General features: G+C 44.4%; 7 protein-coding genes across 12 annotated transcripts; 3 read left to right on the top strand and 4 right to left on the bottom strand.

Annotated features, from left to right (window-relative positions):
• Positions 1-1,713: 1,713 nt before the first annotated feature.
• On the bottom strand, positions 1,714-15,282 carry LOC121567523 (calpain-9-like). Of its 2 annotated transcripts, none has more exons than XM_041877639.1 (20): positions 14,481-15,282; positions 13,261-13,330; positions 10,602-10,720; positions 10,282-10,415; positions 9,801-9,972; positions 9,508-9,579; positions 9,219-9,310; positions 9,055-9,129; positions 8,747-8,910; positions 8,408-8,565; positions 8,003-8,211; positions 7,258-7,300; positions 7,069-7,143; positions 6,930-6,990; positions 6,534-6,598; positions 3,042-3,110; positions 2,649-2,727; positions 2,345-2,461; positions 2,017-2,075; positions 1,714-1,826 (listed from the first exon to the last, which is right to left on the bottom strand). In XM_041877639.1, exons 1-20 carry the CDS (start codon positions 14,727-14,729, stop codon positions 1,800-1,802), a joined length of 2,109 nt encoding a protein of 702 aa, XP_041733573.1. In that variant the 5' UTR covers positions 14,730-15,282; the 3' UTR covers positions 1,714-1,799. The 2 variants fall into 2 exon arrangements, with proteins under 2 accessions (XP_041733573.1, XP_041733574.1); XM_041877640.2 differs by lacking the exon at positions 14,481-15,282 and adding an exon at positions 13,957-14,287.
• A 2,034-nt stretch (positions 15,283-17,316) lies between these two features.
• On the bottom strand, positions 17,317-25,203 carry LOC121567524 (eukaryotic translation initiation factor 3 subunit K). Of its 2 annotated transcripts, none has more exons than XM_041877642.1 (8): positions 25,022-25,203; positions 24,522-24,620; positions 21,067-21,187; positions 20,100-20,174; positions 19,741-19,807; positions 19,569-19,646; positions 17,739-17,864; positions 17,317-17,466 (listed from the first exon to the last, which is right to left on the bottom strand). In XM_041877642.1, the coding sequence occupies exons 1-8, from the start codon at positions 25,081-25,083 to the stop codon at positions 17,435-17,437; spliced, it is 660 nt and encodes a 219-aa protein (XP_041733576.1). In that variant the 5' UTR covers positions 25,084-25,203; the 3' UTR covers positions 17,317-17,434. The 2 variants fall into 2 exon arrangements, with proteins under 2 accessions (XP_041733576.1, XP_041733575.1); XM_041877641.1 differs by having other exon boundaries at positions 20,100-20,177.
• A 2,521-nt stretch (positions 25,204-27,724) lies between these two features.
• Positions 27,725-66,149, top strand: LOC121567525 (mitogen-activated protein kinase kinase kinase kinase 5). The gene is made up of 31 exons (XM_041877643.2): positions 27,725-27,946; positions 33,832-33,889; positions 34,790-34,880; positions 35,053-35,117; positions 35,909-35,964; positions 36,094-36,141; positions 36,439-36,481; positions 36,585-36,657; positions 36,770-36,901; positions 37,231-37,293; positions 37,419-37,500; positions 46,277-46,393; positions 46,597-46,678; positions 48,386-48,438; positions 48,588-48,649; positions 48,821-48,865; positions 48,983-49,003; positions 61,027-61,072; positions 61,197-61,356; positions 61,551-61,651; positions 61,800-61,841; positions 62,156-62,311; positions 62,621-62,681; positions 62,787-62,889; positions 64,052-64,110; positions 64,314-64,417; positions 64,675-64,852; positions 64,982-65,050; positions 65,220-65,312; positions 65,435-65,558; positions 65,653-66,149. The coding sequence occupies exons 1-31, from the start codon at positions 27,839-27,841 to the stop codon at positions 65,747-65,749; spliced, it is 2,592 nt and encodes an 863-aa protein (XP_041733577.1). The 5' UTR covers positions 27,725-27,838; the 3' UTR covers positions 65,750-66,149.
• Positions 66,150-66,874: 725 nt separating this feature from the next.
• LOC121567526 (WD repeat-containing protein 20) lies at positions 66,875-73,119 on the top strand. The gene is made up of 4 exons (XM_041877644.2): positions 66,875-67,494; positions 68,159-68,341; positions 69,902-71,266; positions 71,504-73,119. Exons 1-4 carry the CDS (start codon positions 67,021-67,023, stop codon positions 71,549-71,551), a joined length of 2,070 nt encoding a protein of 689 aa, XP_041733578.2. The 5' UTR covers positions 66,875-67,020; the 3' UTR covers positions 71,552-73,119.
• Positions 73,120-79,863: 6,744 nt separating this feature from the next.
• LOC121567527 (hypoxia-inducible factor 1-alpha) lies at positions 79,864-99,368 on the top strand. 2 transcript variants are annotated; one of them, XM_041877646.2, is made up of 15 exons: positions 79,864-80,040; positions 84,530-84,717; positions 84,909-85,066; positions 86,037-86,121; positions 86,253-86,368; positions 88,597-88,784; positions 89,033-89,139; positions 92,513-92,660; positions 92,818-93,041; positions 95,924-96,066; positions 96,188-96,280; positions 96,464-96,594; positions 96,736-96,847; positions 97,004-97,127; positions 97,308-99,368. In XM_041877646.2, exons 1-15 carry the CDS (start codon positions 80,009-80,011, stop codon positions 97,364-97,366), a joined length of 1,908 nt encoding a protein of 635 aa, XP_041733580.1. In that variant the 5' UTR covers positions 79,864-80,008; the 3' UTR covers positions 97,367-99,368. The 2 variants fall into 2 exon arrangements, with proteins under 2 accessions (XP_041733580.1, XP_041733581.1); XM_041877647.2 differs by having other exon boundaries at positions 84,912-85,066.
• A 4,548-nt stretch (positions 99,369-103,916) lies between these two features.
• On the bottom strand, positions 103,917-110,736 carry LOC121567528 (sushi domain-containing protein 6). Of its 2 annotated transcripts, none has more exons than XM_041877649.2 (5): positions 110,425-110,736; positions 108,474-108,580; positions 107,923-108,126; positions 106,311-106,443; positions 103,917-105,109 (listed from the first exon to the last, which is right to left on the bottom strand). In XM_041877649.2, the coding sequence occupies exons 2-5, from the start codon at positions 108,565-108,567 to the stop codon at positions 104,800-104,802; spliced, it is 741 nt and encodes a 246-aa protein (XP_041733583.1). In that variant the 5' UTR covers positions 108,568-108,580; positions 110,425-110,736; the 3' UTR covers positions 103,917-104,799. The 2 variants fall into 2 exon arrangements, with proteins under 2 accessions (XP_041733583.1, XP_041733582.1); XM_041877648.2 differs by having other exon boundaries at positions 103,917-105,112.
• A 3,640-nt stretch (positions 110,737-114,376) lies between these two features.
• Positions 114,377-140,132, bottom strand: LOC121567529 (serine/threonine-protein kinase PAK 4). Of its 2 annotated transcripts, none has more exons than XM_041877650.2 (10): positions 139,985-140,132; positions 124,287-124,508; positions 123,536-123,759; positions 122,982-123,414; positions 122,380-122,829; positions 121,914-122,047; positions 121,196-121,322; positions 115,525-115,650; positions 115,301-115,435; positions 114,377-115,170 (listed from the first exon to the last, which is right to left on the bottom strand). In XM_041877650.2, exons 2-10 carry the CDS (start codon positions 124,485-124,487, stop codon positions 115,015-115,017), a joined length of 1,986 nt encoding a protein of 661 aa, XP_041733584.1. In that variant the 5' UTR covers positions 124,488-124,508; positions 139,985-140,132; the 3' UTR covers positions 114,377-115,014. The 2 variants fall into 2 exon arrangements, with proteins under 2 accessions (XP_041733584.1, XP_041733585.1); XM_041877651.2 differs by lacking the exon at positions 139,985-140,132 and adding an exon at positions 128,268-128,547.
• Positions 140,133-142,504: the final 2,372 nt, after the last annotated feature.

Here is a 142,504-nt window from a genome sequence, read left to right on the forward strand (position 1 = left end):
TGCTATTTCCTAATAGAGGATGATGTCATGAGGAGGATTGGCTGGCCAATCAGCGGTCTACTCACAGTAATATGTTTTAACAACCAGTATATGCCCTCACCATTCTGTTGGGGTATGCCCACACCATTCCAACACAGAAAAGCTGGTTTTTAACATACCTAATTTTAAAGAAAATGGGAAGGAAAACTATTTCACTCATATTGTAATTAATTCTAGGTAATATTTAATATAAATCTGGACAGTTACTTTAAGCACAAGCTACACACTACACAGGGCCATATATTAGTCTAAATATATAACTCTGCACAGGGGCGCTTTCAGCAGGATGCAACATTTTGGAACGTTCAGATAGAAATACGACATACGCTATGTAGAACACACATGCCTCTCTTACATGTATAATAAGGAATCGCGTCAGCTTTATTCATGCCACTTCTATGTGCAACATTCTACAATGTTTCTTCTTCTTGCGAGACACGAATCAGATGGAGCCTATAACAAGACCCACCCATTTGATGTAATATTAATGAGGACATGCTACACCATGAATCATTTAGCCAGTGAGCCCATTGGTATTGTTACTCTACTCAGATTTGTGTTGTCCCCTCATGGAGAGCCTACGCCACCTCACTGGTGCCCAAACCAATAGTCTTACATGCAGGTGCATCGAAACCAAAAACGTATGAAACTAACTTAGGCCTATGCTTTTGTTTGAAAGCTTGTCGTGTGTAAATTGGCTTATATTTACCATTCAAACTTGATAGGCTGGGTCTGACTGACATGCCCAGACACTACATTAAGTAGGTCACACTCCAACTGTGTGTCCATGCCAATAATAATCAGCGAGGCCCGACATACCATATTTAATTTAATTGTTAATATTTAATTATGGCAGGCCGCCCTTGCCCTCTTTAATGTTTTGTGATGTTTTCATGACTGCCACATAGTGCCACATTCCTAATCGTTATCTGATATACAGAAATCCCATGGGCATTGGACGCCATTGCCATTACTATAAGGCATCATTGTGGTGTGTACAATGTCACGGTTAAATGATTACACATCAAACCGTCATATCCATTTTTTATGAATTCTATTTCATTGTAATGACAGTTATGCCTATATTTGGCAACTCCTTTTTCAAAAAGCCCCGAAGTCAGCCTGTTTCAGGTGACGCTAATACATAGGGAAAATGACAATTAATTCAAGGTGTGCATCTACATCTGTTATTCTTTGATCATGTTTATTGATCTTAATTTCAGTTATTCTAGATGTGTTGAGAGGAGTACAAAATGAGCAGATGTACTTCTTCAAGCTCATTTTTTGGCTTCTGAAATCAGGCCGAGTTATTTAACACAAGCGTATTAACGGCACAACAGGAAATTGCTTGAACGTTTGCCACAGTCCCTCTGTGTCTGGTATGTGCTTTTTTGACTATTCATATATCAAGACTGTCCATAGAGTGCGAAGCTTCAAATCAGATATTTTCTCATACCAAAAGTCAAGGTCTCTCTGCAGAACATAAATGTTTAAAAACATTCAGTGTCCAAGTCCTCTTCTCTACACTTACTCAGTCTGCTGAAAAGGAGGCAACAGAAAGTTAAACAGAATGACAGCATGCACTTAGTTGCTATGATGACGTAGCATTGTTATGGAATGACTCAAATCTGATGTTCAGCACAAATAATTGAAAGTCTTTATTGCAAAAATAAATCTACTGTAACTTTTTATTTAAAACAATGCTGCAACAAAAACCAGTTGAACCTGCGGAGGAGGGGTTGAAATCCAGTGAGAACGGGTCAGTTGTACATCGTAATGTGGAGCCACTACAACCAGAAAAAAGGGTGAGACACAACAAATCAATATTTAATTAAATGGATGTCCAGGCCATTATGGATGTGTGATCATATGCAAAAGCTGCTTTTTCATTCATTTTAAATCTGTCATATTCTGCATGTTTACTAGGCTGTGAGAAAAAGAGTATGTTTTGATAATCTGTGTCCTGTGTGCTTTTACCTGTCTGTAGCTGACTGATATGGTCCCCATTCCCACAATGTCATAGGCTTGAAATGTATCTGTGAATGGAGCGAACATGATGAATTAGACCAATTAGCCTACATACAAATACACATCCACCCCCCACACACAACAACATTTTGCTCTTCCATGCTGATTATTATTATTATGATATTTTTTTCCTAAGTGCACCCCAAAAGTAACACATTTCAGTCTTTCTTCTATTTCTCGTCACCCATTTTAAATCCCACATCAATCAGTCTTCCTAAATTCCTATTTTCAGCCCTTGTTGGACCACACCCTACTCTCCACCTCTGCCCTCCCTTACGGATCATGCTGTCCAGTTTCATCAGCAGGTAAAGGAAACCGGGGTAACTGATCGTCATGTCTGGCTCCGTGTAGCGCAGGCCGATCAGCTGAAGGACGAAGTCATCCACCTGCATGCCTAGACCAGACCAGACGAGCACAGATCAACTCATGTTCAACCACATCCCCTACTGTTTTAGCAGTGTAAATGCTGTTGGCATGCTGTTCATATGGACCAATCGGGACTGAACATTGAGAGTGGTGTTTTGGCGCCCCCTAAAAGGCACCAATGGAAGTTCTGTCATTATATCATAAGTGTGTCCTACCTGCAGCATTCAAGGCTGGTGAGACTTCAGGGTACTCCAGCAACTGGGATTTGTTTATGTCAAACGTCATGAATATATCCTGTTGTTAAGTGGAAGATCAAGACCAGCATGACTGAATAATTTCAGACAAATATAATTCAATCACTTCAGATGCATCGGAACGGGTCAAATTATTATTGAATTAGTGCAGTCACACATGATTGAGTCAGAAAAGTCACAAATTACAGATCACTATTATATTTCCTTTAGCCAACCATAATTAGACTTCAAAGACACAAATCATGCTTTAGCCAGTCAAACTACTGCCCAATCTTCTCATCATATTGAAAGAACAGAATGATTGAAACTGTAACCCTTCCACTGACAGACGGCTTAGTATGGTTTAGACCTTACCGTCCATTTCCTGATCTTGTCCCACAGTGCCTGGAACCCCTGCCAGTCTAGTTGAGCTAACCCCCGTCTCTGGGTTGCCACTGCAGTCAAGGAAATGGTCCATCAAAAATGCATGGAAAAATTAAGCTCTTGGTAAATCAGCAGACCAAATGAGGTCATGGTGGACAAATTACCCTACCTTTGTATGTCTATGTACATACATAACATTACACAGCCCTTTTTTTGGGAGCTATGATCTTCAAACAGTCGGCCTAGCCGAGACTCGAACCCCCATTGCCAGGGGGTATATGTGAGCTTAGACCACTACACCAGACTCTGGCATACATTTAACCTGCAGTGCCTTGCAAAAGTATTCATCCCCCTTGGTGTTTTTCCTATTTTGTTTCATTACAACCTGTAATTTAAATAGATTTTTATTTGGATTCATGTAACGGACATACACAAAATATTCCAAATTGGTGAAGTGAAATGGAAAAAAATAACTTGTTTAAAAAATAAATAACGGAAAAGTGGTGCGTCCATATGTATTCACTCCCTTTGCTATGAAGCCCCTAAATAAGATCTGGCGCACCCAATTACCTTCAGAAGTCACATAATTAGTTAAATAAAGTCCACCTGTGTGCAATCTAAGTGTCACATGATCTGTCACATGACCTCAGTATACAGTGAGGGAAAAAAAGTATTTGATCCCCTGCTGATTTTGTACGTTTGCCCACTGACAAAGACATGATCAGTCTATAATTCTAATGGTAGGTTTATTTGAACAGTGAGAGACAGAATAACAACAAAAATATCCAGATAAACGCATGTCAAAAATGTTATAAATTGATTTGCATTTTAATGAGGGAAATAAGTATTTGACCCCTCTGCAAAACATGACTTAGTACTTGGTGGCAAAACCCTTGTTGGCAATCACAGAGGTCAGACGTTTCTTGTAGTTGGCCACCCGGTTTGCACACATCTAAGGAGGGATTTTGTTCCACTCCTCTTTGCAGATCTTCTCCAAGTCATTAAGATTTCGAGGCTGATGTTTGGCAACTCGAACCTTCAGCTCCCTCCACAGATTTTCTATGGGATTAAGGTCTGGAGACTGGCTAGGCCACTCCAGGACTTTAATGTGCTTCTTCTTGAGCCACTCCTTTGTTGCCTTGGCCTTGTGTTTTGGGTCATTGTCATGCTGGAATACCCATCCACGACCCATTTTCAATGCCCTGGCTGAGGAAAGGAGGTTCTCATCCAAGATTTGACGGTACATGGCCCCATCCATTGTAACTTTGATGCAGTGAAGTTGTCCTGTCCCCTTAGCAGAAAAACACCCCCAAAAGCGTAATGTTTCCACCTCCATGTTTGACGGTGGGGATGGTGTTCTTGGGGTCATATGCAGCATTCCTCCTCCTCCAAACACGGCGAGTTGAGTTGATGCCAAAGAGCTCGATTTTGGTCTCATCTGACCACAAGACTTTCACCCAGTTCTCCTCTGAATCATTCAGATGTTCATTGGCAAACTTCAGACGGCCCTGTATATGTGCTTTCTTGAGTAGGGGGACCTTGCAGGCGCTGCAGGATTTCAGTCCTTCACGGCATAGTGCGTTACCAATTGTTTTCTTGATGACTATGGTCCCAGCTGCCTTGAGATCATTGACAAGATCCTCCCGTGTAGTTCTGGGCTGATTCCTCACCGTTCTCATGATCATTGCAACTCCACGAGGTGAGATCTTTTATGGAGCCCCAGGCCGAGGGAGATTGACAGTTATTTTGTGTTTCTTCCATTTGTGAATAATCGCAGCAACTGTTGTCACCTTCTCACCAAGCTGCTTGGCAATGGTCTTGTAGCCCATTCCAGCCTTGTGTAGGTCTACAATCTTGTCCCTGACATCCTTGGAGAGCTCTTTGGTCTTGGCCATGGTGGAGAGTTTGGAATCTGATTGATTGATTGCTTCTGTGGACAGGTGTCTTTTATACAGGTAACAAACTGAGATTAGGAGCACTCCCTTTAAGAGTGTGCTCCTAATCTCAGCTCGTTACCTGTATAAAAGACACCTGGGAGCCAGAAATCTTTCTGATTGAGAGGGGGTCAAATAATTATTTCCCTCATTAAAATGCAAATCAATTTATAACATTTTTGACATGCGTTTTTCTGGATTTCTTTGTTGTTATTCTGTCTCTCACGGTTCAAATAAACCTACCATTAAAATTATAGACTGATAATTATTTGTCAGTGGGCAAACGTACAAAATCAGCAGGGGATCAAATACTTTTTTCCCCTCACTGTATATATACCTGTTCTGAAAGGCCCCAGAGTCTGCAACACCACTAAGCAAAGGGCATCACCAAGCAAGCGGCACCATGAAGACCAAGGGGCTCTCCAAACAGGTCAGGGACAAAGTTGTGGCGAAGTACAGATCAGGGTTGGGTTATAAAAAAATATCCATAACTTTGAACATCCCACGGAGCACCATTAAATCCATTATTAAAAAAATGGAAAGAATATGGCACCACAACAAACCTGCCAAGAGAGGGCCGCCCACCAAAACTCACGGACCAGGCAAGGAGGGCATGAATCAGAGGCAACAAAGAGACCAAAGATAACCCTAAAGGAGCTGCAAAGCTCCACAGCGGAGAATGGAGTATCTGTCCATAGGACCACTTTAAGCTGTACACTCCACAGAGCTGGGCTTTATGGAAGAGTGGTCAGAAAAGAGCCATTGCTTAAAGAAAAAAATTAGCAAACACGTTTGGTGTTCACCAAAAGGCATGTGGGAGACTCCCAAAACATATGGAAGAAGGTACTCTGGTCAGATGAGACTAAAATTGAGCTTTTTGGCCATCAAGGAAAACATGTCTGGCGCAAACCCAACACCTCTCATCACCTCGAGAACACCATCAATGTTTTTCATCGGCAGGGACTGGGAAACTGGTCAGAATTGAAGGAATGATGGATGGCGCTAAATACAGGGAAATTCTTGAGGGAAACCTGTTTCAGTCTTCCAGAGATTTGAGACTGGGACGGAGGTTCACCTTCCAGCAGGACAATGACCCTAAGCATACTGCTAAAGCAACACTCAAGTGGTTTAAGGGGAAACATTTAAAAGTCTTGGAATGGCCTAGTCAAAGCCCAGACCTCAATCCAATTGAGAATCTGTGGTATGACTTAAAGATTGCTGTACACCAGCAGAACCCATCCAACTTGAAGGAGGGGGGGGGGGGTTCTCTTATTTCTCGTTTGTTTCACAAGAAAACATATTGTGCATCTTCAAAGTGGTAGGCATGTTGTGTAAATCAATTGATACAAACCCCCCCCCCAAAATAATTTTAATTCCAGGTTGTAAGGCAACAAAACAGGAAAAATGCCAAGGGGGGTGAATACTTTTGCAAGCCACTGTATATTAACATGGTTATTGATCTATATACTACTGACCATATAGCCATGCTGAGACACGATGCACACTATTTGAGACAGACATGTATTTCTTTCCCCAAGAGAAAGGATACATCCATGAGGACCACAAAGCTCTTGCAGTGCTCCAGGACCAGCATCTTCTCGCTCCCTGCCAGCACTGCAGGCCACAGCCCAGGAAGAGAGCAGGAAGCCACACAGACAAAACGTACGTTAGGAACAGTTAAGACTTCCTCCTGCAGTGACGTCACTACTTCCTGAATGTTCCCACAGTGGTTATGGCTTATGGAAGACTACTAAATCAGTAGAGGGATTCGTACAGTTTTCCAGAATTTCCCAGATGCATGTTGGCGAGGCAATGGCTACTGGTTGACAGTTGCCATTATAACAAGCTGTTGTAAAGGGGAAGTGTGTACAAGGTAATCAAAGGTGTGTCTTAGCTCCCATTTTTGAGGGAAGATAGCTGTCCATGTTTGGAGCCAGACCCTTACCTCCGCCTTTTATGGCCTCGGTAAGCAGGTTGAGAAGCTCCAAAGGTAGACACTCCCCTTTCTGTTGGGAGGTTAGAAAAAAAGTTTAGAAAGTAAATATTACATATCTTAGGCTAGAATGGTGGTGGCGTTATCTCACCTTGTTGCTGTGCTTCTTAAAGAGCTGTCGTGTGGCTTCAGGAGAGGGCAGAGCTGACAGGTGTGGAAAGGAGGGCTGCCAGTGAAACACACAGGATCATCCATTTAGTCATATCACAAACACTCATACTAATGGAAACAGGGGGTGATGGATTGTGGATACTTTGGACTTCAATGCCATGACTTCTACCTGTGTGGGGGAGTTTTCTTCAGTTCCGGGCTTCCCAGCTGGCCTGCAAACACAAATAAAATACAGAATCATACGGTTTAACTTGAAAAACATACTTTTTAATTGGTGGATAACAAACATATACACTGAGTGTACAAAACATTAGGAACATCTTCCTAATATTGAGTTGCACCCCCTTTTCCCCTCAGAACAGCCTCAATTTGCCGGGGTATGGTGTCAAAAGCGTTCCACAGGGATGCTGGCCCAGGTTGACTCCAATGCTTCCCACAGTTGTGTCACGTTGGCTGGAAGTCCTTTGAGTGGTGGACCATTCTTGATACACACAGGAAACCGATGAGTGTGAAAAACCCGGCAGTGAAGCAGTTCTTGACACACTCAAACCGGAGCGCCAGGCACCTACTACCATACCCCGTTGAAAGGCACTTAAATCTTTAGCTTTGCCCATTCACCCACTGAATGGCACACATACACAATCCATGTCTCAATTGTCTCAAGGCTTAAAAATCCTTCTTTAACCGGTCTCCTCGACTTCATCTACACTGACTGAAGTGGATTTAACAAGTGACATCAATAAGGGATCATAGTTTTCACCTGGTCAGTTTGTCAAGGAAAGAGCAGGTGTTCCTCATGTTTTGTAAACTCAGTGTAATTTAGAGAGCCTTTTCTTGACCTAGTGCCGTGAAACTTTAACATTTATCATAGGTATCTCTTCCTCCAACCTCCAGTCATGGACTGGTCCACTCACGTTGCATCGTTGCCCTTTTCTGTCAACACCCGCAGGATGAACTCTCCCTGCTGATTGGTCTCCGCGGTGGAGGGGATGATGACATAATGGCCGGGCGCCAGGCGACCGCGAATCACCACCTCTGTTCGCTGGGCGTAACCCTGGGTGCTGATGAGTGGGCGAAGCAAGCTCAGGTCCAGAGAGGACAGGTAAGCGCACTCTGAGCGTGCCTGGGAAGAGAGGGGTAGGTATTGTAGGGTGTACACACACATTTCCACACTGAGAAAAATTCTGCCACACTCAAATATTCCCTCACTTCTTCCCCTCTCATATTTAGTGTGGCTCATTTAAATCTACTCTGGTTGTATTTCCTGTTGGGTGTGTTTGTGAACGTGTGCATACATTAATGTGCAGGTGTGTGTGTACCTTGTAGATATCCAGGCCGATGCCCAGGTGGACTCCTCTGAGTCTCTGGTGCTTCTGCATGAGGGCCACCAGGAAGGAACAGGTCAGCTCAGGGTCACTGGGGTCATCGTCCTCCTCCAGCAGGGTCAAGTGGAACTGAGGGTTCTGCCAGAACCAGCCTAGACACACACACATATATCCAGTACATAAAGATGTACAATACTTAATATTTATGTACAATAAACACATGGATATCAATCTATTCTTCTCTGATTATGTATGAGTGAAAATTATTTTTGTCATAGTTGTGGTGTGTGTGTGTGTGTGTGTGTGGGTCAGTAGGATTGTGCCTTTTCTTACCCCCTCTGGGAGAACCCCCGGCAGAGATGTGTGGTACCCATCTCCCATGATGCATTGTGCAGTTCCATGGTCTCTGTGTGGCGCCCGGCTTGCTCAGGGTCTCCTCACTCAGGTGACACACCTCCATCGACTCAAAGTTCTGACGGAAGTCTGACACCGCCATCCTGAGAGCGAGGGAGAGGGAGAGAAGGGGGGAGAGACAAGACAGAGAGTAAAGAGAGAGAAAGAGAGAGAGGTTATTAATATATGAGAACAGGTGAAGTATGGAGGCACAAAGTGAGAGTCTATGAAGAGAGAGGTCCACTTACCAGAACTCCCCGTCCTCCTTCTGAACCCTGTCCAGACGCTTCTGCTCCTCCTCACGGACATGACTCCACTCAGGCCTGTGGACAGACAAACACACTGTGAGGAACCTGCCCCAAACACACACACACAGACACAGTGGTAATGGTTTGATTAATAGCTAGCTAACCCATTCATGTCACTCCAGGGTCCCTCCCACTCTGTCTTTCCCCAGGGGTTGTGAACACGGACCAGCTCCACAGTCTCATACTTTTTCTTCACCTGAGGGAGTGGAAGAGACAGAGAGTCACCCAACCTGAAAACCTATTTGACTATTAAATACAGGAAACCCAACACTACTGAATGTGTGCAGGTTTTGGCCGGCGGCTTTTGGATACTATTGGCCTTGGTGTGCAGTCGTGAATCTGAGAGTGAATTTGACAACAGTGCTTAGTATCCAGCAGAGGGGGTAGTCTTACCTTTTCAAACCCCGTTACAGAGTAGGCATGTCTGAACAGGATTCCAAACCCATTTCTCTGCTCAAGAGGGCCCTGTGGGAAAACCAACCCAGACACACACAACATCATTTATGTTCATGTGTAAGCAAAGTAGAACAGAAGGTTATACCACTGTATTCTGTGGGTTTGAATCATAATACACATAGAAAGGTTACGCACACAAAATAAATGTCCATCAGAAAGATGAGCTTGGCACCTACGTTTCATCACTACGTCCCCTGTAACTTCCCCAGAAACGGTACACACACACACACCTGGCAGTTGGCACAGTTGATGAGGGCTCCCTTGGCCAGAAGGGGCTTGAGGAAGGCTGCCAGGTCCTTGGGCAGAGAAGCCACAGTCAGCACCTCCGTCACGCCCCCTGTCATGTCCACCATGGCCTCGTGGGGGAAGCCCATGTTCAGGGCCTGATAGCCCCCCTTCAGTCTGACAGAGAGGGTGAATCACAACAGGTAAGTTCCGAGGTCAGAGTCCAGAGCAGCATTCCAGTGCAGTGGTCAAACTGGTACGTCCTGGTATTATCAACTTTAGCCTTATGCAACTTCAAAACCACATGCAAAAGGAGGTAATTACACTGACAAGATAGAATGACATTGAGATACAGTTCTAGACAAACACAGAGTTAAAAGATCAAATAATTTGCTTCTGCATCCAGAAGTGTGTGTGTGACAGGATAGCAGAAAAAAACCAGCATGCATAGAACACCAGAGATCGCACAGACAGACAGACACTGACTTGGCGTAGGCCTTCTCCAACAGAGCGCTCCAGAACTCTCTTTTCTCTGAGGAGCAAAGGTAGATCAGCTTGCCCTTTTGCGTAGGCAGCAGGTCATCAACCTTCACCTTCACCCACTCACCGTACTGCCAGAACTACAGACAGACACACACACACACACACACACACAGGTATTAATTGTAATTTCAGAGATGGGCATCAACCAACTCCAACTAAATAGTAATTCACCCATATCTCCTATTTACAGGAGTGCAAATTCAACAACCCCTTGATAAATACTGTACAGCCTAATATGGTGTGATTAATGTCCTGAGGCTGACCTGGAAATAAAAGCTGCCGTTGTAACCCTCCAGGAAGCTCTGTCCCATGGGCACCACTCGCTCCAACAGCTGGCGATGCAGGGAGAGGGATGCCACCGCAGACAGGAACCAGCAGTCACCTAATCAACAGAGAGCAGGGGAGGACAGAGGGCCAGGTAAAGGTATATTATATATATATATATATATATATATATACACTGCTCAAAAAACAGCTGGTAGAGCACGGCGCTTGTAACGCCAAGGTAGTGGGTTCGATCCCCGGGACCACCCTTACACAAAAATGTATGCACGCATGACTGTAAGTCGCTTTGGATAAAAGCGTCTGCTAAATGGCATTTTATTATTATTATAAGTCAATCACACTTCTGTGAAATCAAACTGTCCACTTAGGAAGCAACACTGATTGACAATACATTTCACATGCTGTTGTGCAAATGGAATAGACAACAGGTGGAAATTATAGGCAATTAGCAAGACACCCCCAATAAAGGACTGGTTTTGCAGGTGGTGACCACAGACCACTTCTCAGTTCCTATGCTTCCTGGCTGATGTTTTGGTCACTTTTGAATGCTGGCGGTGCATTCACTCTAGTGGTAGCATGAGACGGAGTCTACAACCCACACAAGTGGCTCAGGTAGTGCAGCTCATCCAGGATGGCACATCAATGCAAGCTGTGGCAAGAAGGTTTGCTGTGTCTGTCAGCGTAGTGTCCAGAGCATGGAGGCGCTACCAGGAGACAGGCCAGTACATCAGGAGACGTGGAGGAGGCCGTAGGAGGGCAACAACCCAGCAGCAGGACTGCTACCTCCGCCTTTGTGCAAGGAGGAGCACTGCCAGAGCCCTGCAAAATGACCTCCAGCAGGCCACAGATGTGCATGTGTCTGCTCAAACGGTTAGAAACAGACTCCATGAGGGTGGTATGAGGGCCCGACGTCCACAGGTGGGGGTTGTGCTTACAGCCCAACACCGTGCAGGACGTTTGGCATTTGCCAGAGAACACCAAGATTGGCAAATTCGCGCCACTGGCGCCTGTGCTCTTCACAGATGAAAGCAGGTTCACACTGAGCACATGTGACAGACGTGACAGAGTCTGGAGACGCCGTGGAGAATGTTCTGCTGCCTGCAACATCCTCCAGCATGACCGGTTTGGCGGTGGGTCAGTCATGGTGTGGGGGTGGCATTTCTTTGGGGGCCGCACAGCCCTCCATGTGCTCAGAGGTAGCCTGACTGCCATTAGGTACCGAGATGAGATCCTCGGACCCCTTGTGAGACCATATGCTGGTGCGGTTGGCCCTGGGATCCTCCTAATGCAAGACAATGCTAGACCTCATGTGGCTGGAGTGTGTCAGCAGTTCCTGCAAGAGGAAGGCATTGATGCTATGGACTGGCCCGCCCCTGCCCCAGACCTGAATCCAATTGAGCACATCTGGGACATCATGTCTCGCTCCATCCACCAACGTCACGTTGCACCACAGACTGTCCAGGAGTTGGCGGATGCTTTAGTCCAGGTCTGGGAGGAGATCCCTCAGGAGACCATCCGCCACCTCATCAGGAGCATGCCCAGGTGTTGTAGGGAGGTCATACAGGCACGTGGAGGCCACACACACTACTGAGCCGAGCCTCATTTAGACTTGTTTTAAGGACATTACATCAAAGTTGGATCAGCCTGTAGTGTGGTTTTCCACTTTAATTTTGAGGGTGACTCCAAATCCAGACCTCCATGGGTTGATAAATTTGATTTCCATTGATAATTTGTGTGATTTTGTTGTCAGCACATTCAACTATGTAAAGAAAAAAGTATTTAATAAGATTATTTCATTCATTCAGATCTAGGATGTGTTATTTTAGTGTTCCCTTTATTTTTTTGAGCAGTGTATATCACATTCACTTCACTGGGTAAGTCAAGGGAGAGCATGTTTAGTAGTTTGATGACAGCCACCTGGCGTTTACTGTACAGTAGGTCAGACATACAATTAATTAATGATGTCAATGCCATTCTGTACTCTTGGGTAGAATTTTTCCATCAATGGGAGAAAACTTTGGGTAATAAGGAAACAGATCAACCGTATCCCTGCTTATTGTGGTACTGCAATGGCTGGAAACAAGACTAAGGGCTCTATTCAATCTGTATCAATGCTTCAGCATTACAGATTCCACAATAGAAATGTTAAGGTAATTTCCGATTGAGCAGACATATGCAGAGTTTACGGTGAATGCAGCCTCCACTAAAGTCTCCCGAGTGGCGCAGTGGTCTATGGCACTGCATCGCAGTGCTAGCTGTGCCACTAGAGATCCTGGTTCGAATCCAGGCTCTGTCGTAGCCGGCCACGACCGGGAGACCCATGGGGCGGCGCACAATTCGTCCAGGGTAGGGGAGGGAATGGCCGGCAGGGATGTAGAGCATGGCGTTTGCAACACCAGGGTTGTGGGTTCGATTCCGACCGGGGGCCAGTATGAAAAATAAAAAGATAATGTAAGTCGCTCTGGATAAGAGCGTCTGCTAAATGATGTAAATGTAAAGTGGGAACATTGCCTTTAAATTTCAATCACGCTGTAAAGCAAAATTTCCGCGATGCAGATTGAATAGGGCCCTAATATGTTAAGAGGCAGGTGGAAAGCCACTGCTTCGGGCAACATACATACGGCATGTTCCACTTACTCAGAACCCCCTGACACACGTCCATACGTGTTGCTCCATCCACTATGAACTGTGCTGAAGGGAAGATATCCTGGGGAGAGAAAGCAAGACACAACATGCCTCTTAAACGTTTAGCGGAGTTTCCCCTTTACTGGGAAAAATGAAGTGCATAACCACATACCAGGGACATAAATATACTCTGTTTAAGTTATCTAAAGTAGTGGAGACAACTGTTGCTTTTTAAAGTTTGGTTTATTTAATGATTGACTGAACACTACTAGGCTTATGATAGATAAATAAACTGAAAAAAGTGCCTAGATATACAGTGACAGGCATTGTTTACCTAATACTCCATCTTCAATGGAGAGTAACAAAGAAAATACAACATGTATAAGGTAGATAAGGAGACCTTTGTGTCTTTATGACAAAAAACAGCCAAACAGGCTTGGCTCTATCCAGTCCTGGGATTGGATGTTCACAATGTATGGAAACATTGTTTCAGGGTTGTTTTTTTACATTTAGCCATGACAGTTTGACAATTGGCTAAGCATTCTGATGATAAAATCACTATGACCTAGTCCTGCCCTAATGCAGTAGCCTTCAATCCAGGGCCTGTATTCATAAAGCATTGTGCAAAAGCAGGGGTATTCAACTCTTACCCTACGAGGTCTGGAGCCAGCTGCTTTTCTGTTCTATCTGATCATTATTAGCACCCACCTATGATTGAGTAATCAGGAGCTTGATGCACACCCTGTGGATCAGGGCCAGGATGGAAGAACACTGCCCCAATGTTTCTCACCACCACTTCATTGACATCTGGTTTTGGGTTACAAAAGCTAGGCCCTATACCAAAAATTACCCATCCAACTAATAGAATATGCATCTGTGGGTGTATTGTTATGGCTGTTGTCAGTACAAGTCTGTACATGCATGATTGTTAGCACGTCTATAGGACCTGGAAGAGAAATATATGACACACCCCTCAAAACTTGCATTTGTCATGCATTGAAAATAACTGTCCAGAAGAGACATCCTTCCACTCCTATTGTCAATGCAAAAATATATCACACTCAGTGTATTGCAATTATACATAACATGGTATGTCCGATGGTTTAATTAATACACACTTCTTTTGTAAGACAGATAAGTTTCCATTTAAATTAAGTATTTTCATTTATGAATTGGTATATCTTTTTTTGTGCTTTTTTAATAAAACTTATAACAATGTAATACTTCGCTACCTTTGGTCGTTTCCATTCCATCGCGGGATGAAGACGCATATCTCCCATTGGAAAGTCGTGGTCCACGAACAACCCATCATCCATTGAATTACCGCTGTTATCAGGTTTATGAAGAACTGGAGAAGGCTTGTCAGCGAGAAGTGACGAGAACCACCGTTTGGAGGTAAATGAGCTTCCGAGATCTTCCGTCGTTGCCTCTGCTGTACCTTTTTCTGCGACCGGAGACTCCATGTCATTACTGTCAGTCATACCGTCGCAATTCTTTCTGAATGTCCTTACATAAACTGATGTTTATTGTAGTTAAAATAGTGTGTGCAGCGAAACCCTACAACTTTATAAACGCGATTGCTTTATCCACTTTACATTACTTATCCAGGAGTTACCGTAACAACTTTCCTAGTCTTCTGACTTTTTAGCTTTGAACCGATGTACCTTATCAAATCGCCATTCGCAAACACCCTCAATACCGCACAGTAGCTCACCTGTGCAGCCTGCGAAAATTGAGGAGCGTGCGCACTTTGCAATCTCATGATTCATAAGTCATTGCATGATGCCCCCAAGTCATATTGTGAGAGATTTATTATTCTCATAATTGATGGGATGACTAACTTAGAAAGAATGCATTCTTGACTGGGCTAATGTAGGTTGTGTCACCTGGCAGGCTGTGATTGATGTGAAGAGCTGTTTTGGGGGGTAAGATGAGATAGGGATTTGTGTCTCCAGATACTGGAATATACTGGTTCTTTGTGATCTGTGAACCTTCCTTGGACGTAGGAATGGTGTCTAAGGGAGCTGGCTCTTCTCACTATGACAGGTTGTTATGATAAACGTATGCCTGGTAACAGAAGAGGCGGGGACTAGCCTGTGCGCCAACGGATAGGCTGAGTAAGTCTAAATCACGCTCAAGTCTTTACTCTGATTGGCCAGCAGAGAGGTGGGAAACTCTCTCTGTAAGAGTATTTGAAGAACAATCTGAAACAATGGATTTAGTTCTCTGAAGTGCCCTGCGAGGTATTTCAAAGAGCCCGTATATACGAAACATCATATTTACCATTGAAGGTTTTTGCATTAATTAAAATAACTAGTATATCTTAGAAGTCGTGTTGACCTCTTTTGTTCCTAATACCAGATTTGAATTGACGCAACTTTGACAATATACACTGAACAAAAATATAAATGCAACATGTACAGTTTTGGTCACGTTTCATGAGCTGAAATAAAAGATCCCAGAAATGTTCCATATGCACAAACAGCTTATTTCTCTAAAACGTTGTGCACACATTCGTTTACATCACTGTTAGTGAGCATTTCTCCTTTGCCAAGATAATCCATCCATCTGACAGGTGTGGCATATCAAGAAGCTGATTAAACAGCATAATCATTACACAGGTGCACCTTGTGCTGGGGACAATACAAGGCCACTAAGATGTGCAGTTTTGTCACAACACAATGCCACAGATGTGCAGGCTCCCTCAAGCTGGCATGCTGACTGCAGGAAGTCCACCAGAGGTGTTGCCAGAGAATTGAATGTTCATGTTCTACCATAAGCCGCCTCTAACATCATTTTAGAGAATTTAGCAGTATGTTCAACCGGCCTCGCACCCGCAGACCACGTGTAACCGGCTTCTTCACCTGCGGGATCGCCTGACACCAGCCACATGGACAGCTGATGAAACTTTGGGTTGAACAGTCTCATTGAAGCTCATCTGCATGCTCGTCCTCCTCACCATGGTCTTCACCTGACTGCAGTTCGAACCGACTTCAGTGGCCAAATGCTCACCTTCGATTTCTATTTGCATGCTAGAAAAGTGTGCTCTTCACAGATGAATCTTGGTTTCAACTGTACCGTGCAGATGGCAGAAAGCTTGTATGTCGTCGTGTGGGCGAGCGGTTTGCTGATGTCAACGTTGTGTACAGAGTGCCCAATGGTGGCGGTGGGGTTATGGTATGGGCAGGCATAAGCTATGGACAATGAACACACTTCCATTTTATCGATGGCAATTTAAATGCAGACATACCGTGACGAAATACAGAGGCCCATTGTCTTGCCATTCGTCTGCCGCCATCACCTTATGTTACAGCATGATAATGCACTGCCCCATGTCGCAAGAATCTGTACACAATTCCTGTAAACTGAAAATGTCCCAGTTCTTCCGTGGCCTGCATACTCACCAGACAGTTCCCGCCAATATCCTGTAACGTCACACAGCCATTGAAGAGGAGTGGGCCAACATTCCACAGGCCACAATCAACAGCCTGATGAACTCTATGCAAAGGACATGTGTTGCGCTGCATGAGGCAAATGGTGGTCATACGAGATACTGACTGGTTTTCTGATCCACACCACTACCGTTTAAGGTATCTGTATTCCCAGTTGTGAAATCCATTGATTAGGGCCTAATGAATTGCTTTCAAGCGTCTGATTTCCTTATATGAACTGTAACTGAGTAAAATCTTTGAAATTGTTGCATGTTGCGTTTATATTTTTGTTCAGTGTAGTTTGTCATAAATAGTCGAAGGAATGTTTTGTGTGAAGTTATGACAAATGATTAGGCATAGCATGCAAAAATGTAGACGATTTCTTTTTTTCTCTATAAATCCTAACCTTGTCCCCAGGCTCAGAACAGGCTTGAACAGGATACAGACAGTGTTCATTTACTGACATGCCAAGTAAAAGATAAAATAGCTCTCTCCTTAGGCACACCCACATCTTATCACAGATAAGAAAATACAGGCCCTATTTCTGGTAATTATTCATTTCCTGAAATGGACTTAATAGGTTAACATCAGAGACTAGTTCAATCTAATCAGTGAAAAGATCAGAACACTTTGGGTCTGAGTTTGAATGGATAATTAAAATTTATTGTTAAAGGTTGGTTTGAGGAATATGTACTGCTGTCTTGTTGAATTTCTTTTTATTGTGCGTTCTGAGTGTTTGTGCAGATGTGTCAGTATCACTGAGATGTGGCCATGATGCTGGATACACCTGTGGAAGAGGGACAGAAACAAAGGAAAATACAGGAGTGAAAAGGAGGGAAATAAGACAGAGGGGAGCAGGAGAAAAAGGGAAAGAAGGTCAACAAAATTGTCTTTCCATGAAAAGTCTTAGGTTATATAAAGCTACACTGGGGGGGGGGGGTAAGGAAGAAGTTGACCTTTGAAAATGTATGCTAAAAGTGACTACAGACAGACAAAAAAAAATCCACTTCACTGCATAACAGCAAGTAAGACTGGGACACAAGACAAGGAAACACTCACTCTCAAAGTCAATCTTTTCCACAATGTTCTTGGGCTTGACGCTCTCCTCCTGGTTAAAGATGAAGATCTGCCCTTCCTCGTTCTCCGTCCACCCGTACTTGCTCATCCACACCTTCACCTGTGTGTCTGTATGGGGAGCAGGAAGTCAAATTAGCAGGCTGAAGTGGGATATGACTTACAGATAATGAACACTGTAGTGTCACTGAAAGAAAGGAAATCAATAGGACATTGCATTCGGAAAGTATTCAGATCCCTTGACCTTTTCCACATTGTTACGTTACAGCCTTATTCTAAAATGGATTCAATTAATTTTTCCCCTCATCAATCTACACACAATACCCCATAATGACAAAGCGAAAACACATTTTTTGAAATGTTTGCAACTTTATAGCAAATAAAAAAACATTAATATTCAGACCCTTTGCTATGAGACTCGAAATTGAGCTCAGGTGCATCCTGTTTCCATTGATCATCCTTGAGATGTTTCTACAACTTGATTGAGTCCACCTGTGGTAAATTCAATTGATTGGACATGATTTGGAAAGGCACACACCTGTCTATATAAGGTCCCACAGTTGACAGTGCATGTCAGAGCAAAAACCAAGCCATGAGGTTGAAGGAATTGTCCGTATAGCTCCGAGACAGGATTGTGTCGAGGTACAGATCTGGGGAAGGTTACCAAAAAAGTTCTGCAGCATTGAAGGTCCCCAAGAACACAGTGGCCTCCATTCTTAAATGGAAAAAGTTTGGAACCACCAAGACTCTTCCTAGAGCTGGCCGCCTGGCCAAACTGAGCAATCGGGGGAGAAGTGCCTTGGTCAGGGAGGTGACCAAGAACCGGATGGTCACTCTGACAGAGCTCCAGAGTTCCTATGTAGAGATTGGAGAACCTTCCAGAAGGACAACCATCTCTGCAGTACTCCACCAATCAGGCCTTTATGGTAGAGTGGCCAGACGGAAGCCACTACTCAGTAAAAGGCACATGACGGACTGCTTGGAGTTTGCCAAAAGGCACCTAAAGAACTCTCAGACCATGAGAAACAAGATTCTCTGGTCTGATGCAACCAAGATTGAACTCTTTGGCCTGAATGCCAAGCGGCACGTCTGGAGGAAACCTGGCACCATCCCTACAGTGAAGCATGGTGGTGGCAGCATCATGCTGTGGGGATGTTTTTCAGCGGCAGGGACTGGGAGATTAGTCAGGATCGAGGGAAAGATGAATGGCGCATAGTACAGAGAGATCCTTGATGAAAACCTGCTCCAGAGTGCTCAGGACCTCAGATTGGGGCGAAGGTTCACAGGACAACGACCCTAAGCACACAGCCAAGACAACACAGGAGTGGCTTCGGGACATGTCTCTGAATGTCCTTGAGTGGCCCAGCCAGATCCCAGACTTGAACCCGCTCTAACATCTCTGGAGAGACCTGAAAATAGCCGTGCAGCGACGCTCCCCATCCAACCTGACAGAGCTTGAGAGGATCTGCACAGAAGAATGGGAGAAACTCTCCAAATACAGGTGTGCCAAGCTTGTAGTGTCATACCCAAGAAGACTTGAGGCTGTAAGCACTGCCAAAGGTGCTTCAACAAAGTACTGAGTAAATGGTCTGAATACTTATGTAAATGTCATATCCTTTTTTATTTTTTTATACATTAGCAAAAATTTCTAAACACCAGTTTTTGCTTTGTCATTATGAGGTATTGTGTGTAGGGGGGAAAAAAACAATTTAAATCAATTTTAGAATAAGGCTGTAACGTAACAAAATGTGGAAAAAGTCAAGGGGGTCTAAATACTTTCTGAATACACTGTACATCTTAAATGAATGGTCTTACCAAGGGGGTCACCCAGCATCTCAGACAGAAGTCGATGCTCAATGTTCTGGTATGTGATTCCAACCACATGGCAGATAACTGGAGAGAGAAGCAGTTAGACAGGCTAATATCACGTTTTATTGCAATATTACGCAGTCAAAAACTAAACTTGATTTCCAAATATTCTACTCACACTTGCGCACTGAGTCCTCAAAGCCTGTGATGCCGTCAATGAATTCCCTGTTCTCCTCCAGACTGGACTATGTGACAGACAAAGGAATGAGTACCATACAATCGTACCATTATGAGAACTGGATGTTACATTTCATAAAGATGTAATAAAGTCATGATAGGGGTTGTCTATTAGTACAGCCATCAATCTCCAGTTAGAGCCACAATGTAAAGTCATGTTTAACCGCAATACATAACCTTCATGTCAGGATATGATCCCCAAAATTCTTTAACTATGATTGGAAAGTTGTGTGAAATGAGCAGGACAAAAAGGCAGGTGAAACAAAAAGAGAGAAACAGAGATATGTATTGTGTACATACCCAGAAGGACTGGAAATGGCAGGTCTCCAGGAGGTTCCCCAAGTACAGGATCTGCCTTATGGGGCGCTCCTCCTGCTGCTTCACTGTAGTCAAGGAAAGCCACCACACACAGAGCAAACAACTGGCCCCATAATAGACAGTAATGTCCACACCATTACTTAAAAACAAACTCCGGAAAACAACAATCAACCAAAACTAATTATTGTAGGCTTGCACAATCTTCTGCACATCTATCATTCCAGTGTTAATACGAAATTGTAACTATTTTGCACTAAAGCCTATTTGCCTTACCTCCATAACTTACTACATTCGCACACACTGTATATATATTTTCTGTTATATTTTTGACTTTGTTTTGTTTACCCCATATGTAACTGTTTTTAAATCGCACTGCTTTGCTTTATCTTGGCCAGGTCACAGTTGTAAATGAGAACTTGTTCTCAACTGGCTTACCTGGTTAAATAAAGGTGAAATAATAAATTTAAAAAATTGGGCGGTATCCAGATTGCCGTACTTTAATACCGACCTTGTGCCATACCGGGTGTTCTGTAATACCGGCACTGAACACAAGGGGCGCTGTATTTCCAAACCTCAGGTCTCTCAGTTGTGTCCTTGTAAACAAATGCCAGGTGACTGGGGACTACTGGTAAGCTTCATAATGAAAAAATTGACAGATGCAATGAAGAACACAATCTTCTTTATCTCTAAACGTATTGCACAAGTTGACTGCAAGTATTTACTTAAAAAGTAGCTACAAATATTCAAATAAAATAAAATAAAACACTTCAAATAAATAGTTTCAACGGTATTGAAAAACCATGCTGTGGCCATTTCCAAATACCCCGGTATATGGTATACCGCCCAAGCCTAAATTATTGTCTGTTTTTGTTGACAGGGAGTACAGAAGTGGACAAACTGCACTAGATGCTGGATTGATACTAGATTATACTGAGCACCAAAAGGATACGTGTGTCTGGTCAATCATGCACTTGCACAGAGTAAAGTCTGTGTGTGGTAGGTTGGTCAGGGCCTTGAGCAGAATCTGCGACGTCACTGTGACCTGGAAGTAGGCAGGGTTGAACTGATACCTACAGGAACAAGAACAGCATCTCTGTTACTGATATAGCCATGAGTGGTATTCTGCTAGCCCAAGAATGTACACCTTAAGGTCCAAGGACCGTATATGTTATTTTGAGAGGTAGACTGGCTCTGGCAGCCAAAAACTCCATCTAAATGTAAACGATTCTCAATTGCATAAACATAAAGCTCTTTACCTTCATATCACATCAAAATAATTTCACTTACTGTACAGTCGTGGTCAAAAGTTGAGAATGACACAAGTATTGGTCTTCACAAAGTTAGCTGCTTCAGTGTTGAGATATTTTTGTCAGATGTTACTATGGTATACTGAAGTATAATTACAAGCATTCCATAAGTGTGGAATGTTATTGACAATTACATTAAGTTTATGCAAAGAGTCAATATTTGCAGTGTTGACATCTTTTTCAAGACCTCTGCAATCCGCCCTGGCATGCTGTCAATTAACTTCTGGGCCACATCCTGACTGATGGAAGCCCATTCTTGCATAATCAATGCTTGGAGTTTGTCAGAATTTGTGGGTTTTTGTTTGTCCACCCGCCTCTTGAGGATCGACCACAAGTTCTCAATGGGATTAAGGTCTGGGGAGTTTCCTGGCCATGGACCCAAAATGTCAATGTTTTGTTCCCCGAGCCACTTAGTTATCACTTTTGCCTTATGGCAAGGTGCTCCATCATGCTGGAAAAGGCCTTGATCATCACCAAACTGTTCTTGGATGGTTGGGAGAAGTTGCTCTCGGAGGATGTGTTGGTACCATTCTTTATTCATGGCTGTGTTCTTAGGCAAAATTGTGAGTGAGCCCACTCCCTTGGCTGAGAAGCAACCCCACACATGAATGGTCTCAGGATGCTTTACTGTTGGCATGACACAGGACTGATGGTAGCACTCACCTTGTCTTCTCCGGACAAGGTGTTTTCCGGATGCCCCAAACAATCGAAAAGGGGATTCATCAGAGAAAATCACTTTACCCCAGTCCACAGCAGTCCAATCCTTGTACCTTTTGCAGAATATCAGTCTGTCCTTGATGTTTTTCCTGGAGAGAAGTGGCTTCTTTGCTGCCCTTCTTGACACCAGGCCATCCTCCAAAAGTGTTCGCCTCACTGTGCGTGCAGATGCACTCACACCTGCCTGCTGCCATTCCTGAGCAAGCTCTGCACTGGTGGTGCCCCGATCCCGCAGCTGAATCAACTTTAGGAGACGGTCCTGGCGCTTGCTGGACTTTCTTGGGCGCCCTGACGCCTTCTTCACAACAATTGAACCGCTCTCCTTGAAGTTCTTGATGATCAGATAAATGCACCTAAATCAACCAATCTTACTAGCAGCAATATCCTTGCCTGTGAAGCCCTTTTTGTGCAAAGCAATGATGACGGCACGTGTTTCCTTGCAGGTAACCATGGTTAACAGAGGAAGAACAATGATTTCAAGCACCACCCTCCTTTTAAAGCTTCCAGTCTGTTATTCTAACTCAATCAGCATGACAGAGTGATCTCCAGCCTTGTCCTCGTCAACACTCACCTGTGTTAACGAGAGAATCACTGACATGATGTCAGCTGGTCCTTTTGTGGCAGGGCTGAAATGCAGTGTTTTTTTTTTACCGGCTTTATCACAGTTGCAGCCGACAGTATTTTTCAGTTACAACACGTTTCTGGCGGCCTTCTTCAGTTACACACAGGTGTTCAGAGCATGCTAGATAGTAGGGATGTGCATCTCTCCTTACAAGCATGAATCAATACGCATCTAGATACATGGGCTCCGATACGATTCAGGAACGATACTTTTAGTTTGAAACGAGTCGGTGCGTTTTGATTTGATTAGCGGAACGAATCGTTGCGATGCACTAACAATTGTTGCATGAACACATTCATTTTCCATTCTAAATTAATATCTGATACTGCTGGAGCTCAGGAGCTGGATCTGTCTGAGCTGACTTCTCTGAGCGGCCCTGTGTGTGTGAATGATGTAGTGTGTGAGCTGAGCCATATGGCAGACCGAGCATCTACCACTGTTCATGTAAAAATGACCAAATGCACAGACTGTTTAAATATTTCGTATGGTGACCCTGGCAATCGAAAAGCCCCAATCAGCAGTTAGATGTGCGTTCAGTTGTGTCCACCCTGGTAGCCTACACAGCTCCACTGATAAAAAATATATTTATACAGCACATTTGGTAACAATGACCCAGCAAATTACATTGATTGTCCAATTAATAAAGCCTATGATTTAATATTACAAAATCCATTTTACAAACATCTGAACGAGTGGCGCCGTGGTCTAAGGCACTGCATCGCAGTGCTTGCTGTGCCACTAGAGATCCTGGTTCGAATCCAGGCTCTGTCGTAGCCGGCCGCGACTGGGAGACCCATGGGGCGGCGCACAATTGGCCCAGTGTCTTCTAGGGTAGGAGAGGGAATGGCCGGCAGGGATGTAGCTCAGTTGGTAGAGCATGGCGTTTGCAACGACAGGGTTGTGGGTCCGTTTCCCACGGGGGGCCAGTATGATTTTATATATATATATATATAAATAATGTATGCACTCACTAACTAAGTCGCTCTGGATAAGAGCGTCTGCTACATGACTAAAATGTAAAATGTAAGGTGACTTGCAGATGTAGCCTACGAATTTTAGCACTGGGTAGACCTACCTCTCATTGGCGCGAGCAGCTGCGTCTCCTGCACTGTGCACACAGTTATCTGACTAGTAGATCAATGTCATACATGCATACGAGTTTGATAGGCTGAAGGAGAGGACGCATCAATTCAGTCACAACAGATTATCGGTATTTTCAGAATAAGGCAGAAAGAAAATATATATTTTTAAATTGAATCGGTTTTCTTACCGATTGCTCATTCATTTGGATCGGTTTTGGGCTCCCGCAGACAGATGCACTCGCATTTTAAACATCTGAACCGACGACCGATGCTTATCAGTGAATCGTTACATCCCCACTAGATAGCTAATTAGCACAGGTGGTCAACCTATGTCTTGCGTAAACACGCAATGTAACATGGAGATATGGCAGTGTGCGAACACTAACCCTATCAAGGTGTGTATCAATTCAACATTTTTGTTGTTGTTGATTTCTCGCTGATATGAAAGATAAGGTCCTTATGCTTCCAAAACCGTACCGCAAGTGACGCGTGTTAATGTTCAGATTGAGCGCCGAAGAAGCCTTCGTCCAATGATTTATGTGTAATGTAATGGAACTGAGAGTCATGATCAATGGCTACTTGCCACCCAGCAGGAAAATATAACTACATGTTACCCATTTTGTACAGGCATAACTAATGTGATAGTAGTCAGACAGTCAGAGGTAGGTTGACTCACAATTTAAGGATAGCCAAATTGGCCTCTAGGTCGTATGCATTCTCTTTAACTTGTGTTTCCACGTAGCGTTCCAATGTTGCAAGGTTTTCTGGGTTGTATCTGTAAGAGATCATAAACAATGTAACATTAAGGGCATGGATTCAACAGATAGCCGACACAGCTAGCTAACTACAACACACAAGTTGTGCAAAAACATGCATAGAGACAATCAATCTGCATCACAACCAACCAGCTGTCAAAGGATGTTGTGCTAGGTAAATAACATTAACTTACGGTTTACCGGTACAAGCCGGTGTAACAGTACCTAGCTAGTTAGTTAACGTTAGTTTATAAGTAACACTAGGTAAACCAAAGGTATGTGACACCTACACGTCGTTAGATGTTGGATATGTCTAATAAATGATTCCAACAGCTAACTGTTTTAACTGTAACTTTCTGCATAATGTCAAACAATCAAATGTAGCTAGCTAAGCTAGTATTTGTCAAACAAGTGTCCATACCGATCGATTCCTCGTAAGAGCTTTCCTACGTTGGCTCTCATCTGCTCGAATGACGACGCCATTTGGTCCAAACTCTTATTGTGGTCTTTTTGGTGCTAAATTCTAAGAAATCCGCACGTGGACCGAAAAGTAGAAAAGAGAGCAAGCGGAGGGAGAAAAGGCTTGGAACGGAAAGGGCTGTTGTGACGTAAACAGGAAGTTATATTACTGACGGACCACCGTTAGAAACATACATTGGAGACAATTAAAGTTCAACAAATCAGTATGTTTCATTTGTGAACATATAGACGAATGGCCAAATATATGCACTATATTTATCATTGACGATCGTTTCGAATGACGTGAATGCAGTGAGGAGCCTGAATGTGATGGTTATACTTCCACTATTTTCAATAGACTGAAACCACTTTGGTTCCTGGTTCCTACCCAAACAAAATGACTGATGCATGGTAACTTTACTGCCTGTAGTCCGCCATAAAACCTACAGAAGAAGAATAACTTTACTGCTTCCTGTTGTTGTGATGGAGTATGAGCTACGCTAGTAAGATAAATATGTTGGTTGCTGTAAAAGCAGTAGATTTAGTATTGCTCTTACATTGTAATATGTTCTATAGTTATAATGTTGTGCTAATTAGCGAACCAATTTACATCAACAAGATTCAGCAGCGGGCCGATTAATCTTGAGCGGATGTTCGGGGGGCCAGAACAGCATTACATATAATTTGTAGACCGCAATTTGACCGCAAGAATCCCAAATAGAAGAATCTCAAACAGATATAATAGTTGACTAAAACATAATAATTTCAAACCTTGCTTACATTTGTATAAGATCACATGTATATATTTATTGTAAAAAAACATTGTAAAGTGGTTATCCCACTGGCTATAAGGTGAATGCACCAATTTGTAAGTCGTTCTGGATAAGAGCGTCTGCTAAATGACATACATGTAAATGTAAATGTAAATGTATCTCTCTATAATGCGTAGGAATACTTGGGAAAATATTTTCAAAATTAAAATCACTTGGAGATGATTTCCTGGTGTTTTTACAGTATTTTATGTCCAACAATTAACATAAAAAAATATATACAAATTGTATTTATTGTTGCTCAGAAAACCGCGGGTCGCCAGTTGGGGAACACTGCCCTAGTGCATGTGGTATGGATATTGCCTGTGCCTTATGCAACAGTGATCTATTTTTCAGTGGTGATGTGTGGTTTCTAGGGGACTGCACAAGTGCAAGACATTACTTCCATTTATTGCCAAACCTTTAAATGACATAGGCATCGACTATCTCTCTGCCTTTATAACAGTTTATTGAAACTCCATTATAAAGTGACATTTCTATTATCAATGCATATCACAACTAACGCCATACAGTCTCATTTCAAACCTGATCATCACACCTTAATTGCCCTTTCGTTGTTCAAATGAAGGTTATCTGTGGTTGCTTGCTATATGCCTGTGTCTAACAACAGTGGGTGTTTGTGTGCTATGGCCTTTGACAGACACACTTTGGGCTTTCTTGTATGCTCAGACACGCACACACACTTTCACATTCATCATATGCTGCTGCTACTCTGTTCTTTATTTTACTCATATTATTATCTATCCTGATGCCTAGTCACTTAACCCTGCCTTTATGTACATATCTACCTCAAAGACCTTGTACCCCTGCACAGTGATATGGTACAGGCACTGGTACTCCCTGTATATAGCTTCATTCTTGTGCATTTTATTCCTCTTGTGTTAATTATTATTATCATTTTTAACTCTGCATAGTTGGGGAGGGCTCGTAAGCAAGCATTTCACGATAAAGTCTACACCCGTTGTATTCGGCGCATGTGACAACATTTGATTTGATTTGACAATATCATGCTATATAGCCTGCTGTCATTCTAACAACAGTATACAACGGGGCCCCGTGTAGCTCAGTTGGTAGAGCATGGCGCTTGCAACGCCAGGGTTGTGGGTTCGTTTCCCACAGGGGGCCAGTATGAAAATGTATGCACTCACTAACTGTAAGTCGCTCTGGATAAGAGCGTCTGGTAAATGACTAAAATGTAAAAATGTACAACGTAGTGTACAACGTTTTTAGTGCTCTCAGCAGGTCCAGCAAATGTTTCCTCTCTTTTGTTTTCTTTTTAATTTCTTATCACCAATACTGGAGCAATGTGATGCCTTTGACTTATGTCCTTTTGTAGTCAGAGAGTCAGAGAATTCAGTCAATTAAGTATGCATCAGAATGTTTTTTTCAAGTTTCCTCATTGGAAACGCTACCACTCTGAAGCATGGCAATTCAAATAGTTTAATATTTAACACTATTCTTGTTTTTCATGTGTATCAACATACTGCTGCTCTACAGGAAGTCAGGCCATGATAAATGGCTCCAAATGAGAGCAGCATTGCAGATTTGTAGCTCACACATCTGCAGGCATGCCCAAGTGACAAGAGAAAACCCACACAGAAAACCAAGTAGTGCAGCTGCACACACACACACACACACACACACACACACACTACAAAGAATGTCAAAAAGCTAATGGTGAAACTAAGTTTCATACCCTCTCACTCACTCTCTCTCCCCCCCTCTCTCTCTCTCTCATACACTCACACCTACACAGACATGCACCCAACAGGAAATAAAACCAGAGTAAATGTAAATGAGCTTCACTGAACATGCAACAGAGAGAGAAAAAAGAGACGAGAGTGAGTGAAGAAGGAAGGTGAGGGTGAGTGTGGTGTGTTTTTTGTGCGCTTGCAGCATAAACAGTAGTCAGTGGAGGGAGTCTGTGTGTGTGCCATGCCCCAGGAGTAATGGACTCCCAGAACCGGGCTGCACTGGACATCTCCACCCGGAACCCCCAGGATGACTTTGAGATTCTGCTCCGGGTCGGTGGAGGCACCTATGGCGAGGTTTACAAGGTCAGAGATTAAAAAAACTCACAACCAGGACATTTTCAGAGAGTTTTATGCTACCTTGTTGTGCTTTTTACTTTTTTGAAATGTTGCTAATGGTGGCCTGTGTTTCGAATGTCAATACTCCTGATTTACAGTAAAATATTCCATTTAAGATTTTATTTGTGGGGGCAGGCAATGGTTTGATTTCATGTAGGCCTAAATCATTCACATTCTCAAGGAATTTAGACTTTTTGTAATTCCTGTTTCAAAAAAGGAAGCGGTTTTAGAAAAAGTTAAAGCATATATGATCAGATATTTTAGATTTACTTTTTTTCACATATGGGTTTCCTTTGTCTCTTCATCTTTCACTTTTGGTTAGTGAATATGTCCCTTTGTATTACATTAACGTGTATTACATTAAAACAAACTTGTATCACTCTTGCTTTAGCTCAATTCTGTGGAATACATTTCCTCAAATAGTGAAGGATTGGCTTATAGCTCATCAGGGGAAAGAGGTTGATCTATGTTGTCTTTCTTGTGGTAACTGATTCCTATACTCTTACCATGATGTGAGTTGTGTTTACCACTCACAGCTCAACCCCAGTCAGTTACACTGTGGCCTTTTATGTAGCAGTTTTGTTCATGGGCAGAATGTCTTCTCAGTCAGTAACTGTGTTGGAACAAGACAAACTGACACTGCTCTGGAGAATTCACTGTCCTAAAGACACATTTATTGTGACCATATTAGGAACACAATGTGTTTACCTGGAATCAGGATAGGGTATAAGGACGGGACCAATAAGTGAGTTGGAACATCACATCCATTAAAACAAATATATAAGCTTAATCATTGATATGCATGGAGGTTGGGAGGCAATATCAAATTGTATCTTGCAGTAACACTTGTTACATACAAGTTGCAAGGACATATTCTATCTCTGAATAAGTCATATTGTCACCTGTCACAGAACTTTGCAGAAATGCAGTGTGCTTTGCACCTGTTTGACCGCCACATGATGAGTGTGCTATTCAGCACCAGCCATGATCATTCAGTTCAGTTGCTATGTGCCTTCTCTGTATTGGACGCTAAAGCTACAGTATAGAATGAATTCAATGCGGAGCACACCATTTTCACTTTTATTCCATTATTCCATAAGAAACATTTGGTGTAAAGTGTGTATCTTATCTTATGTGGAATGTATGCCCCTTTCCAGAATCCTGGTACACTCTACAATGTCAATAATGGTATTATAGAAAAATGACAAAGATTTTACAATGTCTTACTGGACGAGCATTGGCAGAGTATGCCAGCTGCTGTGTTCAGGAGCTTGTCCACTGTGCATGTGACTTATGCAAAGTAGGGGGAACATGGAGCGCACTTCCTCTCCAGAGAGAAACGGAGGCCATCAATAGTTTATGCTCTATTTTCACAGTACTTTGCATTTATTCAACAACTTATAGTAACAATGTCTGCAAACAAATAGTTAAAGGAAACAAAAATAAACACCAGAAAAATACCTGAACTTCTGCCAATATTTGTCAATGGCTCATATGTTCATTATGGCGGCTAGTTGTTCTTGTTGGGCAACAACATGAAGCTTCTCAGTAATTGTAAGAGCTGTGTGTTTTTATGGGTTGGTAACTTTGTAGCCTCAACATCACTGTGGGTACACCTCTGTTGAACTACATTGTTATCAGGCATCCCAACTGTCCCTAGGCCTCCTGTAAATACAAACAGACACCTTTGTTCGGCACACTGTTCCATGAAAGCAGAATACTTTAGCTAAGACTCCTTTTTTCAACTTGAACTGCTATCCTCTATCTAGGGTAAAACCATTTGAATTCAATCCCTTTTTGATAGCACCCCTTTTGATTTGAACTGAACCTTCCATACATACAGTATTTGCCCATTGTAGAAGTGGTCAGAAAGTGACTTTTTGGACCTGAATGCCAAAACATTCAAGAAATAAAGGTGCTCAAAGTTGACCTATTTTGCATACCCCACCATACCATAAGACAGTGATCACTGGAAAAGATAAACGGTTGAGATTGATATCATTTAAAAACTTACAAACAGGGTTGTCAAACTGTTTTATAATAACCTTAAATGTAAATTATCTAAAAACACGTCAATTCCTTTTTTAAATTCTCACATAAACTCAGATTTGTTTCATATTCACATACAGTGGGGAGAACAAGTATTTGATACACTGCCGATTTTGCAGGTTTTCCTACTTACAAAGCATGTAGAGGTCTGTAATTTTTATCATAGGTACACTTCAACTGTGAGAGACGGAATCTAAATCAAAAATCCAGAAAATCACATTGTATGATTTTTAAGTAATTAATTTGCATTTTATTGCATGACATAATTATTTGATACATCAGAAAAGCAGAACTTAATATTTGGTACAGAAACCTTTGTTTGCAATTTCAGAGATCATACGTTTCCTGTAGGTCTTGACCAGGTTTGCACACACTGCAGCAGGGATTTTGGCCCACTCCTCCATACAGACCTCCTCCAGATCCTTCAGGTTTCGGGGCTGTCGCTGGGCAATACGGACTTTCAGCTCCCTCCAAAGATTTTCTATTGGGTTCAGGTCTGGAGACTGGCTAGGCCACTCCAGGACCTTGAGATGCTTCTTACGGAGCCACTCCTTAGTTGCCCTGGCTGTGTGTTTCGGGTCGTTGTCATGCTGGAAGACCCAGCCACGACCCATCTTCAATGCTCTTACTGAGGGCAAGGAGGTTGTTGGCCAAGATCTCGCGATACATGGCCCCATCCATCCTCCCCTCAATATGGTGCAGTCGTCCTGTCCCCTTTGCAGAAAAGCATCCCCAAAGAATGATGTTTCCACCTCCATGCTTCACGGTTGGGATGGTGTTCTTGGGGTTGTACTCATCCTTCTTCTTCCTCCAAACACGGCGAGTGGAGTTTAGACCAAAAAGCTCTATTTTTGTCTCATCAGACCACATGACCTTCTCCCATTCCTCCTCTGGATCATCCAGATGGTCATTGGCAAACTTCAGACGGGCCTGGACATGCGCTGGCTTGAGCAAGGGGACCTTGCGTGCGCTGCAGGATTTTAATCCATGACGGCGTAGTGTGTTACTAATGGTTTTCTTTGAGACTGTGGTCCCAGCTCTCTTCAGGTCATTGACCAGGTCCTGCCGTGTAGTTCTGGGCTGATCCCTCACCTTCCTCATGATCATTGATGCCCCACGAGGTGAGATCTTGCATGGAGCCCCAGACCGAGGGTGATTGACCGTCATCTTGAACTTCTTCCATTTTCTAATAATTGCGCCAACAGTTGTTGCCTTCTCACCAAGCTGCTTGCCTATTGTCCTGTAGCCCATCCCAGCCTTGTGCAGGTCTACAATTTTATCCCTGATGTCCTTACATAGCTCTCTGGTCTTGGCCATTGTGGAGAGGTTGGAGTCTGTTTGATTGAGTGTGTGGACAGGTGTCTTTTATACAGGTACCGAGTTCAAACAGGTGCAGTTAATACAGGTAATGAGTGGTGAACAGGAGGGCTTCTTAAAGAAAAACTAACAGGTCTGTGAGAGCCGGAATTCTTACTGGTTGATAGGTGATCAAATACTTATGTCATGCAATAAAATGCAAATTAATTACTTAAAAATCATACAATGTGATTTTCTGGATTTTTGTTTTAGATTCCGTCTCTCACAGTTGAAGTGTACCTATGATAAAAATTACAGACATCTACATGCTTTGTAAGTAGGAAAACCTGCAAAATCGGCAGTGTATCAAATACTTGTTCTCCCCACTGTATGTTGTAGCTTAGACCCTATTTTACATCATCTGAGGGTTTTTTGTTGTGCCCGCCATCAGTTGAGACACAACATGCTGTTGAATACAGGGTGGGTGTCATGTTTTGGTTTATAAATGTACTAAAATGGGAATAAAATAGAAATGTCTACTTTCAAATGGTACCACAAAGATGGTTGGAGGTCCACACATCATAGAATGTTGACATGAATGGTAATATCTGTTGTTTGAAATAATACTGTCAATCCTCCATAGGAAACGTATTGAAATCATAGAAATATAGATAATAGAATAGACATTTAAATTGACATTCGACGGTGGGTGGACCGGCGGCCATCTTGTGGTAGTAATTAGAAGTAAAAATGTCAATTCAATTTAAATTTCAATGGTGTACCAGCTAAATTGCAGTGTTCTGAAGGGATAGGTCCATTCTATGAAATATATTTATATGATTGAAATGACACCCACCCTTTATTCAAGAGCATGTTGTTTCTCAACCGATGGTGGGCACAACACAAAAACCTCAAGTAGGGTCTAAGCTACAACATATGTGAATATGAACCAAATCTGAATTGACGTGTTTTTAGATAATTGACATTAAATGTAAAAAAAAATGTTTTCAAGAAGTTCTAAAATAGTTTGACAACCATGTTTGTAAGCTTTAAAATGATATCAAATTCAACCGTTTATCTTTTCCAGTGATGAAGACATGGAGGTCTCATAGTATGGTGGGGTATGCAACATTTGTGCACCTCTATCTCCTGAATGTTTTGGAATTCAGGTCCAAAAAGTCACTTTCTGAACACTTCTTCCATGGGAAAACATTTATGGTTACTTTCAAAAAGTGACTGAACTCAAATGGATTTACCCTCTATGGAAGTAGACTTGTTACGTTTGTAGACAGGGATCCTGCTAATGTGACATTCAGAAGAACTACTTACACAATCTCAAGTTTTCGATGCAATAGAATTTATCCCACAGGCTCATATGCATTGACTCATCGTGTACCAAAGTAAGAAGGACAGGATAAGGTTGAGTTTCAGCTGAGCCACAATACTTATAATACTGAAAACAGTGGCTTACTGTAATGTGTCTCAGCCAATAAAATGCGATTACATTTTGTGCCAGGTGCAATCTTTGAAACCAGGCCAGAAAGTCAAAATAAAGAAGTGAGAGAGTCATTGGTATTTACAGTATCTACACTTCACAATAAATATATTGTGTGTTTGTGTGTGTGTGTGTGTGTGTGTGAAAACTCTGAGAAAGAGGAAGGGAGAAAATCGTACAAACTTACTGAGAGGTGATCTACAGTTCTACATTGTGAAGTACCACTGGGAGGAAGTTTTGTTATGATGTGCCCAAAGTTCAGACACAGGGACACTCTTAAAGGTCACCTATCACCATTTACCATTACACTGTAATACCCCTCCGACCAAAACATCTTCTGCATTCGCCTATTTTTATAGATTTAATTTGAGTGATCATAAGTTACTCATCATTATCGACTGCTGTGCTTCTTAAGACATTTGTCACTTCGTCCTCCATGAGTGTAAGAGCTTGTGAGTGTGTCTGTATGTGTATCTGTGTGGTGTCAATCTGTCAATAAGGTCAGTGACATCACCATGGAAACTGCCTGGCTTCGATCACAACGTTTCCAGTGGTCTGTGAGATGAGCACTGTTTGTTTTGTGGCTTTCCTTCAGTGACCATCTCTCTCCACTCACCCCAGCACCCCGCCAGCTAACCCCACCTTATTGTCTGTCTACTTTCCACTGTGCACACCCAGGGGCTATGTTTAGTGTTGTTGTGTCAACCAACAAACAGGGTCTCTCATTGGTGTGCTCCAGTGTACGTAGGCTGTGTGATTAGGCAATGCAGAAGTAAATAGAACAGTCTGGGCAGTCCTGGTAGGTATTTTCTCACAGCAGACCACAGACCTTTTTAGCACAGTAAAGCTACACCATATAAATTCTTAACAGATAATGAACACAGTTTTTCAATGGAAAGTAATTGTAGCATAAACTCATAGACCCAACATGATCTGTACTGATGTCAGTGAATCAGGTTATACTCCCCTTCCATAACAAGCCTACTGACTGATGCAGCTGTCTGTTACTCAGGCTCGGAACAAGCAGAACGGGGAGCTAGCGGCCATCAAGGTCATCAAGATGGAGCCAGGTAAAAGAAGCCCCCTCTGTTACTACAGATTCTAGAGACCACACATGGGTTCAAATCAATGATTTATATATACACTAGATGACTGATAGGGGGCGCTGTGTTGAAGCCACCGTGCCTCCATCTTGGCACTCCCCCACCATTTGTAAAAAATATTTTGGAAGCTATAGAAATGCATTTATTAATGTCTACATTACTTTTTGCCACATGTATTCTATTACAGACACCTTTATGCATACTTTTAAATATATTATGTGAGCTAAACATACAAATAGAAAATAATAATAATATATATTTTTAAATCCTTAAAGTATAATTTTTATAGATTAATAATGTTACTGTCCCCACTACAACAACAAAAAATACTTAAATACATGTAATTTTGTCCTTGAAACATTTAATTGAAATAATGTAGAAGTCCATTCATTCCTATGGAGGACTGCTCCTACTGGAGAGTGCCAATGTGGCTGACCGGTGGCTTCAAAGCCTCTCAATGGCCAATACATAGCATCAGCAATCCAGGGTTTATATACATCATTGGTTCATATACTATTTGATATCTTTCAAATACATGGAGCGTTTGCTTTAACCTGTCTGGAGTGCCAGGTGGGCGGGGTTTGGTCATTCTTTACATTTATATTGGTTCCATTACAACAGGCAAGCTCAATGGAGCACAAATATAGTATTTGAAATGATTTCAAGTAGTATTTGACCCCAGGTCAGAAAGAAATCAACCTTTAAATCCACATTGGTTTCAGATTTCTGCAGTAATGCCTGTGTCAAATGTTCCAAATCAAGATGATGTTGTGGTGCTATATTGTGACATCATCTGGCATCCATATACATTGCAGTGTGGTACATGGTATAAAATAATATGAGATGATATGACATTTTCCCACACAGAGGAGGACTTCTCAGTAATCCAGCAGGAGATCGTCATCGTGAAGAGCTGCAAGCACCGCAACATTGTGGCCTATTATGGCAGCTATATACGGTGAGTGGGCACTGAGCAGGCCCTCCCACACACAGCCACATATCATACACTAGTTGGAATGGGATGATACAGACTAATTGGGAATATTATCAGTTGTGATCATGAAAAAGTTACTGGGAGAATAAACCTTTAATATGACAGATGTGTGTGTGACATGCGTGTGTGTTTCCAGGGCCAACAAGCTGTCGATCTGCATGGAGTTCTGTGGAGGAGGCTCTCTCCAGGATGTCTACCATGGTGTGTGTGTGTGTGTGTGTGTGTGTGTGTGTCAGCTTAAGTTGATTTGTGATGCATCTCTTTAACTGAGAAAAGTTTGAAAAAACTCTGAGGAGGAAGGTGAAAATATTAGACAAACAAAAAGTGAGAGGTGATCTACAGTATGTGTGAATGAAGGAGAAATAAAGGAGTTTGATCAGGCTTTGAATACAGATCAGACTCACAACCAGCAGGGTTTACTCTGTGAAGTACCTCTGGCAGGAAGTTATGTAATGTTATGATGTGCTCAAACACAGGGACACTCTTAAAGGTCACTTACACTCTTAGAAAACAAGGTGCTATCTAGAACCTAAAAGAACCTTTGGCTGTCCCCATAGGATAACCTTTTGAATAACCCTTTTTGGTTCCAGGTAGAACTCTTTTGAGTTCCATGTAGAACCCTTTCCACAGAGAGTTCTACGTGGTATCCAAAAGGGTTCTACCTGGAACCAAAAAGGGTTCTCCTATGGGACAGCCAAAGAACCCTTTTGGAACCCTTTTTTCAAAGAGTATCACCATTGACCATTACACTGCAAAACCCCTCCGCCCAAAACATCTTCTGCATTTGCCTATTTTTATAGATTTGAGTGATCATAAGTTACTCATCATTATCGACTGCAGTGCTTCTTAAGACATTTGTCACTTCGTCCTCTAGAGAAATGTGTGTGTGTGTGTCTGTGTGTGTGGGTGGGTCAGCTGGAGCAGATTACGATCTACAACTGTAAGTTTATAAAACAGCGTCCTACTTCACACCCCCTCTTCTCTCCCTTTAGTGACCGGGCCTCTCTCTGAGCTTCAGATTGCATTTGTCTGCAGGGAGATGTTGCAGGTTAGACCACTCATATCACACATTACAATATAGCATGTATAACATGTCACTTGGCTGTTATAGGTAATAGTTTTGATATCTCCAGCTTTGATTTCAACATGTAACAGTGTACTAACTGTCTACCTGCAGGGTCTGGATTATTTACATGGCCAGAAGAAGATTCACAGAGATATAAAGGTGAGATGACCAGGGTTGACTCCCTAATCTGCTGGGATGAGTTATGCCTCTAAAATTGTTATGAATGGCACATAGGGGCAGGAGCCTATCTCCTGTTTCAATAGCATGAGACAACTTGATGTACTAGTACACCTCCTAGACAGGACGCTAGTCTGTCGCTATGGGCCATTCTGGCTCAGACAAGGCTTGCTTTAAGTTATGATGCAATGTTTGTTGTGTTTTCCTGCTGTCCAGACAGCATATACTGTACACAGTGCTCTGTCGTGATCGCTTGTGTCTCATCTTCCTGTTGTCCAGGGTGCCAACATCCTTCTGAATGACCAAGGAGAGGTGAAGCTAGGTGTGTGACTGTGAAGCCCTAATACATTCATCAGGCAGTAAATAACATTCATTTCTGTCCTCACATATTAAATAAGTGACATATTTATCGTCTGGCTGTTTAGCGGACTTTGGGATTTCGGCACAGATCACGGCTACTCTGGCACGGCGGATGTCCTTCATCGGGACTCCTTACTGGTGAGGTTTAAGGTCAAATTAGTTCCCTCCCTGTGGCTCTTCTTGAGGTTGTATCTGATATCAGATGCTCTTGATGTTGATAGTAGCAGTTGCTGTTGTCCGTGTCTTTCAGGATGGCGCCAGAGGTGGCTGCCGTGGAGATAAAGGGGGGTTACAATGAGCTGTGTGACGTGTGGTCTGTGGGAATCACTGCAATCGAGCTGGCTGAGCTGCAGCCTCCCTTTTTCGATGTGCACCCACTACGGTAATCACACACACACAAATCATTCCTCTCAACCCCCCCCCCACCCCCCCTTACATTCACACTCCCCGTAGAAATAATCAAGACTTTCCTCCTACCACACCCCCTCATGTTCCAGTTGTATATACATTCATGCATGCCGTTAACCAATTACCCACATGCCTACCCCCACTTTTTAAAATTTAATTTCACCTTTATTTATACAGGTAAGTTGATTAAGAACTAATTCTTATTTACAATGATGACCTGTGACGACATACAAACACACAAAAACACACACACAGACAGACCGACACACAGAAACCTCACATCAAAGTCTTGTCTTTTCTCAGGGTGCTGTTCCTCATGTCCAAAAGTGGCTACCAGCCTCCTAAACTAAAGGAAAAGGCCAAATGGTATGCAGTAAGACCATTACTACCCGCTTGAGCTGTGGCAATGATACCTGTATTCTTTAATTCAGTCAATTCATCTACAGTCTGTAATATGCAGTTGGTATTTTCTTCTACCAATTTCATGTTAGGTCCTCGATTTTCTATAACTTTGTCAAGGCGATGCTGATCAGGAACACTAAGAAGAGACCCAGTGCCTCAAAGATGCTGACAGTGAGTAAACCTCAAGAAACTCAGAGAATATATCTTCTCTGCTAGATCTCACTCACTCACCCACCTCTCCTCTTTCTCCTTCCCTCACCTTTCCTAAAAATGCCCTAGCTAGAATAGTGAAAGTGGGAAGTAAGATCACGGGAGTCCAGCAGAGTAGTCTGTCAGACCTGTACAACAGACAAATGGTGAGGAAGGCAGAATCCATCCTGTCTGACTGTGCCCACCCCCTACAACATTTACATTTACATTTTAGTCATTTAGCAGACGCTCTTATCCAGAGCGACTTACAGTTAGTGAGTGCATTCATTATTGTTTTATTTTTTCATACTGGCCCCCCGTGGGAAACGAACCCACAACCCTGGCGTTGCAAACGCCATGCTCTACCAACTGAGCTACATCCCTGCCGGCCATTCCCTCCCCTACCCTGGACGACGCTGGGCCAATTGTGCGCCGCCCCATGGGTCTCCCGGTCGCGGCCGGATACGACAGAGCCTGGATTCGGGAGTACTGTTTCAATTATGATTAACTTCTAAATTACACTGCTATCGCCAAATGCACAGAGCACAAAAATATCAAAATGTATTTCTCCACCAAGTCAGCCTCGTTTAGGCCCATGAGTTCCAGGTCCTACCCTGTGGCTCCCAGTTTAGATTCCCCACTGTTAAGACTAACCGGTACAAGCACTCCCTTACCCTTATGGCCCTTTTCAATACAGGGAAGTGAAGGAGGTAAGGCTAGGAATGATGATGATTTTGAGGATGACGGTAATATGTTGATGATGGTAGTGTTGAAGTTGATGTTTTTTAGTTTTTGTCAGCACATTGTTGATATGTTGTTGACGAGATGATCAAAAAATGCACTGAGCACTTTACTTATTAGGCAACTTTGGCTTGCTATACGTTGTGCTGCTGCTAATGTTGACCACTAGTAGACCTACTGTATACACTGACTATACCAAACATTAAGAACACCTCCTAATATTGAGTTGCACCCCCTTTTGACCTCAGAACAGCCTCAATTCTTCAGGGCAAGGTGTCGAAAGTGTTCCACAGGGATGCTGGCCCATGTTGACTCCAATGCTTCCCACAGTTGTGTCAAGTTGGCTGGATGTCCTTTGGGGGGGTGGACCATTCTTGATACACACCGGAAACTGTTGAGCGTGAAAAACCCAGCAGCGTTGCAGTTCTTGACACAAACCGGTGTGCCTGGTACCCACTACCATACCCCGTTCAAAGGCATTTAAATATTTTGTCTGGCCCATTCACCCTCTCAATGGCACACATACGCAATCCATGTCTCAATTGTCTCAAGGCCTAAAAATCCTTCTTTAACCTGTCTCCTTGTGACGAGTACTGGGGATACGAAGAGGCAGGATGCAGATGCAGGAATAAACAAGGATAAAGGTTTACTTAACAATGAGAAAGAGAATAACAAAGAGCGAGTAAACCATACGACGCTAACAATTACACACAACAATGACTGAACAGTCCAGTGGTGGTGATGAAATGAGGTGCAGGTGCGCTGGAGGTGATCAGGGTACGTTGGGTTTCCATTCCTGTGTTGCCGAGGTGGTGCGCTCAGACCGGTGGCTCAGTAGACTGGCGAATCAGAGCGCCGGAGGGGAGCGAATTAGGTTGGGGTCCAGAACGTCTCCAGCCGGAACCCAGCTCCTCTCCTCAGGGCCATACCCCTCCCAGTCGACCAGGTAACGGAGCCATCCCCCACGGAACCTGGAGTCCAGCAGGTCCCTCACAGCATACGCCGGACTCCCGTCAATGTCCAGGGGCGGAGGGGGCGTACCCCGGGGAACGGCATCCGCCAGAGGACCAGGAACCACCGGCCTGAGGAGAGACACATGAAAAGAGGTGAGACACGGTAGTGAGGGGGAAGGAGCAGCCGGTACGACACCTCATTAATCCGCCGGAGGACCTTAAACGGCCCCACAAACCGGGGGCTCAGTTTCTTGCAGGGCAGGCGGAGAGGGAGGTTTCGAGTGGACAGCCAGACACGATCACCAGGCTGGAATACGGGAGCCTCACTGCGGTGGCGGTCGGCTTGGTCCTGCCGACGAATGGCCCTCTGGAGATGGACATGGGCGGATTCCCAGACCTGTCCAGCCCTGCGGAACCATTCGTCGACAGCGGGCGCATCGTTCTGGCTGGGTGTCCAAGGGGCCAGGGCTGGCTGGTACCCCAGGACGCATTGGAAGGGAGTGAGCCCCATGGAGGAGTGAACGAGGGAGTTCTGGGCATATTCTTCCCAGGGAAGAAACCTCGCCCACTCACCCTGCCGGTCCTGACAGTGGCAACGAAGAAACCTCCCCAGCTCCTGGTTCATGTGCTCCACCTGCCCATTTGACTGAGGCCTATACCCGGAAGTGAGGCTGGCCGTGGTCCTGATCTTCTCCAGGAAAGCCTTCCACACTCGGGAGGTGAATTGGGGGCCATGGTCCGAGACGATGTCCTCCGGAAGTCCATAGTGCCGGAAGACCTATTAGAACAGGACCTCAGCGACCTGGAGAGCAGAAGGAAGAGCAGTTAGTGGCAAAAAACGGCATGATTTTGAGAACCGATCTACGACCACCATGACTGTGGTGAAGCCGTCAGAACGTGGGAGGTCGGTGACAAAGTCTATGGACAGGTGTGACCAAGGTCGCTGAGGCACTGGTAGATGAACTAGTTTGCCTGCCGGGGCGTTCCGAGGTGTCTTCGTTTGGGAACATATGGAACAGGAGTTGACATAGCGAGAGACATCAGTAGCCAAGGTGGGCCACCAGTATTTTTGTGATAGAGAATGCAGAGAATGCAGGGTGCGCGTAATACCGGAGTGCCCTGCCGTAAGGGTGGTGTGCGCCCAGATCAGCAGGCGGTCACGGACACTGGTGGGTACATATACGTGCCCTGGAGGGGCGTTGGCAGGCGCTGGGTCCTCCTGAGCCGCCAGGCGGATGTCTTCGTCCACATCCCAAACGACAGGTGCAACAATGAGAGATGGGGGCAGGATAGGACCCACCCAGATCCTTCCTTTCTCCGGTATGGTGCATCCTGGAGAGTGCGTTGGCTTTCACATTCTGGGATCCTGGGCGGTAGGACAGAATTAACTGAAAGCGAGTAAGAAATTGGGCCCACCTGGCTTGAAGAGAGTTCATCCGTTTCGCTGCCCATATGTACTCCAAATTCCGGTGGTCAGTAAGAATCCAGAATGGATGGACTGCACCCTCCAGCCAGTGTCTCCATTCCTCCAGAGCGAGGACCACCGCCAACAGCTCCTGGTCTCCAACTCCATAGTTCCTCTCTGCGGGGGTAAGCTTTTTAGAGAAAAAGGCACAGGGATACATTTTCTCTGGCTTACCTTGCTGCTGGGAGAGGACCGCACCCACGTCCTCCTCAGATGCGTCCACCTCCAGGATGAAAGGTCAAGATGGATCTGGGTGTTTTAGGATGGGCGCTGTGGTGAACCTTCTCCTTCAGCCTCTTGAAGACAGTGTCAGCCTCAGGGTTCCAGGCCAGCTTCTGAGGCCCACACTTAAGGAGAGAGGTGAGCGGGGCAGCTATGGAGCTGAAGGACCTGATGAAACACCAGTAGAAATTGATGAAGCCCAGGAAGCTCTGTAGGCCCTTGATGGTGGTGGGGACTGGCCATGACCTGACGGCGTCCGTCTTCTCTCTTTCCATGAACACCCCCTGAGGACTGATCCTGTATCCCAGGAAGGAGATGGCCTGTTGGTGGAATTTGCAATTCACCCCCTTCACCAACAGGCTGTGTTCCCGGAGGCGGAGTAGGCCAGATCTGACGTCCCTGACGTGCTCCTAGAACGTAGCCGAGTACATCAGGATATCATCGATGTACACCACCACCTGTCTACTCAGCATGTCTCGGAACAACACGTCATTGACGAAGGACTGGAACACAGAAGGTGGGTTGGCGAGGCCGTAGGGCATGACGCAGTATTCATAGTGGCCTAAGGTAGTGCTGAATGCGGTCTTCCACTCGTCTCCTTCCCGGATTCGGATCAGGTTGTAGGCACTCCTCAGGTCCAACTTGGTAAAGTACCGGGCCCCTCGTAGCTGCTCGATGGCCGATGGAACCAGAGGGAGGGGGTACCGGTACTTGGTGGTGACTTTGTTCAGCCCCCTGTAGTCAATGCACGGCCTCAGTCCTCCGTCTTTTTTGGCCACGAAGAAGAAACTGACGGAGGCAGGAGAGGTAGAGCGTCTGATGAACCCCTGTTTCAGGGTCTCCGCAACATACTTCTCCATGGCCACAGTCTCCGCCATGGAAAGGGAGTAAATGCGACTCGGCGGGGGGTGTTGTCCCCCCAGCAGGTCAATGGCGCAGTCCCAGGGCCTGTGAGGAGGGAGACACCTAGCCTTTGATGAAGAGAAGACATTGGAGAGATCTGCGTACTCACGTGGAATGTTGGGCTGGAGGGCGGACTCCGGACTCTCCACTGACGTGGAACAACAAACCACCGGCAGGCAGGTCTTCCGGCATGAGGTGGACCAGGCTGGGATCCTCTTGGTGATGCAATTGATGGTGGGGTTGTGTAGTCTGTGCCAGGGCAATCCCAAGACGATCCGGTGAAGGGGTGACGTGACGATGTGGAATGACAGCTCCTCGTGGTGCTCCGGTAGTGTGGGAATGGTGATGGTGATGGGGAGAGGGACGTGCGTAATGGTGCCTGATCAAATCAAATCAAATCGTATTTGTCACATACACGTGTTTAGCAGATGTTATAGCGGGTGTAGTGAAATGCTTGTGCTTCTAGCTCCGACAGTGCAGTAATATCTAACAAGTAATATCTAACAATTTCACAACATATACCCGATACACACAAAGCTAGTGAGGAATGGGATTTAAGAATATATACATATATGGACAAGCAATTACAGAGCGGCATGGACTAAGATACAGTAGAATATTATAGAATAGAATGCAGTATATACATATGAGATGAGTAGTGCAAGATATGTAAACATTATTAAAGTGACTAGTGTTCCATTCCTTCGTGTGGCAGTGATTTCAATAGGCAACAGCAGCCTCTAATGTGCTAGTGATGGCTATTTAACAGTCTGAAGGCCTTGAGATAGAAGCTGTTTTTCATTCTCTCGGTCCTAGCTTTGATGCACCTGTACTGACCTCGCCTTCTGGATGATAGCGGGGTGAACAGGCAGTGGCTCGTGTGGTTGATGTCCTTGATGATCTTTTTGGCCTTCCTGTGACATCGGGTGCTGTATGTGTCTTGGAGGGTGGGTAGTTTGCCCCCGGTAATGCGTTCGGCAGACCGCACCACCCTCTGGAGAGCCCTGCGATTGTGGGCAGTGCAGTTGCCGTACCAGGCAGTGATACAGCCCGACAGGATGCTCTCAATTGTGCATCTGTAAAAGTTTGTGAGGGTTTTAGGTGCTATGCCGAATTTCTTCAGCCTCCTGAGGTTGAAGAGGCTCTGTTGCGCCTTCTTCACCACACTGTCTGCGTGGGTGGACCATTTCAGTTTGTCGGTGATGTGTATGCCAAGGAACTTGAAGCTTTCCACCTTCTTCACTGCGGTCCCGTCGATGTGAATAGGGGGGTGCACCCTCTGCTGTTTCCTGAAGTCCACGATCATCTCCTTTGTTTTGTTGATGTTGAGTGAGAGGTTATTTTCCTGGCACCACACTCCCAGAGCCCTCACCTCCTCCCTGTAGGCGGTCTCGTCATTGTTGGTAATCAAGCCTACTGCTGTTGTGTCGTCTGCAAACTTTGATTGAGTTGGAGGCGTGCTTGGCCATGCAGTCATGCAGTCATGGGTGAACAGGGAGTACAGGAGGGGGCTGAGGACGCACCCTTGTGGGGCCCCAGTGTTGAGGATCAGCGAAGTGGAGATGTTGTTTCCTACCTTCACCACCTGGGGGCGGCCCGTCAGGAAGTCCAGGACCCAGTTGCACAGGGCGGGGTTCAGACCCAATCTTGAAGCGTGGATTCCGATTGGTCAGACCAGCGTTGAATAGTCCTTAGCACGGGTACTTCCTGTTTGAGTTTCTGCCTATAGGAAGGGAGAAGCAAAATGCAGTCGTGGTCAGATTTGCCGAAAAGAGGGCGGAGGAGGGCCTTATAACCATCCCGGAAGTTCGAATAGCAATGGTTGAGGATTTTGGCAGCGCGAGTACAACAGTCGATATGTTGATAGAACTTCGGCAGCCTAGTCCTCAAATTTGCTTTGTTAGAATCCCCGGCTACAATAAATGCAGCCTCAGGATATGTGGTTTCCAGTTTGCATAAGGTCCAGTGAAGTTCTTTGAGGGCCGTCATGGTATCGGCTTGAGGGGAGATATACACGACCGTGACTATAACCGAAGAAAATTATCTTGGGAGATAATACGGTCGGCATTTGATTGTGAGATATTCTAGGTCGGGTGAACAGAAGGACTCAAGTTCCTGTATGTTACTACAATTACACCATGAGTCGTTAAACATGAAACACACACCTCCGCCGTTCTGCTTCCCAGAGAGATATTTATTCCTCTCTGCGCGATGAACTGAGAACCCATCTGGCTGGACCGATTTCGACAGAATATCCCAAGAGAGCCATGTTTCTGTGAAACAGAGTATGTTACAGGCCTTGATGTGTCTCTGGAAAGAAATCCTTGCCCGTAGTTCGTCGAGCTTGTTAACCAGAGACTGAACATTAGCGAGTAGTATACTTGGAAGCGGTGGGTGGTGTGCACGCCTCCTAAGTCGAACCAGCAGGCCGCTCCGAGTGCCTCTCCTCTGCTGGCGATGTTTTGGGTCAGCCGCTGGAATCAGTTCAGTTGCCCTGGGGAGAGCAAACAAAGGATCTGCTTCGGGAAAGTCATATTCCTGGTCGTAATGCTGGTGAGTTACCGCCGCTCTGATATCCAATAGTTTTTCCCGGCTGTATGTAATGATGCCAAACACTCAGAGCTAATAATGTAAAAAAATTATACATAAAAAACAAAATACTGCAAAGTTTCCTAAGAGCTAGTCGCGAGGCCACCATCTTCGTCGGCGCCAGGTAGTGTAAGTGATCCAAGTGGTTTATTGTCCAGCGAGGAAGGCAGTGGCACGGTGGGCAACCAGAGACCAGGTCCCTATCTATAAGGTTCCCCGCTGATCCGGAATCTATCATTGCAGTGGAAATTGGAAGAGAAGGAATAACCAGTCACTGTTATGGGAACTAAAAACAATGGTTTTGTGATAGGAGATGATGTAACACTCACGGAGCGGTGATGGGAGTCATACCGCCTAGATTGGGAGCCGCAATGAGATCTGTGGTCATCTAGGGGGTGCTGCCCACCTCCATGGGTGAGGACTCGGAGGTAGGGCGGCTTCCATAGCTCAGATGGGGTGAGCGTCGAGGCTCCGGGAGGTGTTGGGCACACCGTCTGTCTCTCAACATGTCGTCAAGACGGTTGGACGTGGCGATGACGGTATCAAGGTCCATCTCGTCGTCCCAACATGCGAGTACCGTCTTGATGTCCTCCCGTAAGCCTCTCCTGAAGGCCGTGCGCAGAGCATGCTCATTCCAGCCGGAAGACGCCGCCACCGCGCGAAAGCTCAGCGTATACTTGGACGCGGGCCCCTCTCCCTGTTGTAGCTGGAGGAGACACTCACCCCTGTCCTTTCCCTCCGTGGGATGATCAAACACCGCCCTGAACCAAGCGAAGAAGGTGGAGTAGGGAAGCGCCACGGCCTCTCCTCCTTCCCAGACTGCGTGGCCCAATCCAGCGCCTTTCCTTTAAGTAGCGAAATCACCAGCGCTATCCGGGCTTGGTCAGATGGATATGCCCCAGGCTGACGCGCCAGAAAAAGTGAAACCTGTAGCAGGAAGCCGCTACATTTAGTAGCGTTACCGTCATAGCGCTCCGGTAGGGCGAGGGGTACCTCAGAAGTTGGTGATAGCACGGGAACAGGTGGACTGGGTGCACTCGCCGCTCCCTGAGGTGGAACCGGAGCGCTGGGCAGATTATGCAGAGTTTGGAGCACTTTCTGCATGGCGGCGTTCAACTGGGCAAGCTGCTGCTGGTGCTGGTCGAGGCACTGGGAAACTCCAGGAAGATTACCTGTTGCATCCATTTTTGTGAGAGGTGTGTAATTCTGTGACGAGTACTGAGGATACGAAGAGGCAGGACGCAGACGCAGGAATAAACAAGGATAAAGGTTTACTTAACAATGAGAAAGAGAATAACAAAGAACGCGTAAACGACACGACGCTAACAGTTACACACAACAATGACTGAACAGTCCAGGGCTATATAGTGGTGGTGATGAGATGATGAGGTGCAGGTGCGCTGGAGGTGATTAGGGTGCGTTGGGTTTCCATTCCTGTGTTGCCGAGGTGGTGCGCTCAGACCGGTGGCTCAGTGGACCGGCGAATCAGAGCGCCGGAGGGGAGCAACGGGAGGAGTCGTGACACTCCTCCCCTTCATCTACACTGATTGAAGTGGATTTAACAAGTGACGTCAATAAGGGATAATAGCTTTCACCTGGATTTACCTAGTCAGCCTATGTACACTCAGTGTATGTGTCTATTAATGGCTGTCAGTCCTATGACTTCATGTACTAGCCCATTGTATTTACTACAACTGTGTGTCAATGTGATCCTTGTGGATTTTATATGTTCAATGTTGTTTTTATGCTCCAATTGCCTTCTTGTCCAGTCTGGGAGAAATAAAGTTGAAACTTGAGTTTGTCTATTCATCTCTTGTAATCACTGTACTCCTTTTTCTCTCCCTGATTCCCCCCCTCTCTCGCTCTCTCTCTCTCTGTCCTGCAGCACCTGTTTCTGACCCAGCCGTGTCTGAGACAGGATCTGATCTTGGATCTGCTGGAGAAGCTGCATCACCCTGAGAAACTGAAGCCCTGCCTGCCGTCTGAGGAGGAGGACGTGGAGGTCAGAGCATCACACACATACCCTCCACAATCAAACACACACACACACACACAAACACACACACCGTAATGTAATATAGTAACAGACCTTGTATACACAATACACATGAATGATACAGATCAATACACATGATCACACAATGTAAAAGATATGTAAAATGTAAGAATGCAATACTCATGGCTATATGATGATATATCCTAAAGGTTGTGGTACCAGGCTCCTTGAGAAGGATTCACTCCATTAACAGACACAACCAGGCAGAGAGAACCAACTCCGACATCAGCTGTGAGAAATATATATATTTTATTTCATTTGTGAACCTGTCCAGGAAATGTTATCGGTTGTATATACAGTGCATTCGGAAAGTATTCAGACTCCTTTGCTTTTTCCACATTTTGTTACGTTACAGCCTTATTCTTAAATTAATTAAATAAATAAAAATCCTCTACAATCTACACACAATACCCCATAATGATGAAAACAGGTTTTTAGAAATGTTTGCTAATTTATTAAAAATAAAGAACAGAAATACCTTGTTTACATAAGTATTCAGACCCTTTGCTGTGAGACTCGAAATTGAGCTCAGGTGCATTCTGTTTCCATTGATCATCCTTGAGATGTTTCTACAACTTGATTGGAGTCCACTTGTGGTAAATTCAATTGATTGGACATGATTTGGAAAGGCACACGCCTGTCTATATAAGGTCCCACAGTTGACAGTGCATGTCAGAGCAAAAGCCAAGCCATGAGGTTGAAGGAATTGTCCATATAGCTCCGAGACAGGATTGTGTCGAGGCACAGATCTAGGGAAGGGTACCAAAAAATGTCTGCAGCATTGAAGGTCCCCAAGGACATAGTGGCCTCCATTATTCTTAAAGGGAAAAAGTTTAGAACCACCAAGACTCTTCCTAGAGCTGGCCGCCTGGCCAAACTGAGCAATCGGGTGAGAAGGGTCTTGGTCAGGGAGGTGACCAAGAACCCGATGGTCACTCTGACAGAGCTCCAGAGTTCCTATGTAGAGATGGGAGAACCTTCCAGAAGGACAACCATCTCTGCAGTACTCCACCAACCAGACGGAAGCCACTACTCAGTAAAAGGCACATGACGGACTGCTTGGAGTTTGCCAAAAGACACCTAAAGGACTCTCAGGCCATGAGAAACAAGATGCTCTGGTCTGATGAAACTAAGATTGAACTCTTTGGCCTGAATGCCAAGCGTCATGTCTGGAGGTAACCTGGCACCATCCCTACGGTGAAGCATGGTGGTGGCAGCATCATGCTGTGGGGATGTTTTTCAGCAGCAGGGAGACTAGTCAGGATCAAGGGAAAGATGAATGGCGCAAAGTACAGAGAGATCCTTGATGAAAACCTGCTCCAGAGCGCTCAGGACCTCAGACTGGGGCAAAGGTTCACCTTCCAACAGGACAATGACACAGGAGTGGCTTTGGGACAAGTCTCTGAATGTCCTTGAGTGGCCCAGCCAGAGCCCAGTCTTGAACCCGATCGAACACCTCTGGAGAGACCTGGAAATAGCTGTGCAGCGACGCTCCCCATCGAACCTGACAGAGCTTGAGAGGATCTGCAGAGAAGAATGGGAGATACTCCCCAAATACAGGTGTGCCAAGCTTGTAGCGTCATACCCAAGAAGACACAAGGCTATAATCGCTGCCAAATGTGCTTCAATAAAGTATTGAGTAAAGGGTCTGAATACTTATGTAAATGTGATATTTCCGTTAAAAAATAAAATAATTTATTAGCAAACATTTCTAAAAACCTGTTTTTGCTTTGTCATTATGGGGTATTGTGTGTAGATCGATGTGGAGAAAAAAAAACATTTAATCCATTTTAGAATAAGGCTGTAACGTAATAAAATGTGGAAAAAGTAAAGGGGTCTGAATACTTTCGCAATGCACTGTACATGTGTAACTAATCATTGGATTGGTGTGTGTCTGTGTGTGTGTCTGTGTGTCTGTGTGTGTGTGTGTGTTATCAGTGGAGCAGCTCTACACCAGGAGGCCAGTAAAGACAGCCTCACCAGAAGCAACGGTAAGTGTGTGTGTGTATGAGTGTGTCCATGTGTGTACCTGTGGTGGTATCCATGCCTGCGTACCACTGTGCTTTCTAGTGTGTATACAGATGTAGGCCTGTGTATCTTATTGATCAGAATCTTCTGTCATTGTCTTTCTGTACTTCAGGTACGACCTACAGTACAGTGTCGCACACTGGGATCCACTGGCAGCGACAAGAGCCTAATCAGGTATGCGGATTACTGCTTAGAATGCCAATAACACACTGACTGATGGCTCCATCATCGCCAAGTCTTCCACTTACAGGACAAATGATCCAATGAGCCATGAGAAGGCCACTGTTGACTACCGATCTTATCTGGCACTGTGTTGATCTCTTTCCCTTTCTCTCTTTCCCATAGAGACCAATGCATGGACTCAGATGATGACTATGATGACGTGGACATGTAATCATGATTCACAGTTGATTATTAATTCATCAATTTATTGAAATGTCTTCAGTTGTACATTTGTCTGAGTTTTGACAACCCTCTCTCTCTCTTCTCTCTATCTTCTTTCCACAGTCCCACCATCTGCACCAGAAGGTAAGCAATCCTACTGAGACATACTTCACCCATTCACTCTGATCTGTATTTCTGGGCCCATATTCATAGTCCCAGAGTAGTGGTGCTGATTGATCAGCACCCCCTCTCTTATCCATTATGATAAAACTGATCCTAGATTAGCACTCTGAGACACTTTGTGAATACAGGTTTGGATGTACACACTTAGAAAGAAGGGTTCCAAAAGGGTTCTTCGGCTGTCCCTATAGGATAACCCTTTCTGTAAAGGGTTCTAGGTGGAACCAAAAAGGGTTCTTCAAAGGGTTTTCCTATGACGAATAACCTTTTTTTTCTAAGAGCGTACTGTATTTCTTGAGTCGATGGACTACTCTCAACATCATTGTCTTTACCATTGTTAGGTTCTGAACAAACGGAGTAAAAACTCACGAACAACTAGTAAAAAGTTCAAATCAAGTTTATTCACCCACTGGGTCAAACAGCTGTCTTATACCAGTGTCACGCTTCACATAACACACATAACCAAAATTATTCACGGTTGTCTTCCTATTTCCACATAATCAAATCAAATCAAATCAAATGTTATTGGTCACATGCGCCGAATACAACAGGTGCAGACATTACAGTGAAATGCTTACTTACAGCCCTTAACCAACAGTGCATTTATTTTTAACAAAAAAAGTAAAATTAAAACAACAAAAAAAGTGTTGAGAAAAAAAGAGCAGAAGTAAAATAAAATAACAGTAGGGAGGCTATATATACAGGGGGGTACCGGTGCAGAGTCAATGTGCGGGGGCACCGGCTAGTTGAGATAGTTGAAGTAATATGTACATGTGGGTAGAGTTAAAGTGACTATGCATAAATAATTAACAGAGTAGCAGCAGCGTAAAAAGGATGGGGGTGGGGGCAGTGCAAATAGTCCGGGTAGCCATGATTAGCTGTTCAGGAGTCTTATGGCTTGGGGGTAGAAGCTGTTGAGAAGTCTTTTGGACCTAGACTTGGCACTCCGGTACCGCTTGCCGTGCGGTAGCAGGGAGAACAGTCTATGACTAGGGTGGCTGGAGTCTTTGACAATATTGAAGGCCTTCCTCTGACACCGCCTGGTATAGAGGTCCTGGATGGCAGGAAGCTTGGCCCCAGTGATGTACTGGGCCGTATGCACTACCCTCTGTAGTGCCTTGCGGTCGGAGGCCAAGCAGTTGCCATACCAGGCGGTGATGCAACCAGTCAGGATGCTCTCGATGGTGCAGCTGTAGAATTTTTTGAGGATCTGAGGACCCATGCCAAATTTTTTTCAGTCTCCTGAGGGGAATAGGCTTTGTCGTGCCCTCTTCACGACTGTCTTGGTGTGTTTGGACCATGATAGTTCGTTGGTGATGTGGACACCAAGGAACTTGAAGCTCTCAACCTGTTCCACTACAGCCCCGTCGATGAGAATGGGGGCGTGCTCAGTCCTCTTTTTTTTTCCTGTAGTCCACAATCATCTCCTTTGTCTTGGTCACGTTGAGGGAGAGGTTGTTGTCCTGGCACCACACGGCCAGGTCTCTGACCTCCTCCCTATAGGCTGTCTCATCGTTGTCGGTGATCAGGCCTACCACTGTTGTGTCGTCGGCAAACTTAATGATGGTGTTGGAGTCGTGCCTGGCCATGCAGTCATGGGTGAACAGAGAGTACAGGAGGGGACTGAGCACGCACCCTGAGGGGGCCCCCGTGTTGAGGATCAGTGTGGCAGATGTGTTGTTACCTACCCTTACCACCTGGGGGCGGCCCGTCAGGAAGTCCAGGATCCAGTTGCAGAGGGAGGTGTTTAGTCCCAGGATCCTTAGCTTAGTGATGAGCTTAGAGGGCACTATGGTGTTGAATGCTGAGCTGTAGTCAATGAATAGCATTCTCACGTAGGTGTTCCTCTTGTCCAGGTGGGAAAGGGCAGTGTGGAGTGCAATAGAGATTGCATCATCTGTGGATCTGTTGGGGCGGTATGCAAATTGGAGTGGGTCTAGGGTTTCTGGGATAATGCTGTTGATGTGAGCCATGACCAGCCTTTCAAAGCACTTCATGGCTACAGACGTCAGTGCTACGGGTCGGTAGTCATTTAGGCAGGTTATCTTAGAGTCCTTGGGCACGGGGACTATGGTGGTCTGCTTGAAACATGTTGGTATTACAGACTCAGTCAGGGACATGTTGAAAATGTCAGTGAAGACACTTGCCAGTTGGTCAGCACGTGCTCGGAGTACACGTCCTGGTAATCGGTCTGGCCCTGCGGCCTTGTGAATGTTGACCTGCTTAAAAGTCTTACTCACATCGGCTACGGAGAGCGTGATCACATAGTCATCCGTAACAGCTGGTGCTCTCATGCATGCTTCAGTGTTGCTTGCCTCGAAGCGAGCATAGAAGTGGTTTAGCTCGTCTGGTAGGCTTGTGTCACTGGGCAGCTCGCGGCTGTGCTTCCCTTTGTAGTCTGTAATAGTTTTCAAGCCCTGCCACATCCGACAAGCGTCAGAGCCAGTGTAGTACGATTCAATCTTAGCCCTGTATTGACTCTTTGCCTGTTTGATGGTTCGTCGGAGGGCATAGCGGGATTTCTTATAAGCGTCCGGGTTAGAGTCCCGTTCCTTGAAAGCGGCAGCTCTACCCTTTAGCTCAGTGAGGATGTTTCCTGTAATCCATGGCTTCTGGTTGGGGTATGTACGTACGGTCAATGTGGGGACGACATCATCGATGCACTTATTGATGAAGCCAGTGACTGATGTGGTGTACTCCTCAATGCTGTCTGAAGAATCCCGGAACATGTTCCAGTCTGTGCTAGCAAAACAGTCCTGTAGCTTAGCATCTGCGTCATCTGACCACTTTTTTATTAACCGAGTCACTGGTGCTTCCTGCTTTAGTTTTTGCTTATAAGCAGGAATCAGGAGGATAGAGTTATGGTCAGATTTGCCAAATGGAGGGCGAGGGAGAGCTTTGTATGCGTCTCTGTGTGTGGAGTAAAGGTGGTCTAGAGTTTTTTTTCCTCTGGTTGCACATTTAACATGCTGGTAGAAATTAGGTAGAACGGATTTAAGTTTCCCTGCATTAAAGTCCCCGGCCACTAGGAGCGCTGCATCTGGATGAGCGTTTTCCTGTTGATTTATGGCCTTGTACAACTCATTCAGTGCAATCTTAATGCCAGCATTGGTTTGTGGTGGTAAATAGACAGCTATGAAAAATATAGATGAAAACTCTCTTGGTAAATAGTGTGGTCTACAGCTTATCATAAGATACTCTACCTCAGGCGAACAAAACCTCGAGACTTCCTTAGTATTTGATTTTGTGCACCAGCTGTTGTTTACAAATATACACAGACCGCCACCCCTTGTCTTACTGGAGTCAGCCGTTCTATCCTGCCGATGTAGCGTATGTTATCATTGTCGTCGTTCAGCCACGACTCGGTGAAACATAGGATATTACAGTTTTTAATGTCCCGTTGGTAGGATAACCGTAATCTTAGGTCATCCAATTTGTTATCCAATGATTGAAGATTGGCTAATAGGATTGATGGAAGAGGCAGTTTACTCGCTCCCCGTCGGATCCTTACAAGGCACCCCGATCTACGTCCACGATATCTCCGTCTCTTCCTCACGCGAATGACGGGGATTTGGGCCTTGTCGGGTGTCTGTATGATATCCTTCGCGGCCGCCTCGTACGAGGTGAGTAATCGCTGTCCTGATATCCAGAAGCTCTTTTTGGTTATAAGAGAGTCACGGTTCTCCGCCCCAAAAGGGCATAAACCAACCTCTCTCCTTATTGCTACTGCTAACACACATGAATCATGTTCAAACAACGTTCAACTATCTGCTTTGCTCCTCCAGAACTTATAGACTTCTATCACCATCCACTGACCATGTTTCATCTTTAAGCACAGATATCCTCGGATATCTCCTATTCTCCACCGAATGCACTGGCTGCCTTTGTCCTTCTTCATTGACTACTTCTCTACAACCTATCATACTAGTACACAACATGACAATTTATCCATACACACACACACTCTACGCCTCACGGCCACCGCGGCTGGGACTTTTGGCCACTTACGGATCTCGCAGAGGAACACTCCCACTCGGGACCTATCCTTACGGAACCTACCCTACACCAAATATTTACGACCAGACAATGGGCCTACTGAATAAACTCAGGCTTTCTAGGTCTGTATCCTATAATTGTTCAGCCTACGATCCTCATCTCCCCAAGATGTCCGAATGAGTGGTAACAGGTGTAGGAACTGTGCCTACGTTGTGTTTGCTGCCAGCTCCTGTTTCTCTGATTCGGACTCTCTAGTTCGACTGTAAATCGTGGTGAATCCTGCCGACAACGCCAACTGTTAGGTTCTGAAGAAAGGGAGTAAAAACTCCCGGACAACTAGTAAAAAGCTCAAACCAAGTTTATTCACCCACTGGGTCAAACAGCTGCAAAGACAAAGACATGATTACACAAGCACATACTGTGGGGAGAACAAGTATTTGATACACTGCCGATTTTGCAGGTTTTCCTACTTACAAAGCATGTAGAGGTCTGTAATTTTTATCATAGGTACACTTCAACTGTGAGAGACGGAATCTAAAACAAAAATCCAGAAAATCACATTGTATGATTTTTAAGTAATTAATTTGCATTTTATTGCATGACATAAGTATTTGATCACCTACCAACCAGTAAGAATTCCGGCTCTCACAGACCTGTTAGTTTTTCTTTAAGAAGCCCTCCTGTTCTCCACTCATTACCTGTATTAACTGCACCTGTTTGAACTCGTTACCTGTATAAAAGACACCTGTCCACACACTCAATCAAACAGACTCCAACCTCTCCACAATGGCCAAGAACAGAGAGCTGTGTAAAATTGTAGACCTGCACAAGGCTGGGATGGGCTACAGGACAATAGGCAAGCAGCTTGGTGAGAAGGCAACAACTGTTGGCGCAATTATTAGAAAATGGAAGAAGTTCAAGATGACGGTCAATCACCCTCGGTCTGGGGCTCTATGCAAGATCTCACCTCGTGGGGCATCAATGATCATGAGGAAGATGAGGGATCAGCCCAGAACTACAGGGGAGGACCTGGTCAATGACCTGAAGAGAGATGGGACCACAGTCTCAAAGAAAACCATTAGTAACACACTACGCCTGTCACAAGCCGGGCTAGAACTCCGGTCTCAAATGTGTAGAGCTGGGGGTACTACCCCTTAGCCACAGAGGAGATGTTGTAGGACCCAAATGAACCACCCAAGGCAATACTCCAGGTAAGTAGATTTAATGTTCCAAAACAGGAGGCAAAACAAAACAACTCCCCGAGGGAGAAAAACAAACTAAAGATAACTTGAATAACTTACTAGGACTGATACGGTGGGACAAAGCAGGAGACACATAGACAGACGCAATAACCAAGTGAGAAACAAGGGGGAAAAAACACACAGCTAAAATACTCAAGGGGAAACAAGGCACAGGTGACATAGATAAGCTAATTAGGACACATGAGGAAAAACTAAGGCAAAGGGGAACACAGCTGACCTCTAGAGGCCAGGAGACAAACAGGGGAAGCAGGAAGCTGACAGGACCCCCTCCTCTAGGAACGACTCCTGACGTTCCTTCCAGAACACCCTGGCCCCAGGGTGCGAAAATCTCGGATCAACCTGGGTCCAGGATGTCCCTGGCCGGAACCCAGGAGCGCTCCTCTGGCCCGCAGCCCTCCCAGTCCACCAGATACTGCAGAGAGTTCTGGACCCTCCGGGAGTCCAGTATCCGGCGGACTGTGTAGGCTGGCTGGCCGTCTATGATCCTGGGAGGTGGCGGGGGTCTGTGGGGGGGGCAAAGGAGAAGACAAGACAGGTTTAAGGAGTGAAACATGGAAAGTGGGGGTTAACTCTAAGGGAGCGAGGCAGAACTAAACGATACGACACAGGGTTAACCTTTCTAGAAATGCGGAAAGGGCCGATGTATCTCTGGGAAAGCTTCTTGGATTCGACCCGGAGGGGCAAGTTCTTAGTGGCCAACCAAACTCTCTGACCAGCTCGGAAACTAGGGGCCGTCCGGCGGTGGCGATAGCCTGACTTTGGTATCTCTGGGAGGTCCGAAGGAGGGTACACCTGGCCTTCTTCCAGGTCCGCCTACAGCGTTGGACAAAGCGCTGGGCCGAGGGAACACCAACTTGCGCCTCTTCCTCTGGAAACAAAGGAGGGTTGTAACCGAACTGGCATTCGAAGGGGGACAATCCGGTGGCTGAGGACTGGAGGGTGTTGTGGGCATATTCAGCCCAAATGATATAGGTGGCCCAAGACGTGGGATTACTGGCCGCCATACACCGCAGGGTGGTCTCCAGATCCTGATTAATCCGTTCCGTTTGGCCATTAGACTCTGGATGGAATCCTGACGATAGGCTGGCTGTGGCCCCAATAAGCCTGCAGAAGGCCCCCCAAAACCGGGACGAGAATTGGGGACCTCGGTCAGAGACCACGTCCAGGGGAATGCCAAATATCCGGAAGACATGGTTCATGAGGAGCTCCGCAGTCTCCTTAGCCGAGGGCAGCTTGGGCAGGGGAATAAACCGGGCAGCCTTAGAGAAACGGTCTACCACCACAAGGATGACGGTGTTGCCCTGGGATAGAGGGGAAGTCCCGTAACAAAGTCCAGAGAAAGGTGTGACCATGGCCTTCGAGGAACAGGTAAGGGATGGAGCAGTCCCTGGGGGTCGCTGGCGTGTCGACTTTCCCTGGTTGCACACAGGGCAGGCCTCAACATAGACCTGCACGTCCTTCTTGATGGACGGCCACCAAAACCGCCGTCGGAGGAACTCCAGTGTGCGAGCACTGCCAGGATGGCATGTCAAGGGCGACTCATGACCCCACTGCAAGACGCGGGCCCGAACCGAGAGAGGAACGTACAGGCGACCGGCAGGACCACCGCCTGGATCGGGCTCATGGGCAAGAGCTTCTCGTACCCCTCTTTCTAGTTCCCACTGAAGAGGTGCGACGATCCTAGACCTCGGAATAATCGATGCCAAGGGCTTCTCTTGTACCTCGGGAGAATAGACTCGAGACAGAGCATCCGGCTTGACGTTCTTGGTGCCAGGTCGGTAAGTCAGGATGAACTGGAATCGATTAAAGAAAAGGGACCATCGTGCTTGCCGAGGGTTCATCCGCTTAGCCTGTTGGAGATATTCCAGGTTCTTGTGGTCTGTGAGGCACCTGGAAAGGGTGCTGAGCCCCCTCAAGCCAATGGCGCCACTCTTCCAAGGCCAGTTTAACCGCAAGCAACTCTAGATCCCCCCACGTGGTAGTTGCGCTCGGCCTCAGACAGGCGGCGAGACATGAAGGCACAAGGGTGTAATCTCCCATCCGTACCCCTCTGTGACAGGACGGCTCCCACCCCCACCTCTGAGGCGTCCACCTCCACCACGAAAGGTCTCTCTGGGTCAGGGGTCACCAGAATCGGAGCAGAAGTGTAGCGGCGCTTGAGATCCTCGAAGGCCCCTGCTGCTTCCGGACCCCAGTGAATCTTGGTCCCTCCTCCCTTGGTAAGCGTCGTCAAGGGGGCTACCACCGAGCTGAAATTCTTGATGAACTTCCGATAGAAGTTAGAAAAGCCAATGAACCGTTGAACCTCCTTGACCGTGGCAGGTGTGGGCCAATCGTGGACCGCCTTGACCTTCTTGGGATCCATCTCTAGGTGCCCGGGAGTGACAATAAACCCGAGAAACTGAGTCTGAGAAACATGAAATTCACACTTCTCAGGCTTAACGTAGAGGTGATTGTCAAGGAGCCTCTGGAGGACCCGGCTAACATGCCCCTCATGCTCCTTCAGTGACCTCGAGAAGATGAGGATATCGTCCAGGTACACGAAGACGAACAGATTAAGCATATCCCGGAGAACATCATTAATCAGGGCTTGGAATACTGCGGGGGCATTGGTGAGCCCGAACGGCATCACCCGATATTCATAGTGTCCCGTGGGCGTGTTGAACGCCGTCTTCCATTCGTCTCCTGGCCGGATCCGCACGAGATGGTAAGCATTGCGGAGATCCAGCTTAGTAAAAATGGAAGCCCCTTGAAGCAGCTCAAAAGCAGTGGCCATGAGAGGAAGAGGGTATCGATTCCGAACCGTGATCTTGTTGAGTCCCCGGTAATCAATACAAGGCCTCAGACCCCCGTCTTTCTTTTCAACAAAAAGAAGCCCGCCCCAGCCGGGGAAGTAGAGGCATAGATGAGGCCGGCTGCCACGGACTCCTTAATGTAGGTGTCCATAGCTGCGTGCTCGGGGAGGACAAGGAAAGATCCGACCTCTAGGAGGGCAGCACCCAGGGAGTAGATCAATGGCACAGTCATGAAGTGCGATGAGGCGGTAAGGCAGTAGCCCGGGCCTTGCTGAACACTGCTTTGAACCGATGGTAAACACTGGGGACTCGGGAGACGTCAACAGACTCTTGAAACTGGGTACTAGGGGCTGAGGAACTCTGAAGCATGCAGGTGAGTTGGCAAGTGGGACCCCAGCTAAGAATGGTGCCAGTAGGCCAGTCGATCTGGGGATTATGTCTGCATAGCCAAGGGTGACCCAGGATAATAGGATACTCGGGAGAGTCAATGAGATAGAAGGTCTCCTCCTGCTGGTGTTGAGAGATGGTAAGTCGCAGGGACTGAGTCGCCTCAGTAACTTTTCCTGGTTCCAGAGGTCTGCCATCTAAGGCTGTAACTGCCTGGGGTTGAGGAAGTAGTTGGGTAGGGACCTTAAGTTCCTTAGCCAAGGTTACATCCATAAAATCACCTGCGGCACCGGAATCGATCATAGCCTGGACCCGATGCTGGTGGCCCTCCCAGGACAGAGTGGCTGGAATAGCTAGGACCGCGTTAGTAGGAGGAGCTCTAATTTTCCCCATCACAACCCTCCTGTAGCTGGGCGGGGACAGGCGTTTCACAGCTCGGGGCAAGTGGAGCGGAAGTGGCCGGCAACCCCGCAGTAGAGGCACCGACGCTCCCTCATGCGACGTTCCCTTTCGTTGGAAGAAAGCCTGGAACGGCCTAACTGCATGCTCTCCGGGAATCCTGGGGCAGTTCAGGAGCCGGGGCAGCTCTGAATGACGGAGTCCAAACAGGAGAAACAGAGCTGCTCAGAGGAACTTGGGACTGAGACACCTGACGGCGAGCCGTTCTCCGCTCTCTTAGACGATTGTCCAGGCGGATGGCCAAGGCTATGAGGGACTCGAGATCTTCAGCTGGTTCACGGGTGGCTAACTCATCTTGAAGGGGCTCAGATAACCCTCCCTGAAAGCAGACCCTCAGCGCTTCATCATTCCATCCGCTCCTTGCTGCTATGGTTCGGAACTCAATGGCAAAATCTGCCGTGCTTGGGGGCCCTGACGGAGAGACAGTAGGCGCTTGGAAGCCTCCCGCCCACTGACAGGATGATCGAACACCCGCTTGAACTCTTCTACAAATGCAGCGTGGGAGTCACAACAGGCCTCCTGGGACTGCCACACCGCAGAGGCCCAGGCGAGCGCCTTGTCTGAAAGAAGGGTAATGAGGTAGGCAATCTTGGAACGGTCTGTGGGAAAACTTGAGGGTTGGAGCTCGAAGGTGAGGGAGCATTGGGTGAGGGAAACCCTGACAAGAGCTTGGATCCCCAGAAAAGGGCTTGGGAGGTGGTAGTCGGGGCTCCGCCAACCGAGAAGGCCTGTCGTCACTGGGAGGTGACCGGGGGAAGGGGGAGAACCAAGGAGGCGTTCAAAGAGCTGGTGAAGGGAACTCATCATTTCGGCCAGGAGTTGAGAATGTCTAGCCATCAGCTCCTCTTGTCGGCTGAGAACGGCTTCATGGCGCTGGAAAGAAGCCTCATGTCGAATGATCACCGCCAACAGGTCCTGGGAACTGAGTGTTTCTGGGTCCATGATTGACTTGGTTATTCTGTCACAAGCCGGGCTAGAACTCCGGTCTCAAATGTGTAGAGCTGGGGGTACTACCCCTTAGCCACAGAGGAGATGTTGTAGGACCCAAATGAACCACCCAAGGCAATACTCCAGGTAAGTAGATTTAATGTTCCAAAACAGGAGGCAAAACAAAACAACTCCCCGAGGGGAGAAAAACAAACTAAAGATAACTTCGAATAACTTACTAGGACTGATACGGTGGGACAAAGCAGGAGACACATAGACAGGACGCAATAACCAAGTGAGAAACAAGGGGAAAACACACAGCTAAAATACTCAAGGGGAAACAAGGCACAGGTGACATAGATAAGCTAATTAGGACACATGAGGAAAAACTAAGGCAAAGGGGAACACAGCTGACCTCTATAGAGGCCAGGAGACAAACAGGGGAAGCAGGAAGCTGACAACGCCGTCATGGATTAAAATCCTGCAGCGCACACAAGGTCCCCTTGCTCAAGCCAGCGCATGTCCAGGCCCGTCTGAAGTTTGCCAATGACCATCTGGATGATCCAGAGGAGGAATGGGAGAAGGTCATGTGGTCTGATGAGACAAAAATAGAGCTTTTTGGTCTAAACTCCACTCGCCGTGTTTGGAGGAAGAAGAAGGATGAGTACAACCCCAAGAACACCATCCCAACCGTGAAGCATGGAGGTGGAAACATCATTCTTTGGGGATGCTTTTCTGCAAAGGGGACAGGACGACTGCACCGTATTGAGGGGAGGATGGATGGGGCCATGTATTGCGAGATCTTGGCCAACAACCTCCTTCCCTCAGTAAGAGCATTAAAGATGGGTCGTGGCTGGGTCTTCCAGCATGACAACGACCCGAAACACACAGCCAGGGCAACTAAGGAGTGGCTCCGTAAGAAGCATCTCAAGGTCCTGGAGTGGCCTAGCCAGTCTCCAGACCTGAACCCAATAGAAAATATTTGGAGGGAGCTGAAAGTCCGTATTGCCCAGCGACAGCCCCCGAAACCTGAAGGATCTGGAGAAGGTCTGTATGGAGGAGTGGGCCAAAATCCCCGCTGCAGGTGTGTGCAAACCTGGTCAAGACCTACAGGAAACGTATGATCTCTGTAATTGCAAACAAAGGTTTCTGTACCAAATATTAAGTTCTGCTTTTCTGATGTATCAAATACTTATGTCATGCAATAAAATGCAAATTAATTACTTAAAAATCATACAATGTGATTTTCTGGATTTTTGTTTTAGATTCCGTCTCTCACAGTTGAAGTGTACCTATGATAAAAATTACAGACCTCTACATGCTTTGTAAGTAGGAAAACCTGCAAAATCGGCAGTGTATCAAATACTTGTTCTCCCCACTGTAACTGCCTTAATCTTGCTGGACCCCAGGAAAAGTAGCTGCTTCCTTGGCAGCAGCTAATAAATACAAATACAAATACAAATGGGACAAAACAGATGGGGTTGGCTTAGACTGTTGACAACATGTCAACTATTTTAGTCTCCAAATGAGCACTTGATGTCTCTTAAATACATCGTTACAGTTGTTGGTTAGCTAGCTAGCTAATTTTTGCCATCCCTTACAAAAAAAGATTGCGGTCAGAGTGCAGTATAACTGCAGTACAACTGCAGTACGCTACAAATACTGTGACCAAAATAACACTTTATTTTTACTGCAGTACTTTTGCAGTGTAACTGCAGTTACAGTGCAGTATAACTGCAGAATAACTGCAGTACACAGCAGTTATTCTGCAATTACTGTTTCCAAAATACCACAGTGGACTGCAGTTACTGCACTTTTATTGCAGTTTCAAAACTGCAATCTTTTTTTGTAAGGGATATTAGCATAGACATGTCATCAGTCAAAACAACTCAAAACAAGACAAGGTATCAACAACAAGATACATTGAGCTGAAACGAGCCACCTACGATTCCCCACATGGCAGCTTCTTGTCATTGTTGCTAGCTATATGACCGTTCAAAATCATAACAACATCCACCTTCTGGCCACATCGATGCGCACATCATTTTTGTGACTTTGTCAGCCAACCCGTCTATATAACAGAGCTTTATGGGAAAAGAGATCCAAAGATTTGGATGAAAACAACAATCTGAAACAACAATTTCTGTTTTACCCTGAACAGCGAAACAATCCCCCTAGATGACACCCCACCCCCACTCCCTCCTAAGGTAAACAAACATTACATTTTTCTAAACTATGGCAATTCGTTACCTCTACATATCCCATGTGTCTATGAATATGGTGTTGACATAGCCTAATTTCCAGTGCCTGACCTCATATATGCCCACGCAGCCCAAAGTTTGTACCAGTTCAGAGGAGATTGTGACAGGAGAGGACGAACGTGGCCGGACACTGCACTCCCTCTACGCCCCCTTGCCCCTCCGCCGGACCTCTAGTGGTACCCACACACGCCCTGTCCCCCGTCCACGCTCCCAGCGAAACATCAACTCCGGTGAGTGTCAGCTCCACTCTTATCCCTACTTGTTACCTACAGTTACCGATGTAGGATCTTAATTTGATCACCCTGTTGTCCCTTCTGAATTGCATACCATGTACAGTGAAGGACCTTTGACCTATGACATTTACCCTGAAGAACATCTCCATGCTCTCTAATGTACAGTAACAACATGATTGTGTCCCCTGTAGACCCTGTTTCCTTCCCATTACACATAACAGACAGACCAGCGGACCTCCAACCTCCTGAGCTGCCCCCCAAGAAAGACAGGAGAAGGAGACAGCCCCCCCAGGTATGGATGGGACCCAGAATTAAAACAGCATTTCATTTTTCCTTCTGAGAGGAGGACTAGCAAAACGCATTACTTGTTGGCTCGCAGAAATTTGGATAAACTGATTCCAATATGCATGTTTAGAGTATGTCTCTGTTTTCTATTTCAGGGTCCAGTTGAATGTGCCAGCCCTGTGCTGAAGAAACCTCCAGTAAGTTTGTCCACCAATCTCATGAGTATATGTCGCTCTACAGTTTACGACAGTTACTGTAACTCTGTATCGATGCACTGAGACTTGCTCACACCTTTATCTGGAACACTATACACACACTATGAACAATGAGAGTGACTCCTGGGCCCGTATTCATAAAGCGTCTCAGAGTAGAAGTGCTGATCTAGGATCAGTTTAGTTTTTTTGATCATAATGAATCAGATTATATAGACACGTCAGAAATTATCCTAGATCAGCACTCCTACACTGAGACGGTTTATGAATATGGGTCCTGTTCTCCATCTCGTGTCTAGGTGTACTTTAAGAAAGTATTCAATGGCTGTCCGTTGAGCGTGAATTGTTCAACGATGTGGGACCATCCGACAACCAAAGACCACCACCTGATCCTGGGAGCAGACGAGGGGATCTACACCCTCAACCTGAACAGCTCAGAGGCCACCATGGAGCTGGTGAGAATCTGCTCTAATATCTTTCTATGTCTGCAGTGAGGCTAGGTCTGGTCCCATTGCGTGATGTCAATAACGAGTTGAACAAGTCCTAACGCCCTGGACCAGAGCTACAGTGAGGCTAAATGTATGGTCTTAGAGATTAAGCTCATGCTACAGAATGACTGTACAATTCAGTAAAATAGATGTTATAGCTACAGTATTGCATTTTGCTTTCATATTGCTTGTAATCTCTACTTAACTCTACATGTGCCTCACTCATCCGCTTCTAAAACCCTTGAAATGTTCTCTTCGCCCGCATCTCTCCTGCAGCTCTATCCAGGAAAGTGCAGCTGGGTTTACACCATTAGTAATGTCCTCATGTCAATATCAGGTGAGATTCAGCAAGCCATAGACATTCTACAATACTAACATCTGTCAAATAAATAGACTGAAATCATCTGTGTGTGCGTGTGCCTGTGTGTGTTTTCCTCCCCAGGTAAATCGTCCCAGCTCCATTCTCACTTACTGAAGGAGTTGTATGAGCAGGGCCGAAAGGAGCAGCGAATGGTGGCCTTGCCAACCCACAGACTATTGCCTAGGTAACCCTACAATTCATTGCCATAGGCTAGTGCTGGGTCTTATTAATTAGTGAACACCGTAGCAAAGCATTTCCCAACAGAAAAGCAAAACAAGCATTTCTTATTCTTATTTATTTATTCCATGTAAAACTGACTATCCTACCGATCCTTGACTTCGGCGATGTCATTTACAAAATAGCTTCCAACACTCTACTCAGCAAATTGGATGTAGTCTATCACAGTGCCATCCGTTTTGTCACCAAAGCCCCATATACTACCCACCATTGTGACCTGTACGCTCTCGTTGGCTGGCCCACACTACATATTCGTCGCCAAACCCACTGGCTCCAGGTCATCTATAAATCACTTCTAGGCAAATCCCCGCCTTATCTTAGATCATTGGTCACCATAGCAACACCCACCCGTAGTATGCATTCCAGCAGGTATATCTCACTGGTCATCCCCAAAGTCAACACTTCCTTTGGCCGCCATTCCTTCCAGTTCTCTGCTGCAAATGACTGGAACGAACTACAAAAATCTCTGAAGCTGGAGACACTTATCTCCCTCACTAACTTTAAGCATCACTTGTCAGAGCAGCTTACCGATCACTGCACCTGTACACAGCCCATCTGTAATTAGCCCACCCAACTACCTCATCCCCATATTGTTATTTACATTGTTATTTATTTTGCTCATTTGCACCCCAGTATCTCTATTTACACATATTCTTCTGCACATCTATCACTCCAGTGTTAATACTAAATTGTAATTATTTTGCACTATGGCCTATTTATTGCCTTACCTCCATAACTTACTACGTTTGCACACACTGTATATAGATTTTCTATTGTGTTATTGACTGTACGTTTTGTTTTTGTTTATTCCATATGTAACTCTGTGTTGTTGTTGTTTTTATCGCACTGCTTTGCTTTATCTTGGCCAGGTCGCAGTTGTAAATGAGAACTTGTTCTCAACTGGCTTACCTGGTTAAATAAAGGTGAAATAAATACAAATTAAATACAAATGTCTTATTAAGTTCAGTAGTAGTCCCTCCCCGTTTCGGCCTGTTTCCTTCCGCTTCGTTCCTAGTGAATACAACCCTGGTGTTTGTTGTTGATGATAACATTGTCTCCCCCTGTAGTTACTATGACGTATCAACATAGATTTTCTTTCTTATTTCCAGGAAGTTTGCGGTCTCATGTAAGATACCGGACACCAAAGGCTGCAAGACCTGCTCAGTGGGTGAGAAAAGAGAAGTTGAGAAGTCCTGTTTAGCTTGATAAAAAAATGATTCAGGCAGTTCAGTCACTGAACTTCAGTTGTGGTATTGTGCTTGTAACACGAGTGGGTTTGAAGTCAAAGTTGAGTTAGATCAATGTGTCTGCTAAATGACTGTTATACTAGAATGCTGAGGTCCTCTCCTGTCCCCCCCTTAATCCCTGCAGCCAGTAACGTGCAGCAGGGCTGTGTGTTCCTGTGCTGTGCCCTGGAGGCCAGTGTGGTGCTCCTGCAGTGGTACGAGCCCATGCATAAGTTCATGCTCATCAAGGTGAGTACACACAGGATCCCACAACAATCCTTCTCATCATCCTGCTGCCCACTGTCTTCCTGGGTCCTATTCAGTAGGGCACATCATAGCAAAACAGTTTGCAAAAGATCTTATTGGATAAGTTCATATATTTCTTCCTTGTTTCACGCCGTTTCAAATAGTTTTGTCCATACTAGACACAACCCTGTAGTCACGTATACAGTCACAGCTGACAGTCCCTGACTATTTCCCTGACTGTGTGTGTTTGTCCCCTGCAGTCCTTTGACTTCCCCCTGCCCAGTCCCCTGCGTGTGTTTGAGATGGTGGTGGCACCGCAGCAGGAGTACCCTCTAGTGTGTATTGGGGTACACAGGGGTCCCAGTCCTGAGCAGCCCATTAAACTGGACAACATGAACCTCAACTCCAACACCTCTTGGTTCACCAACACTGGCTTAGGTACTATGAACTTAACACATCACAGAGCATGCTTATTTCTATGAACATACAGTTCAATGGAATTCAACGTAAGCTTCTTAGTTTGGACCAATCTGACAGTTGTGTTGTAACTGTGTGTTTGTGTTCCAGAGAGCCGGTGTCCTGACACAGTGCAGGTGAACCAGCTGGACTGTAACACTCTGCTGGTGCTCATTGAGAGTAAGTCATGTTATTATCATCACCATCCTCAGGAAGAGTAGGCTGGTTACATACCAAGTCTGTTTTAACCCCTGAATGACGGTGTCTTTATCAGTCTATAAGAGGGAAATGAAATGTGTAGGAAGGCCTAATGTGTGTGTGTGTGTGTGCCTCTCTCCCCTCTGAATAGATTCAGTACACATAGTGGGCCTGGAGGGGGAGCAGAGGAGCCACAGGATGCTTCAAGCTGAGACAACTTTCACTTTTGATGTGGAAGCTGTAGGTAAGAAGGGGAGGAGTAGAGGAGCATGGTCATCATAATAAAATCATTGTGAGGTTTGAGGGGTGTGGCCTAATGCACATTCTCTCCCTCTGTCTATCTGTCTGTCTGTCTGTCTGGTTCAGTGTATTTTGAGAACAGTCTGCTGGCTGTGTGGCGTCATGGCTGGCAGAGGAGAGGAGAGGGCCCAGAAGTACTGCAGGAGATCACAGACTCCAAGAAGACCTTCCGTCTAGTGGGATCAGACCGGTATGTGTGCCTGTATACTTTCATGGGATACACACTGACACACACACAATCAAGTAAATATAGTTTTGATTGACCCATTAATAACCCTCTGCAGGATAGTTGTCATGGAGACACGGCAGAGTGAGGACCATTCGGAGCTCTGTAACCTGTACATCCTGGAGATTGCGGAGAACTATGTCCCAGTACCTTGAGAACTCTAGCACTTGGGACCAAGCTCAAAGTAGCACCACCTCGAAAATATCAAGCAGCAGCCATGGCACTGTGTTCATGTCCAACAATACTGCTGTGCTGCTGGTTTAAAGGAGCACAGGCTGAATTCCTCCCTCACAATCTGGGAGCAGATGGAGTGCTTCCACTGCCAGCCCACACAGGCAGAGTGTGCCAAGACACACATGTGCATTCATTCCTCCACAAAGACCTATTTCTCCTGTAACAGTACCACAGTACCTACCCTCTGCTGCAACCTGATCTCAGAGCATTTCGTATTATTCTGTATGCAAATCAGATACGCTCCATTAAGTATGATATGTTACGTTTCGTATGGTATGTATTAATTGATGGATGTCCATCATCCATTTCATATGACATGTTACAAATTACAGTTCATATTTTATATGTTATGAATTTGCGAAATGTATAATATGTTACGAATCTGCAAAACGTACAATATGTAACATATCATACTATTTTGAGTGTCCCGGAATTACGTTTAATATGTTATGTCTAGTCTATGAGACCAAGCTGTCTTTCTTTCATCTACAGGCTCACAGACACATAGGGGCCTACACTTCCCATCACAATCTATTCAAATAAATGGGGAACATTACCCAATAAAGGTCTACCAAGTCTGACTTATTTTTCATAACACTGTAATGTCAACAAGTGGCCAACTGGGTTCACAGTGCATGAAAGTGTTTTTGGAGTGACATCAAGTTTAATTGCCCATAGGTATTCTGACTGTAGCTTCCATCTCTCTGAGGTCTGCGCAGACTGCATTGAAGACTTCCTTCAATTAGTGAGTTGTCCTGATAACAGGAAAGGGCGGTTGTTTCAATCATAATAATAATAATAATAATAATATCAGGAGGTTGCTGCAAACGGATGAGGTTTTGACTTAGTTTTAACACAAGTTGAATATGATTTACTAGTTCATGATGGTCATCCAGAGGGATGAATACCAAAACTTTAATTCACCTAATTCTACACATCAGTAGCCTAGTTGTAGCGCCTCATTACAGATGTATAGCGAATGCGCAGCGCAGCTCGCCAATACCCATGAATTTGCAGCACCACTCGCACTCTTCTAGGGGGCGCGCGCTACCGATGGCTGTAATAACTAGGCAACCATGACCAATGATTTATGACGCTTGAAGAGGGTATCTCAGCTTGTTCACTGAATAGCAGTCTTTTAAAAATGCGCTTGAAGACCCATTAATTTATTGGATCTACAAGCTCACTAACTATGCCCGTCTCTCCCATTTTCATTGTAGTTTCGAGTATTATTTCCAGGTCAACATTTCAATTTCCTGTGCAGCTTGATTGTGGACTACTAAAAATGGCTGGTGATGGAGGCGCTCTGAAGGATATCAATGAGATTAAATCCCAGTTCAGGACTAGAGAGGGTTTTTACAAACTGCTGACCCTCTCGGATTCACAACAACGAGGCGGACTACCTCGGGGTCTGTCCGCAGGTACCACGGTGGGCCCCGGGGGTGGACCGGGTTCGATACCCGGTGGTGGTTTAGGTCTGGTGCAGGGGCCCGGAGCTGCCTCCTCCTCCAATGCCGCAGCCAACTCCTCTCCGGCGGGCTTCCTCCCTCCTGTCAGGGTCTCCATGGTGAAGCTTCAGCCCGAGGACCCGAGCGAAGAATCCGAGAGAGTGTGTTTTAACATCGGAAGAGAGCTTTATTTCTACACCTACACAAATATCAAGAAGGTAAGTTGAATGACGGCGCATGCAATTAATGAATAGACGACTGAGATTTATTATAAACTAACGTTAGCCAATTTGCTTTAGTTTGTTGTAGGCAAACCTATTTTCTCTGTTGACAGTAGTCGCTATGTCCCAGACTAGTTTGCTCTAGTGGTGTTAATCCAAATTTAATATCCAAAGAAATCGTGAACACGTTCTTTTGAGGCAATCAAGTCGTGCATTCATTATTGTTTTGCTAAGCATCTGTAGACCACAGAAAATGTTGCATGCACGTAAAGGCGTGTAGACGGTGTTGCTGGAACGCAACAATGTTGCAACATTTCAGAAATACAGTTGCAAGGATGTAGCTGCATTGATGTTACATGTAGCGCGTCATTTTTGTGACAGCAAATGTTTGCATCCAGTTTTACACAACACTTAATCGTGTAGTTTTTAATGCAAAAAATGCCTTAATGAGGGGGAATCTCATTATAAAACGCTTAGTTCAACTAATCTCCTATACTCATAAAATGTATTTTAAACATGTACCAAATTGAACTTCCACAAAGGGGACAAACACTGAAGTAGAACACAGAAACAGGGAAACATTTTTGAAAAGGTTCTGTCACTTGTTCTTTTTAAAAGCTGCTTGCTCCTAACTCTCTCCCCCTCTGTGTTGTCTGTGTAGGCTGTGGACCTCAGTAAACCCATAGACAAGCGTATCTACAAGGGCACCCAGCCCACCTGCCATGACTTCAACCAGTACTCTGCCAGAGCAGACAGTGTGGCCCTCATTGTGGGCTTCTCAGCAGGCCAGGTTCAATACCTGGACCCCATTAAGAAGGAGACAAGCAAGCTCTTCAATGAGGAAGTGTGTGTGTGTCTGTCTCTGTTTGTCTGTCTCTGTTTTCTTGTCTGTGTTTGGAGGGGGGTTGAGCTATAGCCTATGTCTGTGTTGCCATTTGCTTTATTTCATAGGAATATTTGGAACACTGCAAATACTTTTTTAAGAGCTCTTCTTTTGAAGTACTGCCTGCCTTCTTGGAGAATGACGTTCTTAAAGGCCCAATGTAGCTGTTTTTCTATATAAATGTCAAATCATTTCTGGGTAACAATTAAGTACCTTACTATAATAGATTTCCATTAAAATGGGAAAAAATAGTTTTCTGCAAAAAAGCAATTTTTTCCCAAGCAAGAATGTTGCTAGGAAAACTGAAAACTAGCTGTTATTGACAGAGAGGTTTGGAACTCTCTTTATTGGTCTATTAACCAATTTACAGAATGCTGATGTCACCATGGAAAGCCGAAACTACTGCACATGCAAACCTGCTGATTAGAAGGTCCTGTGTAGATAGTATTTTCAACCAGCAACTATTAGGATTTAACACTGATAACATTTTTCATCAGCTGTTGTACAATATGATATTAAAAACAGAATTTTGACTGCACTGGGCCTTTAATTAAATTCAGAAGACTGAGTGTGACGATGAAGAGTACCTCTCTTTGCCTGGTTTCTCCTCTGTCAATTAACCTCCTCCGGCACAGTAGATCTAAATCCACTCTCACTGCTGTTCTATCTCTGTCACATAGCTCAGCTTTATACCAACATGCCTCACTTTTATCATAGCATAACATAGAAACAAGTTGATGATAAACACTGCCCTCTGTAATTATTGGGACAGTGAAGCATTATTTATTATTTTGGCTCTGTACTTAGTTTGGAAACCATGACTGACTATGATGTTAAAATGCAGACTTTCAGCTTTAATTTGAGGGTATTTTCATCCATATCGGGTGAACCGTTTAGAAATTACAGCACTTTTTGTACATAGTCCCTCCATTATAGGTGAGCAAAAGTATTGGGACAAATTCACTTATGTGTATTAAAGTAGTACAAAGTGAAGTATTTTGTCCCATATTCATAGCACGCAATGACTACATCAAGCTTGTGACTATACACATTTTTGGGATGCATTTGCTGTTTGTTTTGGTTGTGTTTCAGATTATTTTTATTTCAAATTCAAACTTTTGGAGTATAGAGCTAAAATAAGAAAAATGCTTCACTGTCACAATACTTACGGAGGGCACTGTAGGTCTGGTTTTCCGGACAAAGCCTAGTCCTGGACTAAAAGCACTTTGAATGAAGAATCTCTATTGAACATGCTTCTTTGTCCAGAACTAGGAAGCCGACCCATAGTCTTTCACTCCAGATGTCATTTCATGTAGGCTGTCGTTTTGTTACACAGTAGTTTAGGAGGACATAGAACCTCTAACCGTTCAGATATTAGTTACAGCTGTTGTGACACCTGGCGTCCTCTTTCAGATAAATCTCTTACCATTGTCACTGAACATAGCATATAAGCGTTTCAAATGTACCAGTGTTGCTAATATCAAATTCTTATTCTCATCACACCCCCATGTTGCCTTTCAGAGGATGATAGACAAGTCCAAGGTGACCTGTCTGAAATGGCTGCCCAAGTCAGAAAACCTGTTCCTGGCCTCCTACGCCAGTGGCCACCTCTACCTCTACAACGTGGAGCACCCGTGTGGCACCGCCGCCCCGCAGTACTCCCTGCTCCGCCAGGGCGAGGGCTTTGCAGTCTACGCCTGCAAGACGAAGACGCCCCGAAACCCGCTGCTGCGCTGGGCCGTGGGCGACGGAGGCCTCAACGAGTTTGCCTTCTCGCCGGACGGCGTGCATGTGGCGTGCGTGGGCCAGGACGGCTGCCTGCGCGTCTTCCACTTTGACTCCATGGAGCTGCAGGGCGTAATGAAGAGTTACTTTGGCGGCCTGCTGTGCGTCTCCTGGAGCCCCGACGGCAAATACCTGGCCACGGGTGGCGAGGACGACCTGGTGACGGTGTGGTCATTCGCGGAAAGCCGCGTGGTGGCCCGGGGACACGGCCACAAGTCCTGGGTGAACGTGGTGGCCTTTGACCCCTTCACCACCAGCCTGGAGGACGAGGAGCCCATGGAGCTGAGCGGCAGCGAGGAGGACCTACAGCAGGGGCCGCTGCACTTTGGCCGCGTGCGCACCAGCAGCACGCTGTCACGCCTCTCCCGCCACAGCTCCAAGGGCGGCTCGCCCTCCGTCACCTACCGCTTCGGCTCGGTGGGCCAGGATACCCAGTTCTGCCTGTGGGACCTGACGGATGACGTGCTGTACCCGCGTTTGCCCCTGTCCCGTGCCCTCACCAACACCTTCGGCCCCACTATCCCCCCCTCTGTCAGCAGCACCATCAACAACACTACAGGTGGAGGGAGTGGAGGGGTAGAGGGCCACCAGCACCCCACCACTAACCCCCACCAGCCCCCCACCATGCCCCTGCCTCTCCCCCGCTCCCTGTCGCGCTCCAACTCCCTCCCCCACCCCGCCGTGGCCAACGTCTCTAAGGGCCAGAGCACGACGGAGAGCGGGGGAGGGAGCGGAGGGGGCAACGCCACCCCCTTCAGTATCGGCCGCTTCGCCACGCTCTCCCTGCAGGAGCGTAAGTCGGACAAGTCTGGGGGGAGCGGGGTGGGCGGGGAGAAGGAGCACAAGCGCTACCATAGCCTGGGCAACATCAGCAAGAGCAACGACAAGATCAACGTAGCGCCACGCAGCAGTCGCCTGGACGCCGCCAAGGTGCTGGGCACCACCCTGTGCCCGCGGATGCACGAGGTGCCCCTGCTGGAGCCCCTGGTGTGTAAGAAGATCGCCCACGAGAGGCTGACCGTGCTGGTGTTCATGGACGACTGCATCATCACCGCGTGCCAGGAGGGCCTCATCTGCACCTGGGCACGGCCGGGTAAAGTGGTGAGTCCTGCGCCCAGCGTCCGTAACGTTATGGCAGCAAAACATCTATCAATGAATAATGCTCTGTAGGCTGTCCTATCAGCTTTTTCGTTTACTAGTTTATACTCCCAAGTTATTTTATAGGACTTCTGCCCTTGAGAGTATTTCTGGATTACTTGCCATGACTCTAACCTTTCTTCCTTTCTCTCCCCCTCTTTCCCCTCCCTGATGCTGCCTGCCCCCTGCCCCCTCCTCCAGAACTTGACAGCACAGAACGGGAACTCTCCCAGTGGCACGGTGGTATAGTTGGAAGTGGAACTTTGCACTCGCCCCTCCCCTCCTCCCCCCACCAAACCCCCATCATGGCTGAAGAGGGGCCAGCATTTGCATCCTGTCATCACGGTATTGCACCCCTGATGTATCCCCTTGCCTCTCCTCAGCCTCTCACCGCTTCTCTTTAGAAAGACTACAAAACAAAACGGGGACCGTCTTTTCCCAGAAGCATAGAGAAGGCAGACTCCTCTCCAACCTGCAAACACTACGAAAGCCACGGTCATTGTATTTTATTTATTTACCTTAGCACAAGACTGAAGTAATTTATATTGTAAATAATACGAATACTCTATAAAGACAGAGGACAAAGAGCATTGAAATAATGACTCAAGCGAGTGAAAAAAATACAATATTACTATATGAAGATCCTATATTGTACATAGCGACACAGTTAACATTGAATGTCTGCAGTTAGGGACCTGAAGATAGTGTTTTTGTGTGATAGAGTTCCTTGATTTGTTATGTCCCTTGACGCAAACTGGTTTGGTTTGTCGATGAAGACGGACGCATTTAGGGTCTCTGGCATCAGACTTGACCCTTGTGTAGTACGGAGCGCAGTCTTCCTATGGCTGCTACTGTACTCTTCAGCTGAGACTGTCCGCTCCCAATTACACTTGTTCCTAACATTACTGCACAGAGTGACACACTGTACCCAAGTACGCATCCAAGCAGTGTAGCATCCACTAGGCTCCATTCCACGTACACCTGCAATGCCTCTTGCAAGATTTTGCACGTTCGACAGTCATCATTTTAGCCCACAGAAGGAAAGAGGCAATTTGTCTTGTTGTGATTTTCTTTTGTGTTTTGTTAATTTACATGGCTTTTATTTCAAGTCATGTCAAGCTACTGATTCTAACTCGGCTGTATTATTTGTGGATTATTCTGTGTACGTGATATCCATGATATTCTACCAACCTGGTTAAATGACAATGATCAGTGGGTCTTGCATCAAACCATTGTTTTACCTAGAAATTATTTTATGTGTGGGGTTTGAGGTTCGGTATGCTGAAAGGCATGCAACTGACAAATGAGTCAAAGCTACCGGTGTAATAACACCAGACTAGAAATGGTGGTGGACCAACTAAAATAATTTGTAGGGAAGATGTGACTTTGTTGTGTGTTTAGGATCTGGCCAGTTAAGATAAGAACACTGTTGATAATGGAACCGTTTACTCTGGCAAGTTCAAGGGGCTACCATTTTATTAGTATTTATATGTCCTAATAACAGTTATGTGAAATAGCAAAAGGTGACACTAGAACCATCAACACTAAAATAATTTAATGTACACTGAAGACTACCCTCTGATCGAATGCAAGAGAATGGAACTAACCATTTTATGCCAAGGGAAGAAAATCCATTGCATTTATTGTTTTTCTTTTTGACCATTTACAGCAAACCATAGCATGTATTGTTTTTTTGTTCAATGTGCATTATTACACTTATGCCTGAGGTGGTGAAGTTAGTGGCAAATGATATCACAGTATCAAGTTTGTATATGGAGATCTGTTATTAAAAGTCTAAACCCAAATGCTACCTGTTATTCACAGCCTATATCCATCTCATTGATTTGCAATAGGAATATCTGAATCTAGTTCCGTTTAGTTTTTTGTAGTTATAAACTCTCCAGGCTCTTGCACTTTAATAATCACAAATATAGGTTTATCTTGTCATCCAAGATCTATTATCTTGTTATCAAAGTTTAAAGTGGGGGGGCTTTACTTAGCTCATCGCGCTCTAGCGACTCCTTGTGGCGGGCTGGGCACCTGCAGGCTGACCTCGGTTGTCAGGTAAACAGTGTTTCCTCCGAAACATTGGTGCGGCTGGCTTCCGGGTTAAACGGGCAGATGTTAAGAAGCGTGGTTTGGCGGGTCATGTTTCAGAGGACTCATGACTCGACATTCGCCTCCCGAGCCCATTGGGGAGTTGCAGCGATGAGACGATCGAAAAAGGGGGTAAAATACAAAAAAAACATGCCAGAGAATGGTAATTTAAAGAAAGAGCAATATGTAGACAGATATGCTTGCCTTGAACAGAGACAGACACGTTTGCTTGTAAGTGTAGACTGCACTGAGAGTTTTTATTTCACTTGGCTGTAACGATTGAGTCCAGAGAAATTACATTGAATAGGATGAAAACCGTCTCTTGCTCAGACAAGGTAAGCAGAGAAACTAACACCACCGTATGCACCCTGACTCTCAGTACAAATTACATGGAGCACATAAATGACATAGATCTGTCAATACCTCTGACTTTGTCATTGTTGTTTGGAAAACACTTCACATTACATCACCTGTGCATAACTTTAAATGAATAACCTATGGAGTAACCATGTAATAAGAAAATACAGTCACATAGTAATGTTAAGTAATAATTTTGTATGAAGACCATCATGAAATGTGTGAAAGTTGATCACTTTAGCATGTCATTAAGGGACAGTTAGAAAATTACTGGGGTGGGTCCAACTCCAGGTGCCTCCCCTTGTACTGTCAAATAAATTGCACACTATCCCCCTTCATTTAATTAACTCAAAAATAATGTTTACGACCACAAATAACAACAACTCTAGCGACCCTGTGTTTATAAACATCAACTTTGCCACTACCAGCATGCTTTTGTGGCGCACTTGATGCCATGCACGGCTAAGGTTGAGGGTTCGCCGACCACCACGGACGAGCTCACTCTCTCTGCCTGTTTCATTACACTATGATCAGAGCCAGCTGCAGACAATGATCAGCTAGGGGGAAATCAGATTTTCAAAATGTTGATGCTATATAATTATGTAAAATATATGCAATTAATTTTCTACCAACAGGTTTCTGTGCCAATGCACCAAACAACCTATAAGCAAAGCATAGTCCTGCATACCGATTACCGACTTCGGGCGCTTCAAAATCATGGTTTGCATTTACAACAGCACAATCAAATAGACTATGTCAATCTCTGCAAAAATAGAATATATCCCTCCCTACCATGTACCCAGTATCGAAGGCTTGGCTTGACAATCTCCGAATGTTATTAAACGTTATGGTGTTTTGTAGCAGATATCTCTTTCCATTCATCAGTCTGAATGCTGGTATTATATTAGAGTGGAGTGGACGAACGTGCCCAGGTAGCCTACAGGAGACTTTTGAAGTAGCCTAATCAGATTAAAACATTCGCACTGGGAACACCACATCATTTCAACGTGGAGAATTTGGTAATATTAGGTAGATACGTTGATTAATGAGATTCCAACCTATTTTCACCCTCTCAAAAAGACAGCCAAAAGTTTGTTGAATTCCCAATGTGTTATCACTATGCTTTCAACCATCTAAAAGCACAACCAAATTCCAATGGAAAATCAATGTCTAAAATGTTGTGTATTTAAATACAACTGAATGTGTTATCACTGTTCTTGATCAAATACCACAACCAAATGACCTGGATTGCAGTTAGTTGAGATAACATTAAAGTACATGGTGCATGATCAATGTCATTTGAGATTTTGTGCAGATTATTATAGCAATTGTGAATATTTCTACAGACCTGCGACCCTTAACGCTTTCTGTGATTACATAAGACGTTTACTGTTACAGTAACCTCAAAATGTGGCTATGGATGTGTTCCTCATTTTAAGGTTAAATAAATACTGTTATATTCGTTTGTAAGATAGCATTAATGTTAGGCTATTTACTGTCTTACAAAAGTCAAATTGAATTGTGTTTGGTTGACAACGCAACAAAATATCAACATTTAAATGAGATAGTTCCATCTGGGCCACTGGCTTAATCCTATTCTTTAACTTTTATTTTTGGTTGAGATGGAGACGTGAATCAAACATACACTACATAGCCAAAAGTATGTGGACACCATCTAGAATATCATTGTATGCTGTAGCGTTAAGACTTCCCTTCACTGGAACTAAGGGGCCTAACCCGAACCATGAAAAACAGCCCCAGACCATTATTCCTCCTCCACCAAACTTTACAGTTGACACTATGTATTTGGTCAGGTAGCGTTCTCCTGGCATCCGCCAAACCCAGATTCGTCCGTCGGACTGCCAGATGGTGAAGCGTAATTCATCACTCCAGAGAACGCGTTTCCACTGCTCCAGAGTCCAATGGTGGCGAGCTTTACACCACTCCAGCCAACACTTGGCATTGCGCATGGTGATCTTAGGCTTGTGTGCGGCTGCTCGGCCATGGAAACCCATTTCATGAAGCTCCCGACGAACAGTTATTGTGCTGATGTTGCTTCCAGAGGCAGTTTGAAACTCGGTAGTGAGTGTTGCAACCGAGGACAGACAGTTTTTACACACTATGCGCTTCAGCACTCGGCGGTCCCATTCTGTGAGCTTTTTGGCTGAGCCGTTGTTACTCCTAGACGTATCCACTTCACAGTAACAGCACTTACAGTGCAGCTCTAGCAGGGCAGAAATTTGACGAACTGACTTGTTGGAAAGGTGGAACCCTATGATGGTGCCATGTTGAAAGTCACTGAGCTCTTCGGTACGGGCCATTCTACTGCCAATGTTTGTCTATGGAGATTGCATGGCTGTGTGCTTGATTTTATACACCTGTCAGCAATGAGTGTGGCTGAAATAGCCGAATCCACTCATTTGAAGGGGTTTCCACATACTTTAGGCCATGTAGTGTATCATTTTTTTTACTTGTCGACAAGTTAATAGGCTCTTTACCGTGTTGCAAAAGTGAATTGTGTTTGGTTGTCAACGCAACCAAATCTAAACATTTAAAGGAGATATATCTTCAGCTTGGATAGCTCCATCTGTGCCACTGAGTCTGGCTTTAATTCCAGTCAAATTAATAATTGATATGTTGGATTCACGTCTCCATTTCAACCAAAAATCTAAGTTGAGGAATAGGACTAAATCAAATCAAACTTTAAATGCACTTTAAATACAGTTTGATCTGATTTAATCCTTTTCTTTAACTTTTATTTTTGGTTGAGATGTGAATCCAACACATTTTATACAAGGTTTGTCTATGTTGAAAATTGGATACCATGATGACATAATCCTGTAGATTCCACGTCACAATAAGTTGACAAGTTACGTGGAAACAATTTGACTCCAATGCTTACCACAGTTATGTCAAGTTGGCTGGATGTCCTTTGGGTGGTGGACCATTCTTGATACACACGGGAAACTGTTGAGTGTGAAAAACCCAGCAGCGTTCCAGTACTTGACACACTCAAACCAGTGTGCCTGGCACCTGCTACCATACTCCATTCAAAGGCACTTAAATCTTTTGTCTGCCCATTCACCCTCTGAATGGCACACATACACAATCCATGTCTCAATTGTCTCAAGGCTTAAAAATCATTCTTTAACCTGTCTCCTCCCCTTCATCTACACTGATTGAAGTGGATTTAAGTGACATCAATAAGGGATCATAGCTTTCACCTGGATTCACCTGGTCAGTCTGTCATGGAAAGAGCAGGTGTTTCTCAGGTTTTGTACACTAAGTGTAAATACCTGCTATGCTGATAAGTTTTCTTGGACCTAACTTGCTTACCACTTTTTCCATGTGGTTTCTTCCTTCTCAGACCCTTTAGCCCAATTTACCCCACTCTCCATTACACAATGGACACATGTCCATTTAATATCAAATTTGGTGTGTCAATCTGTCTGTTATATTTGTCTGTTTGTATGCACCACCCTGTGGGCATTTGTGATGCTCTGGACTGGTGTCTGATAAAATCAACACCAATGGGAAAGAGGGGCCAATGTTTTGGGATTGGGAGACTGAGGACAGTTATTCACAGCCCTACAGGGGGCACTCTACTAACCTTCCTCTGGGCAAGGTGAGTTTCACACAACCTCAAAGTACTTTGCCTTATTTTTAAGGAGTCAAAACAATAAAACACCACATTTTTTCCTCATAGATACATTTTCAAAAGGGTGAATTAACTATTTGGGAAATGTAGCTGTGGCCTATATTACACTGTCATCAACGTTCACCAACGCATTCTGCTTTCTCCACCCAACTCTCCAAGCCAATAGGTCGTGGTAGTCAGACAATGACAGCTGAATACCACTGATCCATCCATAGAAGTAGAAGAAGAAATTGGACGCGTTCGAGTGGATCATTGTTGGTCACTGCCTTTCAGTATGTTGCATGCATTATGGAGGAATAAACGTAAACTACATGTCGATTGCATGGCTACACGTCGACTGCATGAACATGTACAAAAAAACATGTCATCAAAGGTCCTGCAGTTTTTTATGAAGTCGCCTTCAAGTTGCTTCTCACTGGCTGCACCTATTTGTCAACCAATCATTAGGGTGTTTTTGTATGGTAAATCCCAAACCAGCCCCTCACCCTGCCAACTCCGAGGGCACTACGTCGTCACGTGTTGCTGACGAAACTCTGAGGGTGACTTCCAGAGAGTGGCGAGGGGGTCAATAAACCCATTTCGAGCAGTAAGGCTTTAACGCAGCCAACTGTAGACGAAAGTCAACGAGGGAAGTCGGGGGAGGTGCATGGTTTACCTACAGCAAGAGACTATAAGGACACTGCTGACCTGCAAAACGACTAACCAAAATCTAAAACTGACCCTTAACTCTAACCTTAACTAAATCCTTAACTACTTTGGCCCCAGAGATTCTCACAGTGAAAAGCTGAAATTAACTACTTTCATTAATTTGCTTGCACTGCTTTCATATTTTCAGGAGTATTGAATTACAAGTAAATACCCCTCAAGATACACTTCATTTTAACTAGCTAAATCCTGTGTAACACCTAGTAATTACATTGTATTTATGCAGATATTACATGTGTAAGTCGCTTTGGATAAAAGCGTCTGCTAAATGGCATATTATTATTATTATTATGTACTCTGTGATGTACTAGTGTGTTTATCTTCCCACTTTGATCGCGCTTTCAAAAGCTTTAAAATTAGGGCCAGGTTGGGACGTAGATCCTAACCCTAACCTAATTTTTACCAATTCTGAAATAAAATTTAGGTTTGCAGGTCAGGAGTGTCCATATAGCCTTTTCCCTAAAACAAGGCTCTGTGCAACATGGCAGTGTTGCCATTGCGGTTTGCAGCTCAGGACTCAGGAGTGTCCATATATATAGCCTTTTCCCTACAGCAAGGCTCCTAGCAACATGGCAGTGTTGCCATTGTTTATAAAAGTGTTTCATTGTTTGTAATAAAACAAAAAAACATGAAATAAGCAACTGTAGTGACTTGAAGGCGCTTGCATAAAAAACTGCATGACCTTTGATTACACGTTTTTTTGCAAAGTTCACGCAGTCGACATGTAGTCCCCTGTAGCTCAGTTGGTAGAGCATGGCGCTTGCAACGCTAGGGTTGTGGGTTCGTTTCCCACGGGGGGCCAGTATGAAAATATATGCAATCACTAACTGTAAGTCGCTCTGGATAAGAGCGTCTGCTAAATAACTTCCTATAACGCAACACACTTTGAAAGGCGTGACCACTGACTTGATCCGCTCGAAATCGTCCATAGGAAGGTTAATGGGCACGTTCGAGCTGCTTGCACCTACATGTGAACTTTACATAAATCATGTGCTCAAAGGTCATGACGTTTTGACTGTTAGTTTCTGCAGTTGCTCTTCACCAACTTCATCCTGCGCATTGTGGGAGGCTCTAATTGTCAATCTATCATTAGGGTGTTTTTATTTGACCTACATAAACGTGACCAAAGACATCACTGAAACAGGAACCAACTTTGCTGCCATTCATGTAAACAGTGGATATATAGAAATTCATGTGATATTTGAGACTGTCACTAATTGATTGTACAATGTACACACATTTGATGTGAGTGTGTGATATGGGGGTTGAAGGCATGTTTATTTCGACATTATAAAGAAAAACTTTGATAAACAATGACCCCGCCATGCTGATCTGAGCCTTGCTGTTGGAAAACCACATTAGTGTCCGACTTTCAGCTGTCGCAACTGCACCTCCTCGAATTTCTTCTACAGTCGGTTGCTTTAGCCTTACCACTTAAACGAGTTGTGCCTGGGGTTCATTCAGTTCGATTTAATGTTTGCTACGTTACGTGACGGTTTGTACTGAACGGCACGTTTCCTCAAAACGTTCTTCAATGTTGTTGAACAGACTTTGAGGTACGTTTGGTGGGTATGGCTTAAAGCAATGAGTGACGTATTTAAAGGGCCGCGGAGCGTTCCCCAACACACAACCTCTCCGTTTCTGAACTGGTCGTTCAGAACTGCACCGTGTCCCTTTAATTGAACGTTGCAGTACGTGTTTTCGTACTGAACGCAGCCCTGTTGTTCGTGCGAATCTGCCCTCTCATTGGCTAGAATGTCTGCAAAGGCGGAAGACAGGCGGGATGAGACGTTGTTGTTAGAGCTTTCTCGAGTCGATCGATCTCAGCATAGAATAAAACATTCATAAAACAAATCCGAAGTCTGAGACTTTAAGTTTACGAGTTTAATATGGATAAGAAGGAAGAGCCTGTTGGACAACGGTAAGACATTTATAAATGAGTTTTCAATTAGACATCGTCGACATATTCCAAGTGTTCTCGTAGCCTATTGTCTGCCGGCTACAAAATAACTTGGACATGCGCACGAATGTATAGATACGATATCAATTTCTGTCAAAGTAAAAATGTAAAATCCACTTTTTCAATTTTTAAAGTGTTTTCCCAGGGGCGTCATGCACCCCAAAAATCTGAGGGGGCACAAAGTATGTGCATTTTTCAAACTGCTTTTTCCTGCAATCTAGGGCCAAAAATCTGGGTAAAGGAATGTAAGTCATATTCAGTACATTTAGTTATTGCTTGCCTTTCTGAAGTCTACCAACCTTGCCAGCAGGCATGCGTAGCACATGGGGATGTGTGAAACGTACTGCTCAGCCACTTCAGGCTTCAGCTAGTTTTTCATGTGGCGCTGACTGGTAAGATGTTTCAGGATGGCAGTCATGTGTGCTAGCAAGGCAGAGGTCCACAGTTCGCGCCAGGTATGGTCCAAATTGGGAGGAAGTGGTACTGACAAATCAAGCAGTGTGACATCCTTTACACATGCCAGCTAAGATAGTTGGACAAGCTAGCTACTCTAACTTGATTGAGAGCCTGAAATGGCTTCTTGGTAGCTAGTAATGAGGTTGGGATATTGGGAACTAATGATGTTGGGATATTGGGAACCTATCTGGGCTAGCTTAACCCAAATTGATAAAATTGTGTCTAGTAGTATTACAGAGAGAAATATAATAATAATATTTTTTTTACAGGACAAATCTGAGGGGGCACGTACCCCTGTGCCCCATATAGGCATGACGCCTTTGTTTCAGCATTTAGATCTTGGCTTTGGAAATTGTCCAATAACTGTTAGACAATCTTATTTTATCTGTTTATAGAACATATTGAGCATATTTAAGTATACATTTTGCTACATAGTTTTGGTTGAGAGATTCATTATAGTTCAGGATAGGATTGAGCCTACCCAATCCACACATCTCAATATCATCAAATAATTGTGAGGCATGATTAAATGAAGAGCCTAATAAACCTGTAAGGCACAGAGTTGATGCCATCATTGACCTTATTCCAGGGTGGTAGAGAGGACATGTTCCATTGGAATTCATTCATGTTTCCCAGGTCAAATTGACACTGCCTACAGTCAGTCTTGCCCTTATCATGATTCCAATTGCATTGCATTGGGTCATTTCACGTAGGCTATCGATATGCCGGGCTGGGGAAATGCTCTGACGCTGCCCAAATGCTCTATCTAAATGTTGATGCGCCTCGCTTTCGATCTACAGTTTTGGAACCCTTTGGAACCTAACTTTTATATCGGCAATAAATGATTTTCAAAAGGTTAAAAAAAGAGGCCTTTTTAAGGAAATTTCAGCTTGCAGTGCAGCATTGCTAACATCAGTTTGGCTGTTTACATTCATTACATTTGACGATGCTGGCTGTGGCAGAAGTAATAAATAGATTATTGTGGATGCTGTCACCATAGACCTTGAGACACAACTCAAGGTAAGGGTATTTAGACCCAAATATAGGTTTTGACTGAGCTATCCCTGAATGACACACCTTTTATAGGGCTCTATCCTGTTCCTGCGGAGAGCTAAAACAGAGTCACACAGAGTGTTTTATTCACACAGTGTTTGAGTCGTCAGGCAAGCTCAGTGGGTCAATATTCCACTTCAGTGATACCCCAACATCTTGTCAACATGTGCACAAGAAAATGGAGCAGATATATTATACCAATCTGTCTGTATAAATGTTTATCCATAACAAGGCCCAGGTGTCAAATCTCTCAAATGTCAAATTGTGTAAAATCTTTCCATCTATTCCTGTAATTTATGGCAGTATATTTATGGCCAAAATGGCATTCCCTGATATAGACAATCATTTATTCTTGAGTGTTTGAGTTTAGGTCAATATATGGCCAAAAACCTCTCCAAATACAACTACGTTTTTAGACCTATTCACAAAATATCTTGCACTCTCTTTTATCATTTAAAAAGCTGACAAACAGGCTGGCTGAGAGGCTCCAGCTCACTAAAATACCCCTCCCCCACTCTAGCATACCAGCCACTGAGCTATAAAGATCCCAGGAGCAGAAAAGGAGCTGGCTCCAATGAACTGACCAATCAGCAGTCAGGAGGCCTGGCAGGCAGTGCACTCTATGATCCCTTTAACACAACAACTGTTACTTCAACAGCAACAAGTGCATTATGGGACAGTATGGGTAGGCTGCAGTACTGCTGTGATAGGAGTGTGACATCATAGCCTATTTAATCTCAGAGCCTATACCAAGACAGGAGATAGAAACACAATCATCTATTGACAAACAAAAAAATATTTTTGCATAGTGTGGGCTGTAGCATTTACTTTTAAATTGTTTGAATAATTGAATAAAAATCAATCATGCAGAATGCGCGGCCAGTGTTGGGCACTCACTATTAACAATGCAGAAAACCACTCATCTGTAGCCCAAACCGTTCAAAACTAAAGACCGGGGCTGCAAATCAGGCTGCTTCACACACACCTAAAATAACTTTGCGGGACTGTGGTCGGGTTCAGGACCAGTTCTTGCGGGAGCAGGTGGGAGTCGGACAAGAAGTCAGCGGGAGTGGGTGGGTGAGGTATGAAAAGCATCCAGAGCAGGATGAAGAAATCAGTCCCGCACTGTACTGTATTCTATTGGGGGGGGCAGTATGAAAATGTATGCACTCACTAACTGTAAGTCGCTCTGGATAAGAGCGTCTGCTAAATGACAAAAATGTAAATGTAAATGTATTGAGCTCTACTGTGGTGTACTTTGATGTCCAAACTTGTGAAACATAGACTTCTATGATTGGTTCAGATTTTGTCTGGTCTGGACCAACCAAATTTGGTCTTGTTTGGTAGCGGAGCTCATTAAGATAATAGCCAGTGTTTAGAATAATACCCAAATATGCAAAGGAGGATATTGCATATTTCTACCTTTTGTGTACCTATTTAGGATACATCTTCATGAAGAGGATGACATTCATATCCATAATTATGAATTTCTGTGTGGTATAGATCAGGGACCCATGTTGAAATTCCATTACCACATTTCTGTTACCAGGTGTAAATTCACTTTACTTACTGTAGTTCTGCACACACCTTTGAATCTTAATTCGGAGCAGATTTTTGAAAAACGTGGTCACATAATAAAAAACTGAAGGAGATTTTATCAAAATTCTGTCACCAAACTTTGTATCTGCACAGTTCTTCCAGTAATGTTTTTTTTTGTAACATGTTCAGTGTAAATTGTTAAAAGTAGTCCTTGTGCATAGAGTTGTATGGTTTGTTAAACTTTGAAATTACATTTTTTTTGGCATACATTTTAAGTGAATAATCTGAATCTCAGTGCAATTCCGTTACCATGGAAGTGGCCTTATGTTGCCTGTTACTTATATAAGTGTTCTCAAATAATGATCCTATCTGACCATATTCAAATCAAACCGAGCACATTCTGTCACACCCTGGTCAATGACAAAACTCATTACTCTTCACTTCATATTACCTCAGCTGGTAAGGATCAGTTACGGTTATTATATAATCAATGACATTTTATTTTGATGAACACAGCTTGTGAGATGGTAAGGGACGGGGAGAACTCCTGAACCATTTCACCCAGCCTGCATTCATACATGGAGATATACATCGCATCTGTTTAAACTTCCTGTGAAAAGCCTGGGGGAAAGAAGGGGGCACAATCTCAGCTCTCTGAGACTGTAGAGGACAGGGGGACAATGGAGGACATGAGGGCGAAGCGGAAGTGGGGGTCCGACTGTTGATTGGGGTCAGATGCCATAAACAGGTTAACAGAGCCTGCCTGTGTCCCCTTGGGGTGAAGATAAGAGGAGATTGAGGGCTGTGGTTCAGGGAGGAATGTTTCCCTGTTCCCTCCCAGACACAGTGTGTGACTCAGTGAACGCTTAAACTACACAATGCGGATCCTACATGCTGAATCAAAGAGAAAACAATTTAGGAAATACATTTTGTTCCGTCTGTTTGTATGTGTGAGTTTGAATATTTAGATATTTGCTTGTTCGGTTATGGAGGTGTGATAGAGTAAAAAGAGGGTCAGAGAAGTTTGATAAAGAGGAGTAATAAACAATGTTTGAAGTTTGTTTGTCTGAGAAGGAAGTGAATATTACACTGTAGATGGTAAGTGGATGTTAAATATCTGGTTTGACTTTGTGTACCCAGTGACTGACTTCACAGAAAAAAATATATTGAAATGTGTGTTGAAAGGGTTTTAGGTGTTTGTGATTTGTTAGAATTTCACACATCGGAAAATTGGATTACATTTGTGAACGCAGGGATGTCAAGAAATCACAAAGGATTTATCTTCATGAATGAACACCTCCTCAGTATACCATTCTCCTCCACTGCCTTGGTCTGTTCTTCTACTTCTCTTCCTACCTTATCACTTCCTCTTTTCTTTTCTCTCCCTCTTCCCTCTGTCCAGGTCGAGTACGGATCAGCGGAAGGTGCGTTCCCGGGATGCGGCGCGCTGCAGGCGGAGTCAGGAGACGGAGCTGTTCTACGAGCTAGCCCACACCCTCCCCCTCCCCCGCAGAGTCTCCGCCGACCTGGACAAGGCCGCCATCATCCGGGTGACGCTCAGCTTCCTTCGCATGCACTACCTCCGCTCAGGTGGGCTCCCAATTGGCCAGTCGTGTCCATGTCCTGTACTGTGAATGGTTGAGAGAGCCAGGCATACTTTCTTTATTACTTTCCAATTAGTAACCAACTCCCAAGATGGTGGTAGTCTAGACCCTTGAGTCGAAAAGGTGGTGACATGACATTGGATGTGTGTATTTTATCATGTGTGTTTTATGTCATAGCAGGGGATACGAGTGAGGAGCGCGTCACAGATGGGGACGAGGACATGATGGATGGGTTCTACCCCCGAGCGTTGGCAGGCTTCATCATGGTGATGACAGAGGAGGGGGATATGATCTACCTGGGTGACAGCGTCAACAAACACCTGGGCATCCCACAGGTACATACAGCCACACATGGTTCTGGCAATATCAGGGTCATGGGTTCGATTCCCACTGGGGCTATCCATATGAAAATGTATGCACTCACTGTTGTAAGTCTCTTTGGATAAAAACCATCTGCTTAATGGTATATAGTAGTACTATACTAGTATACAGTTCCACTGCTGTTGTGTGATGTTCCCATTTGTTTACAATCAGTCTGTATCCACAAAGCTCTATTGCGTATAGTCCGGTAGAATGAATCAGTTATAGGCTTACTAGAATGTCAACTGCAGACTCAATACAAAAAGTGGATACTCCCACATAACGAATGGCAAAGAGTAATGTTAAAAATATTCCGTTATTACTGCATGTTTTACAACGGTTTTATTTATGGCCATTGATGAACAGTTTGGTTGTCCAATTGGTTAGTTCTATGTTGCATTATTGATTTAATGGGTTGAAATCATGAGGCTTTTTTGATATTTCAGTGTCTGATGTGAGTTAAACTACACATGATGTGTGTTCCTGATACGAGCTTCCTTTTCTTCCTTCAAAATAGGATGTGGTCTCTGAGAGCCCTCAAGTTCTACAGAAAAAAAACTCTTTTTTACGAGAAGTTGTCTTTTTCTTTCGCCTTAATTTATCATCTTTTTTAAAAATCATAGTATGACTTGTAGGCGTGTAATACAATCGACAGCCGTTACAAATAATCATCCCACAATAGTGAAGTGGGAGCTAAATGTTCATGGTCCCCTAGATTACCCTGCAGAACAAATGTAAGAGTCTGGTTGGTTGGATTACCAAGAAAATGCAGACATCATGTTTGTAGAAGTTAGCAAATACAAGCTACAAAGCACCTGGTGTGATATTCTCGGACTTAGTATTTTGAGAGAACCTGCAGTGCAGCTTTTCTTAATCTGCTATTCATGGAAAAGGGGCCTGTGTGACGTTGTATTGAAATGGTTGCATTATTGTTGAGTTGTCCAGCTGGAGTTGCTGGGCCAGAGTGTGTATGACTTTGTCCACCCATGTGACCAAGAGGAGCTACGGGATCTCCTGACGCCTAGGCCAGGTGAGACAAACCACTCTTTGTGTGTGCATGCGTACGTGTGTGTGAGCGACTGCGTGCATGCATATGTGTGTGTTCATCATGCATGCTCACACAGAGCTGTAAGCCTGCAACCTATCTTCTCTCCACCCCAGGTGTGTCCAAGAAGAAACCAGTGCAGCAACACACGGAGATGGCCTTCTTCCTTAGGATGAAGAGCACTCTGACTGAAAGAGGGCGCACTGTCAACATAAAGTCTGCCACCTGGAAGGTACTTTTGCCCCCCACACAGCTGAGCCCTAATGAGCTAGCAACACCCCAAGCCCCCGTACACCTGTCTATGCCGCACCTGCATAGGGCGTTAGGTTTGGGCTGTATACCGTTCATAATGTATAACGGAGTATTTTGAAGTATTCAATACCATCAATAACGTTGAAACTATTTGTAGCTTGTTTTTTCATAAATGTGAATATTTGTCCTTTTTAAATAAATACCTGCAGTCAACTTGTACACTTGGTTAATAGATAAAGCAGATCGCGTCCTTCATTTCGCCTGTTCCATTATTTTTTCATTAAGAAGTCGTTCCCCAAATCAGCTGATTGAGCCAGTCACATGGTATGTTGGTTTACAAAGAGCACACGGAGCAAATGGAAGCTTCGTGACGTGACGATCGATCCACAGAGAGGTGATCAAGTTACACTTTAAATTCACAACCTATGTTTGCTAGCTAAATATCTTATAACTATACATTTGACTATCTAAAATGTGCCAGATGAATTCTCTCCAGCTCATGGCTCCAGCTATGCATTTGGTTTTTTAACTTGCTCACAAGCTAAGTTGCTAGCTTGCAAGATTTACAGCAGAGACAATCAATCCCCTCCTTGATCAAGATCCCTGCTGTCTAATATTTGTTTTGTGCATGCAGAAAACTGTGAGTAGCCTATTGAGTATAACTTTATGAGCTGGGCTGTCTGTTCTTGCGATTAGTTTGTCCGATTGCGCTTGTTAGCATTTAGCTAGTGTCTGCTATGGAGAGAAATAGCGCCCCCTTGTGTGCACTAACAGTAATACCGTATACCCCGGTATGGTAAAATTCGTATGAAAATCTGGATACCGCCCAACCCTATTAGGGTCGTCTTTCACCATTCAGTGAGATTCATATGTTGCTGTTACCAGTGACGTTGCTAGGACATTAGACACACATCAGAGCTATAAACATGAGATGTGTTTTGATTTAGAAGGCCAGGACACTTAATCCAGCTGAAAGGTATCACTGGTAGGACAGGCTGGCTGGCCTAGATATCAGGGGGTTGTCTGTACCCTCTCCAACCCCCATTCTAATGATGAGACGTGGGGGAGTAACCATATCTCTCTGGTTTATGAGTCTGGTTCTCTACCAACTTAATCCAGCCTGCCACCCTGCCTGACTTTCTTTCCTATTGGTGCGACTATGGCTTGCCTACATCATTGGTAGCATAGATGGTGTCCCCGTCACCTTCCTTTCACTTGGCTCATTTCTGCTTGGCTCAGTGTCCAGCATCGAGAAGTTGATTCAGGGGATGACACACACAGAGCTTTATTTTTGTGAAATTTCTTGACTTTATGGGGAGTCAAAATGTTTGACCTTTAAAAATCCAATGTTCCTTAACCTTAACCTTAACCCCTAAACCTAACCTTAACTTAAAACTCTAAACCTAACACTTAAGCTTAAAATAGCCTTTGAACAAATTCAGGACCTGAAAAAAGTCCTGACTTAAAAAAAAAAAAGTTCTTGTTTTCCTACCTTGTCAGGACATTTGGGTGAATTGTTAGGACATTGGGGTCCTGATAAGGTAGGACAACAAGTATACGCACACACACAGGGCGGGGGTCCATCAGTGACCATGACTGTCAGAAAGCCTTGGCCCAGCTCTGGACTCCAGTAGAGGTGTGTGTAAAACAGTGTTGACTCAGCATTTGTGTCATTGGGGTGAGTCTGTGTTCTCACTCTTGGCCATGTTACAAGGGCGTCACATACCATTATTATACTGCCATTCCAGTACCTCTCCATCTCTACGGTTATTTGGTCTACGCCAGAGCTCTGGGCTGAAGTAGTGCACTATATAGGGAATAGGGTGCCATTTGGGATGGATCCTTACTCTTATATAGAATAATCCTTACATTCTTTCACTTTCTTCTAACGCACCATGTCTAGCTTCAAGTCCCACTGTGAATGTTGCTTAACATAGTCAGTCTGCCATGAATTGTCTCTACAACATGAATGGGCAACTGGCAGGTAGCCCGCGGCCCCCCCTTTTTTAAAGGCTGTCGTATCAATTTCCACACAAAAAAAGCGAGCCCCTCGTGATGAGTTCTGTTTTTGTGTGGCCCCCATCCCCATCAAATTTGCAACATTCACATTGGGACTTATGGGTCCTGTTGCTCATGCATGTGCCCTGTTATGTATATATGGATAGTCATGGTTATCGAACTAACCTTACCACACTCTGTGGCCCCCAGGTGCTGCACTGTACAGGCCACATGCGTGTGTGCTGCAGTGACGAGGATTCGTCACCCCCTGCAGGCCGCTTCATGACGGTGCTGTGTGAGCCCATCCCCCACCCGTCCAGTGTGGAGTTCCCTCTGGACCGCAGTACCTTCCTCACTCGACACAGCATGGACCTGTGCTTCACACACTGCGAGGGCAGGTGAGGCTGAGCACACACACACACACACACACAGGGTGAATTCATTTCGCAGATACCATTGTTTGTTGCCCATTCTCAGCGGGGCTCATAGAATTACAATAACTCATAACTAATTTACCCCAGCAGATTAAGATACCAAGTTATACCATTCTCTCTTACAAAACTACCTTACTGCATCATCTCTGGTTGTTGACTCCAAGCTGATTTCTCACCCCTGACCCCTCCTTCTTTCTCCACTGTGTTGCCAGGGTGGCAGAGCTAGTGGGATACGAGCCAGAATATCTGATTGGCAAATCTGCCTATGAATTCCATCATGCCCTGGACTCGGATCATGTGACCAAGAGCCTGCACATCCGTGAGTGTCTGAGAGCAGGGTGTGTGTGGATTGTAGGTGGAAGGGCCCATGCAAAAACATTGGTTTCACTGAACTAGTCTCCATTGTAACATTATCATGTGACATATAACAGTACCGTGAGAGTCAGTGTAACACTGTAACGTGTTATGCCGGTGAGTGACACATAAGTAAAAGGACACTGTGTGAGTACTGGGGACGACGTGTTGTTGTGACAGCTGTTGTCAGGCGGACTTGGTATGCTACTGCTCAGCCTTTCCTCCTGGGTGTCTGTGGGAAGCAGACTGATCAGTGAGGACAGAGCCATGGACAAATACAACTACTGCTCTGCTCGAATACGTAGGGTGTTTCTCAATATGCTCTGAGTGCATTCTCTGAGGGCGTTCTCTTCAGTACGTTCTTGTGAGGACGAGAGTGTAGAGAACGCATAAAACATTACATTTGAGAAGCACTCGCACTCCCCCTACTGTATTGCCTCACACTGCACCTCCCATTCACTGAACCTTCCTCCAGCTAGGACAATGGCAAACGTTTTACTTCATAATTATCAGCTAGCTATATGTGAATCGTAATAATTTAGCTAGCCAGCTAGTTAAACAGGCATAAATGACCCAAAACTAATGTTATGCAAGGTAGATGTCAATTCTTCGTGGGTAGCTAGCTAGCTAGCTAACAATTATTTGTGACTATCTGGCTAGCTAACAGTAGTAGCTAGCCAGTTAGCCCTGTTGACTTACTCTGGGCTTGCGATCTACGCACACTACAGTGGGTATTGTAGGCACAGCAAATTAACACAGCATGTATTTATTAACTTAACAAGATAAAATATTGTATTCTGGCAACATATGAGATGTGAATGGGCAACTGTTTATTTTCTCTCGTTTCAGCTCAAATAATGGTTGCCATTGATTTCAAGAAATGTGCGTAATTTTTTTACGTGGTTGCGTTATATTTCTCTGCATACTTTCCGTTGAAGCTTGCATCGATGCATGCTTCAAAATATGTACAAACGGAGTACGCATTCGAGAAGTGCCCTCCGTGCTCCATTGCGCATACTTTGATTTGGACTCATACTCCGACTCTCCAGTGCCCCAATTTGTGTGCTCTGAACACGGTAGGATGCATTTTGAGAAACACCCATTGTCTATCATCAGAGCACTGAGGTTTTGAGTAGCAACAATCATCAAAATGTATAAAAGGTCAAAAATACAGTTCTGCTAAATTTAACAGCTGCATAATGGAGCAAGATACTCAACGCTTTAAAAAAAAGTCCATATTATGGCAAGAACAGCTCAAATAAGCAAAGAGAAACGACAGTCCATCATTACTTTAAGACATGAAGGTCAGTCAATACGGAACATTTCAAGAACTTTGAACGTTTCTTCAAGTGCATTTGCAAAAACCATCAAGCGGTATGATGAAACTGTCTCTCATGAGGACTGCCACAGGAATGGAAGACCCAGCGTTACCTCTGCTGCAGAGGATAAGTTCAATAGAGTTACCAGACTCAGAAATTGCAGCCCAAATAAATGCTTTGCAGAGTTCAAGTCACAGACACATCTCAACATCAACTGTTCAGAGGGGACTGTGTGAATCAGGCTTCTCATGGTCGAATTGCTGCAAAGAAACCACTACTAAAGGACACCAATAAGAAGAAGAGACCTGCTTGGGCCAAAAAACACGAGCAATGGACATTAGACTGGTGGAAATTTGTCCTTTGGTCTGAAGTCCAAATTTGAGATTTTTGTTTCCAACCGCCGTGGCTTTGTGAGACGCGGTGTGGGTGAAAAGATGATCTCCGCATGTGTATTTCCCACCGTAAAGCATGGAGGAGGAGGTGTTATGGTGTGCTTTGCTGGTGACACTGTCTGTGATTTATTTAGAATTCAAGGCACACTTAACCAGCATGGCTACCACAGCATTCTGCAGCGATACGCCATCCGGGCTTAGTGGGACTATCATTTGTTTTTCAACAGGACAATGACCCAACACACCTCCAGGCTGTGTAAGGGCTATTTTACCAAGAAGGAGAGTGATGGAGTGCTGCATCAGATGACCTGGCCTCCACAATCCTCCGACCTCAACCCAATTGAGATGGTTTGGGATGAGTCGGGACGGCAGAGTGAACGAAAAGCAGCCAACAAGTGCTCAGCATATGTGGGAACTCCTTCAAACTTGGAAAAAGCATTCCAGGTGAAGCTGGTTGAGAGAATGCCAAGAATGTGCAAAGGGTGGCTATTTGAAGAATCTCAAATATAAAATATATTTTGATTTAACACTTTTTTGGTTACTACATGATTCCATATGTGTTATTTCATAGTTTTGATGTCTTCACTATTATTCTACAATGTAGAAAATAGGAAAAATAAAGAAAATAGTAGGTGTCCAAACTTTTGACTGGTACTGTATATATAACCTATTTATGTGTTTTGTTATTATATTAATAGAATAATTCATGTTTGAAGTAAAATGTATGAAAATGACAATGCATTTGCATAATACGCTTGATCATAATTTTATACATTTGCACAAAATTACGCTCTATCCAACCAGCATCTTTCTAAGGTACCGCCCCCTCACAATCCCCTAATCTCCCATAGCTTTCACCATGGATTCCACTCATATTCATGGTTGTTTTTGTCAAATCCTCTTGCATATTCAACATTAGGTGGAGACTATGTTTAAGAAAATGATAACCCCCTGTTTTATAATCTAAATGCGCTGCTCTAGAATTTACCAACGCACAAATAGTTGACATTGTGTGGAAGATCAAAACCCTTATTTATGAGATTTGGCTGTTCCTTTTCGGAAATGGCTTCCATTGCAGGTGAGTTCCTTTTTTGTCCAGTTAAAAAAAAGTAACACTCATCTGTGCAAAGATCGCTTTCTCCTCTGTCTTGTGGTATAAATATTTTCTTTGTAAGTTTAATCCCCGTCCAAGCGTCGGCGTTGTAAAAGATGCAGATCAAAATCCACTTGTGCCATTGTTTACATTTTGAAGGGGACCGGCATGTGTTTGAGCGGTCATAACAGACGTTAGCGCGAACGTAAAATCTATGGGAAAGTGTGCTTTGTACAAGCAAGGAATGGGCATTGGTTTTCTTTTTAAATAAATCAACCCAGCAACAATTATGTAACAAGTGAATTTACACCCCACAAAAAACTGGGAAGTAATGGCTGGAAAGAGAGGAATGAGGTGGGCGGGGCATGCGCTTTGCTACTTTGAGCCCTGCTCAACCTTTTTAAGAGTGCTATAGTGTAGTGGTCAACTTGAAGTGTGCCTGTGGGTGTGTGCGCATGTTTGTCTGTGTACATTGATATGTGTACATTTTAATTGTCGTCCACTGACCTGTCTTCCCCACTGTCCCCATCCCAGTTCTTTCCAAAGGCCAGGTGTGCACCAGTCAATACCGTTTCCTGGCTAAGAGTGGGGGCTTCGTGTGGGCAGAGACCCAGGCTACAGTCATCTACAACAACAAGACCTCCCAACCAGAGGCTGTGGTCTGTCTTAACTTTATCCTCAGGTAATGCCCCACCTCCTCTCTACTCTCATCTCCTTTTTCATGGCACATACGTTCACCCCTTTCCATTCTCCCTACTCTACATCTTCTCCATACTTATTTATCATCTGTCACTATCTGTCTGTCTTTCTGTCTCTCTCTCTCTCCCTCTATCTCTCAGTGTGGTGGAGCAGGCAGATGTAGTGTTCTCAGTAGAGCAGACTGGCTGTGGGCTGAAGAGTGATCCTGTCTCTGAGGCCTCAGAGGAGACCTTGTGTGATAGTGACAACAGGAATAACAGTGACAACAGCAGCAGTGCAGAGCTCTTCCTCCAGCTGAAGGAGAACCCAGAGGACCTCCTCCAACTGGCCCCTGTCTCAGGAGACCTCATCGTACCCCTCGCAGGTCACCCTCACACTTTAATTCACACCTTTAGTACTGTACCATCTTGTGGTTAGTGTCTCCCCTGAGATTGGAAGGTTAGGAGTTTGATCCACGGTCGAGTACCAAATGATTCTGGGGCCTGAGGCCCTGCGACAGACTAATGTACAGTGCCTTGCAAAAGTATTCATCCCCCTTGGCGTTTTTCCTATTTTGTTGCATTACAACCTGTAATTTAAATGGATTTTAATTTGGATTTCATGTAATGGACATACACAAAATAGTCCAAATTGGTGAAGTGGAATGAAAAAAATACCTTGTTTCAAAAAATGCTAAAATATAAAGAACGGAAAAGTGGTGCGTGCATATGTATTCACCCCCTTTGCTATGAAGCCCCTAAATAATATCTGGTGCTACCAATTACCTTCAGAAGTCACATAATTAGTTAAATAAAGTCCACCTGTGTGCAATCTAAGTGTCCCATGATCTGTCACATGATCTCAGTATATATACACCTGTTCTGAAAGGCCCCAGAGTCTGCAACACCACTAAGCAAGGGGCACCACCAAGCAAGCGGCACCATGAAGACCAAGGAGCTCTCCAAACAGGTCAGGGACTAAGTTGTGGAGAAGTACAGATCAGGTTGGGTTATAAAAAAAAGATCCATAACTTTGAACATCCCACGGAGCACCATTAAATCCATTATTAAAAAATTGAAAGAATATGGCACCACAACAAACCTCAATCCAATTGAGAATCTGTGGTATGACTTAAAGATTGCTGTACACCAGCGGAACCCATCCAACTTGAAGGAGCTGGAGCAGTTTTGCCTTGAAGAATGGGCAAAAATCCCAGTGGCTAGATGTGCCAAGCTTATAGAGACATACCCCAAGAGACTTGCAGCTGTAATTGCTGCAAAAGGGGGCTCTACAAAGTATTGACTTTGGGGTGGGGTGAATAGTTATGCACGCTCAAGTTTTCAGTTTTTTTTTCTTATTTCTTGTTTGTTTCATCTTCAAAGTGGTAGGCATGTTGTGTAAATCAAATGATACAAACCCCCCAAAAATCCATTTTAATTCCAGGTTGTAAGGCAACAGAATAGGAAAAATGCCAAGGGGGGTGAATACTTTCGCAAGCCACTGTACTAGTAGATCAAGCTGCCTCATGCTACAGAAGCAGCCTCCTGCCCTATGGGCCATTCTGGCTCAGACAAGGCTTACTTACTACACATTCACTGTCATAAGTGCTCAAAAGGCTGTTTACAGTGAGGGAAAAAAGTATTTGATCCCCTGCTGATTTTGTACGTTTGCCCACTGACAAAGAAATGATCAGTGTATAATTTTAATGGTAGGTTTATTTGAACAGTGAGAGACAGAATAGCAACTAAAAATCCAGAAAAAACGCATGTCAAAAATGTTATAAATTGATTTGCATTTTAATGAGGGAAATAAGTATTTGACCCCCTCTCAATCAGAAAGATTTCTGGCTCCCAGGTGTCTTTTATACAGGTAACGAGCTGAGATTAGGAGCCCACACTTAAAGGGAGTGCTCCTAATCTCATCTTGTTACCTGTATAAAAGACACCTGTCCACAGAAGCAATCAATCAATCAGATTCCAAACTCTCCACCATGGCCAAGACCAAAGAGCTCGCCAAGGATGTCAGGGACAAGATTGTAGACCTACACAAGGCTGGAATGGGCTACAAGACCATCGCCAAGCAGCTTGGTGAGAAGGTGACAACAGTTGGTGCGATTATTCGCAAATGGAAGTGACACAAAAGAACTGTCAATCTCCCTCGGCCTGGGGCTCCATGCAAGATCTCACCTCGTGGAGTTGCAATGATCATGAGAACGGTGAGGAATCAGCCCAGAACTACACGGGAGGATCTTGTCAATGATCTCAAGGCAGCTGGGACCATAGTCACCAAGAAAACAATTGGTAACACACTACGCCGTGAAGGACTGAAATCCTGCAGCGCCCGCAAGGTCCCCCTGCTCAAGAAAGCACATATACAGGCCCGTCTGAAGTTTGCCAATGAACATCTGAATGATTCAGAGGAGAACTGGGTGAAAGTGTTGTGGTCAGATGAGACCAAAATCGAGCTCTTTGGCATCAACTCAACTCGCCGTGTTTGGAGGAGGAGGAATGCTGCCTATGACCCCAAGAACACCATCCCCACCGTCAAACATGGAGGTGGAAACATTATGCTTTGGGGGTGTTTTTCTGCTAAGGGGACAGGACAACTTCACCGCATCAAAGGGATGATGGACGGGGTCATGTACCGTCAAATCTTGGGTGAGAACCTCCTTCCCTCAGCCAGGGAATTGAAAATGGGTCGTGGATGGGTATTCCAGCATGACAATGACCCAAAACACACGGCCAAGGCAACAAAGGAGTGGCTCAAGAAGAAGCACATTAAGGTCCTGGAGTGGCCTAGCCAGTCGCCAGACCTTAATCCCATAGAAAATCTGTGGAGGAAGCTGAAGGTTCGAGTTGCCAAACGTCAGCCTCGAAACCTTAATGACTTGGAGAAGATCTGCAAAGAGGAGTGGGACAAAATCCCTCCTGAGATGTGTGCAAACCTGGTGGCCAACTACAAGAAACATCTGGCCTCTGTGATTGCCAACAAGAGTTTTGCCACCAAGTACTGAGTCATGTTTAGCAGAGGGGTCAAATACTTATTTCCCTCATTAAAATGCAAATCAATTTCTAACATTTTTGACATGCGTTTTTCTGGATTTTTTTGTTGTTATTCTGTCTCTCACTGTTCAAATAAACCTACCATTAAAATTATAGACTGATCATGTCTTTGTCAGTGGGCAAACATACAAAATCAGCAGGGGATCAAATACATTTTCCCTCACTGTATGTTTGTGTCTTGACTTGTGTGTCTTTGTTTCTGCAGACTTTGCGGAGCTGTCGTTCAGCCTTCCATCAAGCCCTGACTCCGTCCCAGATTTCCCACAGGACCTGTGCACCCCTGAGCTGTGGACGCTCCTTTCACCCATATTCAGCAAGCTCACCTCATCATCACCAGCACCAGCACTGGTAAGAACTTTGGTTGATTCTTAAATGTCAGTAAGGATACAGTATCTTCCTAGAGTCTATAACATATGGACCCAATGTGTTCTCACTGATGAGGAGTCCAGTATATATCTGTCCTCGTCAGATCCCCATTGAGGAGCTACCAATAGAGGATGAGGTGGAGAAGTTCTTTGCCGTCTGTCCAGATGAGAGCGTGCAGAAGGAAGACCAGCCTGAGGTACATGCAGTATACAGCTGATGGGCATAGTCACAACACAATGACCTAGCTAGACCACACACAACAGTGCTGGATTTCTAATACTTTCCTCTTTCTTCAATACCTCAAACTATTTTGAGAGAGGCAAATTAGTAAGAGGGAGGCCATACCTGTGTATGAGCATTCTGTCTCCTGTGCTGGTAGGACGCGGAAGTGATTGATCTGGACATGCTGGCGCCATATATCTCCATGGATGATGATTTCCAGCTTAGCGTCCAGCTCCCTGAGACCCCTGACAGCCTCTACCCAGAGCCCCCCACTGCTACCAGGAAACGGTAAAGATCTACTCTACTGACCCACTGCTGTCTGGGTCACACCAATGAGAGACGACCGGTTGGAATGAGTGACAGTGGTGTTGGATGTTTTGGAGTGACAGTGTTGCTGAATGTTAACATTCCTCACTGTAATTTCCACAGGAGTCATGAGCTGGATGAAGACATGCCCTCCCAGCTGATGAGTCAGGACAAGAGACCGAGACACTCGGTGTCCCCCATCGAGCAGGAACTGCTTCTCAACTACACCCTGCTGGTGAGGAGGGGGTTTAAGGTTGGGAGAGGAGGGGAGAGGAGGGGGTTTAGGGTGGGGGGTTGGGGTTGGGGACAGTGTATTACATTTGTTCAAGGCATCATCAAAATTACTTAATGCACAATGATGTGTTATTAAGGTTGAAATGGTGTGTTTCAGGACTGCCCTGAGGATGCAGACAGCCCAGAGTTGGAGCTGGGGCCACGCCCCTGCAGGCGGAGCCAACTGCTGACGGACAGGGACCCCATCCTCGGTGAAGCCCAGGGACTATGTGACACCGCAGGTACAAACACACACAAATGCACGTCATGGTACTACTGTATCTTGGGCAAATATTTAGGCTTCATGTCTGGCATTTGCATACTACGTCATACTGTACCTACCAAATTCACTCTTGCTAATACCTACCGAAATAGGTGATGATGACCTCTCCTCCTCTTCCCCTTCTCTCTCATTCCCCCAGCCTTGATGAGGGACCTCTTCTTGTCCCGCCCACCTGACCCCCTGACCTCTCTGACTTGAGGAAGCAGCTGCCAATCTTCCCCTGCCAGCTGGGGCGTGCTGAGATAACGGAGCCTCAACAGGATTCACACACTCCCCAACCAGACGCGTCATTCTCTCTGCCAACACCTCCAACTCCGAGATTTCCTCACGCTTGCCAGCTATGTCCACAACAACAACAGCCTGCTATGGTTTTCTGTGAGGATGCCTGTAGCTTAAAAAACGTTCTTCCTCCTTTTCTCTCTGAACCACCCTTGCATGTCTCATGTTCTAGGAGTAGGTGGCAGTACTATGTTCAGCCCCTCCCTTCTCATTTAGGGTTGATAAAAGTGTTCTCCTCAGTTCTTGTGAACACTTGTAGACTTTAGTCTAAACACTACACTTGACCCAATGGTGCTTCTGAGGTCAGAACAGACTAAAAAAACACACAGACAAATCAAGCCTAAGACAAATACGTCCAGTAAGTGGTGTTTTAGGACACAGTGATGTTCCTTCAGTTGGTCTACTGTTAGTACAGTATGTGGACCTGACAGTCGGTACAGGACATTTAGGTTGATTATTTAAAAAAACAATATAAGATATTCCAATATTACCTGCGAACGATCGTCAGTGGCATATATGGGTCATCTTTATAAGAAAGGATCAAATTAATGACTAACAACCCAAGCCATTGCTATTGAGCAGTTGGATGCAGTACTCAGGCAGTTGCGTTACCTCAACAGATAATCTGTATGTCACATACTCGACTGTCATACAAGGGCTCTTTGACTGCAATCTCTTTCCAACCAAACGGACAAATTATTTCAGTGGCATCTTTTTACCTAGTCTTTTTATATACTGTACATGCTAGACTTAGAAAAATGTGATGTATTAAATGAATGCTTTGTATGCTCGCTTATGGACTACTATTGTATAAGCTGCAATGTTTTCGTTGCTTTTATCATGTATTTCTAGGTGGTGCAAGATGATCATCTTGTCATATTAAAGCAGTAATTATTATTTTTCGGAATATGCTTGCTATTTTGCAAATTCAGTGGATAAATATCTGATATACGCCTTTTGAGCATTCATTTCACACACTATATAAATATTACTTAACATCTTATCAATTACTCCCCTGTTGAATAGGAAAGAGATTGAAAGATACTTGGTTTGAAGCATACATAGGATTTATTTTAGTTGCATGATTATAAGATTATTGCATTTGCAAATAATTAAATGATTCTATGGTGACTTTTGTGGCATTAGATTAATCTCCATAGAGTCATCAGAATGTAGTGTTTGTCAGCTCTGTATGATGAAATAAGCAACATAGCCTTCTCACCTGTACACTCTGTAGTGTACCCCTTGCCCTCCATATATTTCTGAGAGTATTATGCTTTTTGGGGTGTCATTTGAGCCTTGGTTTTTTAAGAATGTACTTTCCTATTCATTACAAAATAATAATCTTCAATACCAGGGTGGCTTGTGGTTAAACACCTCCTTGGGTTAAATCCTCCCTGGGTTAAATCCTCCCTGGGTTAAATCCTCCCTGGGTTAAACGCCCCCCCGCCCACCTGTAATTGTCTTTTTTCAACAATTTCCCTGGCTGCCACTACTTTTTACAAGAAAAACAAAAAAACTTTGTCACTCCAACAAAATTATTTTGAGGTACATTGATCTAATATTTTGCCATTTTGAAACAGTGATATAATCTAATGAAGTTAGATCTATAAACGTTTTTATGTATATATATTCAAGTAGGGGAGCCGAAAGATCAATAATCCACTTGATTAGAGGGAAATGATCTGTTTTTAATAAAGTAGTACAATATAAAGGGAGTATGTTTGGCGAAAAACGTAATAATGTCCCCCTATTCCCGAACCTACCCTATTATGATGTAGTCCAACCACCTTTTGTAGCTATGCAATTTACATAACATGTTACTTCCGTTTTATCATATAACTTTCATTTTCAAAGACTAGTGTTTGTAATGTTTTGCATTGTATGTATAATTGACTGAATAAACTGATCTAGATATAAATGCACTTTTTATTGAAGAGGATCTACTGTAAAGAAATACTGCCATCTTGTGGTGCTTATGGTAGATTCATATTTTCGTAGTCAGGTTGCTGCCTGACTTCGGATTGCAGCTTGTTGCTTTACTTGATATTTAATAATGCTCCTTTGATTCCCAAAAAGCCCCCCTTCTCTCTCTAAAGGTCAAGCTAATCTCGGAAACCCAGAACTAAAATTTCAGTTATGTTACATGCATCTGTCCACGAGAGATTAGGGGAAACAAAATCAATATACTTTAAAATGACTAGAAAATCGAAACTGTGTAGAAATGATAATGGACCTACATTCATACAGTTTATTGACTGTGTCCAGCTCCCTAATAATCACAGAAATTAAAGCTAGACAGTCAGGGAGCATCGAAAATTACAAAAACGATGGATTGACAATTTTTTGCAAATTTTGACGGCAAGGAAATAAAAAAATAAAAAAGTTCAGTGCGACCTTCCGGACAGCGTTGAAGACTGAATGCGGCCCCACGGCGCAAAATGAGTTTTGACACCCCTGCTTTAGAGGGAAGGTAAAGAATGCTGTGAAGCATGATCCATTTGTGGAGACCCACACTGACGCTGACTAAAACATGTTGAACTACACTACCGGTCAAAAGTTTTAGAACACCTACTCATTCAAGGGTTTTTCTTTATTTTTACTATTTTCTACATTGTAGAATAATAGTGAAGACATCAACACTATGAAATAACACATATGGAATCATGTAGTAACCCAAAAAGTGTTAAATCAAAATACACTGCTCAAAAAAATTAAGGGAACACTGAAATAACACATCCTAGATCTGAATGAATGAAATAATCTTATTAAATACTTTTTTCTTGACATAGTTGAATGTGCTGACAACAAAATCACACAAAAATTATCAATGGAAATCAAATGTATCAACCCATGGAGGTCTGGATTTGGAGTCACCCTCAAAATTAAAGTGGAAAACCACACTACAGGCTGATCCAACTTTGATGTAATGTCCTTAAAACAAGTCAAAATGAGGCTCAGTAGTGTGTGTGGCCTCCACGTGCCTGTATGACCTCCTTACAATGCCTGGGCATGCTCCTGATGAGGTGGCGGATGGTCTCCTGAGGGATCTCCTCCCAGACCTGGACTAAAGCATCCTGGACAGTCTGTGGTGCAACGTGGCGTTGGTGGATGGAGCGAGACATGATGTCCCAGATGTGCTCAATTGGATTCAGGTCTGGGGAACGGGCGGGCCAGTCCATAGCATCAATGCCTTCCTCTTGCAGGAACTGCTGACACACTCCAGCCACATGAGGTCTAGCATTAGGAGGAACCCAGGGCCAACCGCACCAGCATATGGTCTCACAAGGGGTCTGAGGATCTCATCTCAGTACCTAATGGCAGTCAGTCTACCTCTGGCGAGCACATGGAGGGCTGTGCGGCCCCCCAAAGAAATGCCACCCCACACCATGACTGACCCACCGCCAAACCGGTCATGCTGGAGGATGTTGCAGGCAGCAGAACATTCTCCACGGCGTCTCCAGACTCTGTCACGTCTGTCACATGTGCTCAGTGTGAACCTGCTTTCATCTGTGAAGAGCACAGGGCGCCAGTGGCGAATTTGCCAATCTTGGTGTTCTCTGGCAAATGCCAAACGTCCTGCACGGTGTTGGGCTGTAAGCACAACCCCCACCTGTGGACGTCGGGCCCTCATACCACCCTCATGGAGTCTGTTTCTGACTGTTTGAGCAGTTGTAAATGAGAACTTGTTCTCAACTGGCTTACCTGGTTAAATAAATAAAAAGAAAAAGACACATGCACATTTGTGGCCTGTTGGAGGTCATTTTGCAGGGCTCTGGCAGTGCTCCTCCTGCTCCTCCTTGCACAAAGGCGGAGGTAGCAGTCCTGCTGCTGGGTTGTTGCCTTCCTACGGCCTCCTCCACGTCTCCTGATGTACTGGCCTGTCTCCTGATAGCGCCTCCATGCTCTGGACACTACGCTGACAGACACAGCAAACCTTCTTGCCACAGCTCGCATTGATGTGCCATCCTGGATGAGCTGCACTACCTGAGCCACTTGTGTGGGTTGTAGACTCCGTCTCATGCTACCACTAGAGTGAAAGCACCGCCAGCATTCAAAAGTGAACAAAACATCAGCCAGGAAGCATAGGAACTGAGAAGTGGTCTGTGGTCACCACCTGCAAAACCAGTCCTTTATTGGGGGTGTCTTGCTAATTGCCTATAATTTCCACCTCTTGTCTATTCCATTTGCACAACAGCATGTGAAATTTATTGTCAATCAGTGTTGCTTCCTAAGTGGACAGTTTGATTTCACAGAAGTGTGATTGACTTGGAGTTACATTGTGTTGTTTAAGTGTTCCCTTTATTTTTTTGAGCAGTGTATATTTTATATTTGAGATTATTCAAATAGCCACCCTTTGCCATGATGACAGCTTTGCACACTCTTGGCATTCTCTTAACCAGCTTCACCTGGAATGCTTTTCCAACAGTCTTGAACACCTCCTTCTCCATGCTTTATGGTGGGAAATATACATGCGGAGATCATCCGTTCACCCACACCGCGTCTCACAAAGACACGGCGGTTGGAACCAAAAATATCAAATTTGGACTCCAGACCAAAGGATACATTTCCACCAGTCTAATGTCCATTGCTTGTGTTTCTTGGCCCAAGCAAGTCTCTTCTTCTTATTGGTGTCCTTTAGTAGTGGTTTCTTTGCAGCAATTCGACCATTACGGCCTGATTCACACAGTCTCCTCTGAACAGTTGATGTTGAGATGTGTCTGTTACTTGAACTCCGTGAAGCATTTATTTGGGCTGCAATTTCTGAGGCTGGTAACTCTAATGAACTTATCCTCTGCAGCAGAGGTAACTCTGGGTCTTCCATTCCTGTGGCGGTCCTCATAAGAGCCAGTTTCATCATACCGCTTGATGGTTTTTGTGACTGCACTTGAAGAAACTTTCAAAGTTCTTGAAATGTTCCGTATTGACTGACCTTCATGTCTTAAAGTAATGATGGACTGTAATTTCTCTTTGCTTATTTGAGCTGTTCTTGCCATAATATGGACTTGGTCTTTTACCAAATAGGACTATCTTCTGTATACCCCCCCACCTTGTCACAACACAACTGATTGGCTCAAACGCATTAAGAAGGAAAGAAATTCCACAAATTAACTTTTAAGAAGGCACACCTGTTAATTGAAATGCATTCCAGGTGACTACCTCATGAAGCTGGTTGAGAGAATGTGCAAAGCTGTCATGAAGGCAAAGGGTGGCTATTTGAAGAATCTCAAATATAAAATGTATTTTAAAGACATTAAAATGTACTTTTTTGGTTACTACATGATTCCATATGTGTTATTTCATAGTTTTGATGTCTTCACTATTGTTATATAATGTAGAAAATAGTAAAAAATAAAGACAAACCCTTAAATGAGTAGGTGTTCTAAAACGTTTGACCGGTAGTGTATGTTCTATTGCGTATCACTTCCTACTTGAAACTGTTTGATGGGGAAACAACCATAATGTACCAACTCTGTTTTGTCAATGGGTCTTTCCATTCACTATAATTAAAACCTCAATCAGGGCTAAACACACAGAGTCATTACTCAACTGATTCCAGTAAATAGGTCAGTATAGTAGTTCTGCATTCCTCATAAGCGGATGTTTTACTTCTCCATTTGGACACAGTAAGCAGGCTTGACAAGTTAAAGTGAGTCTACTCAACTTCCCTAACAGTGCCTTGCCCTGGCCATCCTGCTTGTACAAAGTTGTGTGTAACATAAAATAATTCGTTGGTCAGCATGTCAAATCCCATGTTAGAACTTTAGCTCAGGCAGGTTAAAGGGGCAATCAGCAGTTGCTGCATCCATTGTTGGACTCATATGTACCTGTTGATTCTTGAAGAATATAACTTATAAATGCCTCATGAGCTTAGTTCAACTGTCATACCCCATCAGATTCCAGCATAGAAATGTAAAGGTAATTTACGATTGAGCAGACATATGCAGCATTTACCGTGAATGCAGTCTCTTCTATCGCGGAATATGTAATGCTTCAGCTTTACAGATTGAATAGAGCCCCAAGCTTGTTTTACGCCAATGTTTAAAACAAAGAAAATGTAAACAACATTATATAGCCTCAAAACATCGCTAAAACACATCCATAGCTCTGTCTATGAATTTGAGAGTGGTTACATTTCTCCAGCCCCATCCCTCAGCTTTTTACCGAAACGGGGGTGGACTTTGTTATTGTTTCAACTGTTGATTGCCGCTTTAAGCTGAAATTCCCACATAGAACTTTAACTTAATTATTCAACATGGCACAACAAGAGCTGGTTATTAGACTAGCTCTGTCTGTGCTGTGTCCCAAATGGCGCCCCATTGCCTATAGAGCTCTGGTCAAAAGTAATGCATTTTATAGGTAATAGAGTGGCATTGGGGTGCAAACTGTGTCTCAGATCAACCATGTGATCTACTTTCCTTTGACTAATTCGTCCCAGAGAGCACCATAACCGAGTAAGGCCAAGAGGTTTAACAATGTTGACTTTTAATCTTCTGTGCAATACAATAATTGCAATATTATGTAAATGTTACATTACATACATCCATTACATTTTGTTCTATTGAAAAGAAAAAGAGAAACAACTACATTCAATGTCTATAACAAATAAGTACATCCCGGGGGTTTCTGCCCCCCACCCTCCCCAAAGCAGATAGAGGAGAGGTGAAAGGTGGGAACAGGGCGGTGGAGGAGAGAGGGGTTGGTGGAAACTTGGTGTGGGGTATGCTTGGCATGGTGGAGGGTGTCAAGTGCGTGCCTGGTGGGTGTAGGAAGTGAAACGCTTCCATGTGGTCAGTCTGTCACCATTCCCAAAAATGCCAGTCAAAATTGGACTGGGTTGTAGCTAGAACTCAAAATATGTTTCAGGGGAGAGCGAACACAGATTTAACTCCTAAACTGACCAGCACGTGATCTCTGTGTCCACTGTCCAGTCGCCTGCTGGTTTCCATATCAACGCTACAATTCTGCCATTATCTCAAATCATAAACCAACAAAAATGAAAGGAGGGAGAGTAACCTCCATTTCCACTCTCACCAGCTGGGTTTACCCATAGTGCACAATCAATCAGTCACAATAGAGATGTGCAGGTCCCTGTGATGTAACAGTAATGGCATTACCAAAGTCACCTCAACAAACGAGGCTCTGGTCCCATCACTGATGGGATATAAACCATGTCTCCATGGCAGGATACTTCTCATAACATTACAAACAGCCAATCAGAACTGGTGTGCTATGTATAAGGTTGAAACCTGATAAGAAAGTGGATCCATGCTGGTAGGCTTGAATCCATATAAGTGCCTGAGCACATGATTTTACATTTCATTGGTGGGTAACACAAATACGCCAGTCACTCAAATGTCCTTATCATCGGAAAGTGCAACTTGTAAGGCCTGCACGTCCACCTCACTCTGACGGGATTGGATCTCCTCGTAAGCGGGAGGAAGGATCTCGGGGCGTTGATTGGATGGATGGATACAGTGACTGTAATCTGATTGGTTGTGAGCTAATGATGGACCTAGAGACTCCTGGGCCAATAGGAGCTGGGTGGGCCCTCTGCAGGGGGGCAGGTGTTGCCCCCAGCTCCCGTAGACAGCCTCCTCATAGGTGGGCAGAGACACAGGCAGGCCATCCACCATCAGATCCATCTGGTCAGAGGAGCGCCTGCTGAACAACAGTAGAGAGATGATCAGATCACTTCAAAGACACAGCACTCACACAGTGGGTGGAGTTATCTACAATCTAACAGATACTACAGCTATGAAACACCCACCACTGATGATAACAAGATGCCTATCAAACCACTGAATTCTCTTCTTCCTCTTTCACTCATCAGATTATAACATTTACATTTTAGTCATTTAGCAGACGCTCTTATCCAGAGCGACTTACAGTTAGTGAGTGCATACATTATTTTTTATTTTTCATACTGGCCCCCTGTGGGAATCGAACCCACAACCCTGGCGTTGCAAACGCCATACTCTACCACACACACACACACACATCCCTGCCGGCCATTCCCTCCCCTACCCTGGGTCTCCCGGTCGCGGCCGGCTACGACAGAGCCTGGATTCGAACCAGGATCTCTAGTGGCACAGCTTAGACCACTGCGCCACTCGGGAGGTTATTATAAAGATGCTTTCATTACAGAATGTGATGCATTTCCAAGCCTCTACTCTACAATGCCACTACAGCGCTGTAACCATCCCTACAGAGCAACACACCTGATTCAACCAATCATTACATTTACATTTTAGTCATTTAGCAGACGCTCTTATCCAGAGCGACTTACATGAGCAATTAGGGTTAAGTGCCTTGCTTAAGGGCACATCGACAGATTTTTCACCTAGTCGGCTCGGGGATTAGAACCAGCGACCTTTCGGTTACTGGCACAATGCTCTTACCCACTAAGCTACCTGCCGCCCCATCTCTCTATCTCTCCAGTTCATCCCTCTCTTTCTCACTCTTTCATCTCTCCTCCCTCTCGTGGCCACTTAAATGCTCCGTACCTCTTTTTCCTTTCTCTCTCTCTCCATCTGTCCGTTTTTCCTTCACTTAACCTCTTCTATTTTACATATCCGTCCATCTGTAATTCCCTGTTTCTCTCACCCTGCTCTCTCCAAAACCCTCCTCTATTCCCTGACAGATAGTAGTAGTATAGTGTATTTCTGAATACATTACCAATTTACAATCATCAAGACCTTGGTTAGCTGAATCAGGTGTGTTAGTCCTGGGCTGGAACAAAACCTACATTCACTAATGCTCCAGGACCAGGGTTAGTAGTGACCACACTGCTTTAGAGGATCCAGTCGTATGAATATAGCTGTGTGAGTGACAGGGATAAGAGCCAGTCATATGCGCTTACCTATGTGAGTGACAGGGGAAAAGGCGGGACTTGATCACCAAGCAGGCCGTGGTGGTGAGGAGGAATATGGACACGCCCACCGCCGTCGTGGCAACGCTGGGGAGTGAGTGGGCCACCTGGTCCTCATAGTTGTCTGAGAGAAAACACAACACAAACAATCAACACACACACCCATCAACTACCTACAACACACTTAGCTCTGGTCCAGTGCGTTAGTGTGTGCACTCACTAATACCCCTGAACGCACATTAACACCCTGGACCAGAGCTACAACACACTCAACAAATACATTCAGTAAGTACACACATAATTTTGGGGAAACACACTACTGACACACATATCGACAGTATAATACATGGTCTCTCAAAGGGAGTCATGCATCTGGCGGTGTGGTTTCCTATACCCATGACGCAGTACATTTCCGTGAGGTTTAATATGGTAGAGGAAAGAGACTGGTTAGTTTGGTGACTTTGCTCACTTTCCGTTTCTTGATGCTGGTTTCCTGCCTCGATGCAGCACAGGCCGAAAGAGGAAGCAAGACTGGCTCTATGACTCTAATGTAGCATGTTAAGAATCTGCTCTGTCGGCTTTTGCATCTCACCAAGTAGGTCATTGACCTCGTATGGAACTAAGGGGTTGGTACCAGAAAGTGACAACAATCGAATGTTAGCACTTAGCAGGCCACACACCATCCTAACACACTGCTCAGCTCCTCTCTAGCGCCACTCAAAGCCTATGAAGGCTATACTCAAGGCCATTGAAACTATAGCACAACGGTCATGCGTACATAAGGGTTATAGCTTTTAAATCTACTGGTATAGAGTGGATAGAGTGCATGCTTCCACTTGCCTCTTCCACATCCAATAAGAGGACGAATGAAGGAGGGTGGTCATAGCATTGCTATTAATCAGCTTATGAGATGACTATGTGGAAGAAAGCCATGTAGCATTTAAATCATCAACCCACAACCTCTATGCATTCATACAGCCCAGGCAAAGTAATTGTTAGGTGTTTGAGTTAATGCATTTACAAAGTCGGTGAGTCATTGAGTACAGGACCTACCTTAAATCACACTGCAACCTTTGACCTGACTGCAGTTGACCTAACACTTATCTCATATCAGTCACTCATGGACATACTCCACACACACTGTCACTCTCACTCAGATATCATATTAAAAACGGCTAATTTTTTTCTCCGTCCCATGGCAAAATGAGTAGAATTGCAGGAAATGAACGAGTGTAATTTATTTTCTAAAATTGCAAAATCTTTTCTCCGCCCCATTGCAAAACATGTAGAATTGCAGCAAACTTGCTTTAAAACTGCAACATTCTATCTCCGCCCCATGGCAAAATGTGTAGAATTGCAAGAAATTAACTCTAAAACATCCATGTTTTCTCTCTGCTGTCAAGAGGGGGCCACTAAAATGTTTTGCTGTCAAGGTGGGGCTCTGACTGCATGTGTGGGTATGGATGTGGGTCATGATGAGTTCAGATTTTTGTGGTCCCCACCCCCATCAAAGTTGCCCATCCCTGCTCTAGTCCATTACACTAGGTGCAAAGGTTTACCCCTCCTCCCCCTCGGCTGTGGTGATTCAGTCCACTACACTCACCTTGTGTGAACAGACAGGTGGGCACGCTGGGGATCCATTTGCCGTGGAGGCAGCGCGAGCTGTTCACCTCTTCTGGGAGGGTGTAGCCGGGCTCACAGAAGTAGTAGATCAAGCTCTTCTGGAGGAAGCCTCGGCAGGGGGAGGGCTCGCAGCGGAAGCCCCCGTGTTCTGGCACCAGAGGGTGGCTGCAATTCCTTTGCCTGCCTGCGGATGAGGCATACAGTTCAGTTGTTAGACCTTATTGTTGAATCTAACCTGCAGTTATTGTATCTCAAAGCTCTGTGATTCAGGTTGAAGAGGGAAAAAGCTTTTGGTAGAGAGTTTATTAATAGATACAGTAGTATGGATGGAGTAAGACAGGTGGAGTCTGGGAGGAGGAGTCTTGCAGGTCTGGGGAGAGGGCTGAGTGTCAATGGATTACAGCTTTCGGGTGCAGTGGTGACTGTTTCAACAAGTGCATGGTGGTGCAACTTGGATGCCTAGCAGAGGTGATGACCGGGGTGGGCAATTGTGGGTGGTTAGGGTGGGTGGTTGGGGAGGGAGATGGGTACCTGTGGTGAGGTCTGGAAGGGCGACCAGGAGAAAGAGGCCGTAGCCCAGAGTGACGTGTCCACACAGCCATGGAGACACCCGCCGCACAGACATCAAAACAGTCTTCCTACAGGTGCAATAAACAGAGGACTCAGTGCCCTGCAGATAGTCACGCACACACATATGCACACATGTGCACACACACAGTTGCAAAATACCAACAAATATCTAATCATGCACATGGAAAGCATCCCCTTTTGCCCTAACAAAGGCAGGGGACAGCAGTTCACAGCTGCAGCTACCATAAACACCCACAGCCTGACCCTGAATGAGTGAATCAATGCCTAACACTGTACCCTTTCATTTCCCAAAACTGAAACTAAACTTGGGTTATTGTTTAACACCTGACATTTACCAACATTACTTATATGACTGGTAGTGTGAAACTGGTAGTTTCACTGGGCCCATATTTCCTGTATTAGCACTGGACTTGGCACACACGTATGGCACGAACACAAATCCCATGGTGTGCTGGGTTTCGGAGTGCTTTCATATTGGGGGTGCCAGTCATCTCTGGAGCAGCAGGGGAGGTCCCTGCCAACTCACATAGCCTACAGATGTAGGATATTAAATTGAGCATGTTTGCTACAGCAAGAAAATAATCCTGCAGCAACAGGAAATGTTAATTATTAAGTGGATTATAATTAATTGAAATTTTTGTAGGGGTCGATACAATTTTCATAAGGGAAAATCAAGTCTGAAATTTCTAAACGGAAATTACAAATTTCCGAAGCCTTTTTAAACCTCAAATACACTACAAATGTTACATTCCTGCATTGCTGAAAAGTTCTCCTGCAACAGAGTGATCAAATTAAGATCATACATCTGTATCAATCAGGCAGTGAGCTGTGACCACAATGTAGGTGGGTGGCATCTTACTCACTATCTTATTAAAAGATTACTTCTGTTCTGCACAAGCTGTGAAGTATGCCATTATAAATTTCTCCAGCTCCATTATAAAGCATTACTTTAAAACACAACACTATAAAATAAAATGTAATTAGTATGTATCAATAAATGTACTAATGTGGACACAATAAGTTGTCATCAACAAATCTAGTAAAAAACATAATTTCTCCTCCATATGGATTTGGTAACTGTTTGTCTTCTGTGTGCCTGTAATGATTGCCATGTTTGATTGGTTAGTTAACAGTAATAACCCATGGGTTGAATTACTTCTGCTATGTGGTACTTTGCACTTTCTGCTCCGATTGTCAAACTACTCAGCTGCATCCCTGTGAGATGTTACTGTAAGTGCCATACATGGATGACAGTGACACACAGTAACACTTTTCATGCCATCCCACTGATCCAAGAGGAATAGGCAAGTGAACAATTATAATATGACACACTACCTATGTCTTTGTGTTGTCATGGAAGTGAGGAAATGTAATCAATGGATTTTATGCGTCCTATCAAAACACATCCAGGCACAAATTATAAGGAAGGACCTTGTAGCCTACGGCAGAATATGGTAGGCAAAGGCTATTATGTTAATTAAAACCAGGTAGGCTCAAATAAATAAGGCTAGTGTTTGTGGAACGTTCATGACAAACCGACTAAATAGCCTACCAGCGCTTGCTGAACATAAATGCGCAACGGAGCTGAATGCACATGTGCATACCCAGAAATCACCAGATATCCCCAAATAAATACAAATGCCAAAGCTGACGCATTTATACCATATCCAGAATGCTATTATATCAAACTCACAATCACAATTTTCCCTAGGCGACTAAACTCAACTCCCAATAATTCAAAAAATATTCCTACAGCCTACATCAACACTCTGTCCTACAGGCTAGCCATATCCTACATCTCACACGTTCTATTATTGGGGTTAAACTGTTTAAATCATTTTGGAAAAAAATTACTGGCCAAAGATAACATCTCACCAATAAGGCTACTCACCTGTACAATCTAGATATATGAATATTCCGTCCAAGGATTAGTCCAAGATGGAATAAAGCAATACTTCCCCGTATGTTTGATATACGATCCGCTCGAGATTAATATCTCGTTTTTTTTATTCGACAAATCTCCTCCAGATGAATGGGGCATACAGCAACAACTGGATCTATTTCACAGCCGCTGACAATTGAATCATCGCTCAGCTGTGTTCTTGACAGGAACAGAGAGACTACCCACGCTGGTGACATTGGGCTAGTCACTTTTGCATGGCCTGGTACCCCGGGTGGGCGGAGTTGTCTCATTTTAGACCATTCCATTGGTCCTTAAGCGAAATCCCTCGACACCCAGGGCACCCGGCCATGCAATACGAACACTGTATAAAATGAGTCTTCACACAAACCCCGCCCTGAGCACGCGTCTGCTGGACCTTGCTATATTCAGGAAATTCGAGCTACATTTCGCAGAACTGTGAAAAGTGCCTTGTACGCCAACGCAACATATTTTAGTTCCTTCCAGAGATACATTAACATTGTATTATGTAATATTTTACCTTATATTTCTCCACCAATGTATCAGGTTAATAAATATGAAAATAGACAAACTACAAACGCTGGTTGTACCTAAAACACAATATAACTAAAGGACTTATTAGCAGTCAACCACCTATAGGACATGGGCTTAAAATAGATGACGATTTAAAACCATATATCATAGCCAAATGTTATCGATCATCAACACCATCATAACCATTATCATCCTCATATAGCCAAAGGCCAAGTCTAACATCATTCATCATGATATTATGTGTTATACTGAAAATTACTGGGATGAAACTATTAATGTGTCACTAAGACCATTAATAACCAACTGTAATGTCATCAAGTTACCCTGTCTTTCATTTCTTATAAGGCAGCACAATTTAAAAATAAATTAATCCCTGGTACCTCTCTGGGAGTGGCATATACAAGCCATAGTCCAAACTCTACACAGTATGTGATCATAGTCACTGATATATCCCTCATATCCTTTCTCACTACCTGTTAGGGTTACAACATAATACAGGCATAGCCCTATCTATAGGATGTATTCCTTGTGGTCGGGCAAAACGTTCCTCATTAAAGATAGAATATGTTCTCCTTTTCCCACTGTGGTTAAATGCGGAAGACCCATTTCAGTTGGATGCATTCAGTTGTGCAACTGACTAGGTATCTCCTTTCCTTTTGTTATTTCCCTTTTTGCAGTCACTGATAAAGCCTCGATTTACTATTACAGTATTGCAGGATGTTTTTGTAAATAGCAGACTCTGGCTATACACGGGCTCTTTAGATGTTTTTTTTGCAATGAGCAAATGAGTACCATCTGAGGAGAAAGACTATTGCTAGAACACAACTTTTGAAATGGTTGACATCCTCAATGGTCACACAATACACAATGAAAAGGGCATGACAAAACTTACATTTTAGAAAAACTGTATTTGCAAAAATACAGTTTGTTTTATTTTTATATATATAACCAGTGGAAATGCAAAAATCCAGGGGGGGTTGGGACTCTTCAGAAAAACTGTCAACCATCACAAACTTGACAATACTGGTGCATAAATGATTTAGCGTACAAGAAAGTGTTAAAAATTTCATACAGACAAGTTGGAGAAATGTACACATAAATATATTTCCAAGTAGGCCAGTCAGTAGGAGTCACAGCTCCTAATTGGAATTTGAGCATCATCTCAACAAACACAAACCAACGATAACAATGATGAGTTTACTCTGAGGCACTAGAGACTCCTGGAGATGAGTAAAATCATGTACATTTGCAATTAACAGTAATTGCAAAGAAAGGGAATAATATTGATCATGTTACTTTTCTGAACGTTAAGGCATTAACACACACACAAAAACCGATAAAACTATGTTAAGCCGTTCTAACCTTGACAGCCATTCATTTAAGTAGAAGCTACATGAATGTCAAATACCAACTGAGAAATGTATGTGATTGGTTTCATACCAACCACTGCAAACTGTAGTTGACATGAGTGAAACCAATGGCAATTGAAATCTTATCTGACATGTGGGGGTTAATGAGATGCTTCAACTCTGTAGTTTGAGGAATGATAAGTCTTTTTTGTTTTTGCATTCATCGTTATATAGTATTTGATAAAAAACGAAATACCAAGTGTGTGTACCATCACTTCATGGTAATTATTAATTTAGAAATATACAGTATGCAAAGATGGCTTTAATGAGTATCAAAATAGGATTTGTTTAGAAAATTAGTTTGTGTTGAAAAGTGATCAGTTTAGAATATTGTTGAAAAAGCAGACAGTGAATTACTCTTACTAACTTTGATTGTCATTCTTTCAGGCCATCTTTTCACTCATTTTTGCAAAACTAAACTGGAAGAACATTATTTTTTTACACAGGGAACACAGACAGATCACATATTATTCAGGCTTGCCAATCATGTCACTTTTAACAGACTTCCACTTGTCTTTTGGAAATATGGAATATTGTCACACATTTAAATTCAATCAGACTACCTTTTGAGCATCAGTAAAAAGTACTGAAATGGTTTAAGTGAGTGATAAATACAATCATATTTTAAAACAATTAGTTAAATCTATATTAAATACTCAAATTTACTCCAAGCAAGTACATGAGACAGAATGTTAACAGTACACTAACCTTTGACACTACAATACTTCACAATGTAGTGTTAGTGTCTACTTATGGAATCTGTTCTGATTTCCCAACTGAAAATGGCTACTCTTTTCTGTGCACTAAGGCCTCGTGTTCTTTGGATGCTCTCTACTGATGCAATTTGTTTATGTCTTATGATAGTCTTGGCAAAATAATACATTTTCTAATACATTTAGTTGATTTCCTACCAAAGTTCAATACATTTTTGAATATTGTTGAATTCTGTTTTAATGTCTGGATTCGCGATTCCACCCGCATCGCAGCCTTTTGTAGGGCCCTGCATGAAGTGTGTGTGGGTGATTGCGTTGAGTGTTTACTACTTGAGTTGGCATCTGTGTGTCTGTGTTTTCTGCCATACAGTTCCTGTCATTGCTACATTGTGGACACAAGAGTTCAGTTCTAGCAGCTGTTGCACACTTCATTCAGCTAAGTGCAGATTTTTACCTTGTGTGTCCGTTTCCTGTTCTAATAAGCCCTTAAAGCTGGAATCCTTAATAGCGAAACAGCCACGTCCATTTGCGATATTACAACAACAAAGCAGTAACTGCAAACAACAAACACTGTCCCCCCCCAACCCCACACCCCGGACACCTTTGCACGCACGATAGAAGAGCACACTATGTACTTTTTTTTTTTACCATGCTCCTCAGCTCAGAAAAATAAAAAAATAACAATGGTGGAGGGGGTGACCAGTGACGCCGTTTCCCCCTACTGCAGATTCTATCTTTAAACACAGAGCCTGTTTGTGGCTCAGTACTACATTCACATAGTCCAGACCGGCCAGGTCAGGTGTTAAAGAAATGCATCATTAGGAAAAATGAAGAAAATAAAACTTAAGGAGAAAGCTACTTATTTAGGCAATCTGGAGGATTCCTGTATATACAGGTGTGCGGGCGGGAGGGGTGGTGCTTTCATAAGGCTTGTCCTTACATTGACCTAGTGGTTACTACTATAGACTAACAGTTGAGGTATACAGCAGCGGATCGAGGGGTTACAGGGAGCACAATCTATATAGCTAAATTCCTAAAGTAAAAATAAGCCTTTAGAACAAAAACCAGCTAAAACTCTGCCTTGATGTTCACTTTATCATGATGTCCTATTAAACACAGGTCAATTAAAAGAAACAAAAATATTAATCTTGTAATAAAAAATAATTACAAAAACTATACGATATATTGGAATCAACCAGGAGTGCAGCTTCTATCTCAGAACAGTGCTTCAAATCATCTCACTGTAACCAAAAAAATCACAACATAGAGAAAACAAAGAGGATATCTATATTCATTATACTTACACAAGAAAAATAAAGAAAAGAAAATCATCTGAAAAACACAACTCCAGTGTTTACCTTTGCTTAGTGTTTGTAACAGGAACCAAGTGTTTATTTTCATTTAAAAAATAATTGTATGCATCATGTGGTAAGAGAAAAGCATGGTCCTCTTTCAGTAGTAGTTTATGATGTCCTGTCTATTGGAATAGAGTTGAGTGTGGGCCATGTAGTGAGGAAGTCCTGTAGTGAGGAAGCATGGTTCAGACCATTCAGCTAGGATGCTAACAGTGCTTTTTGTGAGTCTCCCCAGCAGGCAGCTTATGGTCTAATGATCCCACAGCACTTTCCAAGCCTCATTCTGCACCAAACCGCTCAAGCTATAAATCCTTCTAGTGTCAAACTGTTTTCTCCCACAGGAAAAGGGACAGACAGAGTTCCTTTTCATTTCAAAAGGTTCTTTAAAAAATGCTTGACCAGTAAAAATGCTAATATGAGCTGGGCAGTGTTTCTCCGCTGGCCTCCCCCCCTCGCTCTAGATAAGTGTGAGTCCGAGGTGTGAGCTTGGGGGGGGTTGAGGGTCCATGTGACACTACCACTTAGTGGGGGAGAGGCCTCCGCCTGCTCTCATCTCATGCGGTTCTGCCTCATGAGAGGCACAATGCAGGAGGGCGGGCCAGCCTTGCTCAGGAAGGGGTGCTTGAGCAGCTCGTTGGCTGTGGCCCTCTGTGTGGGGTCTCGCACCAGCAATTTGTCCAGGAAGCCCTTGAGGAGAGGAGAAACCTGGGAACGGAGAGAAGGAACAATAACGTCAAAGGATGAGTATCAACTTCAAAACGTTGAATAACAGGGACATAGTTAACCATGTTGGGGCCTTGCGTGAGAGATGGGCTCTTTCTAGTGTGCCAAGTACCTTGTGTAAGTTCTTGAGTTTGGGTGGTAGGTTGTCACGGATCATCTTCATAGCTTTGAGGGGGGGCTCATTGAAATAGGGGGGCTCTCCGTCCACCATCTCGATCACCATCACCCCCAAGGACCAGATGTCCACCTACAGGGTAGAATATTGTATACACACAGCGATCAGCGATAGTTGAGAATTATAATGCACGCACACAGACACAACTAACTGGACCTTACCTCAGGCCCATAGGGCAGTCGTGAGATGAGCTCCGGGGCCATCCAGTAAGGTGTGCCCACCAGGGACTTGCGCCGCTGGACCTCTTTAGACACCTGGGCGCAGAAGCCAAAGTCTGAAAGCTTCACCTGGAGGGGGGGACGGACGGACGACGACGACACAGAGGAGAGGGTCAGAGCTACACTACTATTCACACATACAGGGTATTTTCTAAATAATGTCACCGCTGAGATTAGGACACCTGAGTAACTGTTGATCAAAAGCTTTGAAAATGTACTTAAATTATTTGTAGGGGAACAACGTACATTAAAAAAAATATATACTGCTATCTTTGCAAATGACTACATTTCAGACTTTTCAGCTGACATGGACGTTGTGTGTTATACAGTGAGGGAAAAAAGTATTTGATCCCCTGCTGATTTTGTACGTTTGCCCACTGACAAAAAATGATCAGTCTATAATTTTAATGGTAGGTTTATTTGAACAGTGAGAGACAGAATAACAACAACAAAATCCAGAAAAACGCATGTCAAAAATGTTATAAATTGATTTGCATTTTAATGAGGGAAATAAGTATTTGACCCCCTCTCAATCAGAAAGATTTCTGGCTCCCAGGTGTCTTTTATACAGGTAATGAGCTGGGATTAGGAGCACACTCTTAAAGGGAGTGCTCCTAATCTCAGTTTGTTACCTGTATAAAAGACACCTGTCCACAGAAGCAATCAATCAATCAGATTCCAAACTCTCCACCATGGCCAAGACCAAAGAGCTCTCCAAGGATGTCAGGGACAAGATTGTAGACCTACACAAGGCTGGAATGGGCTACAAGACCATTGCCAAGCAGCTTGGTGAGAAGGTGACAACATTTGGTGCGATTATTCGCAAATGGAAGAAACACAAAATAACTGTCAATCTCCCTTGGCCTGGGGCTCCATGCAAGATCTCACCTCGTGGAGTTGCAATGATCATGAGAACGGTGAGGAATCAGCCCAGAACTACACAGGAGGATCTTGTCAATGATCTCAAGGCAGCTGGGACCATAGTCACCAAGAAAACAATTGGTAACACACTACGCCGTAGTGTGTTACCAGTGCCCGCAAGGTCCCCCTGCTCAAGAAAGCACATATACAGGGCCGTCTGAAGTTTGCCAATGAACATCTGAATGATTCAGAGGAGAACTGGGTGAAAGTGTTGTGGTCAGATGAGACCAAAATCGAGCTCTTTGGCATCAACTCAACTCGCCGTGTTTGGAGGAGGAGGAATTCTGCCTATGACCCCAAGAACACCATCCCCACCGTCAAACATGGAGGTGGAAACATTATGCTTTGGGGGTGTTTTTCTGCTAAGGGGACAGGACAACTTCACCGCATCAAAGGGACGATGGACGGGGCCATGTACCATCAAATCTTGGGTGAGAACCTCCTTCCCTCAGCCAGGGCATTGAAAATGGGTCGTGGATGGGTATTCCAGCATGACAATGACCCAAAACACACGGCCAAGGCAACAAAGGAGTGGCTCAAGAAGAAGCACATTAAGGTCCTGGTGTGGCCTAGCCAGTCTCCAGACCTTAATCCCATAGAAAATCTGTGGAGGGAGCTGAAAGTTCAAGTTGCCAAACGTCAGCCTCTAAACATTAATGACTTGGAGAAGATCTGCAAAGAGTGGGACAAAATCCCTCCTGAGATGTGTGCAAACCTGGTGGCCAACTGCAAGAAACATCTGACCTCTGTGATTGCCAACAAGGGTTTTGCCACCAAGTACTAAGTAATGTTTTGCAGAGGGGTCAAATACTTATTTCCCTCATTAAAATGCAAATCAATTTATAAAATTTTTGACATGCGTTTTTCTGGATTTTGTTGTTGTTATTCTGTCTCTCACTGTTCAAATAAACCTACCATTAAAATTATAGACTGATCATGTCTTTGTCAGTGGGCAAATGTACAAAATCAGCAGGGGATCAAATACTTTTTTTCCTTCACTGTAGATTGACAGGCTCAACCCTTTGTGTACAAAGAACAATCCTCTATCTAGCAATGTCCTGCTTTATAGTACTACAAATCAAAGCAGAACACCTCCCACAGTTTTCTGAGAAAACCATTGCAATGCCTGGGTGGATAAATATCCTGTCTGCCAATGGTGACTTCTGAAGAACTGTGCTCACTGACTAAAGCATGCTTTGAATTGGTAAGGGGAAATTAAACATGCAGTGAATACAGACACACGCAAATGCACTGGTGCTAAGGGCTCCACCCTCTTCTGCCGAGAAACAGCTGAGGGTGACTGACTTCACTTCCCCTTGGTTCAACCACAATAAGAGCTAAGTGGAGCCCTTAGCATGCTAACCATGACAGCTACAAGTGACTTCAGGGGGCTTGAGGTTGACAGTTGGGCTCAATGAAAGATCAAACTGTTGCATCATGTACAAACTGTTGTCGGGTAAAGTAAGAACTAAATTAACAGTGTGAGCTTCAAGCCCTCCATTACCTCTCATATATTACAATACTTTGGGAACAAACATGACTGCAACAAGTTCCTCTTTCCCATATCTTCATTTTGACAGATGGTTTCATATCGTTTCGCCTGTTATGACTGGGTGGTATGGAGAGGGTTGTCACGATACCAGTATCCCAATACTCTGAGGTATATCATGGCAAAGAAACAAAACATGAATCAGACATTCTACTGTTGGATACACAGAGCCTTCTTTTGTCACTCAGTCACATTATTTATTTTCCAAAGCTAGGCTTATATCACACAATATCTTATATCATACAGCAAGTTTTAGTCTATTTCGTGTTTTTGCCATGGAAAATTATAATATCATTGTGTATGAAGCATGGTTGGGTTGTGGTGAGGGAGTTAGGTGTACATACTCTAGTCTTATACAGTGGGGGAAAAAAGTTTTTAGTCAGCCACCAATTGTGCAAGTTCTCCCACTTAAAAAGATGAGAGAGGCCTGTAATTTTCATCATAGGTACACGTCAACTATGACAGACAAATTGAGAAAAGAAAATCCAGAAAATCACATTGTAGGATTTTTAATGAATTTATTTGCAAATTATGGTGGAAAATAAGTATTTGGTCACCTACAAACAAGCAAGATTTCTGGCTCTCACAGACCTGTAACTTCTTCTTTAAGAGGCTCCTCTGTCCTCCACTCGTTACCTGTATTAATGGCACCTGTTTGAACTTATCAGTATAAAAGACACCTGTCCACAACCTCAAACAGTCACACTCCAAACTCCACTATGGCCAAGAGCTGTCAAAGGACACCAGAAACAAAATTGTAGACCTGCACCAGGCTGGGAAGACTGAATCTGCAATAGGTAAGCAGCTTGGTTTGAAGAAATCAACTGTGGGAGCAATTATTAAGAAATGGAAGACATACAAGACCACTGATAATCTCCCTCGATCTGGGGCTCCACGCAAGATCTCACCCCGTGGGGTCAAAATGATCACAAGAACGGTGAGCAAAAATCCCAGAACCACACGGGGGGACCTAGTGAATGACCTGCAGAGAGCTGGAACCAAAGTAACAAAGCCTACCATCAGTAACACACTACGCCGCCAGGGACTCAAATCCTGCAGTGCCAGACATGTCCTCCTGCTTAAGCCAGTACATGTCCAGGCCCGTCTGAAGTTTGCTAGAGTGCATTTGGATGATCCAGAAGAGGATTGGGAGAATGTCATATGGTCAGATGAAACCAAAATATAACTTTTTGGTAAAAACTCAACTAGTCGTGTTTGGAGGACAAAGAATGCTGAGTTGCATCCAAAGAACACCATACCTACTGTGAAGCATGGGGGTGGAAACATCATGCTTTGGGGCTGTTTTTCTGCAAAGGGACCAGGACGACTGATCCGTGTAAAGGAAAGAATGAATGGGGCCATGTATCGTGAGATTGAGTGAAAACCTCCTTCCATCAGCCTAGCCAGTCTCCAGATCTCAACCCCATAGAAAATCTTTGGAGGGAGTTGAATGTCCGTGTTGCCCAGCGACAGCCCCAAAACATCACTGCTCTAGAGGAGATCTGCATGGAGGAATGGGCCAAAATACCAGCAACAGTGTGTGAAAACCTTGTGAAGACTTACAGAAAACGTTTGACCTGTGTCATTGCCAACAAAGGGTATATAACAAAGTATTGAGACATTTTTGTTATTGACCAAATACTTATTTTCCACCATAATTTGCAAATAAATTCATTAAAAATCCTACAATGTGATTTTCTGGATTTTTTTTCCTCATTTTGTCTGTCATAGTTGACGTGTACCTATGATGAAAATTACAGGCCTCTCATCTTTTTAAGTGGGAGAACTTGCACAATTGGTGGCTGACTAAATACTTTTTTTCCCCCACTGTAATTGTCTATGAGGGAGGTAGTGATGTAGAGTTGGGGTGAGAGTTAGGCAGGGGTTAAAGCAACAAAAAATCCCATGACTGAAACTTAGATCGATCTCAGATCAATTGTCTGGGGCCAAGTTAACCTCCCTTTCATGTAAGAAAGACATGACCATCATGTTAGACCAATTCCCGTCCACTTGCTTAGGTCCTACCCAGGATCATTTTTATGTAGAAGGATTGAGCTCAGTTCTGGTGACTTTTTGAAAGGACATTCTCCTCCAAAATTATTGAAAATAACATGATGCCGACACCATCTAAAATATAATTTCTACCTCCAGAAATGGGCCCAATAACGTATTGGTACAAATGTTAGTTATTTTAACATATTGGACCATGTGCATATAACCTATGCATAGTCTATATTATCAGATGGGCTATTAGCAATAAGCATTATCACCTGTAGCCCAACTGATGAAGCATGGCTATAACATTTACATAGGCTAAAGCATGGGGTTTGTCCATCTGCATTTACCCCATTGGACACAACATCCTGATTGTTGTTATTATTTTATTATAAATATGAATATATAAATTATTCAATCGAAAAATGTGCTTTTTTAAAATAATAATAATAATAATAATAATATGCCATTTAGCAGACGCTTTTATCCAAAGCGACTTACAGTCATGCGTGCATACATTTTTTTTGTGTATGGGTGGTCCCGGGGATCGAACCCACTACCTTGGCGTTACAAGCGCCGTGCTCAACCAGCTGAGCTACAGAGGACCACATCTATTACAAAGTGTCATTGCCCTTTTAAGACGATAATGCCCCTTTAAGTGCTCTGTTGTGCAGCTGCCCCTAAACCCCGCTTGAAACTCCAATTGTAAAACTGCATTTGTAAAACTATGCCACGCGCAATTAAAGGAGTAGAGAAATAAAACGGTTTTCAAAATACATTTCCCAAAACTGCTTTCAAAAGTGCTTTCCGCAATTGCATTAAGAATTGTTGTGCATTGACTGCTTGTCAGAATACACGTTTCCCTCCTATGGCTCTCGCAACTTCAATGTGCCTCGACAGGAATATTTATCTCACATAGAACACGCAACAACAAGCCGACTAGGTAACTAGGTAAACTATTCTACTATGGGGTGTTTGATTGTGTTTTAATAACAACATTAAATGGCAAAAATAGTAGCACTGAAAAGTTCCATCCTAAGTGATAAAGTATAGGCTTTGCATGTCTTTGCCAGAAGCTACAGTAGGCTACACACAGCTGTCTGAGTTGAGTCACAGAGAACTTTAACCTCTGGAGTTAAGTGTACGTACTCTGCCGTCGTGGGTGAGCAGGATGGAGTCACTCTTGATGTCCCTGTGGATGACACCCTGGGTGTGCAGCACTGACAGAGCCTTCAGCACAGACAGACACACTGTGGCTATCTGCTCCTCGTTCATCCTGGACACACACACACAGGTCATTAGCACTCAGAGTTGACAGAGAAATAACAGATTGCAATGCATTGACATGAGGGTGTAGCTATGCGACACTGCCACCTAGTGGTGAAACAAATAACTCAACAAAAAACATTTTGAGTGGTTACCATTGCTTGTATTGTAAAAACAGCTAAGATATGAGCAATTGAATGCTATATGACTGGTATGAAATACAGACAATATTAAATCTAATCACCATAGCCCAGGGCTGCCCATGCCTCTTCCTGGAGATCTACCATCCTGTAGGTTCAGTTCAAATCTATTTAACCACCATATTCTACTTATTAGCTGCTCACCAAAACCTTAACTAGCTGAATCAGGTATGTTAGGTTAGGGTGGGACTGAAAACCTACAGGACGGTATAGCTACAGGAAGAGGGTTGGGCAGCCCTACCATAGTCTATGGTCCTGCTGGTCAAAGCAGCAGATCAACGGTCATTGCTATCCGGGATCCTTGGTATGTCCAACTCTGACATCACCCCATTGAAGTTGACATTTTAAATGGTTAGGGTAACACTAACCGCAGATCAACAGACAGATCAACAGATACCCACCTGGTGTGTGTGACGATGTCAGTTAGAGCCCCTCCCTCCAGGAACTCCATGACGACCCAGAGTTCATCTCCCACCAGGTAGCTGTTGTACATCTCCACCACATTGTCATGGTGATAGTCCCGCATGATCACCACCTGGAGAGCACAGGAACCAGCGTCACTAAGGACACCGTGGGAGATTACGCGGCATATGACATCACTCATTACACCCCTGCAAAGATATGCATGAACCGCTCCCTCCACGCAGGACAAATCTTTCAAACGTTAGCAAATCAGCTCTGTAATAGCCAATGCCACTATAAAAGGTTACGAATCACACAACTAATAGCTTATAAATTCATGGCCTGTATTCCCTGAATATCCACAATCTTAAGACCTCCATCATCTCAATTGCATTCTGTTCAAGTCAATACAGGTACTAAAACAAGACTCCCATCCAAGTCCATTACAGTGACCATCGTCCCCACCTCATTGAATAGCAGCTCCCGGCGCTGCTGCTTGCGCAGGTCCATCTTCTTGACGGCCACCAGTTTGCCGGTGCTCTTGATGGTGGCAATGCATACAATGCCGGTGGAGCCCTCTCCGATCTTGATGTAGTGGTCCAGGTAAGTGCGTGGGTCTCCTGGGTCCACCACCATCTGCAGCGCGGCGCGGAACTGCTCATGGGACACCCGCTGGGGCTCCCTCTGGGGCGAGAGGGCCTGCTGTGGTGGTAGGGCAGGGGCCGGGGGGCGGGGAACAGGAGCCTTCTGCTGCTGGTGGCCATGGGGGGGCTCAGGGCCCAGGACAGGGTGGGAGGTGTGGTGGGGGTCCCCTCGTAGCTGGCCCTTCTGTGGAGCTTTGCCCTCGCCTCGGCTGGGGGCACTAGAGGGACCGTTGTGTGGCGGAGCTTCGTGTGGTCGGGCTGGCTTCAGCTCCTAGAAGGGAGAGAAAATGATGACACTGTATGAACAACACTTTTATGTCGGAGACGTCTGTCAGAGACAGACAATAGAACATTAGCTACACTGGTTTCCATTCTCTTCATATCTCCCAATGTCCTGGCGTTCACCTAGCAGCCAGTCAGTACCTGGCTGGGGGGGCTCCTTCCTCCTTCACTGTCAGCGCGAGGGTAGGTGTTGAACGGCCTGCTGCTCTGCTGTGCTGTCTTGATCACCTCCTCTGTGACAGGCAGGTTAGGCATACGGATGTTGGGCCCCGAGAGAGGCCTCTTATCCCGGGGCGACTGGGGGCTGCCGTCCCTGCCCGTGTAGCTGGACTTGGGCCTCTTGTCGCTGGGCCCTTCCCTGCGGACTACCTGGTCGTGGTGGTCCTGTGGGTCCATGTTTCTGGGCTTTGGCGGGGGAGGGGGTGGGCCAGGGCGCTCCCTCTCTCGGTGCCTGCTGCCTGGCTCCTGACCCCGGGGATGCTGCTGTGGCCGGCCGTCCTCTCTCTGAGAGCGTGGTACCCGCTGGGGCAGCCGGGGGTCTCCACCAGCAAACTGGTCCGGCCTGGGCCACTCCCTAGTGCAACAGAGACACGGTAAACAAGTTACATCTCTCTGGAGTGGTGGAAACGTTTCCTCAGAGTCATTTTACAGGTGAGATCTGAATACCCCCTGGCCCCCTTCTGCCGACACTGTACCTGTCTCTGATGTCTCCATAGTGATCTGGGTGGTGGTGTGGCCGGTGGGCCAGGTCCCCGTTCTCATGGCCTCCTCCCCCCGAGGATCCTGAGTCTCTGCGGGGCTGGATGGGGGGGCTTCCTCGCCTCAGGGAGTTGGAGCGGGTCACCGACATGGTGTCAAACTCATCCAGCAGCCATGTCAGCGAGCCGTCCACAGCGATCTTACTGCCCCGCACTATGGTCTACAGGAGGGAGAGACAGAGACACCCAGTAAGGAGGGGTGAAGATCAGATCGGTCAGGACAAGAGAGACTTCCTGGACTGTCACAGCTTCAGTCTAAAAAGAGAAATGATGACCGGCAGATTCTATTTTCAGTGCTGTCTTTTGCCTTCGCTGTGTTTATTGTTTAGGAAAGAAGACAATCATGTTTACTGGTTAGGTTCTGTGCATTCAGACTGTGATCCAAATCTGACGTACAGTAATCTGAGACAGTTATAGTTTAGTGCCCTTTCCCATGGCCTACACACTGAAGAAGGCCGCAAAGCCGGAACTTCTGTGTATGCTTTCCCTGATGCAGATAAAAACAAAAATAAGTAAGCTTCATGCGACATCTTTTTGAGTGCATGACCATCACACCTTTTGCCATGGCATTCTCTCAAATTACAACTTCTCAACATTTGTCAACAGAGAATGACCCTACAGTGAAAACATCATTTCCTGTTTGTGACACGCCCCTTTCCTCAAACGTCCCATTTTCATGACCCCTGACCTTGCGGGGCTCCACCGTGGTGATGATGGTAACGTCGATGAAGGGCTTGGGCCTCTTGGCCGTGTCCTCGATCAGAGACTGCCATTGCCGCGGCAACCCCACAAACTTCTGTTCCTGCTCGTCAAAGTCTGTGTGCACGCGGTGCTCGAAGTTGGAGGGCGCCGAGATCTGGACACGGGGCTTCTTCTTCTTAGTGAACATGGCGGCAGCCGGGCATCAGACCTGGAACACAGAGAGGATAAACATTTTGCAAGGATAAACGGTTTGCAACAAAAAACAAGTTTCTTATTTGACAATTTCAGGTTGCTCCCTCCCCGTTTCGGTCTGTTTGCTTCTGTTTGTTTCCTAGTGAATACACCCAGGAATGACTTTGGAACAGTGATAAACACATCAGCAGTTCATGGTGATAATAAGTGATAATATCAAGGATGTCCTGTTTCTTTTCAACAGCGCTGAGAGGCTAACATATGAAAACTTGATCTGCCATGCAGCCATTGACAAACTTCAGACTATTGAGCGTCTCTGAAAACCTTTTCATATAGACTAACACAAAATCACACTGAGTGAATGTCCTTTGGCAAATGCACAGAGACACAATCAGAGTACACAACCGTGTATGTAAAGTTGACAGAATATGACAGTTTAATTTGTAGGGACACCTCCCATAAAGACAAATAGCTTATACAAGTAGTAGCAATTGTTTCAGAGCCAAAACATGTATTAGTCAGGTAAGTACTACTCAGAGGCCCCCAGCTGCAGAGAAAAATGACTTCCCTTTTCCTTCACTAGCACATTTTCCCACAATTATTTTCTCTACACTCAAACACACTTTTGAAATTCTGGATTCCTTCTCTCGCTTTAGATATCAGAGAGGAGGTGCTCCCTGAATCCAAACACTGGGCTGCCAGCCTGCAATATGCTGCCCGTTCCTGACCACGGTCCTAGACCCACCCAAGCTGCAGGGAAGGGGTGCTTGGCGAGAGGCTGAGGGATACCACCTGACTGGCCCATAAAGCAGAACTGACTCAGTGAGTGTTTGAAGTGTAATGGAATCATCCACCCATCTGCACTAAGCTGTACAAAGGGCCAGAGATGAGAGGTCAACATGGGCTTTCCATTAACTATTTAAAAGCCACTACTGCTGGTCAGTTGAACGCACAAGTCAGCATGATGACTATATCAAATAAGGCGGCGGCTACTGACAGCACTGCTAGATTATTTATTTGTTTAGAAAAACTGCTAGATGAGTTATCGGTTTACAAAAACTGATTGAATGGGAAACATACTGAGCAGCAACCACAGAGCCCCACATAAATTAATCTTGCTGACAGGCTTGTAAAGTGGTTTGCTGAAGTATTCGGTTGCTCCTCTGGAACCCTGCCTTAGTGGAGCCAAGCAATGATGGGGGAAAATATTTTTAGTGCAGCCAAGGAAAAAGGACTATTCAATGTCAGAAGGCCAAATACCATCAGAAACTACTGAGATGACGAAAACATGTCCAAACTGATATTCAATAACTCTTGAGTCAGAGAGACTGACAGAGTTGAGTTGCATTATGATCTGCTTGAGAACTTGGGTTTGTCATGAAAACAGCAATAATATGGCATATGCCTAGGATAAGTGACTGAATGAAAGTGGAAAGCACCACAAACCACATGGTGGAGCTCAGACAATAGTCTGTGGGCAGTGCACCGGTGAGACAGGTTTGAACAGATGAGTCCCAGCTGAGAGTGACTGCAGCAGCAGCTGTAGTAGCCCCTCCCCCAGAAGGCCCCAGGACACAGACCTCTCTCTTCCGTGTTCTACACTTCCCCCTACAGAGCAGGTAGCTGGGGAAGAGAGAGACAGGTGTCCATGCACTCAATTTTCTTCTTCCTGTCTGTCAGTAAAGCAGTCATAAAGCCTAGCTTATATCACTACCATTCATTGACCATTTCCCTCTGTGTATGAAGAGAGTAGAGCTGCAACCACCCACAGTGAACAAAAAACTGAAGTTCATGACACGCCATCCCGGTTTTGGAGTCTCTCACATACATTAGCATACTATTATGCACCAGTGAGCAGCAAGAAAGGCACCTCTGTGGCAGCGTAGACCCAAATGGGTCATGGCCAGAGAGCTACTGTCTGTCCAAGCACAAGGGGTGGTCCACTTGACTCCAGGCACAGCCATGTGTGTCAACTCTGTACTGTAGCAACACAAAACACCTCATTTTATCTATGTGATGGGCTAATGCGGGACTCTCGGTCAAAGTAGTTAACATTAAAACAATTGTGCTCAGGGCATGCCCACTTTGGAGGAGGATAAACAGTAAGGCATGACTGACGCAGCGGCCATTAACAGGAAAGCGCCTCATCATTCAGACTGCACTGTCAACACACAGACCGGGACAACGGCACTTCTAGTTGTCAACTGCCTTATTCTGCTAACTCAACTGGTTTTCCTCTGTCCCATTTAGGCATATCTCACATACCATTTTAGAAGGACTACACTTGGGGGTTAAAGGACATGTAAACACATTTCAAACCCAAAGATAGATTTAAGTGATGACTTATTTCCAGGAAGGCTTCTTAAGAGATAAACTGTATGAGAAAGTCATAGCTAATCACTATTCCAAATGCACGTTTATGTCAGATAATATAATAAGAGTACGCACCTGGCTTAAATTGTCTCACCATTGTTCAACGTTGCAAAACCTTGTGTTCATACAGAAATACACCTATATTGTATAGTACAACACACACATGCCTTTGACATGATAATGAATCATGTCATGCCAACTATATTCTATTCTATCTGCAATGTTCAGTGTGTTGCACTCCCTCCTGAATGCAAACGCAGTAGGTTATGTCATCGCGGACACTATGCAGATGAGTTGCACCTGGGTTCAGAGGTGATGAGGTCACACAAAATGAGGTAACATCTTCAGGGATTTGTCTCACTTTGTCCCGCATCACTGCCTGTAGCATCAATAATTCTGTCAACTTATCATGATGTAGCCTAGTCTAGATGTTTGTGGACGTGCTCCACCCTTTCATGAGGTTTAGCTTACTGCCCAGTGATGAGTCAGAAGTGCTAACTAACAGAATTCTCCCTCTGACTGAGATTCCTAGATTTACGAAGTGCAGCGCAAACACAGTGCGACCTTGGAGCCGACCCCCGATTCCAGCCAGAGCGCTTCTCATCAGTCTTGCCTATCTGTTGTTGTTTACCAAGCCTGGTGTTGGGGTGCAATTTGCAGCAAAACAAACGAGGAGTAGGTCTGTGAGCAATTACAGTAAATGTAGGAATTAAGATAAGAGTCCCAGCTTCCAATACACTAGCACTTGGCCTACACGCAGTGACTATACTGACAGTGTCAGATCCAACTAAATAACTACACCATTGTTTTCATTACTTTGAAACAAAAGAAAGCATAACAAACATGTGCGTTAGGCTATAGCTTGCAAACACACTACCAAAGAGATGAAAGCTACGGTCTGAAAAATATCTTTACTTCAGGGTGTAGCCTACCTCTCTCAATTTCACTGACAGTTGTTTACATGTCAATAAACACTAGGGAAGTAGTGTTTCATGATTGTATAGCAACATAAATCTACATTTCTTTAAAAATAACAGATATGAGCAGGTTTATGAACCAAATGTCAGATGGGAGGAGTAAATAGATACCAGATGTCTGGAATACCACACGCTGCTGGTACAGATTATGTGTAGCGAAATGTGTAGTGAGAAATCACTGTGTTTATTATTAATGCATTTGTTGGATTTGACCGCTATAATAACGTGTTTGAAGTAGGTTGGCGGCTAACCGTATGAGTGAGTTTAGACCTCAGAAGTATAAATATTCATTTTGCAGCGGGGATTAAATTTCTCACGGTCGAGAAGCATTAGGTTAGCTTCTATTCGCTATTTTGAAGTAAGAATAACTATGAAAACAATGAATAGCGACAGTAAAACAACAACTTTGCCTTCGATTTACTCACCAGAAGGTCTACCCAACGCGATACAATCCACCTGATATCATTTCACGATCACGCATGAGAACAAACCTGGAAAAAAAGCATCCATGCAGCCTCGCTCTATGAGAAAAGACTCGCCAAAGTGAGATCAGTAAGTTATTTCCGCAGCGTTACAAATCGATAAAGAGCTGCTGTTAGTGCACATGCCGTAATTTATCCAAAACGGTACGTTTATGACAGAACGATTTATGAATAACTTTTTCCTAAACAGAACTGTAAACCTCTAGGATAAATTGTCGCATTCCGATGGTTTCACTAATGCGGGCCAGTATCATGACGTCACCGGGAAAAAGGGGTAAAATTAGAGTCACGTCTTACTCTTTCAAATCCCGGAACGCCCACTAGCTATGGTGTCTGATCAATGATCACTCCTCTTCTTACTAGTCATTGTGATTGAAAAGCAAGACATCAATCATTCTCAAGATTATTATGTAATCTATTATATGACACGACCAAGCTGAAAGCTTGACTTAGGCACAGCAGTGGGAAACAGGAATGTTCAACTACTGGTAAATACTAATGTACTCGTTTATTTATTATAGCACTGTCTTATCAAGACTTTAATGGCATCTTGTGAAATACCCAGAGTGACTGCTAATTTGAACAGGATTGTCAGCGGATGAACACAAGCAAACAGTAAAGAAAGGCTTCTCGGACCAAAAACATGCATAGTAGCTTCCTCCATCAAAACTGTTCATAGTGTAAGCAAACGTCCTTAATGCTGATGAAGCAAATGTCATCAAGAAGAATTGTAATGCTCCCCTTTGACTGCCATTGCTGCTAATGTGCAGGGGAATACTTACACACACACACACACACACATATATATATATATTCCCATATACATTACAGTTACGGGCCATTCTACTTCCAATGCAGTCAAAGGGGAGCATTACAATTCTTCTTGATGACATTTGCTTCATCAGCATTAAGGACGTTTGCTTACACTATGAACAGTTTTGATGTCCGCAACCTTTTCTGATCAGGTGAAAATAAGACCTCAGCAATGGTAAATCCTAACCTCATAAACTAAAGTGTTCTGTGTTCCTGATAAACTGCTCTATAACATGGAATACAAAGTATAACACCAGAAACAATGTTTCATTTTGACCCCTAACACCCTATTAAAGGGGTGTACAATTTTCAATTACAGCATTTCATCTGCAGTTATTCTTCTGCTATTTATTATGTTACCAATAACATTTACATGTTAATAGTATCTTCTGATTGCATTTAGTAAAAGATCAGACATAATTGTAATCTATTACATTCCAAAATGTAAGTAGGTATATCTAGCTGTCTGATAACACATTCTGTTGGAATGGCTTGTCCTGCACTTTGTAAAAACCCAGAGTCCATTGAGTGAATGTTAGGAAAATATCTTGGTTTCTTTCTAAACATAGAAATGTGAATGCAAAGAGGACTCAGACCACAAAATATGTGAAGTGAACTGTCAAAAGAGTTGAGTCCTCATTCAAAGGCAAGGGTAGTGTGGATACAAAGAGAACAGTTCTCTATATGTGAAAACACCCTAACAATACAGTGTGAATGTGAAATGGGGCTTGACATGTCAGATACTAACCAATCCAGAAGCTGGGTTCAAACAAAGCCCTTGCTGCCTTAGCCAATCCATGCAGACTTCCAGGTCTGGCTGAGGAATGTGGAAAGGTCAATGATAAAGGAGTGAACGTGAGCTTCCACTGGGATACAGGAGTCAGTCAGTTCAAAGTGCTTTGATAGCCAACACTACATCTGAAATAATCTGTCTGTCTGGACTTTGTTGACAGTCAGAGAGAAGGACCTCCCTAAAAATCTCATCATAAATACATGCCGTCACATAGGCCAAGAAAAAGAGAGAACTATATGAGATTCATTTCCTAAGCTTCCAGCTTGCAACTCAATAGTCGTAATAATGGTTATCTTTAGTTGAGCCTAAAGCACACTGCAGGGGTTGACAAGCCAGGGCTTTCATTGCAGAATGACTCGGGGGCTATTCAAACATCTTGTCAAACTAAGCTAACAAGCATGTTTGACATATCAAGCTATGCTGAGTCAGTTGAGAAACAAAACAATTACATTTCAAATTAGGAGAGTTCATGTTAACTGAATCGGTCAATCAAGTTAAAGGTAGAGTCAGCGATTCACAAAGTAAACAACAGTATGGGGCTAACCTCCGCAACGACTAAGAGCAAAAAAGAGTGAGGCTAAACTTCTCTGCTGTTTTTGTCCGGCTGCTATCACGTTGTAGCTTAGTGAAGCCCATGCACATGCACAGGTACTCTGTGTGACTGTGAGTGCATCATCTTGCATTGCGTTCATTTGCAATATATGCAATTCATCCTGCTGCTTGTGGTAATGTCATACCGCTGAGTCTCAGTTTAAACATGTGATCTTAACAAAACTGTCCATTCCACCCACAGTCTGTCTGCAGTTGATGCCGAGTCAACCTTAAACAAACCCAGAAAGTGTACTCATACAATGTGATGACAAACTTGGCAGGTGCCAGGGAGAGGAAGTAATGCCTTATGCAACTGCTATAAGAGTTGTGTTGCGAGAGATGTCACAGTATGTTATTGTGCTGCTGGTCCCAGGAACTAGTGGGCTTGCCTCTAGAGCAGGGATGGGAAACTCCAGTCCTTTTGCCCCAGCTAACACACCTAATAATAATCATGACCTTCAGTTTAGAATGCAATTAGTTTAATCAGCTGTGTTTGCTAGGGATGGGGAAAAAGTGTGACACCACTCCGGCCCCCCGAGGACTGGAGTTGCCCATCCCTGCTCTAGAGCTCTCTCCATCTCTCCAGTGCAAACAGAAAACCACACAAAGCCTAGCAGCCCAGGGAGGGCTGCGCCTCAACGTAGTAGGTCCACACATCAAAGGACCTGGGAGATGAAATAATAAACCAAACTCTTCAACCAATAGTCTCCAATTTCAAAGAAGCTCCGTTTGGTTGTGAACATGGATGTATGAATCACATAGCTACATCTTACACATTGTAATTTGCAAGGTAATGTTGCCGTGCTTAGCCCTGTAATTAGCCTATGGTATGTTACCATCATCAAAACAAAAATGAAATCATACTGTCAAGCACTTGTATGACCACATGTAAACATTGAGGTAAAAGTGGGCCCCCTAGGCTAATATCTATCTTGTGCAGAGCAACTTAGAAAAGGTTGGTGTGAAATAGAAAAATTGATAATATTAGTATCAAAATGGCAGTCAACGCTGTCTTTGCTCAGTCTGCACATTCAGTGTTGTTCTTTTCATGCATACAGTGGCAGGGCCTATTCACCGGCAGGAACAAAAGCACTGTCTCATTCACTTAGAATATTCCAGGGTTATGCCTGCATAATGCAACATCAGCACTTTTTTCTTGTTTTGCACCCACAATTCATTATTCTATTTTCACATTGTGCAACAGTTAAAGCAGAGGTGAAATGTGGCCAGCCCATTACCCACAATCCCCCGCCAAGCTGTGTACACAAGGCCTTTCTATTGCCAGGGAAGCAGGTCCTAGCTTGATTGTGGACCTCTCCGATTGAAACGATTACACATTGCAAACATGGAAAACAATTCACTGCACTGTACTGTGTGTAGCCTATAGTCTACTACACTGAGCCTATACTACAGTGAGGCTGACCTACACAGATAGGGCTTTGTTTAAGAGACATAGATGACAAGAGATTCACGACGCTATCACGGTTACCCACAGAGTGACATATCAGCCTTATCTGAAAACAATGCCAGCCAGCTGCAATCGCTGGTTAATGGCAATGTGAAACTGAAATGCAGAGTATGCAGAAATTCATTTTGTTAATATGAAGCCAGGGCTGAAGAGATGACGTAAATGTAAATGTAAGAGATGACCAGTCCACTCCACACATTCAGGACTATAGCATAATGTCCTCTGGTCACTCTCCACTCAGTGAGACTAAGTTGCTCCGAAGAGAAAAGAGAACGCGAGACAGGAATGTGCGAACAAGAGAGAGAGAGAAGAGCTACTGATGAGAAAGTGAGTCCATTAGATTGTGTTTTATAAAATTATATCAGAGAGAGAAAGTGACTTAAAGACTGAACGAGGGATAAACTCCATCTAGTTGGAAAGTGAGGCGCCTCCCTGGGTCAAGGTCAGATGAAATGGCGCCGGAGGAGATGGCTGCTGTTTTACGGAATTCTGACCTATTGTGCTATTGTGTGTGTTGTTTTGCGTTATTTGTAACTTATTTTATACATAATGTTTCTGCCACCGTCTCTTATGACTGAAAATAGCTTCTGGATATCAGGACAGCGATTACGCAACCCGTACTGGACGAAGATTTTTTCTTTAACGAGTCAGACGCGAACGATTTACTTCAGACACCCGACAAGGCCCAAATCCCCGTCATTCGCAGGAGAAAGAGACGGAGATATCGGGGACGTAGGTCGGGGTGCCTTGTAAGGATCCGACGGCGAGTGGATAATCTGCCTCTACCATCAGTCCTATTAGCCAACGTACAATCATTGGATAACAAAATAGACGAGCTACGACCATGAATATCCTACCAACGGGACATTAAAAACGGTAATATCTTATGTTTCACTGAGTCGTGGCTGAACGACGACATGGATAACATACAGCTGGCGGGGTTTACGCTGCATCGGCAAGATAGACAAGCCACCTCCGGTAAGACAAGGGGTGGCGGTCTGTGTATATTTGTAAACAACAGCTGGTTTATGAAATCTAATATTAAGGAAGGTTTTGCTTAGGTGAGGTAGAGTATCTCATGATAAGCTGTAGACCACACTATTTACCAAGACAAGTTTTCATCTATATTTTTCGTAGCTGTCGATTTACCATCACAAGCCGATGCTGGCACTAAGACCGCACTCAATGAGCTGTATAAGGCCATAAGCAAACAGGAACGCGCTCATCCAGAGGCGGCGCTCCTAGTGGCTTCATCAATAAGTGCATCGATGACGTCGTCCCCACAGTGACCGTACGTACATACCCCAACCAGAAGCCATGGATTACAAGCAACAGCCGCACTGAGCTAAAGGGTAGAGCTGCCGGACAAGGACGCTTATAAGAAATCCTGCTATGCCCTCAGACTAACCATCAAACAGGCAAATCGTACTACACCGGCTCCGACGCTCGTCGGATGTGGAAGGGCTTGCAAACTATTACAGACTACAAAGGGAAGCACAGCCGCGAGCTACCCAGTGACACGAGCCTACCAGACTAGCTAAATTCCTTCTTTGCTTGAAGCATGCATGAGAGCATCAGCTGTTCCGGACGACGTAGCAGATGTGAGTAAAACCTTTAAACAGGTCAACATTCACAAGGCCGCAGTGCCAGACGGATTACCAGGACGTATACGCCGAGCATACGCTGACCAACTGGCAAGTGTCTTCACTGACATTTTCAACCTGTCCCTGACTGAGTCTGTAATACCAACATGTTTCACCACCATAGTCCCTGTGCCCAAGAACACTAAGGTAACCGGCCTAAATGACTACAGACCCGTAGCACTCACGTCTGTAGCCATGAAATGCTTTGAAAGGCTGGTCATGGCTCACTTCAACACCATTATCCCAGAAACCCTAGACCCACTCCAATTTACATACCGCCTCAACAGATCCACAGATGATGCAATCTCTTTTAAACTCCACACTGCCCTTTATCACCTGGACAAAAGGAACACCTACGTGAGAACGCTATTACATTTTAGTCATTTAGCAGACGCTCTTATCCAGAGTGAGTGCATACATAAAAATTTAAAAAAGTAAATCTTTTTTTCATACTGGCCCCCCGTGGGAATCGAACCCACAACCCTGCCGTTGCAAGCGCCATGCTCTACCAACTGAGCTACACGGGACTATTCATTGACTACAGCTCAGCGTTCAACACCATAGTGCCCTCAAAGCTCATCACCAAGTTAAGGACCCTGGGACTAAACACCCCCCTCTGCAACTGGATCCTGGACTTCCTGACGGGCCGCCCCCAGGTGGTAAGGGTAGGTAACAACACATCTGCCATGCTGATCCTCAACACGGGGGCCCCTCAGGGGTGCGTGCTCAGTCCCCTCCTGTACTCCCTGTTCACCCAGGACTGCATGGCCAGGCACGACTCCAACACCATCATTAAGTATGCCGATCAGTGGTAGGCCTGATCACCGACAACGATAAGACAGCCTATAAGGAGGTGGTCAGAGACCTGGCCATGTGGTGCCAGGATAACAACCTCTCCCTCAACGTGATCAAGACAAAGGAGATGATTGTGGACTACAAGAAAAGAAGGACCAAGCACGCCCCCATTCTCATCGACAGGGCTGTAGTGGAGCAGGTTGAGAGCTTCAAGCTCCTTGGTGTCCACATCACCAACAAACTATCATGGTCCAAACACACCAACACAGTCGTGAAGAGGGCATGACAAAGCCTATACCCCCTCAGGAGACTGAAAAGATTTGGCATGGGTCCTCAGATCCTCAAAAAGTTATACAGCTGCACCATCGAGAGCATCCTAACTGGTTGCATCACCGCCTGGTATGGAACCTGCTCGGCCGCAAGGCACTACAGAGGGTAGTGCGTACGGCCCAGTACATCACTGGGCCAAGCTTCCTGCCATCCAGGACCTCTATACCAGGCGGTGTCAGAGGAAGGCCCTAAAAATTGTCAAAGACTCCAGCCACCCTAGTCATAGACTGTGCTCTCTGCTACCGCATGGCAAGCGGTACCGGAACGCCAAGTCTAGGTCCAAAAGGCTTCTTAAAAGCTTCTACCCCAAGCCATAAGACTCCTGAACAGCTAATCAAATGGCTTTACTTAACACTTATTTTTCTTAAAACTGCATTGTTGGTTTAGGGCTTGTAAGTAAGCATTTCACTAAGGTCTACACCTGTTGTATTCGGCGCATGTGACAAATAAAATTTGATTTGATTTGATGAAAGCATTTTAATAGCCAAATAGTGAGTCATGCTGAGAAAACACAGCAGTAGCTGTGCTTAAGCCCTCCAAATGAAAAGCCGACTCCCTTTCACCAGGGGCGGAGGGAAGAGAGAGGGCTCCTAAAAATAAATAAGTAGGCCTACAGGGTGTGGAATAGCGAGTAGTGGGAGAAAAAAAAAGCAAAAAGCACCACATCATTATAGGCTAGCCTACAGTACTTTGGTAGCTGAAATGACGAGAAGATTTCACACATAATGGCCATTAACATCTGTACATACGCTGGAAGTCTGGTTTTAGGCCTAGTCTAGGCTAGGTCCTACATGTTGTGTGGATGAGTTAAACCTGAACACGTTCATAAGTGGTCTACGAACATGACCAATGAATGCACGTAGGCCTTCCTCTATAAATCAGCACTAGAGGCAACTGATGCCTTTTATTTTTCTGTCTGAGTCCTCTACTGGAAGTGACTTATACAGCTGTTTTCCTCTCCCCTATGGAGGCAACCTTAGGGCTCAGATCAAAAGAAAGACAACATACCATCCGTGATCATGTGAACCCAGTGTGGCCTCTGATCTAGGGTGTCTCCACTACAACCTCACGCTGCTGCCCCACTCCACACTGCTCTCTACTAAAAGCAGGCAGAAAAAAATGAAAATGAGAAATGGAGCTAATTGAAGCCTCCTGTTAGAAAGAGTTACAATTGTAAGCCTAACTATCGGTGAACTGAATGGTCTGGACGTGGACATGGAGGTATTGGAATAACCACCCCCCCAAAAAATACATTTGAGAGCACAGAGCAGTAATAAAATGGCTTTTCTACTGACCACTAGCGACAGCATAGGCCAGGCGTCCTTTGGTCTCAATGTGATTTAAATCATTTGTTTCCTATTTAATTCGCTTCCATTCCAAAACTCTCAGAATTCATGGGGCAGACTTTGCCTATGCCACACAAAAATGCTTATCAGAAACGTGTTGGTCCTGATAAATAGCCACATATCAGTGGTTGTGGGTAAACAAAAATATAACAAAAATCAAAAACCTATTTCTGGGCAGCGTGTAGATACCCTGTCATAATCTCCTGACAACACAAAACTGGGAAGAGTTTAAAAACTTGACAGATAGCCTAGGTGGGGGAGCACACTAGTCATGACTTTTCCAAAATGCCTTACAGCTGATCACTGCGTCTGTTGATCTCTAACACCCATCCCTAACAAACAGAGATGGCGTGGTGGTACAGTTTGAGTTCTTGGGGGTGATTGGGTGTAGTGTAGGTCTTTGTTTGGGTAGAGTGCAGGGGTTCCTTCTGTGTGACCCTCAGTGGCACTCAGACATGCCAGGAAAGTGTGGAGTGCCCGGCACTGATCGCACAACCCTGCTTACTTGCACCCTGTCACACCAGCACTAAACATTTATCAGCTGCTACAGTTGAAGTCAGAAGTTTACATACACTTAGGTTGGAGTCATTAAAACTCGTTTTTCAACCACTCCACAAATGTCTTGTTAACAAACTATAGTTTTGGCAAGTCATGACACAAGTAATTTTTCCAACAATTGTTTACAGACAGATTATTTCACGTATAATTCACTGCATCACAATTCCAGTGGGTCAGAAGTTTACATACACCAAGTTGACTGTGCCTTCAAACAGCTTGGAAAATTCCAGAAAATGATGTCATGGCTTTAGAAGCTTCTGATAGGCTAATTGACATCATTTGAGTCAATTGGTGGTGTACCTGTGGAAGTATTTCAAGGCCTACCTTCAAACTCAGTGCCTCTTTGCTTGACATCATGGGAAAATCAAAAGAAATCAGCCCAAAAAAAAATGGTAGACCTCCACAAGTCTGGTTCATCCTTGGGAGCAATTTACAAACGCCTGAAGGTACCACGTTCATCTGTACAAACAATAGTACGCAAGTATAAACAAAATGGGACCACGCAGCCGTCATACCGCTCAGGAAGGAGATGCGTTCTGTCTCCTAGAGATGAACGTACTTTGGTGCGAAAAGTGCAAATCAATCCCAGAACAATAGCAAATGACCTTGTGAAGATGCTGGAGGAAACAGGTACAAAAGTATCTATCTCCACAGTAAAACAAGTCCTATATCGACATAACCTGAAAGGCCGCTCAGCAAGGAAGAAGCCACTGCTATAAAACCGCCATAAAAAAGCCAGACTACGGTTTGCAACTGCACATGGGGACAAAGATCGTACTTTTTGGAGAAATGTCCTCCGGTCTGATGAAACAAAAATAGAACTGTTTGGCCATAATGACCATTGTTATGTTTGGAGGAAAAGGGCATGCAAGCTGAAGAACACCATCCCAACCATGAAGCACGGGGGTGGCAGCATCATGCTGTGGGGTGCTTTGCTGCAGGAGGAACTGGTGCACTTCACAAAATAGATGGCATCATGAGGAAGGAAAATTATGTGGATATATTGAAGCAACATCTCAAGACATCAGTCAGGAAGTTAAAGCTTGGTCGCAAATGGGTCTTCCAAATGGACAATGACCCCAAACATACTTCCAAAGTTGTGGCAAAATGGCTTAAGGACAACAAAGTAAAGGTATTGGAGTGGCCATCACAAAGCCCTGACCTCTATAGAAAATGTGTGGGCAGAACTGAAAAAGCGTGTGCGAGCAAGGAGGCCTACAAACCTGACTCAGTTACACCAGCTCTGTCAGGAGGAATGGGCCAAAATTCACCCAACTTATTGTGGAAAGCTTGTGGAAGGCTACCCCAAACGTTTGACCCAAGTTAAACAATTTAAAGGCAATGCTACCAAATACTAATTGAGTGCATGTAAACTTCTGACCCACTGGGAATGTGATGAAATAAATAAAAGCTGAAATAAATCATTCTCTCTACTATTATTCTGACATTTCACATTCTTAAAATAAAGTGGTGATCTAACTGACCTAAGACAGGGAATTTTTACTAGGATTACATGTCAGGAATTGTGAAAAACTGAGTTTAAATGTATTTGGCTAAGGCGTATGTAAACTTCCGACTTCAACTGTAAGTGTCCAAAAGCAAGGATGGAAAAAGAGAGAGAGGACGTGTCTAAACTTGACACTTACATGCGACTTCTGCTATCAGAATACGAAGATCGCATTGAAAAGACGGGTCGAGACGCACACAAGTCGCTTTGTGGTCTGATTGTGTTCAGATCCGGCTGATCATTTCAGGAGGTGGTCAGGGCTGCAGCGGATTTCTCTTCAGTCTAGACGCAAACAGGCTACCGAAAGCGCATAGTGGGCGACATCATCAGCACTCCTCCCACAAGTCTCCAGAAAACTTGTGTTTTGTTACCAAGAGGCACCTTTTCATTATAACGTTAGAGGAAATACGTTCCTAGCGTGTGAGGAACGTGTTTTCTGGCCTCATAAATGCTAGCCAGCTAGCTAATATTTAGAAAAAAACATTTTTGTTTGGCTAGTGTTATGCTAATCCATTTGCAATCCCTTTAGCGTAGTTTGCTAGCTTGCTGGCTAGCTACAGAGGTTAGCTGACTAGTTAGCTACAGTAGTTGGCTAATGCCATCAGTTGTTATTGTGTTATTATATTTTGCCTATTCCACCGTCTGTATAATGCATACTGGCATTTGAATATAGCGCAGGAAAAGGGAATCAGGACACACTGTGGACACATTTAAATTCGATGATCAGAATACAAAAACTTAATCAACTGTCAAGTCTAGACATGGCCAGAGAGAGAGCGTGTTCAGGATTAGAGTTGTACAGGGCTAGAGTTCAGGATTTCATTGATCAGATAAATAATAATAAGGTGGGTGTTTACATTTGTCCTATTTCACACATGTACAAATGTGTATTGTGTGAGAATTTGCCATTTGTTTTTGCATATCCCACTGAGACACCGTCGGAGAGTGGGATCACGGCCAGGGATCAGCCATTGTTGATGGCGACCCTGGAGCAATTAGGGTTAAGTGCCTTACTCTAGGTCACAGACATATTTTTCACCTAGTCGGCTCGGGGATTCGAACCAGCGACCGGCCCAACGCTCTTAACCCCTAGGCTACCTGCCGCCCTGTTCTTCTTACAAGAAAGATTAAATAAGGCCATAATACAAGGCCTGAATTATTCGATCAGATAGCTAGATTAGACTGCAACTAACATCAAAGGTCTCTGGATAGAACCTCAAATCTTGACTTTCCAAACAAAGTAATTGTTCCTCCTAGTTCTACTACACTACAGCACAGACAACACATCACTTAGCTCCCCTAAACTTTAGGGCGTTTGAATAGTTAGAGCAAGTTAGCAAAATCATTGTTTCTCAGTATACCAGCTACTTTGAGGTACAAGGTTTCTAGCTATAGCAGTGGATTACTAACAGACTTTAAACAAGGTAATGTTTGTTAGTTTACCAGTTGGATTTATCAGCTCACTAAACTAGCTTAGGGGGTTCTTATTGGCCGCTAGCTAGTTAGCTGCTATATTTTTTTACAATGAAAGAGTAGTCCAACGTTAGCTCGTGACTCATTTCACTGGGTTTCAAGACCCATCATGAATTACTTTATATTGCATAAAGTTACTATTCTAGAAAAGTTCGTTTTTGGTTCACTAGCCAAACTATCCAAACAAATTCACTTTAGCTATCCACCTGCTAGCTAGTATTAATGGTAGCAACCAGCTAACGTAGCTAGCTAAACTTAGTTTGGGCTGGCTAGCTAAGATATAGATAGCTAACAGTAGGCATGGCTGAATGAATGAAAGACAAATTATTCGTGTCATAATTACCTTAAATTTCCTTCGTGCACCGCTTAAACGTCACGAAAGTGGATAATTTATTGATTCGCTTAATAAAAGAAGCTGCCCAAATTCAGTAACATTAGCCGAAGTCTCACTTTCTCGTCGCCATGTTGAGGCTGCTGGTGGTATCACTACATCCGGGGAACTGCTACGACTACAAGCTCGAGCTCCGTAGCAAACAATACAACCATACTTTATTGATTGACTGAATGATTGTATTATTTGATTTGATTGATATGACATCAGGAACCATTCACTATTAACCGTGCCAAAATCACAGTTGGTTTAACACAAAAAGGAGGGTAATGACTAGGGAGTTCAGCATGGTTGCCCCAGAGCCATACATTTATATATCTAAATATACAGCTCTGGGTAACCCCATAAATGTAACTCTATGGGCAAACCATGTTCAATCGAGAATTACCACTGAACCTTTTAGTCCTGGGTATGCTACACACCTCAATATAATGGAAGGTGAGCCCTTTAACTCCCCCTCATGGCCCCCTTACCAAAATACAAAGAGCCTACCTGTCATGTTTTTTTAAATGTATTTTATTTAACCTTTATTTAACCAGGTAAGCCAGTTGAGAACAAGTTCTCATTTACAACTGTGACCTGGCCAAGATAAAGCAAAGCAGTGCGATAAAAACAACACAGAGTTACATATGGGGTAAAACAAAACATAAAGTCAAAAATACAACAGAAAATATATATACAGTGTGTTCAAATGTAGCAAGTTATGGATGTAAGGCAATAAATAGGCCATAGTGCAAAATAATTACAATTAGTATTAACACTAGAATGATAGATGTGCAAGAGATGATGTGCAAATAGAGATACTGGGGTGCAAATGAGCAAAATAAATAACAATATGGGGATGAGGTAGTTGGGTGGGCTAATTTCAGATGGGCTGTGTACAGGTGCAGTGATCGGTAAGGTGCACTGACAACTGATGCTTAAAGTTAGTGAGGGAGATAATAGTCTCCAGCTTCAGAGATTTTTGCAATTCGTTCCAGTCATTGGCAGCAGAGAACTGGAAGGAATGGTCGGCCAAAGGAGTTGTTGGCTTTGGGGATGACCAGTGAGATATACCTGCTGGAGCGCATACTACGGGTGGCTGTTGCTATGGTGACCAATGAGCTAAGATAAGGCAGGGATTTGCCTAGCAGTGATTTATAGATGGCCTGGAGCCAGTGGGTTTGGCGACGAATATGTAGTGAGGACCAGCCAACAAGAGCGTACAGGTCACAGTGGTGGGTAGTATATGGGGCTTTGGTGGCAAAACGGATGGCACTGTGATAGACTACATCCAATTTGCTGAGTAGAGTGTTGGAGGCTATTTTGTAAATGACATCGCCGAAGTCAAGGATCGGTGGGATAGTCAGTTTTACGAGGGCATGTTTGGCAGCATGAGTGCAGGAGGCTTTGTTGCGAAACAGGAAGCCGATTCTAGATTTAACTTTGGATTGGAGATGCTTAATGTGAGTCTGGAAGGAGAGTTTACAGTCTAACCAGACACCTAGGTATTTGTAGTTGTCCACATACTCTAGGTCAGACCCGTCGAGAGTAGTGATTCTAGTCGGGTGGGCGGGTGCCAGCAGCGTTCGATTGAAGAGCATGCATTTAGTTTTACTAGTGTTTAAGAGCAGTTGGAGGCTACTGAAGGAGTGTTGTATGGCATTGAAGCTTGTTTGAGGTTTGTTAACACAGTGTCCAATGAAGGGCCAGATGATACAAATGGTGTCGTCTGCGTAGAGGTGGATCTGAGAGTCACCAGCAGCAAGAGCGACATCATTGATATACACGGAGAAAAGAGTCGGCCCAAGAATTGAACCCTGTGGCACACCCATAGAGACTGCCATAGGTCCAGACAACAGGCCCTCCGATTTGACACATTGAACTCTATCTATCTGAGAAGTAGTTGGTGAACCAGACGAGGCAGTCATTTGAGAAACTAAGGCTATTTAGTCTGCCAATAAGAATGCGGTGGTTGACAGAGTCGAAAGCCTTGGCCAGGTCGATGAAGACGGCTGCACAGTACTGTCTATTATCGATCGCGGTTATAATATCGTTTAGGACCTTGAGCGTGGCTGAGGTGCACCCATGACCAGCTTGGAAACTGGATTGCATAGCGGAGAAGGTACGGTGGGATTCGAAATGGTCGGTGATCTGTTTGTTAACTTGGCTTTCAAAAACTTTCGAAAGGCAGGGCAGGATGGATATAGGTCTGTAACAGTTTGGATCTAGAGTGTCACCCCCTTTGAAGAGGGGGATGACCGCGGCAGCTTTCCAATCTCTGGGGATCTCAGACGTTACAAAAGAGAGGTTGAACAGGCTAGTAATAGGGGTTGCGACAATTTCGGCGGGTAGTTTTAGAAAGAAAGGGTCCATATTGTCTAGCTCAGATGATTTGTAGGGGTCCAGATTTTGCAGCTCTTTCAGAACATCAGCTGTCTGAATTTGTGTGAAGGAGAAGCGGGGGGGCAAGTTGCAGCGGAGGGTGCAGAG

The sequence above is a fragment of the Coregonus clupeaformis genome, chromosome 6, assembly GCF_020615455.1.
Source record: "Coregonus clupeaformis isolate EN_2021a chromosome 6, ASM2061545v1, whole genome shotgun sequence".
Classification (NCBI taxonomy): domain Eukaryota; kingdom Metazoa; phylum Chordata; class Actinopteri; order Salmoniformes; family Salmonidae; genus Coregonus; species Coregonus clupeaformis.

What these genes read in the sequence shown, in the direction of transcription:
- LOC121567524 (XM_041877641.1), bottom strand. Translation starts at nt 25,083, where the DNA reads ATGGCGTCGTCATTCGAGCAGATGAGAGCCAACGTAGGAAAGCTCTTA. An exon ending in GCATGATTGACCAGACACAC is followed by an intron (nt 20,178 to 21,066) that starts GTATCCTTTTGG and finishes ACTACAGTGAAG; the next exon opens with CAGCAGGAGGAGCGCCCCAT. An exon ending in GCCATTTCCAGTCCTTCTGG is followed by an intron (nt 19,808 to 20,099) that starts GTATGTACACAA and finishes TCTGTCACATAG; the next exon opens with TCCAGTCTGGAGGAGAACAG.
- LOC121567528 (XM_041877648.2), bottom strand. Translation starts at nt 108,567, where the DNA reads ATGTCTGTGCGGCGGGTGTCTCCATGGCTGTGTGGACACGTCACTCTG. An exon ending in CACCTGTCTGTTCACACAAG is followed by an intron (nt 106,444 to 107,922) that starts GTGAGTGTAGTG and finishes GTTTTCTCTCAG; the next exon opens with ACAACTATGAGGACCAGGTG. An exon ending in TTCCCCTGTCACTCACATAG is followed by an intron (nt 105,113 to 106,310) that starts GTAAGCGCATAT and finishes ACTGTTGTTCAG; the next exon opens with CAGGCGCTCCTCTGACCAGA.
- LOC121567527 (XM_041877646.2), top strand. Translation starts at nt 80,009, where the DNA reads ATGGATAAGAAGGAAGAGCCTGTTGGACAACG. An exon ending in TTCACACACTGCGAGGGCAG is followed by an intron (nt 88,785 to 89,032) that starts GTGAGGCTGAGC and finishes CTGTGTTGCCAG; the next exon opens with GGTGGCAGAGCTAGTGGGAT. An exon ending in CATCACCAGCACCAGCACTG is followed by an intron (nt 96,067 to 96,187) that starts GTAAGAACTTTG and finishes TGTCCTCGTCAG; the next exon opens with ATCCCCATTGAGGAGCTACC.
- LOC121567525 (XM_041877643.2), top strand. Translation starts at nt 27,839, where the DNA reads ATGGACTCCCAGAACCGGGCTGCACTGGACATCTCCACCCGGAACCCC. An exon ending in TTCATCGGGACTCCTTACTG is followed by an intron (nt 36,658 to 36,769) that starts GTGAGGTTTAAG and finishes CGTGTCTTTCAG; the next exon opens with GATGGCGCCAGAGGTGGCTG. An exon ending in CTGCAAGACCTGCTCAGTGG is followed by an intron (nt 64,111 to 64,313) that starts GTGAGAAAAGAG and finishes TAATCCCTGCAG; the next exon opens with CCAGTAACGTGCAGCAGGGC.
- LOC121567523 (XM_041877639.1), bottom strand. Translation starts at nt 14,729, where the DNA reads ATGACTGACAGTAATGACATGGAGTCTCCGGTCGCAGAAAAAGGTACA. An exon ending in TCGGCCTGGATATCTACAAG is followed by an intron (nt 8,212 to 8,407) that starts GTACACACACAC and finishes CTCTCTTCCCAG; the next exon opens with GCACGCTCAGAGTGCGCTTA. An exon ending in CGAGGCCATAAAAGGCGGAG is followed by an intron (nt 6,599 to 6,929) that starts GTAAGGGTCTGG and finishes TGTGGCCTGCAG; the next exon opens with TGCTGGCAGGGAGCGAGAAG.
- LOC121567526 (XM_041877644.2), top strand. Translation starts at nt 67,021, where the DNA reads ATGCCCGTCTCTCCCATTTTCATTGTAGTTTCGAGTATTATTTCCAGG. An exon ending in GCAAGCTCTTCAATGAGGAA is followed by an intron (nt 68,342 to 69,901) that starts GTGTGTGTGTGT and finishes GTTGCCTTTCAG; the next exon opens with AGGATGATAGACAAGTCCAA. An exon ending in GGGCACGGCCGGGTAAAGTG is followed by an intron (nt 71,267 to 71,503) that starts GTGAGTCCTGCG and finishes CCCCTCCTCCAG; the next exon opens with AACTTGACAGCACAGAACGG.
- LOC121567529 (XM_041877650.2), bottom strand. Translation starts at nt 124,487, where the DNA reads ATGTTCACTAAGAAGAAGAAGCCCCGTGTCCAGATCTCGGCGCCCTCC. An exon ending in GACTGCCCTATGGGCCTGAG is followed by an intron (nt 115,436 to 115,524) that starts GTAAGGTCCAGT and finishes TCTACCCTGTAG; the next exon opens with GTGGACATCTGGTCCTTGGG. An exon ending in AACTCAAGAACTTACACAAG is followed by an intron (nt 115,171 to 115,300) that starts GTACTTGGCACA and finishes CTCCGTTCCCAG; the next exon opens with GTTTCTCCTCTCCTCAAGGG.